Source organism: Trichosurus vulpecula, chromosome 1 (assembly GCF_011100635.1).
Source record: "Trichosurus vulpecula isolate mTriVul1 chromosome 1, mTriVul1.pri, whole genome shotgun sequence".
NCBI lineage: Eukaryota > Metazoa > Chordata > Mammalia > Diprotodontia > Phalangeridae > Trichosurus > Trichosurus vulpecula.
Genome location: NC_050573.1, coordinates 89,755,253 through 89,899,120, shown reverse-complemented (window position 1 = coordinate 89,899,120; position 143,868 = coordinate 89,755,253). Strand labels below are relative to the sequence as shown.

Genomic DNA, 143,868 nt, shown 5'->3' with positions numbered 1-143,868 from the left:
GGAATAAGTATTTGTATTGTATCTATTACATGCCAGGCACTAAGGTAAGTGCTGTTTACATATTAGAGATTGGTTTCATGGTTGATAGAATATTCCATATACGTCTGATGTCTGAGGGAATGACAGAGTTTTAATATTTTCCCTTAATGCTTTGTACATAATAGGTGCTCAGCAAATGTTTTATTGGGTTGAATGAGAAGATATCCTGAAACCACTCTCTCACTCAATCATCTTCAGCGAGGAGGAACATTGAGATGGTGAAGTCTATCCCCATGGGACTCCTTGTCTTTTCCCTTTTTGAATTCCACTAAAGTCTCCCTCCTAAGCCTTATTGTGGCATGGAGGTGGTCCTGGGATCTTAAAGGAGGCTCTTAAAGGAAGGAAGCTTTGTCAGGTATTAGAAGTTACAACGAAAGTCTGTGACAGGCTGTGTCTGGGTCCTCTGAAGATCAGCCTAGCTAAGAATTGTAGCATCATCGACTAGGCAAGAGGGGATGAAATAAAGTGTAGAAGGATTGGCAGAGAAACAATAATACCATTTAAGTCATGGATCCTTGGGATGTTTGAAATCTGAATGTCTCTGAATGTCTGGCAGGTACAGTAGAAAGAATCCTGTCTTGGGTTTCTGAAGACCTGAATTCTACTCTGTCCCCATCTCCCTGTTTCATATCAGACAAGTTAATTCCCCCTCTGTGACTTGGTTTCTATTTCTGTACAATGAGGAGATTAGACTAGATCAGGGGTTCTTAACCTGGGGCCATGCAGAGATTTTTGGGGTGCCTCAAAACCCCATATATTTATTTTCTCTAACCCAGAGGTGGGAACTCTGCAGTCTCAGGGCCATATGTGGCCCTCTAGGTCCTCAAGTGCAGCCCTTTGACTGAATCCAAACTTGTTCTGTGAAGTTTGGATTGAGGACCTAGAGGGTCACATGTGGCCTCGAGGCTGCAGGCTCCCCAACATCTAACTGAAATTTAGCATTACGTGCAGTTATGAAATTTTAAAAAAAGTTATGCAAAGGGTGTCCATAGGATTCTTTAGATAGACATAAGGGTCTGTCGAGATCAAAAAAGGTTTAAAACCACTGGGTTAGGTGAATCTTCAAGTCTTTTCCAGCTTTGACCTTGGATTCTCTTTGATTTCAGTTCTCATCTCTCTTCAAAGGACCAAGCAATTGGGGCCAGTTGAGGCCAGAAACAATGACTCCTTGCTGATCTGGGCTAATTGCAGACCCCATGCACCCTCATGCTTCTCTCTAATGAGGCTCTGCTTTGGGAACTCTTTGACTTCTGAGCTCTGCCCTTGATGTGGTCAGCCCTCAATAGGTGTTTAATCCCTTAGGCAGAATTGAGAAGTTGGGTAAAGTTTCCTTGGATTTGGAAATGGAATTGGGCTAGCAGTTAGGAGACCTGGGATTGAATCCCAGTGCTGGCACTTAATAGTTAGTTGTCTGATTCTGGACAAGTTACTTCACTTAGCCTTGTTTTTCTCATCTTTAAAATGGGAATGATAATACGCATGCTTACCTTCCTTAGTGGGTTATAATGAAGAAGGTGCTTGGTGAACTTTCACTGAGCCCTTCCATTTTCCCTAAGATTTCTTCCTTTAGCATCTGCTTCTCCCTGGGTGTGCAGAGCTGAGGATCTTCTCTTCATTTCTCTTTCCTGAGAAAGAAGACAGCCAACTCTTGTAGTCATGTCATCCCCAAGCCTCTGGTGCCTTCCCTTCTCTCTGTCTGTTCTTTTCTCAGAATCCTAGACATCCTTCCAGACACAGTTCAAATTCTGTTTTCTCCAGGAAGCCTCCCCTGCTTACACTAGTCCAAACCCAATATTCACTTCTGGCACAGTGTGGTGGAACGAGTACTGAGCTGGGAATATAGAGTTCTGGATTGGACTTCTACCCGTTTAATTTGCCTAAGCCTCTGTTTTCTCATTTGTAAAATAATAACGGTAGTAAATAAGAATAATACGTGACTCCTGGTGTAGGATTGTTGTTGCAAAGCACTATGGGAAGGTGAACTGCTGTCATTATTAGTATTATTTTACTATATTCCATTTTTTTACCTGCCTTCTATAAGACTCAAGTAGAAGAGACTTTGCCAGAGGTGGAAGGGACCTCCAAATGTAGAACCCTTGAACCCAGGACACCAAGGCAATTTGATTGCATAGTTATCACAGAGGTGGTGGAATGAGACCTGTGACTTGAATATGGCTCTGAAAAAAAGTCTGCCTTGTTCCAGGGACTCGGGATAGATAAAAGGTTATGCAGGATTTTATTCTGGCCAGTGGGGAGGAACTAGTTTGGGAATGATGGCAGCCTGGGGGAGGTAGGGCACTAATCATGCCATCTTTTTCAGACTGAGAAAGTGAGGAAAGTTAGGCATAATCTTAATAAACCAGATTTTGAAGGATTCGTGGGTAGGAGTGGATAGGATCCCATGGGCCAGTATTCCACAGGGAAAACCATGAGGGATGAAAATGGCACAAGAATAAAATTCTGACTGCGTGTGGTGTTGTGTGCCTGTGTTTTGCAGAAAAGGAAACTGAGGCTGAAGTAGCATGTTCAAGGTCACACAAATAATTTGTGGCAGAGTCAGGATTTGAACTCATGTCCTCTGACTCCAAATCTGTCAGTCTTTCCAGTCTTCTTACACTTTACACTGCTCCATGTGTCCTGTGACTCATTGCCATCCTGGTTGTTCCATCTCTTGACTGTGCATCTTCATTGCCTTTCCTCTGAGATTATCTCCAATTGATCCTGTACATATCTTGATTGTACATCATTGTTTTGCTTATTGCCTCCCCCATTAGACTGTGAGCTCCTTGTGATGAGGGACTATTTTTGTCCTTCTCATTTATCATTTCCCTAGTGCCTGGCATATGGCACATGCTTCATAAATGTTGACTTGACCCCTTGGCCTTTGTGCATCTTGCCCACTCCCAATAAATCCCACCTCTTTCAGGAAGCCTTCCTTGACCACTGTAGCCAACACTGTTCTCTCTCACACCTGAATTCCCATACTCTTTTTGAAATAAGAGTTTGGTTCCATACTTAACCTTTTAACCCCCATGCCTCAGGTTCTCCATTTAAATGTGGGGAAAATTACCCTAACCCTTCATATAGTTTTGTTGGGCTGTTATGTGGGTCAAACTAGGCGGCACATGCAGCACATGAAAGCGCTCTGGGGATGCTCGGAATGATAATTATGAGGAGCAGTGTGGTGTGGTACAAAGGACCCTTGATTAGGTGTGACCAAATTCTTCTCACCAGCTCTGTGGCAAGTGTTCAAACCACTAAACGTAATGCAATTTTCTCATCTTTAAAATGAAGTTAATTCAGCAGACATTTATTAAGGACCTCTTGGAGCTCACAGTCTAAGAGAGGCATTTGGCTGCCATATAGGATAGGTAACTCTAATATATAAATGAATAGGACAGCTCATTGGCACAGTGGGTAGGGGGGGGGGCCCTGGAGTCAGGAAGACCTGAGTTCAAATTCAGCCTCTAACTTTTACTAGCTGTGTGACCCTGGGCAAGTCATTTAACACTGTTTGCCTCAGTTTTCTCATCTGTAAAATGAGGTGGAAAAGGAAATGGGAAACCACCCTAGTATCTTTGCCAAGAAAACCCTAAATGGAGTCATGAAGAATTGGACGTAACTGAAATGACTGAACAATAACTGCAACAGATATAAACAAATACATGGTATGGATATGATAGTACATGCCTGTAAAATCCCTACTACCAGGGAAGCTAAGGCTGCTGGATCAGTTCTGAGCAGGTAGGGCTCCAACCGATCAAGTATCCGCAAACCTCAAGTCAATGAGCTCCTGTAAACGGGGACCACCAGACAACTCAAGGAGGGGCAAACCAGAACAAGTCAGAAATGGAATGGGTTAAATCCTAACACGAATTTAGTACTGATCAACAGTGGGGATGGGTCTTTGAGGGGCAGCAATACTTCTAGCCTGGGAACAACAGAGAGACCCAGTCTCAAAGTAAAAGAAAAAGCAAAACCAAGCAGAGCAAGGATAAAGGATAGGTCCGTTACAGAGGTGTTGACAAAGTGCTTTGTGAGGTCATTACTGACTAACAGGGTCAGTAGAAGAGGTGGTCATTGTGCTCAGCTCTAAAAGAATGGATGGGGAATTCTATGGACAAAGATGGAGCACAGCAACAGGCTAGAGGCAAGAGATTGCTGGGTATGTAGGGGAATAGGATCAGATGGGATAATATATGAAAGATGATTTGCAAAGCTTAAGATGCTGTAGAAATGTTGGAGTTATTATTATTTTCAGTCCTCCAGTTCTATTTGAGTGGAAAGTGCTTGGGAGGAGGGGAGATAAGATGAAGCATGACTGGAAACAGTGGATGGTGCCACAATATGGCAGCCCTTAAATGCCAGGGAAAGGAATTCAGATGTTACTTGATAAGTGACCATTGAAGATTTGGTGCAGAGAGGAGTCACACCGCTAGATATTAGGGTTTAATGTTAATGGAATAGGAAGATCTTCTCCATCCATTAACAGGCCTATGTGACCTGCTTTGAGCGCTGACCCAGCTCAGAGTTGTGATACATTCTGAGTCACAGAGCCCACTGGCGGAGAGAAGCTTGCTTAGGGAGAGGCTTGCTTGTAGGAAGGCTTTCACACCTTTTGGTACTAAATTCATTAGGCACTGAGTCACGAGAGTTGTGATGCCTTCTGGCTCTAAGAAGTGTATATATACTCTGAGTTGGTATTTTGCTTTGGGGGTTTGCTCATGAGAAGGACTTTTTTAATTTCCTGGTCGAGACTCTGAGTAGTCATATGTTCAGACCTCCCAACTGCTCAGATATAAAGGCTCTCTCTATTCAGTGGTGTATGTGAAGTGCATAGCAATATTGCTTTGATTCAGGCAGTTAAGAGCCCTGTCTATTAGTCTTTCTGCTAATTTCTTGGCTTGTATTTTCCTCTGTATTTTCTTTGCTAGTATTTTCTCTGATGTTCAGGGTGCTGACCCTTCCCTTGAACTAGTGAATGTAATGAAAAGTAAGATTGTTAACCCCTTTTTGAGCAGTCTTTCCTAGAAAAGCAGATCAAAGAACCTGTCCTAGCAGGCCTTCCTGGGTATGCTAAGGTGCTTGCTGTTACATGGGTCAGCAGTGAGAAGGATGAATTTGAGGGGAGAGGGAGGAAGCAAGAGGACTTTCTGGAGTTTATTGTGCTGTAGTTCAGATAGATGATGATAAGGACTTGTGGTAAGATGAGAGTAGAAATAGCCAGGAGAGGATTTTGAACCTGCCAAGTATCCTGTGTTCTGTTCTCTTATCTACCCTGCATGTGGGGGACTGCTTTATCCTTCTGGATAGTAATTTTTAGTGTTGACAATAGGAACGGTCCCTGGGAGTGCTCAGTAAATATTTGTTGACTGAAAGCTTAATGTCTTCATATTGATGTCTATAGACCTACAATGGACTGTCTCCCTTTTAGCCCCCCCTCCCCCCCAAAGATGCTTTCCTCTCATTTTGACCGGGATCCATTAAGGGCTGACTTTCACTGTGGAGGTTCACTTTTATTGTGATAGAAATTTTGAGTTTATCTTTCATTGCAGAGGAAATTTAAGGATTGACTTTCTTTGTGGAGGAAATTTGGTGGCTAACCAGACTGAGGTCTGCAGGCTCTGCTTCAGCCTCACTCAGTGTATCTCTCCCATCATAAGGCCCTAAAGGTTCTGGATAAATTCTCCAATTGATAGTAATTATGAAGTTAACAATAATGGCTTACCTTTAAACATAGCAATTCACATCTCTGTAACAGTTAAAGTTCACAGAATGGAATGTAGGCTCCTTGAGGGGAATGGACTGTTTCATTTTGGTCTTCATATCTGCAGCATCTGGTGATACAAAGTATCTGGTGTCTAGACACTTAAATACTTGTTGATTGATTGAGCTCTAACTTCCCTCCCAACCCTATGAGGCAGGCGCTACAATATTTTCCTCATCATTGTACCCACCAATGAAGAGATTGAGGATTACAGAAAGATGACTTAGCCAAGTTTGCAAAGTCAGTTAAGTTGTTAGAAGCAGGATTTGAACACAGATCTCCAGATCCCCAAGTCCACCCCTACTAGGCTGTGCTGCTTTATGGTTTACCAAGCCTTGTGTCCATGCCCTCCCCTACGAAGAATACCTTAGTGAGATGCCTCAGATTTAAGGAGACAAGGGTTTCACGTCCTGCCTCTTACATATACTAGGTGTGGAACTTTGGTTACCCTCTTGGTGTACCCAGGGATATGATTCTAAATTGCTCATCAGTGGTGGTAGAGGGAGTTTCCTCACAGGGAAATCCAGTCACGGATGAAATCACGGGGCTGACCAACCTCTCTTCGCTCCCCTCGCCTTTAAAGAACCCCCAAAACCTTAGTAAGGAGTGCTATAAACATTATATAAAACATCTCCGTTTAATGGATTAGGAGATTGGAGACCACGGAGCTAGTGGGGATTTGACAGAAGGGTTTCTTTTTCTGCATTGATTGCTCTCCCCTACCAGGTCCCTTTTCCCTAGGAAATTAACACTGCCCCAGCCAGTTGACAGGGGTTTTCCTGAGCACCTGTGTGTGGCCAGGCATGTGCCTGATGCTTTTGGGGAAACAGGAGAAGAAGAGGCACCTCCTACACACAAGGAGTTGATAATTCAATTAAGTTCAATATACATTTGTTAAGGAGCTAGTGTAGGGCCTAGTGACAGGTGCTGGGAGTACGGAGAAATCGTCCTTTTTAGAACTTACAGTTTTAGCAAAGAGACAAAATACTTCTGTGTAGGAAGGTGAGTAGCAACAGTACCTGCCTTTTTTGGGGGAGATTGCTGAAGTGCAAATTGTCATAGAGTTAGGAATCAGGTCGCCTGGATACCGATTCCAGTGATGCTACCGCACGACTTGCTCTGTGACTTCTCTGGGCCTCAGTTAACCTTCTCTGTAAAGTGAGGAGGGTAGCCTCCATAACCTTTAAGTCCTCACCCAGCTCTAGCATTCTGGGTTCTGAAGCCCCTTTCAGCACTGCTGCTCTGTATTCCAGCATTCTCTGGTCTAAAGTCCCTTTTGACCCTGAGATTCTGCAGTTATATCTGGCACTTTCAAAGGCAAAGGCCAGGAACTTTTCAGAGGGAGACTCCAGTGGGCCAGTCAATGGGAAGGGCTTCCAGTCTTCCCTCTTCAATCCACCTTCCACACAGCTGTCCAAGAGATATATTTTTAAAGCACGTCTGACCATGCCACCCCCCTGCTCGGAAACTGCAGTGGCTTCCTATTATTTTTAGTGTCAAACACAAACTTCTTGTATTTAAAACCTTTTTCAGCCTGGCTCTGATCTACCATTCTGGCTTTATATATGCATATATATATGCACACATATTTATATATACATTTAAATAGATGTATAGCTATATATACATATTTATATATGTAGAAATGTATTTTATATATACATGTATATACACATGAAATATGTTTGTATGCATATACACTTATTTGTATACATATTAAATATACCTATATTTACATATTTGTATAATATAAAGTATATTTATATACACATAAAATATATAAAAGGAAATTCTATAATATAAATTATATAGCAATTTATATAATTATATAATTTATATAGTAAATTATATAATAAAACAATAATATAAAGGGAAATATACAGGAAAATTTTTATATGTGTATATACATATGCACATATACATATATGTACATATACATGCATATATATGCACATATATGCATGTGTATGTATATAGCTCACAATATGTATCTATATATGTCTGTCTCTAAATATCTGTCTATCTATCTGAAATTTCCCTTCATATCTTTTTGGGTGGAGCCAGACTGACCTTATGACAATATATACTCATATCTTTGGCTGGTTATCTCCCATCTATGTGCTTTTCTACATGGTTGTTGTTGTCCACCCTTCGTTTTTGAAGAGGACCAATGACATCACAAGGGTGACATTTTGACTTGGATTTAGGTGAGACAGAGCTGTGCAAAGTCATCAGCCTCACTCTGTCTTCCAGAGTCATCAAAGTCCAGTGGCAGGATGAAAGTCAAGACAACTGGCCAGTAATGGCCCCAAGCCCAAGCCTCTGTGGCTCAGAATGAGTGAGTGTAAATAAGCTTTTCTACCTAGGCTTTCCTCCATCTCTGGTATACGCATCTTCCTCATCTCAGCCTATCGGAATACCAGTTTTCCTTCAAATCTCAGTTTAAACACGGCCTCCTACATGAAACCTGATCTCCCCCATCTGTGAGTGCCTCTCCCCTCCTTTTCCCCTCCCCAGTTACCTAGAATAGATATTAAACATACTTCTGTGGGTATATTGGTTCCCTGGTAGATTAAACTTCTTGAAGACCGAGACTTCCATTTTTTTTTACTTTGTCTATCCTGGACCTAGCAGGGTGCGTGGCATTTACTAGGTGCTTGATAAATGATTGATTGGTTGAAGGAAGAGGAGCTAGCATTGTTGATGCCGTAGTCTCCTTTCTGGTCGTTTCACTGTCTCAGGTGCTTCTGAGTTCTTAGTCTAGAAGTCTGTGCAGATTGGAGCATGTCTCCCCCTCCCCCCTTGGGGAGGGGAGGGAGCAGCTGAGCCACTGAGGCTCCTGCCTGGGCTCGCCTGTGTTGAAATTCTGCCTCATCATGACTCCCATCTCTGAGGGAGGCCAGAGGGCCATGCCCTTCACTAAAGCTTCTCTGGATCTATTTAGGGAGTCAGGCACCTGGAGATTTTCCCCGGAGCATCTGGGAGCTCCACCCTACTCCTTCCCCTCCTCCTCCCCCATCCCAAAGGCCCCACATTCAGTCATCTGGGTATCGGTTTGGTCCAGGTATCTTGGGGCTCTGTGTAGCTCACTTACTCCCTCTCTTGGCCCCAGAGAGCAGAACTGGGACTAAGGTGGTGGAGAGGAGAGACAGAGGAATTGGAGCGACATAGATTTAGATTGATCTGAGGAAAAACACCCTCTTTACCAGAGCTGTCCCCAAGTGGAAATGGGCTGCCCTAGCAACTGGAAGTCTTCTAGAAGGTTCTGCATACCCACTGGTTGGAGATGTTACGAAAGAAACTCTTGTTCACATCAGGGTTGGATTAGATGACCTTTATGGCCCCTTCCAGCTTTGAGATTCTGGGATTTCCTGGTTCTGTATTAATAAGGATAATATCTAACATTTATAAAGTGCCTTAAGGTTTGCCTCTTGCCCAGAGGTCTTCCCCAAGGTGAGAGTTGTCCTTTGCTGGTGACCCTAAGCTTCTTGGGGTCAGACAGACCAAGGTGACCTAGGCACTAAACCTTGAATTCACAGGGAGGCTGTGTAGCTTTGAGCCTTTCAGGAGGCTGAAACTTTGTGAGACATGAATTTTCTATATGTACCATTTCCTGATACAATTCATAAATAGTAATAACTACAGTAATAGTAACTCACTTTTTGACACTTAAAAAAATTTCTTGACATTTCTGTGGATCAGTCATCACAGTGGCATGCCTTGCCTCTCCAGTGGTGAAAATAGAAACTAATCCATGCCTTCCATCGTTACCATGTAGATTATTAGCATGTAGAACCTGGCCATGGCCTCCCATAAATTTTCCTTAGGAAGCTCCGCCGAGTATGGTGAAGGCCTTTCTTTAGCCCTTGACATCATACGGATATTGATCAAGCTTGAAGGCTTCCCTCCCCCTTTCCTCATGGCCTGCCTACCTCCTTTCCACATCTCCTTTGCTTTTCTCTCAGACAATATCATTTAGGTGGCCTCTTTGGTAACAACAGGCTGCACCCCACTGTTCATCTGCTGTGCTTTGCTGTGGCCCTTTGGAGGATCTGCTCGATACTATCAGGACTCAGATAATCTATGACTTGAAGCCGTGTAGAGTCATTGCTGTTAAAAAGATGGGCCTTTGTGTCTGGCAGAAGCTTGGTGCAATTAAAAGAACTGCCTTTTAAAAAATTCCTTTTTATTGTGACTTCAGCAATCATCAACAATGATGTTCGCAGAGGGTGAGTTTCTGGATGTAGAATCAAGAAGACCTGAATTCAAATCCAGCCTCAGACACTTATCAGCTGGGTGACCATGGAGAAGTCACCTAACCTTGGTTTGCCTCAGTTTCCCTCTCTGTGAAATAGGAATAATAATAGCTCCCAGGGTGGTCGTGAGGATCAAATGAGATAATCATTGTAAAGTGCTTAGCGCAGTGCCCGGCACTGAGCAAGTGCTGTATAAATGCTAGCTATTATTATTGTAAAAAACAGCTATATGGTTCAGAGGATAGAGTGCCAGGGCCAGAGTCAGCTATGTGACCCTGGGCAAGTCACTTAACCTCTTTGCCTCTGATTCCTCATCTGGAAAATGAGCCAGAGAAGGATTTGGCAAACCATTTTAGGCAACCCTAGATGGGGTCATGAGAGTCGAACATGACTGAAACGATTCAAAACTAATGTGAATGACAACATACAGTTAAATAATTAGGCAGTGACAAATCTTTCTGACCCTTTCTGTATCTCCCTTCCCTTCCCTTCCCTCTGCACATCTTTTTTTAATTTAAATTTATTTATTTTTAGTTTACAACACTTCCACAAGTTTTTGAGTTCCAAATTTTCTCCCCCCTCCCCCCAAGATGGCATGTAATCTGATATAGGTTCCACATGTACCTTCACATTAAACTTATTCACACAATAGTCAGGTTGTAAAGAAGAATGATAACCAAGAAAATGAACCAGGAGGAAGAAGCAGCAAAACAGAAACAAAAAACAAAAAAAGAGAGAGTAAATAGTTTGCCTTAATCTGCATTCAGACTCTGTAATTCTTTCTCTGGATGGGGATAGCTTTTTCCATCATGAGTCTTTTGGAGTTGTCTTAGAACCTTCTCTGCATATCTTTTAAAAAGTATTTTATTGATGGTCATTTCCCCTTGTATCTATCCTGTTCACCAATCCTACTATCTCGTAAGGAGAAGCTTTCCCTATTAAGGTCTGAGAATGCACATCTGGTTATATACCACTTTGTCACAAGTAAAGGACTGTTGACCAAAGGCTTTCTAGCCTAGTCTTCTCTCACTGTCCAGGCCTGGACAAAATTCACTGTCCATGTACAGTGTTTGTCCAAGACATATGAAGCAAGGCTGTGTGTTGTTCATTCAACTCCATATCATAGTTTGAACAATAGACGTTTTTCATGTCCTTGTCTTTTGTTGGCCTGATCTAGTGAATGGCTTGGGTTTTTTGTTTTTTGAGTGATTGTAGAGCTGATTTAGAAGGCCTAGTGATCAGCTGGGGCTTGATGCAGTTAGCACAATGTCATCCATAAATGTGTCAGAGCATCTGCGGGACCTCACTATCTGGAAGCAATCCCTCCCTCTTCCATTTGGGCTCTGTTAGACATTCTCCGTGATGATGGGGAATACCTTTGGCAGACTTACTGCCCTGAAGATAATCACCGCTTATGTAGCAATATCTGCTCCAGAGGATGAGTGGGCCAAACAGTTCTACAGAGGATTAGATGAGAACCTCCAAATGAAACCAATATTAGTAAGAGACAGTATGGCACAGTGGATAGAGAGTTGGACCTAGAGCTAGGAAGGCCTGAGTTCATATCATGCCTTGGATACATACTGCCTGTGTGATTCTGGGCAAATTGCTTCATCACTTGATGCCCTGGGTAGCTCTTGCTGGCATTCATTGGGAAAGTGAGTTTACTCCTCTGGGAGAAAAATATACTAATGAAACCAAAAGTTCAGTCCCCATCCCTGTCTCTAGACAGTAATGATCAATGACTTCAACACAAAGGTTTATATAGGGGAAAACGGCAAATTATTTTGGAAAACATTAAGGAATAAGAAACAAGAGGCCAAAGCTTTTTATAGATTATACAGAATCCTCATAGTTTTATGTACTTTTTTACAAAAGAGAAAAATCCCAAGGTCCCTTTAGTAGGCTTCAGAAGTAGGAAGAACATCATTGGTCAGGGAGTCACAAAGCCTTAGATTTAGTCTCCTTCCTAATATAATTAGCTGTTTGCTCTTCAGCAAGTTGCTTAACCTCAGTCTCAAGGTGCTCATCTGTAAAATGGGTATAGAAATCCCTGCCTGGCAGCTGTGAGGAAAACACTTTGTATAATGTAAAGCGTTATTGTTTTGTTATTGTTAATGTATTATCATTGTTATCTAATAGATAATTATAGCTGACGAGAATTGGAACGGGTTACTCTTCATTAGCCCTTGAAAGTAGAAATTACATATTTCAGCTTACAACAACTGCAACTCAGTCTAAGACAGAGTTTCCTAACAATTAGAAGTGGGAATGGAAATGGGTTATTTTGTCAGGTAGTGAATTTCCTGTCATTAGGAGTTCCCAAGCAGAGACTGGATCAGACCACTCGTCGAGGATATTGTAGAGGATGTTCTTGTCTGTCAATAGGTTGAACAGATGACCTCTGAAGTTCTCGCTAGCTCTGAGATGCTATGATGGTAGGGACTGTAACTCAGTTCCTTCATTTTATGGAAGCCTTAAAAGGGGAGATGACTTGACAGTTATAGAGTGTGTTGGTGGCGGACCTGAGACTATAACTCACTGGGACTCCTGCCTTTCCTCCACCCAGGGCTGTTTTCCACTCTCTGTTGGGGAATTTCATAGCCACAGCTTTATTATTATTTTTTCTTAAGCTTAGTATAGACCGTCTCTAAAATCCATGTGTGAGCACATGCATGTACTTCTCTGGTGACATTTGTGCCCCTGTGTAGGTGACTGTGGGTCCCTGTATGTTTATGTGTGTGTGACGGATTAGGAAAGGAAGATGGTCATTTAAAATGCTCCTGAGGAGGGTGAGCGTAGGATAGGTATTGATTTTAAACCAGTAGTCTTTTTTTTTATTCTTAATTTATGAGCTGAGGTTTTTGTATTTGAGTGAATTCTTATGCATAAATGTTTACTGGCTGTCCTGCTTACACTGCCCCACTCACTGCCCCCATCCTCTATGTCTTTTTTGACCACACCTCCCACAATCCTCTTGTGACAGTGTTGGGTAGAATCACAAGATCTTTGCCTTGGAAGGAGCCTCAGAGGGCACTAGGTTCCCTTCAAGACTGAACAGGAATCCTCTCCCTGATATCCCCAGGAAGTCATCGGCTGGTTTACATTTCAAAACTTTCTATTGTGTGAAACCCCTTTTTTCCCTCAGATTTCTTAGAGCTGCAAATTCTGCTTCTGGATCTTCAAGGGTATATGATAGACTCAATGAACATTGGGGTAGATCATACAACATAGAATGTTGGAACTGGAAGGGACCTTAGAACATAGAGATCTCTGGATTACTTTCCTACTTCCTCCCCAGCAGATGCTTCTGCTTCTGAGACTTCCTCCCCCAACTGATGGGTCCCAACCTGGAACCTGCATTTGAGAAAGTTCCTATGCCAGCTGTGCTTACTCATAACCCTCTCCAGGCTACTGTTACACCTTGCCTCCACCCCACCCCTTTGTCAGCTCTTTGGGGGCAGAGATTGCCTTTCTTTTTTCTTAGCACAGTGCCTGGTATGTATTTAGTAAATGCTTTATCTAATCAGTCACCTGCTCATCTGTAATCCAAGGACCTGGAATCCAAGCACCATCTAAGCACCTACATCCAGGATAAATCAATAGAGGGAAGGCACTAAGATTAAGAAAGACTGGGAAAGGTTTCTTGTGGAAGGTGACTTTAGATGAAATGTGAAAGAAGCCAGGGAAGCCAGAAAATGGAAATAAGCAGGGAGATCCTTCCAGAAATTGTGGATAGCTGCTAAAAACCAAGTAAGTAAGGAGATGAATGTCTTGTGCAAGGCACAGTCAGGAGGCCGGCGTCACTGGCATCATTGCTCTGGGGCTCTGTCAAGTCAACAAGCATTTATTAAGCACCTACTGATTCTTTGTCTAGTCTAATCTAATCCAATCCAATCTAATCAAATGTAAAATTCTAAATTCTTCAAAAGAACTTTGACATTCTGCCTTGAGTCTTAGTCAAGTCAGAAAGCATTTATTAAGTACCTACTCTGAGCCAGGCATTGTGCTAAGCTTGGGGTACAAAGAAAGGCAAAAACAGTCCCTGCTGTCGAGGAACTTAAGATCTGTTGGAGCTCGGCTATTTTGATTGGTGAGCTCTATAACCCCATGTAGCCCATTATATCTAGCCAACCTCAGACTAGACCAAGGTCACATTGCATCCCATCTTATATTCTACCTGGGCTAGCTTATCATCTGCCCTGTTGATTCTCATCTCTTGCTGTGGATATAGTAATCAAATTAATTCTACTATTGCTTTTGAAAAGAATATGTCAGTCTCCTGGCCCATGGATCAACTTACCATTCTTGTGGCTGTATAGACCCAAATTCCTTTTCCTCCTCATCACCACCCTATTATTCATTTTTTCCTTCTCCTTCTTGGTTTCTTAGTCATGTCTGACTTTGTGAGACCCCATTTGGGCTTTTCTTGGCAAAAATACTGGAGTGGTTTGCCATTTCCTTCTCCAGCTCATTTTACAGCTGAGGAAACTGAGGCAGATAAGGTTAAGTGCCTTGCCTACGGTCACACAGCTAATAAGTGTCCTAGGCCAGATTTGACATCTTGAAGATGAGTCTTCTCGACTGTAGGCCTGGTGCTCATCCGCTGTGACACCTAGCTGCCTCTGTCTCCTATAAAATCTCACTTTTGTGTCTGTTCTGGTACTTCTCCAGAAGCTTATGTTTTTTCATTTCATTCAACATAAAGTTTTTCAATCAACATAAAGTATATGAGCTGAGAACATAGAATATCAGAATGAACATATAATAAATAGTTAATATTGTTGCTTGATTGATTAAGAACATAGAATATGTGAGCTGGAAGGGCTCTTGGAGATGATCTAGCTCAGTCTCTCATTTTATAGGTAAAGAAACTGAGGCCTACAGAGAATAATGCCTTGCTTTCTCTGGCAGGAGGAAGGGTTCAGAAGGAAAAAGATTTTTGTTCTGTGGACTTAGTGATCTGGCCACCTGCCCTCGGTATGACAGGAGGCATTCCTAGGTGATGGTGGTGGTGGTGGTAGTGGTGGTGGTGGGTTGTCAGGTAGCAACAGGAGGAGGAGAAAGGATTAACAGCAAAACAAGCTGTTTGCAGCTGTGGATTTCCTTTATATCATGCCTGACATTTATATTCTGCCTTTGACTGATCACTTCCAGTGATGGGGAGCTCACTATCACTGAAGGCAGCCCATTTTATTTTGGGACAGCTCTGATAGGAAGATCTTTGTTATAAAATCCCGCAGGTATTTGTTGAACCTCGTGGTTGGCCCCTTGGGAGTCACTATGGGAGACCATAAGAAGCCTAGCTGATCCAAAAACTAGGGTCTCTTTAGATTCCACCCAATTAATAATTAGGGGATTAACACTAAACCTGCGATTTCATTGGTATTTAAAAGTCCTAGATGAGGAAATTCACTTCACGGAGGTATCTTTTCAACAATATTTTCAGTATTCTCAGAGAGTTGTCTAGAGCCCTGAGAGGTCAAGTGATTTCTCCAGGGTCACAGAGCCAGGATACGTCAAAGGCAGGGCTTAGGCCCAAGGCTTCCAAGATTGGCCCTCCATCTACCATGTTGCCACTGTCACTGTCAAGTCATAACCAGAGAGGTAAATAGTTACTGTCACTGTGGATTGTGCATCTGGAGCTAACTTTCTACATTTAAAAGAGCATTCCAACTTTTGTGTGATAGTCATACCATTCCTTTGAGGCAGTCCGATCCCTGTGTTGTAGAGGATCTAACTGAGGCCCAGAGAGGCAAAGATACTTGTCCAAAGGCACACAGGAAGTTGCTTGGGATTAGAGCCTAGGTTTTCAGGGATGCCAATTTTCTTTTTGTAACATCCCACCGAGATTCAGCTTCTCATGTTGTGCTTTGTCAGAAGACTGTCTTGCTGAGAGGTCAAGTCCCTCGTCCAGCCATGTATCCATCTCGTAGATAGAATAATAGCAGCTAGCATGTACTAAAATTTAAGGTTTGTGAAGCACTTTACCAATAGGATCTCATTCGATCCCTACAACAACCCTGGGAGATAAGTGCTTTTATTGTCCATGTTTTGCAGATGAGGAAACTGAGGCAGAGTTAAGTAACTTGCCTGGATTAAACAGCTAGTAAGTGTCTGAGGCCAGACTTGAACTCAGGTCTTTCTGGCTCCACATCTAGCATGCTAGCTACTGTGACACCCAGCTTCCTATATTATTTTATATGAATATACAGATATATCGAATAGCTCATAATCTACCAGAGGATAATTTTCTTGGCGATGCATATTTCATCTTAGGTTTTGTGATTAAGTCCATCTCTTTCACTGCCCAGAAGTGTGTTTTAAATGTGGTAAGTGCTGAATAAATATTGAACTATACCCTGGAAATAGACAGGCCCTTTAACTTATCAGCTGTCTTATCAACACATTCAGTGCAGTCCATCCCTGCTCATTAAGACACAGCTCAGAGCCCACAGGCTAGGACTGTTGAGCTAAAAAGGACCTCAGAGATCTGGTCTAACTATTTTACAGATGAGGGAAACTGAGGCCCAGAGAAATTAAATAATTTTCCTAAGGTCAAGAAAGCTAGTAATTGGCTGAGCTAGGATTTCAATTTAAGTTATCTGACTCAAAATCTAGCATCCTTTTTTATTGTAGAAGATGATGATAATTCTAGACGGACACTCTGTGGAGGTCTCTGAGGTTTATTTCAGCTATAACATTCTCTTTTTAGTCCTCTTTCAGCCCCAGTGTTTTGTGTTCTAAGATAGTAGTGTCAAATTCATATAGAAAAGGGGACCACGAAACAATACGTAAGGATCCCTATGGGCCACATATTAACTTAGGAAACCACATGTTAACATTAGGTATGTTCTATTGTATTTTTATTTATTTCACTAAACAGTTCCCAGTGACATTTTAATCTGTTTCAGGCTTTCATTTTGACACCTCTGTTCTAAGGCCCCCCTTTTTTTTCCAGATTCTGTGTTCTATAGATTTTTCAGGTTCTATGTTCCACTTCTATAATTCTGTGTTTCTTGTGCTGAGGCTTCTTCTAGTTCCAATATTTATCTGTGTTCTGAGGTCCCTTTCAGCTCTGACACTTTTTATGATTCTGTGACTATAAGCATCTGGTTTTCTATATGTACCCTCTGCATGGCCTATATGCTAAAGCCTGGGCAGATCGCCTTTCAGTCGATGACTGCCCCCTATCCTATCTTCCTTCCCTCCAGAGCCTTTCTGTCCTTCCGAGATTCTATCTCCTAGACCTTGCTGTCTTAACCAGGCAAAAGTTTGCTTGTAAATTACACAGACCTGGGTTCATATTGCATCAATGTCAGTCACTAGCTGTGTGGTCTTGGGTAAGGTTTTCCCATTCTCTCTCTGGCTCAGGGTGGGGCCTGGTAGCTCCAGCTATCTGGAGAAATGTCTGACTTTATTTTTTCCTTTCTCCCAAACCAGGCTGGACAGAAGGAACCTTATTTGGTGCAGATCTGAGCCCACTTTGCTTCCCTGAGGTGAGTAGTCAGGGCACTGGAACAAGGTGGGATGGAGAATGGATGCAGGAGGCCAAAGGTGGCCCCACTTGGGTGTGCTCTTAAATGGGAGGTTGAAGTTACCTGGAATAATGGGAGCTGAGTACCCAGCTGACAGAGACACATCCGGAATCCATCAAGATTTGCTTTCTGGACAGGCTTCAAGTCTTTGCCATGCTCCATATAAACATTAGAAAAAAGATACTGTTATGCTTTGGGGCTTTGGGGATCCCATCCTCTAGGAGGCCTTTTCAGATCACTCCTTACTCCCCATTCCCGGTCCTTCTTGCTAGTGTGCCCTCCCTTTTGCAGTTCTTTTGTATTACACTTAGTTACTTAGGTTTATGTTGCATCTCCTCGGTAGGATGTTAAGTTCCTTGGGGGCAGAGGCTATTTCTTTTGTCTTTGTATCCTCATATCTGGGCAGCTATGGCCTCAGACACTTAGCTGTGTGACCCTGGGCAAGTTTCTTAACTCTGTTTGCCTCAGATTCTTCATCTGTAAAATGAGATGTAGAAGGAAATGGCAAACCCCTCTAGTATCTCTATGTATCTTGTTTGTACACAGTTTTCATTTTTTTTTCACTCTCATTAGACTGTGAGCTCCTTGAGACCAGGGCCTGGTTTTATTCCCCCCTTTCTTTGGATCCCTAGCACTTGACACACAATAGATGCTTAAAAATGCCTATTGATATCACCTCCAATGTCCTTTCCAGCTCTAAATCTAGAATTAATCGTGAAATGTCTAGGAGCCCCTTGAAGGCAGGGACTATACTTTGTCATTGGTCCCCAGTGTCTAATACGTTGAATTGAATTTTTGATTTGAAAATTCCTCATAAACCCTAAAATGCTAAAGAAATCCACATTGTTATTTATTGTACATATTCATGATGACTCTGCTGTTTTTGACTATTCCTATTACCCTATACACACCCCAGGCAGGCCATCCTCTCTTCTGTTTCCCTGTCTAAGCCAGGCTTATTCTCAGCACCATAACTTTGGCTCACACTATCCTCCCTTCCTTGCTCCCTCCCCCAATGTCTGTTCTCAAACCTGACCCATCATAGCCATTTTTCACAGCCCATATCAGGTTCTGCCCCCTCCAGGAAGGGGGTAGAAACTCCACCTTTCATCTAGGAATTGGTAAATGGAATGTTTAATAGGGATCATAGACATATAGTAGGAGCTTAATAACTGCTTGTTGATCGATTGGTGGTACTGGTAGAGTGACATCATCCGTCTATCCTCTATCTATCTAATTATCTAGCTATCTCTTATGTATCTTTATATCTATTCCTCTCTCTATCTCTTATCTATCTTTATCCATATCTATTCCTCTGTCTCTTATCTATCTTTATATCTATTTATCTAATCTATCTTTATCTCTTTCTCTAATTTATCTTTATATCTATTTATCTTTCTTTGTCTATTTCTGTCTCTCTCTAATCTATCTACATCTATCCATCTGTGTATATATGTATGTATCTCTCCATTTGTCTCTCTCTGTCTTTATCTATATCTATCTGTCTTTGGGGTCAGAAGAAGCTGCTTCCTCAAAGGGTCTCCTTGTCTCCTTTAAAGGGAGAGTCTCACACCTATTCTAGCCACAGACGTTTAGTGGCCACGTTATTCCACTCTCCTTGGCTTTGTAGGCTTCTCTGCCCCTCCAGACATTTTCTCCTCCTTGAAGCCTTACTTGTATTCATCCCCAGAGCACTTCACTCCTTCTCAGTACTTGAGAACAGAGATGCATTCCTGTGACCTTTTCACTACCTCCCCTGGGATTGAGGCCCATCTTCCCCTTGGGCAGGAGTAGCTGCTGATTGGCACTGACTGATCCACAGGCCCTGGCCACACTGGCCACATTCCTTTCCCCCCATACCCGCATCATGTCAGGCGTCTGCTGCTGCTGATCGTCATGCTAATAGCAAGCCTTTGTCGGCTGTTTTGTGTTGCCCTGCTGGGCGCTCTGCTGATGGTGACTCCTGCAGGCTTTACTGCCTTCTTTTGGGCTGGGGTACGAGCTTGCTCAGCTGGCTTTGATTGGCACCTAGCAGACTGCTGGCTGGTCCTACTATAAACAGAAGCAGCCCTCAATTGTCGTCTTCCAGCATTACTGTAATTACCAGCAAGGCTACAGTTATTTACATTTATCTAATTACCTACCTCTTCTTTCTTCCTTGCTGAAAGACTTCAGATACTAATTTGCTGCTGCTCTGCCTGAAACACTGTGTCCTCATTTTCCCCCTGTGGCTTGCAGAGGAAATAGCAATGATTATCTTAATAATAGCTGACATTTATATAGTACCTACTATGTGCCAGACACTGTGCTAAGCCCTTTATATTCTCCCATTTGATTGTCCAGCAACTCTGGGAAGTAGGTGCTGTTATTAACCTCATTTTACAGTTGAAGAAACTGAGACCTACAGAGGTTAAGTGACTTGCCCAGAATCACACAGCTAAGTGTGTGAGGCAATATTTGAACTCAGGTCTTCCTGACTGCAAGTCCAGCGCTTTCTATCCATTGTGACATCTAACTGCCAATGATAAAATTTGATGACATGTAAGCAAATGCATGGGGAAGCTAGGTGGTGCCGTGGATAGAGCATTGGAATCAGGAAGACTCATCTTCATGAGTTCAAATGCAGCCTTAGATACTTACTAGCTGTGTGACCCTGGGTAAGTCATTTAACTCCAGTTTGTCTCAGTTTTCTCATCTGTAAAATCAGCTAGAAAAGGAAATGGCAAACTATTCCAGTATCTCTGCCAAGAAAACCCACAAAATGAAGTCACAGAGTTAAACACAACTGAAATGACTGAACAACATGAAGCAGTAAATACATAAAGGTAGATAGAGTGGGGACTGCAATTTGAAGTAATTCTATAAAATGAATATTTCTCTTTCGGTTGAGAATGTTGTGGTGCAGTGGTGAGCACTGTGCCGGGATCAGGAGCCCTCGGTTCCAGTCTTGTCTCTTGTTGGTCACTGGTTGCATATGTGTGGGGACATCGCCTTCTACCTGCCCTTCACTTCCCTCACTTCTGACATTCTGTGTTTTGAAAGAACATCTTTTCTTAGTATTTTATGAGCCTGTGAGAATATCAGCATTTGGAACGGACCTTAGGGATCATGTAATGCAACCTCTCATTATGCAGAGGAGGAAACCACTTCTCAGAAGAGACTTTATCCAAAGTATGTTATTCTCTTCCCTCTGTGGCTGCTAGGTGGCGCAGGGCAACTAGAGTGATGCCCTTGGATTCTGGAGGACTGGAGTTCAAACTCTGCCTCACGTAATTAGCTCTGTGACCCTGGGCATGTAATTCAACCTTTCTGTCTGCCTTAGTTTTCTCATGTGAAATGGGGATAGGAATAGCACCTGTCCTTCCAGAGTTGTTGTGAGGATAGAATGAGATATTTGTAAACTTTTTCAAAACTTTGTGCAAACCTTATAGACACACATTGGTTGTTACTGCAATTATTATATATAGAGAGCATGTAGTCGGTTTGTACCCATACAACGTCAAGCAAAGGAAGGCCCCCGGTACATGGATGGATCCTCTTTGAAGAATTTATAGGAGGCTTTGGACACAAGTCATACAAGGTGAGAGAGCACGGATGGGTCACAGTCTGCAGCACTGGAGAGAGTATCCCACATCAGTGGGACCACAAAGCCACCAAAGCATAAAGACTGATACAGAGAACTTCTTGCAACTTTAAAGTGCTATGTAAATGCTAGCTATAGTAGTAACACGACTTATCATCACTGTGCTTCATTTTGGGAAGATTATTATAAATACTGCATTGAGTCTGTTATTTCTCATTTTACTCTCGTATTACTCTTGTTTCTCCTTCGATCATTTGTTTGAACCATTGCATATCATACCATCAGCAGGGCTTTGTGATTCATAATCAATTCTAGTGTTAGAATGCGCCGTTAATAACCTCATTTATGGAGCGGAACATCTGAGGCATGGTGGGAGGAAGGAAGGACTTTCCCAGAGGCTCTGATGGGTGCTAAAGCTGCAACCTAAAGCTGTTGACCACTTAAAAGTTTTTTTCTATTCTGCTTTTCAAACTTTTCACACTGACTCATTATTTTGTAGATATAACATTTTGGTAGAGAGGCAGCCTGGTGTAGTAGATAGAGAGTTGATCTTGAAACCAGAAAGGCCTGGGCTCACAGCCTGCCTCTGATACATACTGACTGTGTTACCCTGGACAAGTCACTTAACTTTCCAGTTCTCTTAAGACTCTAAGTTACAGAGAGCTTGATGACTGTATTAGTAGAGGGCATTTTCTCCTCTGGGAGTTCCTCTATATCATTGCGGTTCAGATCTTATCCTTTAGCGTCTGTGTTGTCTCACTGATGTGGGATACTGCCTCCAATGGTATAGACAGCCACCCAACAGTGCCCTCTCATCATGACTTCTGTCCATGTCCTCCTATAAATTTGTCAAAGGTGATCCATCTCACGTGCTAGGGTGACATTGCTTTTTTTTTTTTTGCTTGACATTGTATGGGTACAAATGGAGTACATGAGTCCCATTGGTTTTCCATTGCTCTCCATAATAATTGAAATAACAACCAATATCTGTGTAAATGAATGAAAAAAGCATTTATTAAGTACTTACTAGCAAGGAAAGAAGCATTTATTAAGTACCTACTATGTGTCATGCAATGTGCTAAACCCTTTACAAAGATTATTTTGTTGAATAACCTCACAATAACCCTAGGAGGTAGGTGCCATTATTATCCTTGCTTTACAGTTGAGAAAACTGAAGCAAACAGAGGTTAAGTGACTTATCCAAGGTCACATATATAGTAAGTGTCTGAGGCCAGATTTTAATTCACCTCTTCCTAACTCCAGGCCCAGGGCTCTATTCATTATGCTCTATACACTCTATTCCCCATTGCCTCTATACCAAACAATAATAATACAAATGGAAAAAAGCTCTTGCCCTCAAGGGGCTTACATTCTAATGGGGGAAGGTAACACATAGTAGGGAGTTTTGACCTGTAGGGTCAAGGCAGTTATGAGTAGATCCAATCCAGAGTTGATTATTGTATCCATAATAGCAGTTGGGAAGGGGCGAGGGGGAGGGTACACCTGGAGGGCAGATGACAAGTTGGCCGGTGTGGATTGTTGCATGGGATACGAAGCATAATTTGGTCTGGTGTCATCTAGATAGAGTTGGTTGGTTGACTTTATACTCACTCATTCAAGAATCAAGACTTTAGCCCAAGGGTGGGGGTGTTGTGAGGCCAAGTGGATTAGGTCATGGTTTTTAGCCATCTAGTTTGAAAGGTGCTATTTCTGGTGGTGAGAAACAAGGCAAATGTTGAACAGATGGTAATCTCATAAGATCATTGATTTGGAGCCAGAAAAGGACATTAGAGAACATCTAGTGCAGCAGTTCCCAAAATATGGTCTAAGGACATGTGGTTGGCCCTTGATACCCTTTCAGGGGGATCTGTGAGGTCAAAACGATTTTCATAATAATACTAAGACATTTTAATTTCTTATACAGTAAATATGATAACTATAACCCATATAAACAAAAGGCTTTTTGAGGGGGGGGGCCTTCAACTGAAATAATCAGATTGATTTTCTCTTTACTAATAAATTATGCTCAGAATTTTGTGCCTCAGTTTACCTTATTTTGGCCATAATACAACAATTTTTAAGAGTGAAAAAGGGGTCCTAAGACCAAAAAATTTGAGAACCAGTGATCTAATCCAACTCTCTAGGTTACACGGCTAGTAAGCTTTAGTTTCTCCATTTCCAGAACCTCTTCTCTTTCCAGAGCCCCTTTTCGCTGTACTAGGCTGCTACCCAGTTGCCCTGGTCATGTGCCTAGATGTGATGTGAAATTTTTAAAACTTGCGAAAAACTTTTCACACATTATCATTTTTGATTCTCAAATAAACCTTGTGACTTAGGTACTATGGATATTTATTACTCCCATTTTACAGATGAGGGAACTGAGGCTAGAGAGGCCAATTGATTTTTCCTTTGTCACCTGGTAAGTGTCAGAGATGGAATTCCAAACCAGTCTTCCTGATCCCATGTAAGACTGTCCGCTCTGTCTCTAACTGACCAGCTCACCTCGTATTTGTCATTCATTTGTCTGATAATATCTTTTATGCCTCTCTCTTGGCATAGTTCTTCATTGGTAATATTCTGTAGCCTACTCCTATCCAGTCTAATCCTTCAGGCATTTATTAAGCGCCTACTAAGATGATGTTCCTGGAGGGCACTGTGCTGATGTTGGCCTCCAAGAGTGAGAGTGGCCTTTGCAAAAACATGGAAGGCAGTTGCCTTCACATAGTCCCTTGCTGACCTAGGTCAGGGCACAGTCACGGTGTGTATCTGGGGTCTTGTCTCAGCCTACAACTGGGGTCTTGTCTGACTCTTGAATCCATGGGCTTTGAGTTAGGCTGGAGTTAGGACTCAGTGTATATTACTGGGACTCCTGCTCAATTGGTGGCTTTGTAAGATAACTGTGATTGAGTAAAGGTCTCTGCCTCAGAATAGACAATAAAATGGTGCCTCTGGCCTCAACAGCTTTGTATTCTAACCTGTTAAGCTTGTTCGGGATAACTGGAATAGAAGCCTTTCTCCATTCTTCCATATGAGGCTTTCTCCATCCATCCCCCTAAGCTATTTAGACTCTTCCTGGAAAACCATGCCTAGTTCTGGGCACTAGACTTTTAAGTGGGATGTGGGGTTTTTGGCAGGGGGCCATGGGTATACTCTGCCAACTGTTTGGAGGGCTCCAGAGGAAAGCTCCAAGGACTTGGGATTAAGTCCTCAGTAGAGGATTAGACTTGTGATTGGATTCTTCTTGAGTAGATAGGATTCTACAATTGAAGAAATAGGAAAGACTTTAGAACATAGAGTATTGGAGCTGGAAGGGACCTTATACTATAGATCATAAGATCGTAGATTTAGAACTGTAAAAGGACCTTAGATTTATCTAGTATTCTCCCTTCCCCTTTGATGAGGAAACTGAGCCTCAGAGGTGAAATGATTTACTAGAAGTTAGTAAGTATTAGAGCCAGGATTTAAACAGCATTGAATGCCAGAGCATTTAAGCAGAGCTGTCAAGCACAATTTGGCCCGTAGCACTTGCAGAGACAGATTAAAATGTAGTTGGAAATATTTAACAAAATAAATGAAAGGACAGTAAAGTGTGGGTTTTCCAAGTGATATGCACATGGAGGGATCCTTCCGTATGGTTTAGCGGCCCCATTTCCATTTGCGTTTCAAACCACTTCCTTAAAGTGTAATGTCAGAGCTTGAGACGTCAGGGTTAGTAGGGGACTGTGAAGATACGATGTCAGAGCCCAAGGGACCTGAGAGGCCATTTGGGCCAGTGGCTCTCAAAACTTTTTCGATCTTGGGACCCTATTACATTCTTAAAAATCATTGAGGGCCCTCCTTTCCAAAGAGCTTTTGTTATGTGAGTTGCATCTATAGAAACACACTTTATTAGAAATTAAAATATCTTATTATTATGAAAATTGTTTTGACCTTGCGGACTCCCTGAAAGTGTTTCAGGGACTCCCAGAGTGCCTCAGACACACTTTGAGAATCACTGATCTAATCTTTGTTGTTGTTGTTAAGTCATTTTTAGTCTTTGTGACCCCATTTGGGGTTTTCTTGGCAAAGATACTGGAGTGGTTTGCCATTTCCTCCTTCAGCTCATTTTACAGATGAGGAAACTGAGGCAAACAAGGTTAAGTGACTTGCCCAGGGTCACATAGTTATTAAGTGTCTGAGCTTGAAGTTGAACTCAGGTCTTCCTGACTTCAGGCCCAGCACTCCATCCACTGTGCCACCTAGCTGTGATCTAGTCTATACCCTTCCCGCATTTTATAGAGTGGGGAATTGAGACATAGAGTCTCTTGCCCAAGGTCATAGAAGTAGTGATTGGCCACCTTTCTCTTTGCTGAGCCCAGGTTTCTTTCTTCTGTGGAGCTACACTAGGAAGTTTTTACTTAGAATATGGGAGCCCAGCGGAAGGGTAGAATGCCAAGCAGTTATAGAGGGGAATCTCTGTTCAGATATGGATTGGACAGGGTGGTCTGCTGAGGCCCTTCCAACTTCTTTGATTCCGTGAAAGTGGCTTCACCTTGTAGCAATAGGGAATTTTGTCTTGTTCACTAAGTCTTTGACTTTGAGCCATTTGCTCAGTTTCCATGTGTCTCAGTTTCCTCAGGTGTAAAATGGGAAGATGGTCCTTTGTACTTCTAACTTTTAATGATTCAAAGATCTTGAATTGAGGATCCCCAAAAGGGCATTGGAGAGTTTCATGGGGGGGTGGGGTTAGGGGACTGTAACAGCACCTCATAAACCAGGAATTATGAAGGAAGTGGGATGACAGGGATATAATGAAGGACTTGTCAGAGACAAAAAGGAAATGAGCTGGCCACAAGGATCTGTTTCAAGCTCCTATCAGTGAAATCTCAAGTTGGTTTGAAATTTTGAGCTTAATGAGCCAATGAGATTGTACAGGTCTTTAAGTATCACGTGCACCATCTGGGTCTGCTAGGCAGTAGTCACTCGGTCAGTCAGCAAGCTTTTATTGAGCACATACTATGTGATGGGCAGTGGGCAGTGCAGATGGTGCTGGTTTTGGAGTTCAGTAGGCACAGCCTTGCCTAGGAGTGGGGACAGGGACCAGAATACCCTCTGAAGGTCCCTCAGAGGCTAATGACTGCCTGGGCTACTCCAAAGCCTCACTTGGATGTACTTCATACCATGGTAGTTTGGAGGAAGCTGGGCTGTTTGCCCTGAGGGGGTTGTCTCAGGGTGAGGAGGGTCCCATATTTCCTGAACCCTCCACACTGCTCTTTTTGGGGGCAGCTATTTCTTCCCTTTCCCATCCCATCCCTTTTGGAGCCTGCTTATCTATTCAGCCCAAGCCCCTCTCAGGGAACAACACCCTTCTCCTGCCTCCCAAATCTCTCCCCTCCTCAAAGTTGGGAAAAGACAGCCCGGGCTAGGGACTCAAACCTCCTCCTTCCATCTTCTCAAGGGGCTCTGAGTTTGTGCGTGTCTGCAACTTGCCCTTTTCAGGAATTTAGGGCTCAACATACACATTTGTCCCTGAGAGCCCAAAGCTGTTAGATGGCCAGCTTGTGATCTGTGTGGCTCCCTTCCCAATGCACCAAGAAGCCAGCAACCCCGGGAGAGTGTTCAGTCTCGGGCGGAGACGTCAGCCCCCAGTGCTGAGACAGTAACCTACTTTTTGTGTCTGGTTCACAGCCCAGTGGGGAAAGCAGGAAAAACTCCCTTCTGCCAGCACAGAAGGAAGTGACTAAGGCCCCTCTTCTTTGGGCCCCTTGGGTTGTCTCCTGAATGTGTGTGTATGTGTGTGTATGTAAATGTGGGGGTGGATGGGGGGGCAGCGGGGGGGGGGGGGGAGAGAGAGAGAGAGAGAGAGAGAGAGAGAGAGAGAGAGAAGGAGGGAGACAGAAGGGGGAAAAGATAGGGGGAATAAGAGAGGGAAAGAGTAAAAGGAAGAGAGGAGGTAGGGAAGAAGAGAGGGGGGAAGCAATGGGGGTGGGGACAGTGAAAGAGAGAGACTAACAGAGAAGGGGGGAGGATGGGGGGAGGGGGGGGAGAGAGAAAGAGAGGGGGAGAGAGAGAGAAAGAGGGAGAGAGGGAGAGAGAGAAAGAAGGAGAAAGAGAAAGAGAGGGAGGGGGGAGAAAGAGAAAAAGAGAGAAAGAGGGAGAGAGAGGAAGGAGGGAGAGAGAGAGGGAGAAAGAGAGAGAAAGGGAGAGAGGGAGAGAGAGGGAGGGAGGGAGAGACGGGGGGGGGAGAGAGAGAGAGAGAGAGAGAGAGAGAGAGAGAGAGAGAGAGAGAGAGAAGGGGGAAAAGATGGGGGAATAAAAGAGGGAAAGAGTAAAAGGAAGAGAGGAGGTAGGGAAGAAGAGAGGGGGGAAGCAATGGGGGTGGGGACAGTGAAAGAGAGTGATTGACAGAGAGAGGGGGGAAGAGAGTTGGGGAGGGAGGAGAGAGAAAGAGAGGGGGGACAGAGAAAGAGAGAGGGAGAGAGAAAGAAGGAGAAAGAGAAAGAGGGAGAGGGAGAAAGAGAGAAAAAGAGAGAGAAAGAGGGAGAGAGAGAGAGGAAGGAGGGAGGGAGAGAGAGAGAGAGAGAGAGAGAGAGAGAGAGAGAGAGAGAGAGAGAAGAGAGAGAGAAGAGAGAGAGAAGGGGGAAAAGATGGGGGAATAGGAGAGGAAAAGAGTAAAAGGAAGAGAGGAGGAAGGGAGGGGGAAAGCAATGGAGGTGGGAACAGTGAAAGAGAGAGAGATTGACAGAGAGAGGGGGGGAGAGAGAGAGAAAAAGAGAGAGATAGAGAGAGAGAGAGAGAGAGAGAGAGAGAGAGAGAGAGAGAGAGGACAAGAGAAGAGAAGAGGGGAGGGAGGGAGAGAAAGAAGGAGAGAGAGAGAGAGAGAGAGAGAGAGAGAGAGAGAGAGAGAGAGAGAGAGAGAGAGAGAGAGAGAGAGAGAGAACAGGAACAGAGGGAGGAGAGAATGAGAGACTCAGGCAGGCTGAGAGACAGAGCTAGAGGGAGGGGGATAAGAGGGAGCAACGAGGTTGGGAGGGGAAGGGATCTGGGGAAAGAGGGAAATTTTGAGGAGAGAGGATCCCACACTGAGAGCAATAGAGAGAAGGGAATGCTATGGAGAGGCTTTGGAAGTCTTCTTATCTGATCCCCTATTTTCTAGATAAAGGAGCTAAGGCCCTGAGAGGTGAGCACACACCCTGGGAGATGGAGGAGCAGGTCTAGAGGCATAAAGAGTAGAGGAGGAGTGCTTAGGGACAAGGCCTTCCAAGGACTGTTCCTGGTAATCCCAAAAGAATTAGGTTTGATTATCTTTATGCAAATGACTCCCAGCTCTAGACTTCTTTCCAGCTCTCACTGTCCCATAAGCATCTTAAAATAAATACGTACAAAGCTTCAAGGAGGTAACTGGAGCTAATCTTTGAAAGGGGCATGGGAATTCTATAGCAGAGGAGGGGAGGTGGAAGGGATTTCAGGTCACAAATTTCAGGTGGCCCAGCAGGTGGCCTGAGCAAGGGGTAGGGAAGAATAAGTAATAATCACTAACATTTCTATTAAAACTTTCAAAGCACTGTCCTCCCAGATTAGTCCTCTGAGGCAGGCAGAACAATTATCCTCATTTTACAGGGGCAGAAACTGAGGTAGAGAGAAGTGACTGGTTCAGGATCACACAGCCAGGAAGTAGAGATAAGTCTCAAGTCTATGTCTTCTGACTCCCAGATTGGATCTCCTACTGGATAAGGTGGGAGGGTGGTGTGAGGAGCAGCATTTGGAGGGGGGGGGTGTGACCAGAGTTCTGAGTTGATTTTGTTGAAATGAAAGGAAAATAGAAGTGGGGAGCAAAATAAGGATGGTAGGAAGGAAGGAAACTAGCATTTATGAAGCACCTGCTATGGGCCAGGCACTGTGCTACGTGCTTTATGGATATTCTCTCATTGGCTCTTCACAACAACCCTGTAAGGTTGGTGCTATGATCCCCCTTTTCCAGGTGAGGAAACTTAGGCTGAGAGAGGTTAAGTGACTTGTCCAGGGTCACAGAGCTAATAAGTGCCTAAAGCTGGATTTGAACTTAGGTCTTCCTGATTCCAGGCTCAGTGCTCTATCCACCATGCCACCTAGCTGGACTGGCCCAGAAGCCAAGAGGCCTGAGTTCAAAACCCAACCCTGTCACTGATTCGATCTTAGACCTTAGATAAATAATTTCATTTGGGATCAGAGATTTAGAGGAAGAAGGGACTTTAGATGTCTTCTTACCTGATCCCCTTACTTTCTAGATGAGGAAGGTAAGGATCTGCGAGGTAACTCCTCGGCCATGTTCACACAGGTATCACTTCCTAGTAGAAGAGTTGGAATTCTGACCCCAGCTCCTCTGATTCCCTATCTAGTGTTATTTATACTTCTCTATGCTTTAGTATTCTCATCTATAAAATGGGACTAAATCATTTCCTGAAACAGTTGTGAAAATCAAAGGATAGAGTGGATGGAAATGCTTTGGAATGTTCGGAATGATCTTTCCAGGTAAGGTAGGAGAGATGAGATGGCCAGGATGGACCTTGCTTACCTTCTCTTTCTCCCTCAGTCATTTATTAAGCACCGCTGTATGTCCAGCTCTGTAATTTCAACTGTGGCAGCTATAAAGATGTATTAGACCTGGCTTCTGCCCTTAGGGTGCTTCCAGTCTAGCGGAGACTGACATGACATACAGAAGAAGTGAACACTTGGGTATAACCATGTTAGATATAATAGATGCTAACCTAGAGAAACAGAAAGCAAAGTAACGGCCAGCTTGGCAGCTGCAGCGATCCATTCTGTTTGCAGAGAGAGGAACTTTCAACTCCCAGCTTGCTGAAAACCTCTCTCCTTCTGTTGCTAATCCTTGCCCTTTCTCCATGTCCATGCCATTTGTACCCACCCCCTTTCACAATCTCTATTTTGGGGCCAGAGCTCTTGGTTTGTTTTTCGGTGTTTGTTTTAGTCTGTTTCTCTCTGTCTCTGTCTCTGTATCCTTGGGTCATCTCTCTGTTTCTGTTTGTGCTCCTCTTTGTATCTGTGTCTCTCTTTTTGATTCTGTTCTTCCCTCTTACCTTCTTCTTATGTTCTTTCTGCCTTTCATTTTCTGTTTCTTTGTCTTTCTGTTTCTTAGGCCTCTCCCTGTGACACTTTGTGTGTCCGTGTGTGTCTCTTTCTTTGTCTCTAGGTTCTAGGTTCTTTCCATTTCTACCAGATATGTCATGTGACCCCCTCTAAGTCCTTGGGAGAGCCCCTGGCCTGTGGTGGCCCAGGGTAGAGAGAAGAGGACTAAGTGTTCACCATGGAGGGAATGGTGGCACATGTTGCCAAGGGAGAAGGGAGAATTTCAAAGTTAGGAGACAGCTTTTGCAAGCAAGGTGACTCCAAATGTGAGGAAGCTGGGTGGTCCTACCCAGAGAGAAAGGGGTGAGTGTTGAGGACTTGGGAGTGAACATTGAGTGCTTCTTTACTCTTTCTCTCTTCCCTCTGTCCATCTTTCTGTAAGGGTGGAGGTTGATTGATTAATCACCAAAATTTCCCCAAACTACTTTAAGTGATAACATGAATTTATCAGAACACATCTAGATTGTTCACTAGGTTTGAGCAAGGTCTGGATAGTCCTTGATGCAGTCAAAGACATTTCTACCAGATGAGGTGGAATCTCAATCTGTTTTAATTGGATGAGGGACTTGGTCATAGCCTTTGGGGGCCTATTCAGAACCCTAGAGATTTGAAAAGAGAGAGGGAGAGAACGTTCCAGCTAAACCCCTGAGAAAAAATTGATTTGTGGGGAGGGAAGCACCATTGCACTCCTTTGGGCAGAGGAGGATCGCTGGTGACTCTTGGGTGATTTCCTATCTTCCCATCCCCATCGTGCCTGGAACAGCTCAGCAGTGTGTGCATCAGGAATGGGAAGAGATATCATTCTGCATTAAGAAAAGCCTAGTATTCAGAACGAGGGAGGTGATAGTTCTGTTCTGCAGTGCCCAGGTCAGACTGCATCTTGAGTATGGCCTTCGGCTCTGGGTACCATATTTTAGGAAGGTAATTACCAAGCTAGTGCTTCTCCAGTGGAGGTGGGCCTCCAATTCCCCTACCCTTCAGTACTCTGTCAAGTTAGTACTCTTTGCTCTCACTTTAGTTTCCTTCTCTAACCCCAGCCCAGGAGGTAGCTGTATCTGTTCCTCTTTTCCCTCGAATTCTTTGTCCTTTAGCTTTATTGGTGCTTTTCTCTTGACAAACTCAGCCCTGGGTTATTCTTATCATTCACTTTCTATGCTCCTACTTAGAAGTCACTGTGGCATGTTTTGGGGTAAGAGTGAAGCAGTGTTCAAGCCCAGGAAGTCAGAAGCAGAGATGGAAAGGGAATGAAGGTTGGTGGGCAAACAGAACATATTCCCTCGTTGCTCATGTCTAAACTATCTATGCCTCATTCTGCACCCAAGTCCATGACTCCTCTGTCAAAAGGCAAGTAGCATACTTTATCATCAGGCCTTTGAAATCATGGTTAGTCATTGGGCTGCTCAGAGATATGTATCTTGTTTGTCCATAGTTGTTTGTGTGTTGTCTCCTCTCATTAGACTGTGAGCTCCTTGAGGGCAGGGACTGCCTTTAGTTTTTCTTTGTACCTCTAGGGCTTAACACAGTGCCTGACACATAGTAGGCACTTAATATTTGACTGACTGTTGTCTAACCATGCCTAATCATTTCATATATAGATATATACATATATATATACACATATACATACACATACACATACACACATATGTGTGTGTGATTAAATATAGTTGTTCAGTTTTGTCTGACTCTTCATGAGCCTAAGGCCCACAGCATTCCAATACTGGCCATGGGGTTTTCTTGACAAAGATACTAGAGTGGTTCGCCATTTCCTTCTCTACTGGATTAAGGCAAACAGAGGTTTAGTGACTTGCCCAGGATCTCACAGTTAGTAAGTGTTTGAGGATGGATTTAAACTCAGGTCTTTCTGACTTCAGGCCCAGTGTTCTATCCACTGAGCCACCTAGCTGCTTCTGTGGTTGAATATACACATGTATGTATGATAAACTGGAGATAATCAACAGAAAGAAGGCATTAGCATTAAGAGGGATTAGTAAAGACTTCTGTAGAAGACAGATTTTAGCTGAGACTTGAAGGAAGCCAGGAAAGAGTTTGTGTGAAAACTTGGGGTTTAGTGGATTGTAAACTCAGTGTGAGTCACCGTTGAGACATGGCAGCCAAAATTATTAATGGGATCTTGGGCTCCATTGAGCAAAATAGTGTCTAGAATGAGGAAGATGGTGTTCTGACTGTGCACTTTCCTTGGTTAGACAGCATCTGCAATGTTATGTTTAGTTACAAATACCACGTTATGAGGAGGATATTGACCAGTTGCCCAAAAGTTCTGTGATTCATCATTGGAGCAGTATCAGTGTAGTGTATAAGGTCATCTTCAAACCTTCAGAAAGAGGCTAGCAGCACTGTCAAGAAATAGTGAGAGGCAATGCATCTGAAGAAAGCCTGAAAGGAGACCAAATGAAGCCTTGTATGTATGTGTATATATATGTATATGTATACATATATATATATATATATATATATCATCCCTAGGGAATAGATGGATGAAATAACAAATATATGGAAAATGGAACAGATTCGCCAGTGATTGTTTCTCATATTGGATGATTTGGACCCTTTATATTTGGACTCAGTACTTCATGTGCACTTTAAGGACGTGAAAATGGTGCTTTAGAAGATAAAATAAAGAAAAAAATGCTTCAGCAGACCAGCTACACACAGAAGAAATATGGACTGCAGGTGGCACCATTTTTGAAAAGCCTTGGATCAATTTTCAAGGTTTCTTAAGGATGGAAAGATACCAAAAGCATGAGGAAAAATCAAAGACGTCATTGTTGTTCAGTCATTTCAGTTGTGTCTGACTCTTTATGACCCCATTTAGGGTTTTCTTGTCAGATACTGGAGTGGTTTGCTATTTCCTTCTCCAGCTTATTTTACAGATGAGGAAACTGAGGCAAACAGGGTTCAGTGACCTGCCCAGGGTCACACAGGTAATAAGATATGATGTTAGAGCAGGCTCGTTGTTGTTTTAAGATTTTCCCACATGGAGACAATTCAGAGTATAGCCTCTAGTCTCTGAGATGTATTCAAATGAGTTAACATATATAAATTCTGGGTGTGATTATGAGGCAGCTAGATGGTGCAGTGGATAGAGCCCTGGACTTGCATTCAGGAGGACCCAAGTTCTAATTTGGCCTCGGATCCTGGACAAGTCATTTAACTGCTGTCTGCCTCAGTTTCCTTATCTGTAAAATGGAGATGATAATAGCACCTTCCTCACAGGGTTGTGAGGGTAAAATGAGATAACATATGTAAAGCGCTTTGCAAACCTTAAAGCATTATATAAGTGCTAGCTGTCATCATTATTATTAACTATTCATCATTATTATTATTCCTGCAGAATTGTTCCCATCCCAGTTTCTGTCAGTGTTGGGTGAGTCACAGTCACAAAGAAGGCTTCGATGTGCTTCCTTCTTTACTATTGAAAGGAATACCCACATGGAGACGGTCATGGTTCCATCAAAGTATACTGTAGCCAAATTAGAGTATGTCCGGAGGAAGGGGAGGAGGGTTTGGGGAGGATTAGAAAGGATGCTGGATTGTGATTTGTTGAAGAAGGTGGATAGAGTGCTGAGCATGGAGTCAGGAAGACTCAACTGTCTGAGTTCAAATGTGGCCATCAGACACTAGCTGTGTCTGAACAAATGACCCTGGACAAATCACTTTTGCGTCAGTTTCCTTATCTGTAAAATGAACTGGAAAAGGAAATGACAAACCACTCTAGCATCTTTGCTGAGAAAACCCCTAGTGGGGTCATGAAGAGTCAGACATGACTAAAAAATGAACAACAGTGGCCCTCTGTAACGTACAGGAAAGAAGATTCAGGGTGAATATGGTAACAGATAACTGTCTTCCTGAATTTGAAGGACTCTCATGGTGAAGAGAGTTTTAGGCTTGTCATGCTTAGTCCTGGAGGGGCAGAATCAGGAGCAATTGAAGGGTGGGAGCTATAGGGGAAGACTAGAGAACAGTCAGAGCTCTCCCAGAGCAGAATGGGCAGTTTTCAGGGGTAAAGACTTCATCCTCACTGCCTGGCTTCAGGTGGAGGCTGGAGGACCATTTATTTGTCAGTGGTATTGTAGATGGGATTCCCATCTAGGTACGGATTGGACTCTATGATTCAGTGATAGATAGTCCTACTGTATTCTGCCTTGACCAGACTCCAGTTAGAATATTGTGTTCAGATCTGGGTGCCCCAGTGGGGGAAGGGCATTGATCACCTGGAGACTATCCAGAGGAAAATGGGGTGGGGAGGGTGGATAGTCTGTGGCTCATCACTACCCTTTTAGTCCCTTGCTTTCTAAGCTTGTCTTCCATCTACTCTCTCTGTGTCTTGTATGTTTATCTGTTGGTGTGCATGTTGTCACTCTCGTTAGAATGTAAGCCCTTGAGGGCAGGGACTGTTTTATGCATTTTTTTTTTGGTATGCCCAGCCCAGGGGTGGGGAACCTGCAGCCTGGCGGCCACATGTGGCCCTCTGGGTCCTGAAGTATGGCCCTTTGACTGAATCCAGACTTCCCAGATTCACAGCTTTGAGGCCTCAGGTTCCCCACCCCTGGCCCAGCACTTAGTACAGTGTCTGGCAACATAGTAAGTGTTAATAAATATTCGTTGTTTTATTGATTGTGGGTCAAATTTGGGGAGGGAGGTTCCCCTTTCCCCCACCCCTACCCCATCCCCACACTAAATCTCCTGTCTGGACTCAGAGCTGGGAAAGTCATGTATATGTTGTGATATTTAGACTTGAGGGGTACGTGGTCAGGGAGCCATGGGGTGTCTTCCTTAGACAGGAATTTGTGGCTTTTATGAGCCTCTAAGGGATCTGGGCACTTTATGGAGCCCATGTGGCATAAGAAATCTGCCCTTTAGAAGAGAAGTTAGGACAGGGGGCAAGACATGAGTTATCGTTTCCGCTCCCAGCTGCTGCATTACAGCAGGGGGAAACATTAAAAAGAAGAAAAGAAAACGTTTGTGTTTGGGGGCAGCGGGCCAGGAACTGTGGGAACCGTGCTTCCCAGCTCTCCCCTGGAGGATCGTGGGGCGGGGGTTGGGGAAGGCCAGAACTGAGGCTGCGTCATAGCTCCTGCTGCTCCAGCTTGCGTCATGTCTAGGAATCGTTCAGAGTTTGCTGTTCTCTGCTAGTACTGACCCCTGGCCATCCAACTGGGATGCTAGAATCATCCAGGAGAGGAGCCCTCATGGAGCCCCAGAATGGCTCAGGTGTGGCCAGGAAGTCCTAGAATTAGATATTGTCCCCCATGCCTATTCACCAAGTGATCCTGGGCAGGACAGTCAACAAGCATTTATTTAGTGCCTGCTGTGTGCCAGGCATTGTGTTAAGCACTGGGGACACAAAGAGGCAAAAGACAGTCCCTGCCCTCAAGGAGCTGGTAATCTAACAGGGGAGGCAGCATGCCAACAACTATGTACAAAAAAGAGATATACAGGATATAATGGAGATAATCCACAGAAGGGAGGGACTAGCATTCAGGGAGATGGGGAAAGGTGGAATTTAGCTAGGATCTGAAGGAAGCCAGGCCGTAGAGGTAGGGAAGGAGAGAATTCCAGGCATGGGGTAAACAGCTAATGAAAAAGCCCAGAGTCAGGAGATAGAGTGTTACCTGTGAAGAACAGCAAGGAGGCCAGTGTCTCTGGATCATTCATCCTCTTTGAGGGGAGGGTTTACCCATCTGTAAAATGGGGATACTTGTATCTATTTTGGTGGTATTTGTAAATCTCATTTGATGGGGTAATAATGTGTGCCAAAGTGCTTTCTTTATGTATAACTGCACCCTGGACTCTTCCATTTACTTCCTATGTGACTCTGGGCAAGTGACAACCTCTCTGGGCCTTGGTTTCCTCATCTGTAAAATAAGGGTAGTCCTATATAACTGTAAGAGCCCTGTAATCCTTTGATCCAGTTAAAGTTCCATCCTCTAGAACCAAGCAGAACAGAACGTCTGGTCCGTCCTCTTCGTTAGGTGGCTCTTCTGATATTTGGACATAATGTTCTGGAAAGACGTGCATCTGGAGTCAGATGACTTGGGTCGATGTCCCAGCTTTGACACTTTGACTTTGGAGAGTGACTTATTCTTTCTGGGCTTTTGGTAACTTCATCTGTAAAATGAAAGGGTTCATGGGGCAGCTATTTGGCGCAGTGAGTCGAGCACTGGCCTCAGACACTTGACACACTTACTAGCTGTGTGACCTTGGGCAAGTCACTTAACCCCAATTGCCCTCCCTTCCTCCCTCCAAAATAACAAAAACCAGCAACAAAAAAACGAAAAGGTTCAACCAGATGGCTCGAGTTCCCTTAGGGGCAACGTAGCAGTAGTGGCTGGATGGCTGGATTTGGGGTCAGGGAGACCTGGGTTGAAATGCTGCCTCAGAGATTTACTAGCCTGGTGACTTTGGCTGGGCAAGTATTCTCAGAGAGCCTCAGTTTTCTCATCTGTAAAATGGAAGAGTCTGGACTCAGTGACCTCTGAGGGCCCTTAATTATGATACAGTGATAATAGCAATAACAGCTAGCATTTCTCTTAGTGTTTTAAGGTTTGCAAAGTGCTTTACAAATATTGTTTTCCTCACAACCGCCCTAAGAAGCTAGTGTTAGGATTGCCTTCATCTTACAGATGAGGAAACAGAGGTTAAGTGATTTGCCCAGGGTGATGCAGCTAGTAAGTATTTGAGGCCAGATTTGCATTCTGCTCTTCCTGACTCCAGGTCTAGCACTCTCTCTGTTGTGATACCTAACTGCCTCTGTGATCTTTCAGCTTTACATCTGCCTATGATTCTGGGATAAGGTGATCCTATTTCTCCCAGTTCCAAGTTTGGTGGGTTTTTTTAGACCTACTCTATGACCCTGAGCAAGTTCTTTAACCTCCCCAGGTCCTCGGCTTCCTCATTTTTAAAATATAGATGATGGACTAGATGATCCCCAAACCCTGAACAGCTCTGACCCCTGTGATCCTAGGTTTGTTGTCCCCGGCCTTCTGGTCTACCTCTCTTCTCCTGTGCTTTCCCTCTTCCAAACATGTGTCCTCATAACCATGGTTTACCATACGGTACAGTGAGAGTGCCGAGGTCTTGGCACCGGAAGATCTTAGTTCAGCTCATACCTCTGATACCAGCGATCCTGAGTATATCATCCCCTCCTCGTGACTCAGTTTTCTCATATTTCAAAATGAACTTTGTAGTCATTTCATGATTAACCTCCCCAGGTGGTTGTGAGGCAAGTGCTTGGTAAACTGTGAAAGATCATATCAGCATTCCATGGCACACGTCAGCTCAAAAACCATCAGTGGCTCCCAATGGCTTCTAAGGCAAGTCTTCTTAACCTGGGGTCTGTGAACTTGGTTAAAATTTTTTTATTATGGAATTTCAATAGGATTGGTTTGCTTTGTAATTTTCCATATTTCATTTTACACGTTTAAGAGCACTAGAACAGAGCATCCCAGTGGTTCCATGGGTAGAGTGCCAGGCCTGGAGTCAGAAAGACCAAATTTGGCCGTAGACACAGAACCTCTTTGTGACTCTGGGCAGGTCACTTAACCTCTGTCAGCCTCAGTTTCCTCATCTGTAAAATGGGAGAAACCATAGCACCTACGTCATAGGGTTTTTTGGGGGTGATAAAAAGATATTATGCTTGTGAAGTATGTCAGTAAACATTTACTTATCTCTGCATATGTCATCTATTGCTTGGGCATTTTCAGTAGCCTTCTGATTTGTCTTTGGGTAGTTAGGTGGTGAAGTGGATAGAGAACTGGGCCTGGAGTCAGGAAGACTCATCTTTGTGAGTTCAAATTTAGCCCCAGGCACTAGCTGATTGACCCTGGGCAAGTCGCTTCATCCTGTTTGCCTCAGTTTCTTCATCTGTAAAATGAGCTGGAGAAGGAAGTGGCAAACCACTCCAGTATCTCTGCCAAGAATGGGATTACGAGGAGTCAAACACAACTGAAAATCAACCAAACAACAGCAACACCTCATTGGTTGGCCTGCCTCCACTCTCTTTCCAGCTCCAATCTATCCTCTATGCATTTGATATTTCCCAATGCCACTCTCCTGCTCCAGAAGCTGCAAAGGATCCCTGCAGCCATTTGGATCAATTATAATTGTCTGGCATTTCAGGTCCTTCACTATTTGACTTGAGCCTGTCTGTCCAGGCCTGTTACACTCATCACTCCTTTTCCCAAACTCTCCAACTCAGCCAGACTGGCTTGCCTGCTGTCACATCTGACCTTCCAGCTCCCGTCTCTTTTTGTGCCTTTTCAAAGACAAAGGGAAGTCTCTTCTCTCCTCGCCCCTCCCCTCCCCGGTAGAACCCCTAGCTTCCTTCAAAGCTCTGCTAAAGCCCCAGCCCCTACACAGACCTTTCCTGCCCCTTCCTCCTCAGGTGCTAGTGCCTTCCTGTCCCAAATGACATTGTATTGACCAGATACTTCGTGTTTATTTTGTGTGATATGCATACATGTTCTTTCCCCAGTAGGATATAAACTTCTTGAGACAAGGAGTCCCCAAGCACTGTTTAAAATTTTGTTTTTCCCTTTGTATCTCGTGTCTAGCATGGGCCAGATACATAGTAGGTCTTCAATAAATTTTCTTTGATTAATATTGTATCCCTCCATTAGAATGGAGTAAGCTCCTTGAGGGAAGAGACTAGTTAGCATTTGTCACTATCTGCAAGAAGCTCTTCTCAATCCCCAGTAAAAAGTCCTTTTCTTCTCTGAATTATCTCCAATTAATCCTGTCTGTATTTTCTTTGTACGTAGTTGTTTCTCTGTCATCTCCCCATTAGATTGTGAGCTTTTTGAGGTGAGGCACAGGCTTTGGCCTTTCTTTACGTCTCCAGTGCTTAGTACAGTGTCCAGTAGGACACTTTTTGTCATTGTTCATTTGTTTCGGTCGTGTCCAAGGCTTTGGGAGCCCATTTTTTTTATTTCAGAAAGATACTGGAGTGATTTGCCATTTCCTTCTCCAGCTCATTTCCCAGATGAGGAAACTGAAGCAAATAGGGTTAAGTGACTTGCCCAGGGTCACACAGCTAGTAAGTGTCTGAGGCCAGATTTGAACTCGGGAAGAGGAGTCTTCCTGACTCCAGGCCTGGCACTCTATTCATCATGCCTCCTAGTTGAGTTAATGAACACTGATATCCTTTGTCTGCAAGACTGTGCTCCCAGACCAAGCCAAAATGATTGGGATGGAAGGAGGGTATCCTTTAAAGGCTTCCTCTGCAACCCCTTTGATTGTGACTGTAGTTGACAGATAGCATGGAGTAATGAAGCGAGTACTGGCCCTGTACTCAGGGCTCTGGACTTTGGGCTCCTATCTCAGCTCTGAAGACAAACCTGCTGTGTGATCTGGAGTGAATTCCCTTACCTGTCTGGACCTTAGTCTCCGTGTGTGTGGAGGAGGACTAACACTTGCAGATCTGCCTCACTACATTCCTGTAAGGGAAATGCTTTGTAAATTTTAAAGCTCAACAAGAATGTGTAATTTTAACCTTCAGATCATCTTTCCTGTATCCCTCCTTCTCTCCACTTACACAAACACCACCCAGGTGCAGGCCTTCATCTCCTTTGCCTGGATGATTGCAATAGTCTACTGGCTGACTCCCTGCCTCAGTCTCTCCCCACCCTAGCCTGTCCTCCACTCAGCCGTCACAGTGATTTTGCTAAAGCCTGGGTCTCACTATGTTACTCTCCCTACTCTGTAAACTTCAGTGGCTCCCTATTACCTTCATAATTAAAAAATAAAGTACATAACAAGCAAAAAAAAACCCCAAAGCCACCCCCCGAAAAAAACCCCTCCTCTGTTTGACAGTTAATGTCCTTAAACATGGCCCCTTTGTATTTTCCCAGTCCTCTTTCTCTACTGCTTTTTATCCTGCCATACTGGTCTTCTAGCTGTTACTTGCCTATTATGCCATCTTTGACTGTGCATTTGTCCTGGCTGTCCCCATGCCTGGAATACTGTCCCTCTTTACTTCGGACCCATAGCTTTTTGGGCTTCCTTTAAGATTTAGCTCAGATCTTATCATCTGCAAGATGCCACCTGCCTTTTTGCCTTCCCCAGTGCCTTCCTTCTGAGTTTACTTTCTTTTTATACTGTAACCATCTTGTCTGTACATTGTTGCTTTCATATCTCTCCCATTTATGATGCAAACGCCTAGAATGCTGGGTTTTTGGTTTTCATTGTCTCCCCTGAGTTCAAATCCTAATTCAGACACTTAGTAGCTGTGTGACCCCCAGGCAAGGCACTTAATCTCTATCTGTCTTAGTTTTCTTATTTGTACAAAAGGGGACAATACCAGCTTCCCAGGGTTGTTGGGAGAGTGTAATGAGATAATATTTTTAAAGTGCTTTGCAAACCTTAAAGAGCTATAAAAATGCTGACTATTATTATTGGTGGCAGAGTTGTTAATCCTTGATCCAGTCAAAGCCAGGTCTAGGGCTTAGCATAGAGCTGTTAGACATAGTACTTCATAAATGTTTGCTGACTTTTTCTTTTTTCTTTCTTTCTTTTTTTTGGAGGGGGAAGGCAGGGCAATTGGGGTTAAGTGACTTGCCCGAGGTCACACTGTTAGTAAGTGTGTCAAGTGTCTGAGGCCAGATGTGAACTCAGGTTCTCCTGACTCCAGGGCAGGTGCTCTACTCACTGCGCCACCTAGCTGCCCCTGACTGTCTTTTTCTTCAGAGGTAAGGGAATGAAACTTTAATAGTGGAATTTTAGGCATAGAAAGGGAGGTAATTTGGGACACGACTCCTCTCCCCTCCCTCTCAGATCTCACTACATGGGTGGCCTCTTTCTTTGATTACATATGCCCACAAACTTTGGAGTCACCCTCTCCATAGGACTGAATTCTTTATTTTCTATACTTTTTGTCATTTCCATCCCCTTCTCTCCCCTCACCCTACTCTCATTTGCATGGGGGAATCACAGTAATAATTCGGTGCTTTCCTCCCTTGGGTAGGTAAGCAGAGTATTACCATCTCCATTTTATAGATGAGGATTGCTTAGCTGACTTGCTCAGGGTCAGCTCATGGAGGTAAGTGATGGACCCAGGATTCCAACCCAAGTTCTCTGCCTGCCTATCCACGTGCTTCGAGCTAGCCAGTGTTTTTCGAGGACCTACTAGAGTGCAGGACCCTGTGTTGTGGACCGGGAAGATGAATGACTAGGCAGTGGGCAAGCATTCATTAAACACCAACTGCATGCCCCAGGCACTGTGTTAAGCACTGGGGATACCCAAAATAAAAGTGTACTCTCAGGGAGCTCGAAGTCTGATGGGGATTGGGGGGGGGGAGGCAACAAACAACTATGTACAAATAAGATATAGACAGGCTGAATTGGAGATAATCCTCAGAGAGAAAGCTTGGCATTAAGGGGTCCCTGTCCTCAAGCAGTTTATAGCCTCTGTTTGGGTGGTGAGCGACATAGACACACATAACTATAATACAAGGCAGTGTGGAATCAGAGGGGTGGACTTCAGAGAGTTGTAGACTCTTGGCTCTGGGGGTTGGGGGGAAGAAGAGATTCTCTTTGACTGGGGGGTAAATCAAAGAAGGCTTCGAAGAAGAAGCATTCAGTAAACATGAGCGACTTTTGCATAACTGGGCTTGGTTTGTGCTCAGTGCTTGGAGGTGGGGACAAAAGGAATGTTTGGGGGTTCACTTCCTGTGGGCCCCATCCCTATGCCTTCAAAATCAGACTCTTTTTCCTTTCTCACTGCTCTCTCTTTTCTTCTGCCTTGTGTCTTATCCCTTGTTAGGGACTCAGACTTGGGGAATTGAGTCCTGAACTTAGGCTCACTGAAGCAGTCAAACCTAAGGATAGGATTATGACTCCCTGGGGAATTGGCTTTGCTTCTTCCTTTTCTTTCTCTTTTCCTTCTTTAACATTTCTCTCTCTCTCTCTCTCTCTCTCTCTCTCTCTTTCTCTCTCTCTTTCTCCCTTTCCCTCCCCCCCTCTCTCTATCTTCCTCTGTCTTTTGACTCTCTCTTCCCCTGTATCTCTATCTCTTTTTTCTGTATATCTGTCTGTCTGTCTGTCTGTCTGTCTATTTATCTATCTATCTCTCTCTCTATCTTTCTCACTCATCATCTCTCTTTTCCCATCTCTCTGTCTTCTTACCAGTTTGTCTCTGTCTCTGGCTGTGTTTGCCCTTTTTTCTCTCTCTCTTGCTTATCTCTTTCCCTTTCTTCTCTTTAGTTCTTCCTCTCTCTCCATCTCTGTCTTTCTCTTTCCTTTCCTTTCTTCCTTTTTTCTCCATCTTTGTCCATCTCCCTCTGTCTCTGTCTCCTTTCTCTCTCCCTCTCTGCCCTTTTCAACTTCTCCCTCTTCCCCTCCAAAATGAAACAGAAGGAGAGCAGTAATTCCTTAGATTCTATCCCCATTCCCTCCTTTCTCCCCAGAGAATCTGAGTCTAGTTTTCTTTTCCTTGAGAAGTACAGAAGCAGGAATTGGAAGCTGAGGGGGGAGGGGGAGAGACCATAGCTCTGTCTTAAGCATGATAATTAAGTGGGGGTGGTAGTGAAGAGGGGATACCCCTTTGCCTAGGCAGGGCTTCACTTGAGAACGGTCAAAATGATGTTCAAAGATAAGGTTGTTGGCAAGGGGTGGGAGTAGAAGGGTGTTTACGAGCTCTGTTCCATTCCTTTCTTCTTCGGGAAAGATTGATGAGACCTGCTCAGAGTCCAAGCCCAGAGAAGGCTTTTGACGTGGGTGCGACGTTTGCAGACTCCCAGCTGTTGATAGGGGAGCCAGCGAAGAAGGAGGGGGTGATCTTCCAGAAAATAAAAACCGGATTTCACTTTCCTCCGCTCTACCAGGGTCACCTCCCCCAGGAGGCATTCCTTTCTAGCAGCCTGGGAGCGAGAGGGCCATCGAGATGCCATCAGTGAGTATGGGTCTGGGCCAGCTTTGGGGCACTGGCCCTTCCCTCAAGGGGCCAGCCTGGAACCCTAAGAGTATGCTTGAAGTCACGGGGTGGGGGCTGGTGTACCTTCTGGCTCAAGTTTAGGGGTGAAACATCTGCCCTGAGGAGGGCAAGGGACAAATATAACAATGTAATATTAAAGATATTGGACTTGGACTCAGGAGACCTGGGTTCAAATCTTCTTTGCAGTGCTTAGCACATGGCTTTGGGCAGGTCAGCTAATTTTTCTGTGTCTCAATTTCCTCATCAGAAAAAAAAAAATTTTTCCTTCTATTTCCTATGTTACCAGGTTGTTGTGAGGAAATCCCTTTGTAAACCTTAAAGCGCTTTAGAAGTATGAATGGCCATCACTATTGTTATTGACAGTAGAAATGTGGGTTTGCTGCTTTCGGTCTTGGTTTCTGTGTTTGGCAGCTGCCAGATCCTGAGGCTGGACCCTGTGAAGAAGTGGGACCTGGTCCCGTCACTGGCTTACTGGGTTACCTGGGACCAGTCAGTCACACCGTGGACCTTGGGGGTTTCCTCTGTGAAATGGGGAGATTACTTCCTGGCCTTCTGGGCATTGTAGGGATGAAGATGGAGGAGACATGAATATTCTTGAAAAGGATTTGAACTCTCAGGAGCAAGGATAATATGGAAATCCCAGTTCTATATGTCACTGTTGGAGCCACAGAGAAGAGAGGCTGTAGTTGTGTTGAATGAGCCCTGAGCAGAATTTGTAGACCTTGGTCTAGTCCCCACCCTGCTGCTCTATTTAGGCTTCATGACCTTGGGCAAGTAATTACTTTCTCTGCTGCTGTTTCTTCTTCTCTAAGAGGAAGTGGTACTGGCTGGTCGCTAAATCCCTTTCCAACTCTGGCATCCTATATTCTATGTCATCTATAGTCTATGTCTAAGATCTAAGATACTTAGATTGTATGAGGCAGCTAGGCGGCTGGGTGGATAGAACTCTGGGCTTGAGTTCAGATCTGGGCTCAGACACTTACTAGGTCTATGCCCCTGGGCAAGTCACTCAATCTCTGTCTGCCTCGGTTTCCTCATCTGTAAAATAGATAATAACAGCACCTACTTCACTCGGTTTTGTGAGGATAAAAAGAAATAATATGGGTAAAGGACTTAGCTCAGTGCCTGGCACATAGTAGGTACTGTATAAATTGCTTATTGCCCCCTTTCTTCCCTTCCCTTCTCCTACTGAGATAGTCTGTGTTGTGTTCTAAGGTCCATCCCAGCCATGAGATTGTGGTTCTGTAAGATCATTTTCTTAACCCTGAAGAAACAAGGACCATGGTGGGGGGGACAGGCTTTTTCCCGCCTTCAGGGATCCAAGGGAGTTTGGGAGAGAAGCGAAGTGCTGTCTGCATAATTGTAGATGGCCCCACTAGGAGGAACAGGGGAAAGAGAGAGACGGGGCAAACCCAAGGCAGAATTCCCCATTCCACTGGGACTTTGGAGATTCCTTCTAGCTCCAGACTTCTGATTTCATGATCCTCTAAGGAAGAAGGCTTGGCTTTAAAGTGACAAATCCATTTTGAGTGCAACTAGTTTGGGTTACAAAGACATCTTTTTAGACAGTCTCCTCTAATCTCCCTGACCTCTTAAGATGAGGAAACTGAACATATTTTTGACCTGGTTATCTCCAGGTCGTGAATTATTATAAGAACTCAAGTTGTCTGTATAATGCTTTGCAGTCTCACAACAAGGCTACAAGGTAGATAGAACCAGGAGAGTTGTTCTAGAGGAAATTGGGCCTCAGGGATAGTCCAAGATCACCTAGAGCTAGTAAGGGGCAGAGGGAGGGTTTGAAACAAAGTTTCTTGGTTCTCAGTACTGTAGCCTTGCTCCTCCATCACATTGCCAATCTGGCCTGAGAGGCCGTATGCACTGCTGCCCTCTGGAGGTGGCCAGAGCTGATTTTCCCTACACACAGTGACTCTCTATGGTTGCCCTTGTGAAATTATTTTATTGGCTGTTGGTAGAGAGTCTCTTCTCTCTGTGTAAAGCTCTCAGTCATCTGACTCATCTTCTTGAGTTCGAATCTGGCCTCAGACACTTACTAGCTTTGTGACCCTGGGCAAGTCACTTAATCCTGTTTGCCTTTGTTTCCTTGTCTGTAAAATGAGCTGGAGAAGGAAATAACCACCCCAGTGTCTTTGCCAAGAAAACCCCAAATGGGGTCAGGAAGAGTCGAGCATGACTGAAAAAATCACTCAAAAAAAAAGAAAAAAAAAAGAAAAAAAAGAGTCAACAGGTTCTGAGCCAGGAACTCCCCTTTGGATAAGAGGCATGTACTCCGTGGTGTATTTTGACCTTATGAGAAGTGTGGCAGGCATACAGTAGCACTGGATTTAGGAGGCCTGGGTTCAAATCCCAAATCTGGTTTTTACTGAGTGAACACGGGCAAGTCACTTAGTCCATGCCTCTTTTGTAAAAGATTGCGACAATAATAGTAGTAGTATTCCTGCTTTATCATGTCCTTGTGGTCTAAGTGCTTTCTTTCTTGTTGCTGTTATAACAATTCTTTTGTGGTTTTGGTGAGTTGAGGTTGCTGGGGAGCTGAGCCCCAGATAGGTGAACCATTTGTCTATTAGCAGACCCCAGGCAGGGTTGGAGTCGGGAAGGCTTTGGCTTCCAGTTTTTCCTCTGCCAATATCTTGTGTGACCACAGGCAAATTCTGTGAGCTCTCTGAACCGGTTTCCCCATCTATAAAATGGGGATGATAATACTTTAACATTACCTCCCTTGCAAGGTTGTTATAATCAAAGGAGAGTATGTGTGTAAACTGTTTTGCAAACCTGAGGTGCTCTATATATGTTGACTTATCTTTAGCTGTTCTGTTATTTTGGCCTTTCTGGGTGTGGTTCTGATGCAGATTACCACGAGAATCAGGAAAGGTCTCATGGAGGAGTGAGTACCTGAGCAGAGGATTGAGGGAGGTGAGAGGAGTCAATGAGGTGGGCAGGGGGAGGAAGGAGAGCATTTCAGAGGTGGGGAACCACTTGGACAAAGGAGGGAGATGGAGATGTCCTTTTTGATGCAATCTAAGATTTCTGTTAGCTGGGTTTTTTTTTTTTTTTTGCCTTCTGGGTCACTCTGCTAACCCATATTGAATTTGCAGTCCATTAAAACATTCAGATCTTGAGGAAGTTAAGCTTGAAGTCCATTAACGATGCCCTCCCCCCTCCCTGATCTTTTCCAGATGAACTTCTCTCTGAATTTGAAGATGGTGGGGGGGGGGGGAAGAGAGTATATTCAGTGGAGTGAGGTCCCAGAGGAGGAAGGAGCATGCGAAATCGAGGCTATAATTGGAGTGGTGTTTAGCATTGGCAAAGAGGAAGGGCCATCTCTTTCTTATCTTGGAGCAAAGAGGAAAGGCTAAACATGAACAAAAAGCAGTTTTAAGGGATGGGAAGGGAGAGATAGAGACTTTAACATAAAGTAATGGGGTCTGAGATTCCTTCCATTTTTGACATCCTTTAGGTCTCTATTCCTCTGGCTCTTATGGAAGTGGATGTTCCCTTTCTGTCTCTATAGGATTTCATATTTTTCATATGAAAAATCAAACTGTCAAACTGTTGGAAAGGCAGTGTTGTTCTGGGGAGAGAGTGCTGCCCTGGGAGCGGGGAAACCAGGCTTTGAGTCTTAGCTCTCATATTTATAGGCTGTGTGGTTTGGGGCAGGTCAGTTGTCATCTTTGAGTTTTGGTTACCTCATCTCTATAACTATGAATATAATACTTGTACTTCTTACTTCACAGGACTGTTAGGAAGATAGGTTCTGGAGGCAGGAAGGCAAAGGTGCCCAACCCTTATCTTTTGTTCTTTCTGCCAGGGAGAATGATCACTGGACTGGAAAGCACAGGACAAATATGCCTGATAGAGAATTGATAGCTAAGATAATTAGGAAGATAGTTAGTAAGAGATCACATAACGTGCTCAGATGAATTCCAGTTACCTGGCCCAAATAAATTAAATCCTGAGGTTCTGAGAGAATTGGCAGGTGTCATTGCTAAGCCACTGTCAGTGATCTTTGGAAGGTCATGGAAGGAGAAGGGGAGAAGTCTCATAGGACTGGAAAAGGGAAAGTATTACTTTGATTTTCAAAAAGAAAAGATAGTAGAGCATGGAAACTCTAGGCCAGGGAACTTGATTTTGATTTTTGGAAAGAGAGATATTAAAGGGATTTGAGATTGAAGGCATTCCCCACTCCAGTCCATCCTTCACTCAGCTGCCAAAGTGACCATGTCACTCCCCCTACTCCTCTACTCAGTAAACTCCAAGAACTCCCTATTACCTCCAGGATCAAACATAGAATCTTATGGCTTTTAAAGTCCTTTACATTCTGGCCTCTGAGACAGCTGTGAGTACTGTGCCTGGAACCAGGAAGACAGGAAATGGCAAACTACTGCTGTGTCTTTGCCAAGAAGACCAAAATGGGATCATGGGGGGTCTGAAATGACTGAGCAACACCTTACTTCTTTTTGATGGCTTTCCCCCTTTTATGGAAAGCTCTCCCTCCCTCCCCTCTCCTTCTTGACTTCCTTCAAGTCTAAGCTCAGTTACTACCTTTTATTAGTCTCCCACAGTGCTAGTGCCTTCCCTCTAGATTATCTCCAATTTACCCTGTCTCTTGTGTGTTGTTGTTGTTAGTTGTTGTTGTTCTTCAGTTGTTTTCAGTTGTGTCCAGCTCTTTGTGGCCCCATTTGGGATTTTCTTGGCAAAGATACTGGAGTAGTTTGCCATTTCTTTTTCCAGCTCTTTTCCCAGATGAGGAAACTGAGGCAAACAAGGTCAAGTGACCTGCCCAGGGTCACATAGCTAGGAGGTGTCCGAGGCCAGATTTGAACTCAGGTCTTCCCAACTCCAGGCTTGGCACTCTATCCACTCTGCCACTTAGCTGCCCATCTCTTGTGCAGACATAGTTGTTTACATGTTTTCCCTGTTGGAAGGTGAGCTTTTTGAGGGGCAGGAACTGTTTTTGTCTTTGTGCTCATGGTGCCTGGGAGATACTGTTTACAAATGTCCATTAGCTTGTTGACTTGAGAATTGTGTGGCTTGGTAGATAGCGAGCTTGTCTTAGAGTTAGGAAGCACTGGGCTTAAGTCCCTCCACTGACACTGCTAGTTCTCTGAGTCTGGACAAGTAATTTAATATGGTACTCTGCCTATTCTAAATTTTCGGTGACTTTAAGTTGCAGAAAAGGCGCTAATATTTATTGATAGAGGGAATTTCCTTATCTAGAAGATCCCTATGTTAATGAAATCTCAGGTCTAGTCCCTCCCTTCCTTTGTCACTATCCCAGTCTTATCAAAGGGAAGGTTAGTGAACAAGGAAGGGGTGAAAAAGAAGAAACAGCGCCATTTTGTCAAAGACAGGTCTTGACGTACTCACTGCCTTTTCTTTATTCACGATGTAACTAGACTTAGGGAGATTGGGGTGGGTGGTGGATGTTTTAGATGTAGTTCACCTAGATGCTAGCAAAGTATTTAATAGAATCTGTCTTTGGCTGCCCTTGTGGGCAAGACAGAGCGACCTGGACTGAATGATTGTCTCTTTTAAGTAGACTGAGAAATAGTTGAATGGCCAGACCCAGAGAGGAGTCATTTGTGATTTCCTGTCCTTTTTGAAGGAGGGCTGTGAGAAAGTTTTTGTCGGTTGCTCTGATAATGACAACGATGACATGCTTTTCATATTTGCAGGGGACCCCAGACCAGGAGAGAGAGCTAATGCACTGGATGCTGGGATTGGAAAAAACTAGACTCTTGGATGACCCTGAAAAGATGGAATTTAGTAGAGATACATGTAAAGTCACATGTGGGTTGAAAAGATGCATTTTCACAAGTCCAAGAAAGGTGAAGCCTGGCTAGACAGAAAGTCTAAAAAAAGAAGGCTTTTTGGTGGATTGGTGGCTCAACATGTGTCAACAATGTGATGATTTTTTTTCCCTTTGTATCTTTGATTTCAATGTTGCAGCAAGCTTCTGGTAAGGAAGGGCCTTCTGCTCTACCAAGGCAAGTTGGCAACTGTTTTAGGCAGTAGATACTTTGTGGTTAAGTGACTTATCCCAGAGTCACATAGACAGTATGTGTCTGAGGTGGGGATCAAATGCAGATCTTCCAGACTCCAAGGCCTGATCTCTATCCATTGTACCGTGCTATTTTTGGACAGTTCCTTTTCATCCCTCCAGGTTGTACTGAACTTGGAAACATACTCCATCAGCTCGTTGAAGCCCTCCCCCTCCTTTAAGGCTCAGTGCACGCGCACACACACACACACACACACACACACACAAGGTGGCATGTATATCTGTTTAAATGTGTATACATGCCCATACATACATATGCCACCTTATTCATTAAGCCTTTCTTTATTGAGGAAGTGACTTCTCCCTCCTCGGGTTTCCTGGTGCTCCTTGTTTGCCCCTTTCTCACTGACTTATTTGTCAGATGATAAGCATTTGGCTTTTCCCACATATTACACCATAAGTTTCTGGAGAGCACCAGTTATTTCATTTTTCATCTTGTATCTCCAGCATGTACAAGGCTTTGCAAATAATAGGCATTTAGTAAATGTTTGTTGAATTAAATAGAACTCTTGGTTGATCTTTGAAAAGCCTTCTGATTCTGAGATTCTGAATTAGGTGAAAGGAATTGAATCAGCATAGAATATTGTGAAGTGAATTCTTTGATTCAGAGTTAGAAGACCTGAGTGGAAATCCCAGTCTGCTACTACCTTTGTGACCTTGTACATGCCAATTCCAGCTCTTGGCTATGTAGTACCTTTGTGACCTTGTACATACCAATTCCAGCTCTCTCCTCTGGAAAATGAGAGAGGTATATTTTTTTGAGGCAATCAAGTTAAATGACTTGCCCAGGATCCCAAAGGTAGTAAGTGTCTGATATCATATTTGAACTCAGGTCCTCCTGACTCCATTGGTGGTACTCTATGCACTGTGCTACCTAGCTGATCTTTAAGGGTCCTTCTGGCTCTAAATCCTTTGACCCTCATGATTTAGGAAAATCTGCATTCACCTGAGAGAGAGATTTCATTATGGCAACAAGACTGGGTTGGCCAGGTTCCGAATGAGGTTTGGGGTAGATTAGTAGAGTGTGTAGGGTTGGGGTCTAAAATAGAAATGCATTTCTGCCTCATCCCTACTTTCTCAGAAAAAAATAATTCTAACAGATCTTTTAGGTCCTCAGCATTTCAATCAGCTGACTCTGAGTTGATAGTAAGAGGGGCCCTGATTACAAAGGAACAATACTGCTTATTAAAAAGACAAGCCAGGACTTCTTGATCCAAATGATGCTGCCCCTTCAAAGGCGCTGCCTCAGGAGGCTATATATGGGATTTCAGAGCAGCTGCTGCTGCTGACAGCATCACGAAAAGGGCCTTCAGTGTTAAGTGTTGTGGGTACAGGTTCCCAGAACTATCTTAGGCATACCTTGTCTGTGACCTAAAATGAGATTCCTTGGTCTGATCTCCTGCTTCATTCGTCAGGCTTGTCTCTGAAGGGATGACTTTGAACCCTTTCCAAAAATCCAGCCCGTCCTTCAAATATGAGGATTTGCCTCTATCGAGGACTTGTAAAATATAGGTGGCCCCCACAGAGGACACTGGGCATAGTTTGAGTGATAGCACCCTCATAGTAAAGGTTCATTTCAATTCAAGAAGCATTTTATGCAACAAACATTTTTTAAACTACCTACTGTGGGTAAGACATTGGGCTAAGTGCTGGGGTTACAAAGGGAAAAAGAAACAGTCCTTACCTGTAGAAAGTGTGTATTCTTCTGGAGTACAGAACCAATATGTAGCCTAAAGGCATAAAAGTATGTCAGTCCTCAGTATATACAAAGCAAAACAATTTAACTTGAAGAGGGAAGAATTAGTAATAACAGGAGTGGAAAAGGTCCAGGAAACACTTAGTATAGAGCCCCTTAACCCTTTGTATGTCTTTGCCTCCCTGGGCAGTCTGGTGAAGTATATGGGCCCTTCTAGAAATACTGCTTTTAAATGCATAAAATAGAATATAACGGATCACAAAGGAAACCAGTTATATTGAAATACAGTTATATTTTCCTATCCAAGTTTGTGGACTCCCTGAAATCTACTCCGTGGATAACAAGTTAAGAACCCCTTCAGTGAAGAATCCTTGCCTGGCAATCGTACTTGTCCTGGAAAATGTCCCCTTCTTTTTTAGGGAAATGTAGAAAGGGAGAAAAGGAAACAGGCTGCTATTAATCAACAGTATTTATTAAGCTGTGGCACCCAAGTTGTGTTTTGAAGGAAGTTAAGGGTTCTTAGAGTGTGGAAGTGAGAAAGGAACATATTTTAGACATGGCAGCCCTTTGTACAAAGGTGTGAAAGTGGGAGGTGGACTGTCATGTAGAGAGGATGGCTAATGTTCCACTTAATTAGAACAGAGGGTGTGTGGAGAGGAGTAATAGAGACATGACTGGAAAGGTAGGTGGAAGCCAGCTTGAGGAGAGCTTTGAATAACAGGTTTAGAATAGAATTAGCCCAGGGAGACATTTCCGAAGGAGGAGGCACTCATTCAAATGATTATATCAGAATTCTAACATGTCAGAGATGGAAGGGGCCCTAGAACATACAGGATGTTCCTAAGGTCTGGACACATAGGCAAAAGTGCATATTTTCAAGAAATGAATGAAACTTTCAACAACATTTTATTTAATTGGAATATTAACAAGTAACATCTTTGATATGATTTCCATCATTTGTGATGCAAAGGTTAATGTGCTTTGCAAGATTCACATGAACTCAGTGCAATAACTCCATGTTTCCTATGTGTCCAGACTTTAGGAACACTGTAGAATATTAGCGCCAGAAGGGAGCTTAGAATGTAGAATCTAGAACGTAAGTGCTAGAAGGCATGTTAGAGACGATGTAGTCCAACTCCTTTGTTTTACAGAGGGAGAAACTGAGGCTAAGAGATGGGAATTGGCTTGCCTAGGATTATACAGCTGAGAAGGTGAGACTGATGCCAAAAGAAGCGAGGGAATGTCAGCTGGAGCCTCTAGTTATTGTGAAAACCTGAGTTAACCAGAGACAATCTGAAAAGTCTGGTAGACAAGAGAATTAGGGTAAAAAGGAGACCCTTTGGATGCTTCCCTGGAGGTCCATAGATGGAGAGTAAGCATCTCCTTTGCCTGATGCTGCTTCATTTTCATATTGAAATTACTCAGAAACTCTCTCTCTCTCTCTCTCTCTCTCTCTCTCTCTCTCTCTTTCTCTCTCCCTCTCTCTCCCTCCCTCCCTCCCTCCCTCCCTCTCTCTCTCTTTCTACCTCCACTTCATCCTCTTGGAGTTCCTGATTTCCAACTTCTACAGATCTTTTCTGACCTCAGCTACTAATACCTTTTCATCCAAGGTTGTTGGATAGTCATTTTTAGTCATGCCTGACTCTTCCTGATCCCATTTGGGGCTTTCTTGGCAAAGATACTGGAGTGGTTTGCCATTCCCTTCTTCAGCTCCTTTTATAGATGAGGAAACTGAGGCAAACAGGGTGAAGTGACTTGCCCAGAGTCACATAACTAGTAAGTGCCTGAGGCCAGATTTGAACTCAGATCTTCCTGAGTCTAGGCCTGGGTTTCCATCCTTTGTGCCATCTATTTGCCCTCATCCTCAGTTACCTTGCATCTATCTGCTTCTATAAACTTATATATTAGATGTTCATGTTGTCTCCTATGATAGAATATAATCTCCCTAAGGTCAGGAACTATTTAATTTTTGTCTTTGTACCCCCAAACTGGCACAATGCCTGGCACGTAGCTTAATAAATGCTGTTGATTATCAGCAGCCTATGCCCTGTCTCTCTTTCTGTTTTTCCCTAAAAAGAAGGGGAAATTTTCTAGGACAAGTGAGATTGTCAGGCAAGGAGTCCTCACTGAACACCTTTGGTCCATTTGTGGGCCAGGTCTTGTAGGGTGGACAGAGAGAGGAATTAATGTCAGGGGCTTCCCGTCTGTTTGGGTGAAGAGGACTTATTTACATATAGGGAATGATGACAGAATAAGCCAGTTCATGATCTAGACCTAGATCATGTGCTTTAGACTATATGTGCTGTAGAAGAGAGATCTCACTATGTGCTGGGGGGTCAGAGAAGGATTCCCAGAGGAGGCAAGTTTTGGGTCAAGTCCCAAGGGTATCATAATTCTACTCAACTGAAAAGTGCCTTAAACTCCACAGTGAATGATATCCTGTGTGAATTAAAGACATCACCACTGAAGGCCAGAACTGAAAGGTGGGACAGGACAGGACCCTAAGTGTTCATCTCATGCAGCCCTTCCATATTACAGATGGGAAGACCGAAGCTTGGAGAGGGGAAGTTTCTCCCCAAGGATGTTGATGTCGGTGTTCCTTCTAATAAGTGTATCATGACTTTCATTGTTTTCATCCTATGGTTTGTGGCTGGGAAATCCTTTTCCGTTCAATTGAGTAAGAATTTGTTAGTATCCTGACATGCTCAGAGCTTCATGTATAGTGTGAGGGAGCCACAGAGAGGTCTGATAACAGGGGAGAAGGACATGTAAATAGGCAAGTGTGATAAAGACAAAGAAGGAGGTCAGACAAAACGTCATGAGAAATCCGAGATATGGAGATGTCACTTTGACTTGGCCAAGTAAGGCAGTACTACTAATAATAATAGCCAACCAATTCATATAGCTCTTCAAACTGGCAAATCCATTTATTTATGTTTTCATCTCATTTCATCTTCATAATAACCTTCTGAAGCAGGTACGACATCATCAGGCACTGGCTGTGACCCTGGGCAAGTCACTTAACTTTCTGGTTCCTCAGTCTCCTTCTCTGTAAAAGGAAGGGATCAGATTGATGATATCTAATCTAAGGGCCTTTCTAGGTATGTATCTATTATCCTATGGGTTACCCGTGTTCACAGAGCTATTTAAAAGTTAGACCTGAGATTTGAACCCAGATCCTTCTTACTTCCAGTCCAACACTCTTTATGACCCTGTGCTGCCTTCTCATAAGAAGGTTTCGAGGAGGTAGCACCTGAATTAGCCCTTGAACAAGAGAGGAGCTTGGGTCTGTGGAGGATGGGGGAGGAGGATTCCATTCCAAACATGGAAATTGGAGGGAGGGCAGTGAGAATGAGGGAGTAGAGAGGAGTCCAGATTGGCTGGAGCGTATGAAATAAAACCAGAAAGGTATGTTGGAGCCAGACTTGGGGAGAGCCTTGAAATCATTCATTCAGCAAGCATTTATTAAATGCTTTTTGTGTGTACGGCACTAGGGTGAGCTCTGGGTATGCAAAGACAAAACAAAGAACAGTCCCTGCGCACAAGGAGCTTATATTCTGATACTCCTGGATGCCAAGAATTGAGTTTATTTTGTGTGGGCAGCAGGCAACTACTGAAGGTTTTTGAGTGGTGAAATGATGATGGTGATGATGATGGAGGAGGAGGAGGAGGAGGAGAATGATCACTAGCATTTATGTACTGCTTTAAGGTTTGCAAAGTCTTTCAAAGATCATTTCCTTTGATCCTCACAATAGCCCTGGGAGATAGGTGCTATTTTTATCCCCAATGTATACATGAGGCTGACTTAGCAAAGGTTAAGTGACTTGCCTAGGGTGACATGCCTAAATAAGTATCTGAGTCTAGATTTGTACTCTAGTCTTCCTGACTCCAAAATGGTGTGATGAGAGTAGTACCTTAGGAAAATTACTCAGGTACTGATATCAAGGATGATTTAGGAATGGGGAAAACCAGAAGCCAAAAAACCAGTTAAGAACCTATTCTAGTCATTTAAGTGAGAGGTATTTTCTCTATCACCTATTCTTGGATGAAGTTAAGAAGGCAGGTTGGTAGATGACACAAAGCCCAGAAGGAAAGCTAACACATAGGATGACAGAATCAGGCCCAAAAGACCTTGATGGGTTGGAAGGAGCAGGGCTTGGCAAATCATGGCCCAAGGGCCGGCAGCCTGTTTTTCTGTGGCACCTGAGGTGACTGCTTTTTTACATTTTACAATACAATAAAACTTTAAAAATATAAAAATCATTCTTAGCTTGGGCTGTGCAAAAACATGCACAGCCTATACGCTGCAGTTTGCCTGGCTTTAGGTTTAAAGCAGTAGACTGAATCTACTAAGATGAAATGCAGTAGGGATAAATGTAGCATTTTGTATTTGGGTTCAAAAAATCAATGTAACAAGTATAAGATATCAGTCAACAAATACTTATTAATCATTCCTTCTTAGGGCCAGAGACATTTTTTAAAGGCCCCCCTCCAAAAAGTTTGACAGCTGTTTGAAAAAAGATCTAGGGTTTTTAGTGAACCACAAGATCAGTGCGAGTCAGTTCTGTAGTGTGGTGTTGCAACCAAAAAAAAAAAAAAGCTAATATGATCTTGGGCTACAGTGGAAGAGGCATAACTCACAAATAAGGAGGCGATGAGCCCTCTGTACTCTGCTCCTGTCAGATATTACCTAGAACATTGTGTTCCATCCTGGTCACCAAGAAGGATGTCAGGAAGGCTGGAGAGCATCCAGAGGAGAGCCCCTACTAGGATGGTGAAAGTCCTAGAGTGCATGTCATAGGAAGATCATTTGAAGGCATGGGACAGGTTAGGCCTGGTTTAGCCTGGATGTGGCTATGTCCAAGTGTTTGATGGGCTTTTCTGGGGACATCTTGTTCTTTTTGCCGCATTTCCCAGCAGGGCAGAACTAGGGGCAGTGAGTAGAAGTTGCCCAGAGGCAGATTTAGGGTGCATGTCAGAGATGTTATTAGTAAAGCGCTTAGCTCAGTGTCTGGCACATAGTAGGTGCTATATGAGTGTAATAGCTAATATCACTATTAAATAGCTACCTGCCAATGAGAGCAATCCTGAAATAGAAAGGATTGCCTCAGGAGGCAGTGGATTCCCTTTCCTTGGAGGTCTTCAAGCAGAGCTGGATGACCATTTGTCAAGAGATTAATTATCATGGGGATCCATTTTTGAGCCTGGATCAGACTTGTTGGCGGCTGAGGTTCTTTCTTACTTTCAGATTCTATGAATTAGGTACAGAAAGCCTAAAATAGGGTGGCTGCATTTAGGAGCACAAAGGGGGAAAACAGACAGGTGAGATGTTATGAGCTGGGTTCAGTAGTATTTGTTAACCGATTGGGCGTCAAGGGAGAGAGGAGTCAGAGGTGATTTGGGGTGGCTGAATTTGGGCCCATCTCAGCTAGAGATGGTGTTTGTTTTTTTCTGTAGGGAGTCTGGAATTCGATGTCTCTGTGTGAAGGGATCAGGGCAGGTGAATGGATTACTTTGCACAGGTTCCTAACCCGCTAATAACATCTGTCTGGGCAAACCTCAGAGCCATACAGACCTGTCTGGAGCAAAGTAGTGGTTTTGTACTCTGCTCTAAGTGGGCGGCCCTCTCCCTCATACCTGTAATCACCACCCCTTTCCTGCCCAGGTGGTTGGGTGTGGGTTCCAGACCTCCCACAGATGGCAGACAAGGCAGGTGCCTTCCTTGTTAGCCAGCCTGGGGGCCAGGATGGTGGAAAGGTAAGGGTAGCACATTTGGGCTGGTATCCTAAAGGAGGTGAGTAGGCATGGTCTCTTAGACTGGTGGAACTCAGGAGAGTGAGTATAAGGCATCAGAAAGACCAAAGTCATCTTGCCCATTCCCCTTTCTCAGCCATATTTTAAATTTTAAGCCCAAAGAAAGATTTCTTGATCAGAGCTCAGGAGGTTTAGGTTGTAGTGTGACTCTTAACATTTCTTCACTATGTGACATTTGGTCTTGTCTGTTTTTGATTTTCACTTTTCTGCCCTATTAAATGAGAGAGTTTGACTAGATGAGAAGTACCATTTAGTAATGTTTAACTTGGAGTTAGGCAGACCTACATTCAAATTCTGCCTCAAGCACATACTGGATGTGGACAAGTCATTTAACTTTCACTGGCCTTATTCTTCATCTGTAAAATGAGGGGACTGGACAAGTTAATCCCTTCCAGCTTGAAATTTAGTAATCTATGACTAGGTGACCTGTAAGTCCCTTCTAAGTTCCAACATTGTGTGCGAGGTCACTTCTTCTTAGAGTATTCAACTCTTGGTAACTAGTAATTCTTGTGTCAGGGGCAAATTGAAGGTGACTTTTTTTAAGGGGAATGGAGAAAGGGTGGTACCGAGGTACAGAAGATAGTCTTACTGTTTAGAGAGAGGAAATAGTCCAACTTCCATAGAGTTCATCTTGGTATCCTGAGGGAGGTGGGGAGGAGGGGTGCTAGAGTGAGAGAAATGGTCACTCCGGGTAGCTGAGGACCGTGTAGTTCAGGGAAAGTAATTTCTAAACTACTACAGGAAGGAGGTGAGCAACCCCTCTCCCCTGCCTCCCTCTGATAAGAGGTGCACTTCTGGATGCTGATACTCAGAGACAAAGCTCTAATCACTGCTCTGGGACAGCTGTGGATAGAGTGATGGGCCTGGAGTCAGGAAGACCTGAGTTCAAATCTGGCTTCAGACACTAGCTATATGACCCTGGACAAGTCACTTAACCTTGTTTGTCTCACTTTCCTCATCTGTAAAATGAGCTGGAGAAAGAAATGACAAACCACTCCAGTATCTTTGCCAAGAAAACCCCAAATGGGGTCACGAAGAGTCAGAAATGACAAAACAACAAAGTTATAAATCTAATCTATGTTCTAAGGCTCAGCTCCCTCTAAAATTACATACTAACATGTCTGTATTTTATTCTGTGTTCTAAAAATCCATGCTCTGAGGCTCCTCCCAGCTCTGATGTTCCTTTATCTATCCTAAAGGTCCTTCAGCCTCTAAGATGACTTGATTTCCAGATTCTAAGACTCTTTGATTCTGGTGTTCTTTGGAACACCTCCTTCCTTTGTTCCTCTCTTCCTTTCTCTTAGGGCTTCCTTCTCTTTGACCTGCTGACTCAACTACCTTTCACCTTTCCTCTTCTGCCTAATCTCGTGTTGCCAGTGGGAGACATCAGAAAGCTTCTCCTTGTAGTTCTCACATGCCTCTGTTTTGGAGTTGCCTTCTTGCCCTAGGCTCCTTCAGCTCACAGATTCATTGGGGCCAGGTGTGATATGCTGTGTCCTTACTTATTGTGGGGAATTTTAGGTCCTTTCTTTCCCTGAAGGTGATGGAAAGTCCTCAAACCTATTACTCTCCTGTTCCCATCTGACGCAGATCTCCCTGTTTAAACATCCCAGAACCGACACCCATCCATTCTTCTGTAAGCCACAGTGCCCCATGACACGGGGGTGGGTGGGCAGGTCTGAGCTCATAGATGTGGGCTCTGTGTGACCCTTGGGGGTTGAGGGAGTTTGGAAGAGAACCGACACCAGCCTTCTTCCAGGGAAGTCCCAGTTTCCTGCCTTGGCCTAGGATTTGGCCGGGAAGCAACACCTTTGCACCCAGTTAAAAAATACTTGTTTTGAATCGTCTTTCTCTTCTGAAGCCACTGATAAATCCAGCCTAAGGCAGAGGGATGGCTGAGGTGATCTGGGGAGGCTACTTGTGGTCCCATGGTTTCATAATCTTATAGTAAATGTTTAATAAATGTTGAATGAATGAATGAATAATAGAGACAGTGTAGTGAACAGGGAAGAAAATTGGATTTGGAGTTAGTGAATCTGGGCTTGAATCAAAATTCTGACACTTAAAGCCTGTGTGATGTCATTCAAGTTCTTTAACTTCTTTCTGCCTCAGTTTCCCCCTCTGTATCAGATGGAAAAAAGGTGCATATGTAAGAGATTGTTTTAGCAACCAAGGTGGGCTGTGGGTGGTGCTCAAAGTATGGAGGTGGTGTATAATGACAGAATTCGATTACATGACCTCTAAAGCAAGGCTTATTAAGGTTTTTTTTGGTACCATAGACCCCATTGGCAGTCTGGGGAAGACTATGGACCTCTTCTTACAGTAAGCTTTCTAAATACATAAAAGAAAATAAGCAGAATTGCAGAGGAAACCAATTATATTGAAATATACTTATCAAAAAAAATTTTTTTTAAGTTCACAGATTCCAAATTAAGAACCCTGGCTCTTAGGATTCTTCTGGCTCTGACATTCTGTATTCTGTTTCCTTCCAGCTCTGACATTCTGTGTTCTGTGGTCTCTTCCGGCTCTGACATTTTCTGTTTTTCTGAGCTCATAAAGCTCTGACATTCTATGAATTCACATTCTGTGAAAGTCTGAAAACCAAGTCTTATTAAAGGATAGTTTGAGCAGCATATAGGTCCAAATCCAGGCCAGAGGGTCTGAGTATCAAGTCTATAGCCCAGACAGCGTGAATGGGGCAGGGCCAGCTGCTGTGCCCACAGGCTGTCATTGGCAGACACTTCCTATATACTTTCATTGAATCTGGTCTCAGAGTTTTGCTGGACCCAAACTGGCAGGTGGTAGCATGTTGTCAGGACACCTGGTTAGAAGGAAGAATGGGGTGGAGGAGTGGGGAATCAGGTACTACTCTGGTAGGACAGCAGGAAGTTGGTTCTGAGGTTGGTCATGATATCCTCTCTGGCCCTCTGGCCCAACTTGGGGATCTTAGGATTCCTCCCTCTCCATCCCAATTCAGTTCAGCATGCCAACTGGGCCCTTGTTTACTTGGTATTTAAAAACTGCTCTGGGGCTGCCTGCCAGGAGTTAATGAAAGCCTTTCTGGCCCTTGTCCTTCAAGACAACCGCTTATCAGTTGACTCTGCAGAACCTGCAATTCTCAACAGGGAGGCCCTTTCTTCTCCATACTTTAGCACTGCCCACAGCCCACCTCGATTGCTAGAGCAGCAATCCTCTTGTGTGTACACATGTCTTGGGCCCTGTGTTTATTCCACAAGGCTGTCCCAGGTCCGGGGGGGGGTAGGATGGGGAGGGCAGGCCTGAAAGCCAACACCCCATGGCACCTTTAAAGGACATTGGGCTCGGGCAAGACTAACCCAGAGCTGTGTGCTGGATTGGATGGAGTAGTGAGGGGGGACTGTGTATCCTCATACTCACAAAACCCAGATCTGAAACATTGAAACAGACCTTAGAGGTGAGTTTCCCTTGGAATTGACTGTTCTTCTTCCCTAGCCTCTTTGGCAGAGTGACCCTCCTTTGGTGAGGTAGTGTGTAGTGCTAGAGACAGGAGAACCATTGGGATCTCAGCTCTCACATGTTGTAGGAAGGATATTAGGTTTGGAGTCATTGAATTATAGATAACTCTAGACCTGGAATGGATTGGCTTAAGAGGTCATCAGTTTTAAAGGTGAAAAAATTCAAGTCCATTACTGTAGAATTGGAAGGGACCACGTAGACAATTTAGACCAATCCCTTCATTTTGTAGATGAGGAAAAAGACCCAGTGAAGGCAAGGGATTTGCCCAAAGTCACCCTAGTATTAAGTTGCTGAGGTGGGATTTGAACTCAGGTACCCCAATTCCAGAGTCAAGGTCACATAGTAAGTGCAGAATCCAGATCCAACTCTCTTTTGCTTCATGGACCATGCACTTGGGTTCCCTTCTTTCTTCTGCTCTTGCCTTGGGCAGCTCAGTTTTCTTTGGGCTTAGTTTCTCCACTGTTTTAATGATATTTGATATAGAAATATGTTTACTTCTCAGGACTATGGGTGAGCTGGATCAGATTCCCAGCTCCGGGAGTGGGAATGAGGAGGACAGGCAACCTTAACAGAACTGTTGCTCACAGGATGTCCATCAAGACAGTAAAAAGGACTGGAAGTCAGGCTATAATAGTGACCAGTTGAAGAAACCTACATGGTTATGTAGACTGGAGAAGAGAGGACTTGGGAACATGATCTGTCTTCAGATGCCTGAGGGACCCTCTTAGGGCACTAGGGGCAGACTTGCTTGGGTGTGGCTCCAGAGTGCAGATTGAAGACAAAGGGCGAGGGGGACCTGGGGTGAGGAGAGGAGAGGACAGTCACCCAGGATTCTGTGTGGCACAGGATCAGGAGGGATTTACTAATACACACTTCTATCCCACCATGGATTGAGGTGCTCCTTGAGATAGAATTTCGTGCTTTTGGGTGTGTTCAAGTAGAGAATGAGTGATAGCTCGAGGTATGACTTCAGGCCTCTTCCAGGCTGAAGACAGAATTTAGTGCAAAGGGAGTATTTATTGAGTGGTTACTTTGTGCCAAGCACTGTGCTAGGTGCTGGGGTATAGAAAGATGAAAATGGAACAATTCTTGCCCTCAAGGGACTTACATCCTCCTAGTAGGGGAGCTACATGTGCCCAGATAAAGAAATACAAGATATATACAGAATAAATAACCATTTGGGGTAGTGGGAGGAGGCACTGATAATTGTTAATAGAGGAAAGCCTCTTGTAGAATGTGACACTTGAGTGGAACCTTGAAAGGAGGTAGACATTCCGAGATGAAGAGGCCAGGATGGGGGCATTTTCCAGCCTGGGAAGCAGGAAATGGAATGGTATATACAGGGAACATGGAGTAGGCCATTTAGCTGGAACATAGCGTGTGAAGAAGAGTTAATGAGATTCATCTACCCCAGCACCCCAACCAGTACTCTGCACATAATAGATGCTTAACTGCCAGGGAGTTAAAGGATTTGGGTTCATATGCCACCTCTGGTAGGACCTTAGGGAAGGAAAGAAACAAGCAGTTATTAATCACCTCCTGTATACCAGGCATCGTACTAAGCACTTTACAAATTTTATCTCATTTGATCCTCATAAGTACCATGGGAGGTAGGTGCTATTATGATCCCCATTTTTACAATTGAGAAAACTGAGGTTAAGTGATTTGCCCAAGGTCAAACAGCTAGTAAGTATCTACAGCTGGATTTGAACTCATGTCTTCCAGATTCTGGGCCCAGCACTCTGTCCACTGCACCACTTATTTGCCTTACATCTAGTTATTTGGGCCTCACTTTCCTTATCTGTAAAATGTTGAGGTTGGGCCAGAAAGGTCCTCTGAGATCCCTTCCAGCTTCAGATCTTTGATCCGATGAAATGGTTCTTGATTGAATAAAATGGGTGGGAGATTGAACCCAAGGATCCTTCCAAAAGGAAGATTTCTGGAGTGGTGGTATTCAGGAAACTGAGATTCTAGCCCCCTTCCACCACTTATTTTCCAGGTCCTCAGACAAGTTATGTAACCACCCTGAGCCACAGGTGTCTGTCCTGGAAAAGAAAGAACATAATAGCTTCCTTTACTGAAGACAAGGGGTTAGGCCTGCTCATTGGAGCTCTATGTTTCTCTGGTATTCCTGGAATGAGGTCTTTGATAGACAGGTTGCTTGTTTTCCTCCACCTTTATCAGCGGCTGTGGTGGCGCCTGTCCTCCCCTCGCCACTCACCCCTCCACCCTCCAGGTCCCTCTTCAGTGCTGGGAATCTGATCTTATAATCGATATTGCCTTCAGAAGACATTTCATAACTCTTCCTAGGCTGAAATCACAGAATATTGGAGAGGGCAGGGACCTCAGAGGGCATCTGGAATCCAAACCATACCTGGAAAAGATTTTCTATAAAACCCCCTACACATAGTGAACAGTATTCTCTGGAAGACTTCCATGGATAGGGAGCTTATTATCCATCTCCTGAGATCTTTTTTTTTCTTTTCTGTTTTTCTTCTTCTTCCTTACCCCCTATCCCACCCTCCTCTTGTGCCATGAATTTTCCCTTTGCTTTAGAAAGAATACTAGATTTGGAGTTAAAAATGAGTTAACAAATAAACAAATAAAAAAGTTTAAAACCCAGTTCTGATCTTTACTATTTGGGTGACCTTTGGTAAGTCACCTCTCTTTTTTGGGGTCTTCTTGTCAATTTCTCAAAAAAAAATGAGGAGTTGGGCTAAGACATTCTTTGGGTCGCTGATCTCCAAAGTGGGACCTGTGGCCTAACCACCCGGGGTGTGTGATGAACCATTTAGAAAGTGGGAAAATGGTTCACGTTCCACTGCAACGGCCCCTTTTAAGTATGCCATATCTCCAACACAACCTCCTCTTATCTGTACCCTCTTACTTCCCAGATGTTCCCTGACCTCCTTCCTCAGGGTAACTTTACTACTCCCTGGGCACCTATAGGCAGCAGCTTGAAAGATGATAGCTACATTGTCCAGTTAAGTGGATTTATGGATTATGTTATCTGGTTTTAACTAAATTAACTTTCACAAAGTGGACAGATGCCTTAAAAAAGACACCTGCAAAGGAACTGCAAATTTGAGATAACATTTAATAATGGCAACACAAACAGGAAAATGGTAGGGCTGTCATCTCTCCTGCTCCCAGCCTAGGACAAGGTGTTTTTAAAATATACGTATTTTGCTTTTTCCCCAATTTTTTGTTAAAACGATTTTTAAACTTTTTTTAAAAAGTTTTGAGTTCCAAATTTTGTCCTGCCCTCCTCTCTCCCTTGAAATGGTAAGCAGTCTGACTGCATTACAGTGTAAAAATAAGAATGATGGGCTCAGCTGTGAGCAAAATATACACCCTGCCCCCACTGAACTTCTCAAGAACAGTGTTTGAAATAATGCGAATTTACATCTGCTTTCATTAATGATAAATTGCACCCTAAGCATATATGCTGTACCTTGGGATATGAACCAATAATGGTATGAAGTCATCATAATTAGCAAGACATTTAGAAACTGGGCTTTCGTGGCCCAGAATGATGTCAATATATCCCTTGTAAAAAGCACTCAGACCTGCATATATGGAAATAATTTTCTAACCTTTTAAAAAATCTTCCAACAAGAGCTTTTAGTAGGTTTTAAATCCAGTTGTTAAACACAAAATACCTTCCTACGAATTTGAAAGAACAACCGATTGATGGTAGGAGAGATGGAAATTTGCTGGTCTAATTTCAAACATAGGTATCCTGACTTAGGGATAATCATGGTTTGATCACAGACCATTAAGCTCCTCTTCCAGGTAGATAGCAGTATTTGGTAGGTTATCTTTCTTATTTCTGACAGCTATTAAGACTCAGTATTTTATAAACTGAACTTAGGACCACATGTTTGAATCTGTATCACAAAATATTAAGCTATTATTTCAAAAATAATGAAGCATATTCAGATACATGTTCTGACAAAAATTATTGATTCATTTAAAAGGTTTCATTTTTGAACCCAACTGTGGGACTTATAGTTACGTTTATTAAGTTTGGACCATGGTCCATAGAGATATTTTCTGATTCTGATTCTTCCACCTATGCGGGAGTTTTATCCTTTCTGCTTTCATGCCATCTTTTGTAGTAGGGGGTGAGAGGGCTCTGTGTAACCGTACTCTTTTACCCCCTTTTCTATATCGATCTGACAAAGTCAGAGGAGATTTGGAGCAAGGTGGAATTAATTGCTGAACTCCCAGAAAAAAATCATCTAGGCTGGATGTCAAGGAGATTAGATGGTAGACGGATGAACTGCTGAGCAAACTTCATCTCTTGAGAGTGTGTTAGGGGATCTCTGTCTGTGGGAGCAAGGATTCAGGCTAATTCATTTTCTAGGGGACTGAGTCCTAAAAAGATACAGGTTTTGCAAACAGTGGGAGGTTTTGCACACAGTGTATAGCTTGTGATCACAGGCTTCACAAACATGGGTAAGCTCAGCAAATAGAAGCAGGTTAGGTCATAAGTCCAAGACTTAGAAGTGGAGTCTGTCTTGCAGATCTTTGAGTTCAGCCTTGTCGTTTTGCAGATGAAGAAACTGAGGCCTAGAGAAGGGCAAGTGACTTGTTTAAGGTCATGTAGCTATTTGGTAACAATGACAGGATTTGAGACAAGGTCTTTTGGTTACAAACCCCAGACTCTTTCTGCTGGTTCTTCAGACTTCAGGTATATACGACCTCAGCAAGGATGGCTAAAGTCTGTGCTAGAACTTCAGATAGCCAGAGGGCATATATAGCCCTGTGTAGAGGGGAGGAGACCTGAGGGTTTCCTTTTTAACGCTTCTTCCTCTCTCCTACCCATTCTTGACCATCAAGGTGTGTTGGCGGCATGCCCTCCAAACACCAAAGAAGGTCCCATTATTCTCTAGGAAGCTTGCCTTCTGCCATGGCCCACAAATCTCCTGAGAAAACACTGTTATATTGTGGTATGAACACTGAAACATGACCACGGACATATCCTGTAACTTCCTTGTGTCTTGCTTTCCTCATCTGTAAAACCTGGATAATAGTGTAGGCACTGCATGCTTTGCCATGATCATCACAACTACACCACACTACGTGAGAGGGTGTCTTGTCTTGATCTTCACAACTCAGAACCATAGGAAATATCCCTTAGTAATAGAGCTGTAAGGGATCTTAGGGACCCACCTCTTCTTATCTAAGGTCCTCCTTTTACAGATGAGGACACCAGGGAGCACAGAGGTGAAGGGTTTTGCCCGATTCTGTGCAGGTGACCTTTGAGATCCTCTTGTCTTCTCCGAAGCCCAGGGCTCTCCTCACTACAACACATTGTCCTCTGGCACACCATGTTTTGTTGGCCCCAAACAGAACTCGGTTGTCAGGCTGGTTCTGTGTCAAGGCTGGGCATGTTCCAAAGCTTCCTCTGAACTTGGCCTTGCTCACCCTGGCACCTTGCCCCACTTTGGTAGAGGCTGTGGAAAGGACAATGTATTAGGAGTTGAGACATAGCCTAGTCCTAGATAGCTCTGCTCCTGTCTCACAGTTTGGCTTTGGGTACGTCAGTTCCCCACCCATACTCCCCTTTTTCCTCCTGTGGCTCTCACTTTCCTTCTCTGATGGTTGAGAATAATTTCTTTGTCTTCTCACCTGTCCCTCTCCCCTGGTTTCCAATCCTCAGTTGGTTTGGAAGGATAAAATTCAAGAATTCAATACAATAAAACACTGATTATATACCCACTGTATGCAGGGCCTCATGCTAGGTACTAAAGAAGAGATAAAATATTTAGAAGAAATGTAGTTCCTGCCCTCATAGAACTTATAATTTAGTATATAGATGCAACACTTTTGCAGATAACTCTACTATACAGTTTGAAGGTTTTTTTTTCTTTTTTAAAATTCCAACGCTGTGATTTATAGGGAACTCCCCACCCAATGCAAAGGAGCAATTTCTGTGCAACTTAGAGCCTTAGAAAGTTACCCAGGGTACTGAGAGGTCACATGGCCAATATATGTGAGTGGCAGGATGGAACCCAGATCATTCTGACTCTGAGGTAGGCTTTCTGTTGGCTTGCTTCTCATATTATACAGTATTATATGATAGTATTGCACTCAGGGCTGAGTCTGATCAGGACAGAATAGCACAGGAGCATTGCTTCCCTAGGCCTAGAAGAAACCAGGTTTCTCTCTTCATGGAGCTGAGGATTACATTAGCTTTCTTGGCTACCCTATTATCATACTGTTGGGTCACATTGAGCTTTTGGTCCACTAGAATCCCCAGGCCATTTTTGGATGAACTGCTGTCTAGCTACCCTTCCCCCATCTTCTGCTTAGCATGTTAAATTCTTTTTTGGTATCCAAATATAAGAACTCATATTTAGCTTTAAAAAAATTAATCTTGTTCATTTTGTTCCAGTGTTCTAGTCTGCAAAAGATCTTTTTGAATCCTGATTCTGACATCTAATTTTTAAAGCTACTTCCTTGTGCTGTCTGAAAGTTTGTTAAGCATGCTTTCTGTGCCTTTGGTCAAGTCATAAATAAGACTGTTAACCAGAACAGGGCTAGGCATAGGCCCCTCAAATCCTGCACTGTAGGCCTTCTTCTCAGTGAGCATCAGACCATTAGTGGCCACACTTTGGGTCCAGCCATCTGACTGGTAGACTTTTTCAAATGCATTGTTAAAATCTAGTAAATTAATATCCACTGCATTCCTCTGATTGGCTAATCTAGAAACTGTGTCACAAAAGGAAGTAAGGTTGGGTCTGGCAAGACTGTTCTTTAAAAAAAAATCTTAATTTTTTGATGCCTTTTGTTTTTATATCCCTTTTATTTCAGACTATACCTTTCCCTGCTTCTGCCAAGGGAACTGTCCCATGCAGGAAAGATTAAAGAAGAAAGAAGTAGGGGACAGCAGGAAACAGTTTAACAATTGCCCAACTTTCAAACCTCTTTGACTATGGATGCAACTTTCCATACCAGTTGTCTTCTACCTTTACAAGGGAGGGAGGTATTTTCTTTTTAGTCACCAGCTCCGAATCGTGCTGCCTTTGCTCTGGCCATCATCCCTCCTCCTCCTCCTCCTCCTCCTCCTCCTCCTCCTCCTCCTCCTCCTCCTCCTCCTCCTCTTCCTCCTTACTGGAAACTTGGGCTTCCCTCTAGGAACCACATAGGGATCTCCTAGCTGAGCTTTCACTGGATCTTGCCTGGAATCAAACCTCCACCTTACTTGCTTGTCACCAGCTCCAAACCTCCACTCTGGCCACCCCTCCCTCCACCCCCCAGCTACCCTTGGTAGGTTGTCTTCACCTGCTAAAATGTAACCACTTTGAGGGCAGGGACCATCTTACTTGTTAGTATTTGTATCCTCAGCACTCAGCACAGGGCCTGAGCAAATAATAAATGCTTAATAAATGTTTTTACCTAGCTAGTTATCAGCTGTTCTCCTGGGTCAAGGTGGAATTAATGAATTCTTTATGAAGCCATGTTCCTTGTGGTTGTTTTTCAGTCTTTCAGAGGTGTCCAGCTCTTTGTGACTCCCATTTGGGGTTTTCTTGGCAAAGATACTGGAGTGGTTTGCCATTTTCTTCTCCAGCTCATTTTCCAGATGAGGAAACTGAGGCAAACAGGGTTAAGTGACTTGCCCAGGGTCACATAACTAGTAAGTGTCTCAGGCTGGATTTGAACTCAGGAAGATGGATCTCCTGACTTCAAGCCCAGCACTCTATTCACTGTGCCACCTAGCTGTCCCTGTTCTTTGTGAATACTGTTGCCTTATCTGGATATTCATTAACCATCCCTGTGATAATATTTTTCAGAGTTTGTCTAGGGAATCTATATCCATCTCCTTGGCATACAGTCAATGCCTCTATTCTCTTTCCTTTTTTGAAAACTGGATCCCATGGTATCTTTCCAGTTCTCCATCATCCTTTGAGGATCACTGACAGTCCCTAGTTTCAGGGCCTGGGCTGTAGTTCATCTAATGGTGATTGGAACCATCAAGGGCTCTTCAGTACTAACCCCTTACCTCCCTATAATTAGTAGTCCCTAGTAGTCATTGTAGTTCTATCCTTCCTAGTCCAAAAAGCATTCTCTTTGTCAAAGAAAAGCGAAGCAAAATAAAATGGAAATAATTCTGGGTGGGCATTGTGCTCACTGGTCAGTGAGTAGGAGCAGCTGGGAAAACAGTAGGGCATAATGGCAAGAGACAGCCTTGGATTGGGAGTCGAAGGCCATGAGCTCACATCCTGACCCCGTCCCCTCTCACCCTGGTGACTTGGTCAGGTCTCTTAATCTCCTCAGTCCCTGATTTTTCCATCTGCAGGATGAAGGGATTAGACTGGATGTGGGGTTCTTTGCTTGGGGTCATCCCTTTGGTCCAGTAGGTCCATGAACTTGAATGGGGGAAAATCACATCAAGATTTCCTTTGTTGTCCAATGCATTTTGTTTTATGTACATAAAAACATTATTCTGAGCAGAGGCCCATAGGCTTCACTTGGCTGCTAAAGATACCAACAAGGTTAAGGACCCTTATTCTTATCTCTTCCAGCTCTCAGTCTGTGATCCTATGATTTCTCATATCTCTTCCTATTAAAACAACCTATGATTCTTGTCCCTTCCTATGTCTCTCCTATTCTTCACTCCTTCTTCCATTCCTAGCCTCACCTCCCTTCTACTGTTCCTCATCTTCTCCCTTCCCCTCTCCCCTCCCCAACTCTCCCTTTCCCACCTGTTCTTCCTCTCTTTTTTGCCTCTATCCATACTCTCCCAATTCTTTCCCGTGCTCTTCTCTCCATTTTGACTTCTTTCTTTTTTCCCACAATTTCCATTAAATTTTGTTTATTGAGCATCTGCTATATGCTGGGCACTGTTCTAAGGCATAGGTGATCCAAATGCAAGCTAGTTCCTGGCCTCAAGAACTGTATAGTTGTCCCTTCTCCCTCAGGTCCCTTGTATCTCCAGCTCTGTTCTTCCTTTTGCCTGCCCTCCCTGCCTCAACCCCCGCAGTTTTCACCCTCTCCCTTGTTTTCTTAGTCTTCCTTCCCTGCCTGGGGCTTGGATAATCTGGTGGCTGATGGGGGAAGAGGGCAGACCCAGCACACACATGCAAGCTGCTGGCTCTGGCATAGAAGAGTGGAGGGCAGAGGCTGGCCTGTATGTGGAGAGTGGGAAAATGACAATGGCTGTAGGGGCCTCTGTGTATCCTTGGCTCAGGGTGAACACACAGCAAGATTTCTTCACCTTCAGCCCAGAGCCCCAGTCTAGGGAGTGGCTCTCCACAACTCCCTAGAGATTCTGAGCACATGGTGCCCCATAGCAGAGAGAAAAACACCAGCCCAGGTAGACATCCCGAGTGGGACTGAACACAGGAGCCATTGAGAGGATGCAGTGATGCCTGTGAGGGTTTAAAACAAGTGAGTCATTGAATAGCCAGGTCGAGGGTTCAGGATACTAGCAGTGAGAAAGATGGGAAAGGGTAGAGGTCTTGGAAGGTGGGCTCTCTTCCTCCTGTCCCCCCTACAGCACCAAGCTGGGCATGTAGTAGGCTCGAAACTGACTGATAAAGTCTATCAACAAGCATGTATTAAGTGCTCACTAGATGCTGGGGATACAAAAGCAAGGAACGAAATAATCCCTACTCACGAGATTATATTCTAATGGGGAAGACGGATGTGTGTGTATATATGTGTGCATGTGTATATGTATGTATAACCACACATATTTGCCACACTGTTACATATGTAACACGTGTGCCCATATAGAGATGCATGTGTATATGCATACATGTGCATATGCACAAACCAGCACATATATAATATGCGATACATTATATTACATTCTAATGGGGAAGACAAGTATATATGTGTGTATATATATGTGCATGTAAATTACATACATATTGTTGTGTATATCATCATGCAATATTTCATGTAACACATGCATACACATTTATTTACAAACATATATGTTTATATGTATGTATAATACATTATATATGTATACACATATATGATATATCCATAGTGTATTGTGCACAGTACACATATACACAGATACACATACATGCACATATTATATTACATGTAGTATGTTATATTACAGTCTAATAGGGAAGACTATATATCTGTCTGTACATATATTTTTTTGAATATGTATATGCATACAATACATTATTACACATACATACATTAGAATGTAATGTATTATATGTAATACAATATATAATAGAATGTAACATATATGCATCTATAATATGTATAGATATAATATATTTATATACACACACATGCATGCTTGGGGGCATACAAGTACCATGTCTATATATGCATACGCACAAGTACATATGTGTCAAGTAAATAGGAGAATGGATACTAACAAATACAAGGGAGTTTGGGAGGAAGGTCTCTGGCACTTGAGAGGATCAGGAAAGGTTTCACATCGAAAGTAGGGTTCGAGCTGTGTCTTTAAGGAAGAGAGGAATTCCTCAAGGAGGAGGTAGGGAGAAAGCATGTTCCAGACATGGGAGAAGGCTGGTGCAGAACCCCCATGGAGAAGGCATGAGTGTCCCATGTACATAACAGCAGGAAGGCCGGAATAGCTAAGCCACAGAGTGAGGGGAGCAGTGAAGACTGGCAAGGTGGGAAGGAGGGCACCAGGTGTGAAGGGTTTTGAAGGCCAAGCAGAGGAGTTTTTATTGGACCCCAGAGGCAGTAAGAGGGAGCTGTTGCAGTTGATCTGGGGAGTGATCTGACCAGTTCATCAGCATTGAGGGGGATGGGTTGGAGTGGGGAGACACTTGGCAGGGAGACTGACCAGTGGGCAGTGGTTTTGGTGAGAAGGCGTGGTGAGCAGGTGCTGAAGTGGTAGCAGTGTGAGTAGAGAGAAGGGGTCAGGTGCGGGAGATTTTGTGGAGGTAGAAATGCTGATTGACTGGACGTGGGGGGAGAAAGAGAGAGAGAGAGAGACAGACAGACAGAGACAGAGACAGAGAGACAGACAGAGAGAGAGACAGAGAGAGACACAGAGAGACAGAATCTGTCTCACTATCTAGACAGGGAAAGCTGTCCTGGGCATATGGAGGGGGGGTCTGCAGAAGGATAGTGGCTGGGCAGGGATTTTCCAAGGCTTTCTCCTCTTCTGCATCCTCTCTGACTTCCTCATCCATACTTCAGAGTCAAGTATAAGCATACCTCCCTAGGACCTCCTTTGACTGTCCACGGCTGCCTTCCTTGCTCCAGCTGTATAATTCAGAGTAGTATAATCCAGCCCTTGGATGGACTCTTAATCTTATCTATATGAATGTTCCCTTCGCTTCTGCATATCTTGAACTATCGGTGAATCTCAAAATGGGTGATTGAGTGGGAGGAAGTACTAGCTTTAGAGATCCCAGCTCTGCTCCTTGCTACCTGTGTGATGTGGGCACGGCATTTAATGTCTCTGGGTCTCAGGTTCCTCATCTGTAAAATGGACTGGCTGACCTTTGAGGTCCCTCCCAGATCTCCTGTTATATATGTCCTATTATATGTGTCTTTCCATAAATGCCTCATAGGTACACTCAACACATTGGAGGCCTGTCTTTGTTTCTCTTTAAAAAAAAGGATTTAAAAAATTTCTGTGGTTCTTTAATATCTCTGCAGCATCAGGGCAATCAGGCCCTTGGAGGACCTGCAGAGCCTAGGAGTCAGGGTGGACCTGCGTTCAAATCTTGCCCCTGACATATACTGGTGTGTGACCCTGGGCAAGTCACTTAACCTTTCAGTGTCCCAAGCAGCTAAGACTATAAATTGCTGGACAGCAGCCAATATGCATAACTGTAAGAATCACAGGTCTGTAACACACACATAAATACAGAATCAGTGCAGGACTAGGACTGTTCCTTATCCTTGGAATATTTTTCCCTCCTTACTTTTGGTTGGTCAGTAAATATTGAGCACCTACTATGTGCCAGGCCCTGTGCTAAGCATTGGGGATATAAAGAAAGACAAAAGACAGGTCTTGCTTCCAAGGAACTCAAGGTCCAGTGGGGGAGATAATGTGTAAACAGTGTATGCACAAACAAGAAAGATAGAGAATAAACTGGAAATAACCATCCTCGAAAGCCTAACTCCAATGTTACTTTCCCCAGGAAGTCTTCAGTGATTTCTCCAGGTTAGTAATGACCTTCTCCCAGGACCCCACTCAGCACATTGTTTAGCGTTCATCCTTCTATTGCCCTTGCCAAATAGCCCTGTACATCATTGTTATCTATCTGGTGGTTATAGAGAGGCAGCTTGGAGTTGTGGATGGAGGGAACGCTGGGCTTGTACGCAGAGACACTCGAGTTCAAACCTCACCTCTAACTGGGTGACATGGGCAAGCCATTTAATGTTTTCTGAGTTTGAGACAGTCTCTAAGACCAAAAGTTAGACATGGATTGCAGTCTGCATCAGTGAAGAGTTCCACTCTGATGAAATCCCAGGTCCTTTCTGCATTAGCATCTCATTCCCTTCCTGGACTTTGAGGTTCCTGTGGAAATCTTCTCTATTGATACCTTGTTCCCCAGAAGCCAGTATAATGCTCTTCACACCGGAGGCAGTATACTGTTACTGCCCCTGTTCATTAGAGAACTCATTCATAGCCTTTGTTTACACTGTACCGCTCCCTGGTATGACCTGAACATGGGCTCTTAACCTTTCAAGTGCCATGGAACTCTCTGGCTCTCTGGGGAAGCCTATAGACTCCTCAGAACAAGATTTTTAGATGCATACAATAAAATACATAGGATTACAAAAGAAAAATGAAACCCACTTGTAAAAAATATTTTTAAAAACAAGTTCGTGGATTCCAGGTTAAGAATCCCTAAATCTGGTATGTCCCTCTCCAGAATTAAGCAAAGACATGTCGATTATTAGATTGAATTCAATAGCATCAGCTGCCAAGTTAGAAATATAGGGTGTCCCTAAAGTCTGGACAGATAGGCAATGTGGAGTTATTGCATCGAGTTCACCTGAATCTTGCAAAGTGCATCAACCTTTGCATGACAAATGATGGAAATCATATTGAAGATGTTATTTGTTAATATTTTGATTAAATAAAATGTTGTTGAAAATTTCATCCATTTCATTTCTTGAAAATATGCATTTTTGCCTATGTGTCCAGACTTTAGGAACACCCTGTAGAATGGAACATTGGTGCTAGCAGGGGCATTGGACCATAGAGTGGGATAGCTGGGAGGGACTTTAGAACATAGAATGTCAGAACCGAGAATGTTAGAATCTATGGTGGGAGGAGCTAGAATGGATTTGTCTAGGTCAACTCCCTCCTTCTGTAGCAGAGGAACCTAGGGTCCAGATATAGGAAGGGACTTGCCCAAGGTCATGCAGTGATTTAGATGCAGAGCTGAGACTCAAAGCCAAGTATCCTGACTCCTAGGCCAAGCCACATCTCTTTTTGTTACATCAGGATAGCACCCACCTTTCCCATCTATTCCCCACACAGATGACACCTAACTCCCCATTTTCCATGTGGGGAGTTAAATCACAGATTGTTGGAGAAGGCAGGGGACTCCTTTGACAGAGGAGCCAGGAGATAACAGTCTAATCCCTTCCTTATATAGAGGACGTGGTCCAGAAAGGAGAAGGGCCTTCCTGAAGGTTGCACAGCATCTCTCAGCTTTCTGTTTTCCTGTGACTGACATCATGTTCTTCACATAGTAAGCACTTAAGAGATCTTTGTTGTATTATATTGTAGCTGAGGGCCTGGCTCTTAAACCCAGGTTTTCTCCATGCCAGGCTGTGCTTTTTCTAATACTTCTCTTAAGGTTGGAGCGCAGGCAAGTTGTCTCTGTGTGTGGCCAGCCCCGGCAGGGCCAGCTATCTCTGGTCATATCTCAGATTGTAGGTCCGTGGGGGCCTCATCTTCCCTCCTCCCTCTTTTCCCCATGAGCCTTCAGAAGCTTGTGGCCTTTACAACTTGGCAACGGTCCCTCTACCCAAGCGCAGAAATCCCGAGGCATCAGATTCCCCAAAGGGAACTGTGGTCTCTGTCCCCTCTGTAATTAGCCCTGATTGCACAGTGGAATGTTTTTGTTTGTAAAACCCCACTAAGAAGGGCAGGAGGCTGGGAAAGGAATAGACTTTGATATTCCCTTTGGAGCCCTGTGCTTGGAAGGCCTTCAGGGCCGTAGGCTCACCAGGGCGGTCAGCCTTCAGGGGAGTAGATGGAGTCAGTTGAATTCTGCCCCCCATGTTCCCAGTTTTCCACTAACAGAAGGCTACCATTAGTAGACCCCTACCCACCTCCCTTTCATTCTCCTCTACACAGAAGGCTCATCAGTTCCCTGGATGTTAACGAAGGGATATTCACCTGGTATATTCCTACATTACCTCTCTTTTAAGTTGGATGTTATACATCTCCTCCATTAGACTGTAAGTTCCTTGAGGTCAGGGACTGTCTTTTGCCCTTTTTTGTACCTCCAACACATAGCACCATGCTTAGCCCATAGAAGGTGCTTAATAAATGTTTATTGACCCAACAACAGGTGAGAAGTTGCATTTGGTGACCTTTCTAGCTATAAGATTTTCTGGTTTTGTGGTTTGCAGTTCTTTAGTTCCAAAGTTCTTTGTTCTAATATCCTATTAAGGTTCTACTTTAAGGCTCTGTGTTCTGAGGTTCTATAACTCTTAAGGTTCTTCTGTTCTAGGAGTTTGTGAATCTAAGACTTGCTCTATGATTCTCCCCCTTCCCCTCCCCTCACTTCCTTTTTCTTTTTGAATTTTGAGGTTCTGTGACTCACTTCCAGTGTTTCATAGATGGGTAAGCAAGAAGCACTATAGAAATATAAATTGCAATGGTTATCTATTGAACACAGATTATATGCCTGTCCCTGTCTGCATTGGGTTGCCCTAGGAGAGCTCAAAGAGAAGATATGGGCCCTGTGCCCTTGAAGTTTATATACAGCCTAGAGTGTACTAACACAGAGGAGAGGATATTAGACATAGAAGGGGTCTAATCGATGTTTTGTGGCTGGAATCAAATTGGCAAAGACAGGTCATCCACCAGTCGGTAGTTAACAGAACAATCCAGATCACTTTATTGTTATCATGAGATGTTTTAATACAGACACTAAGTGCTATGTGAATTGACTGGCTAGAGAGATCAGCGCAGCTTGGGAAGGCATCCCAGAGGAAGTAGGACTTGTCAGGGCCCCAAAGGACAGGTAGAATTTGCAGAGGCAGAGAAAAGGGAGAGGGTGTAGCAGGCGGAGCCAGAATGGCATCCCTGGAACTGTTTCAGCCTGGAACTTGAGACTCCTCAGCAGGAGTTCTGGTGCCCTTCCCTGTCATTGCAGTCCTAGGGACAGGTCTCTTCCCTTCTTTTAGTCTTAATTTCTTCATCTGTGAAATGGGATATGCTCTTAATCTTCTGGGAGGAAAGAACTATGTAAATGTGAGCTTTTTGCCATGGGATATAGAAAAAAGCAAGCTGGGGCTGGATCCATTCAGAGGAAGGCTGCCACCTACATCCTCAGCTAGCTTTGTTTATCAGTTTGAGGAGTTTTCTCCCATAGTCTCTCATATGTGATAGCTCTAGCTTCTCATTATGGTTCCAAAGTGCTTTCATGCCACAAAACTATAACCAGTCAAGCCAGACATGTAGCTTTTATTAAGCACCTGCTAAATGCCAAGCACTGTGCTAAGCTCTGATAATAGAAAAAGAAGCAAAAAAAAAACCCAAAATAAATAAAACAAAACTCCCCTGCTGTCAACAAGGAGCTCACAATCTAATTTATGGTCCAAGAGAGCAGAGAAGCCAGAATAGGATCACAGGGGAAGAAGAAAGATGTACTTTATTTTTTATAACCTGGGACAAGACCTGTCCTCTCTGGGACCCAGTTCTGTTACCTGGCATAGAGGAGAGAGCTCAGGGCATGAAATTAGAAGATCGAGGTTTTGACTCTTGGATTCAGAAACTTTCTTAATACTGGGCAAGTACTCTATTTTTTCTGAGTCACAGGTTCCTTATCCGTAAAAGAGGCAGCATGATGTCGGACTAAGGTTGGCTATCAATTACCCATGGGCCAAATCCTGCCCACTGCCTGCTTTTGTACAGTGGGGAAGCTAAGAATAGTTTTTATATGGTGGCAATTTGGCCCTTGGGGTGTAGTTTGCTGACCCCTTGTATAGGGTAGAGTGCTAGTCTTGGAGTCAGGAAGATCTGAGTTCAAATCTTGCTTTTGATTTAGTCACTGTACAGCCTGAGCCTCAGAGTTTCCTGCTCAGTAAGGTAAGGGATAAAAATACCTCATAAGATCGTTGTTAGGAGCAAATGAGATAATGTAAGTAAAACATTTTATAAGCTCTAAAGCACTGTGTAACTATGAACAGTCATTTTTAGGAATAAGGACCAGGTTGGTGATTTCACTGATTCCCTGAGGAGAATTCACTAGGGGACTGTCCTCTGTCAATGAAGAACATTGCCTTCTCTACAACTTAGAGTCTTAGAGGCCTAAAACAGCTGGGAACACTCAAAGGTTAGGTGATTTGCTTTGGGTCATACGACCAGTTTTTGCCAGATGTAGGACTTGAGAACAGGTCTTCCCCTCTCTCAGGCCAGAGCTCTAACCACCACACCAAGCCGCCTCCCATCTCCTTCTATAAAATGAGAGTAAGAATCAATCAGCAAGCATTTGTAATACTTGCTTAATTTATCTTCCAATTCATACCTCATAAAGTCAAAAATGTCTATAAATATGATGTCTTCTTAGTGTTCCCACCCAGCTGTCTGTATTTTGATGCTTAATGAATCTTAGTGGAATTGAATTTGGATCCTTCCATCAACCACCTGAGGGAGGTAGGGCAATGATCTCTTAGTTTTTATTTATTTATTTTTACCGGATGGAGAAACTGAGGTTTGGAGGGAGGAAGTGTTTTGCCCAAGGCTACACAGCTAAGATGTGACCTAGACGGATTATCATTAAGCATTTATTAAATGTTTTCTACAGGCAAGGCACTAAGTGCTAAGTGCCCAGGATTTAAAGAAAGGAAAATACACTGTCTCTATCCTCAGGTTGCTTAAATTCTAATAAGGGAGACAGCTAAGGATGTACATACAAGTTATATACTGTGTAAATGGCAGGTAATCTTGGAGAGAAGCCAGGTGGAGGGATGTATGTGTGTGTGGGGGGGCAGCTGAAAAAGGTCTCCAACAGAAGGTGGGATTTGAGCTAATCCATTTATTCATTCGTTCATTTATTTTAATTTTATGTATTTATTTTTATTTTTTGATCTGATTCTTGAAGGTAGACAGGGAGACTACGAAGCAGAGGTAAGGAGAGAAAGTGTTCCAGGCATGAGGGACAGACAATGAGAAGGCTCACTCATAGGGGATCGTATGGCCTGTGTGAGGATCAATCAGCAAGGAGGCAGATTGTGGAATATCTGGAAAGGAGTAAACTGTTTGAGGACTGGAAAGGTAGATAGGGGCCAACTTGAAAAGTCAAACAAGGATCTTTCAGTCCTGGAAATATTAGGGAGCCACTGGGGTTTTGGCCAGAGTTCTATCCTCATCTTTAAGACACCCCGTCTGAACCTTCTTGATCAGATCAGAGTAGATGTTATATGGATGGTGTGGGGTCCTTAGCCTTTTTCCTGGGCCCCTGTAGCCTCAGGAGAGGTAAGCTGTGAAAGGTCCTGGGGCTCTCCCACTTCCTCATTGCTTAGGGTTCAAGAGTCCCTCAGGGCTTTGCCCTTCTGCTCACCTCTTCTGGTGTAGAGTTTAAGGGGCATTCATGAAGAAACTCCACCCTCTCTGGCTCTGGCTCTGGGTTGGCCTTTCGGCCCACCTGCCACTGAGTGGGAAGCAAGACCTGATTACCTTTCTGGGAAAGCTATTCTTAGCCGCCTTGAGGGAGTCAGGGTCTGTTCCTAGAATCCTTGCCCAATGCCCTGCAGGTGGCCCCAAGGGCTGTATGCCCAGCTCCTTCTACTCTCTCACCACCAAACACAATTTGAAGTATGAGGCTGAAATGCTTACAGGAGAAGCTCAGATTTTCTTTTACCTACCTTCAGGGCTCAGCCCCAATCCTCCTCCTTCAGGAAGAGGGTCAGAGTCTTCAGGATGCCTTAATTACCTCTCCCCCTTCCTTCATCCCACTCCCCTGCACCTACAGAGGGGTAAATTCCTCCTTGGACTGAATTTACCTCTGTTATCTTGGGTGTCACTTTATTTTTCTGGGCCTCAGTTTTCTCATTTGTAAAATGGGGGGTTGGACTACATGATCTCTAATGGTCCCTTCCAGCCTTAATTAAGTCTGATTCCATAATCCTCGAAGAGGGAAGACTTGGAGTCAGAGTCCAGATTCTGATACTCCCACACTGGATGGTTTTGGGGCCGTAGCTTAACCTGTCTTGGTCTTGGTTTCCCCATTTGTGAGGGGATTGGACTGGAGGAATTCTAAAGTTCCTTCCCATTCTCATCTTCTGTGAACACATGAGTAGTACCTCTAAGAGGAGGCAGGCCCCAGGAGAGGGATCCAATAGATGCCGAAATCCCGATGTTGCCTGGCTTGGGGAGGCTGTGCTGTCCCTCTCTGCCAACCCTTGGCTAATTGCAGGCACTTGGTCTGTTTTTCTTTTATGCCTGTTTGTTTTTCTTGGAAAACCTCGGAAGCCAATTCTCTTACCCAAGAGCAGAGGACCGCTGTGACTCAGCACTGTGGTCAGGTTATCTGCTGATGAGAGGGGGGCCTGCTTGTCTGGGAGCTGAGACTTCTAAGCCCAGTTCCCAGCTCTGCTGAGGACTTGGGTGACAGGGGGAGGAGGGTTGGGGAGGGGGCTGAGATACGAAGGCTCATAGGACCTAAAGCCTGAAGGGATGATAGAATGTAGAATGTCAGGGCTGGAAAAGAGGCTTTCCTTATAAGGCAGAAGGTCAGAACTGGAAGGGACCTTAGATGATGATGGTGATGATGACGGCTGATGTCACTCATGTTGATTATCTTCTCTGGGCTCCTAATTTTACAGTTGAGGAAACTGAGGCCTGCAGAAACTGTGATTTGCCTAAGGCACAGTGCCTGGCTGATTATAAAGGTTTAATAACAAAGCTATATGTGTCATCCCATTGGATATACATTGGGAGATATTGGTACTCTTATCCTCAATTTCCACATGAGGAAACGGAGACAGACAGAAGTTAAGTGACTTCCTCAAGGTTATACAACTCCTAAGTGTCTGAGGACAAATTTGAACTTGGATCTCCCAGACCCTAAGTCTATCATTCTTACTCACTAGCTGCTTAGGTAGTTTGATTGATTGATTGATCGATATGATCCCACAAGTAGTAAGCAAGAGAACCAGGTTTTGAACTTAAGTCACAGAAGGTCAGAGCTGGAAGGGAATCTTAAAGATAATTAAGTCCAACTTCTTTCACATCACAGTCATTTTCAGACACAGTACGACTCATCTATTGATCTCTGTTTTGTCGCAGAGAGAAAAGATTAAGTACAACTGGCTGGTGCAGTGACCACATCGCATGGCATCTATGACATTCTGTACCCAAAGACCCCTGCCTTTCCCAAGGAAAATGAGGAAGTGCAGCTGCAGGCTTTTATTTTAGAGAGGAAGAGACAAAGATCCAGAGAGGGAAAGTGACATTCCCAAATTTTTCGGGGAGAACTGGAAGAGTAAGGATTAGAACCTAGATCTTCTGACTTCAAGTCAGCAAGAGACAACTTGGGAAGCAGGAGAGACCACACACATCGAGGAAATCATACTAGGTTTGGTGCTAGAAAGCCCTGCGTTCAGCTTCTGGCTCTGTTAGCTGCTCACTGGCTGAGGGAACTGAGGCAAGTCCCTTTCCCTCACTGAGGACTTTCAGGCTCCTCTTAATAATCCTTGTCGGTAGTGTGCTGGGTGGACGGAGGAGACGCTTTTGGGTTGCATCTGCATTGCTTTCTTAAATCTAGATGATCAACAAAACGCTCATGGGCTGGTTTTAGTAGGCTCCAGTTCACCTGCTTATCTGGCTACCTCCCTGATCAGAGAGAGTTCTGAGGAAAAGTGCTTTGTAAGCTTTGAAGTGCTATAGAAACTGGGATTTTATATCCATGTCCATGTGCGTATCCATGTCCATGTCCCTGTCCATATCTGTGTCTGTGTCCATATCCATGTCTCCATCTATCTCTATATCTATCTGTCTGTATCTATATCTGTACACATACATACACAGAACTAGGTGGTGCAGTGGATAGAGTACAGGGCCTGGAGTCAGGATGACTCATCTTCCTCAGTTCAAATCTGGCCTCGGATACTTCTTAGCTATGTGACCCTGGGCAAGTCACTTAACCTTGTTTGCCTTAGTTTCCTCATCTGTAAAATGAGCTGAAGAAGGAAACGGCAAACCACTCCAGTATCTTTGCTAAGAAAACCCCAAATGGGGTCAAGAAGAGTAGCCTGAAAAAGACTGGATGACAACAACAACAAAAGAAACTGGGATTATTGTTATGGCCATCAATTCTGTTTCTTTCTAGCCACAGCACCCAAGTCAAGGGTGTGATCTTCCCTGAGGATGGTTTTTCATCATGGGGTGGGATTCATACCCAGGAGGAGCTAGAGAAGGAGAGGAAATCACAGAGGTGGCTGCAATGTAGACAAAGGCTGAGCTTCCTTCCCTCCCCTCCTCCTCCTTCCCCTCATTCCCTTGCCAGCTAGTCAGTATCCCATAACCTGTGTGCAAGTTGATACTTGGGCATCTTCAAGCAAAGCCAGGGGTCAGCAGCTCCAGGGACCAAGCAAATACCAAGGGGTATCTCCCCTTTAAGACTAGGGTTTCTCGTTTCAACAGAACAAGGTGGAATTTGGGTTTCATTCTTCCTCATCTCTTAGTGGGGTTTGGGGGTGAGGGAAGAGTAACAGAGGGGAGATGGAAGGAGAAAAGATGTGAGTAAAACCGCCACGATGTAGTGTCCATACTGAATATGGAACCAAGGGTCCTGTGTTCTAATCCTGTCCTTGTGACTTAGGCTTTCTGTGACCTTGGACAAATCACTTAATTCCCATAGTTTTCTGTTCTCTTTCTATTTTGTAAAAGGAGTGAGGTTGAACTATTTGAGTGCTAAGGTTCCTTGTTGTTTTTCAGTCATGAGTGACTGTGACTCTTTGGACTAACTATTCATAGTGTTTTCTTGGCAAAGATATTAGAGCAGTTTGCTATTTCCTTCTCCAGTTTAATGCAGGCAGGGGTTAAGTGACTTGCCCAGGGTCACACAGCTAGTAAGAGTCTGAGGCCAGATTTGAACTCTGGTCTTTTTCACTCCAGGCCCAGTATTCTATCCACTGTGCCACCTAACTGCCTACAGTTCCTACCAACACTTAGATCCTATGCCCCCTTCTCCAAGCTCTCCTATCCTACCTTCTCTCCTTTCTATGTTGTAATAATCAAAGAATACATTACCTTAGGGTCAATATAGATAGATTTCAGATGGTGTGTGAACTTAGAGGGGAAAAATACATCTTTATTTTCACTAACTTTTGGTTTCCTTTATGGATATTTTATTTTATGAGTCTTAAAAACATTATTCTGAAGTGTCTGTAGGTTTCACCATCCTGGCAGATGAGTCTGTGAAACACAAAAAAGGATGAAAAATCCCTTCATTAATCCGAGGCTAGTGTCCAGAATAAGGGAAGTGATAGTCCTCCTCTCCTCCTATACTCTGCCCTCGTTAGATTGCACCTGGAGTACTGAGTTGAGTCCTTTGAACCACATTTTAGGAAAGACATTGACAAGCAGGGGCCTATCTCGAGGAGTATGACCATAGTTCCCAGGACCTCAAACTGGGATCCAGGCTATGGGACCAGGAATATTTAACCTAGAGAAGAAAAAAAAGGCACAGGAGGAAACATGACAGCTCCATGTGAGTGTCTGAAGGGCTTTCATGTGGAAGAGGGAGTAGACTTATTTTGTGTGGCCTCAGAAGGCCTACTTCTGTAGGTGCAGTCTGGGCAAGGTACAGGGAGGCATTTTTTATTGTTCAGTCATTTCAGTCGTGTCTGACTCTTTGTGACCCCATTTGGGATTTTCTTGGTAGAGATACTTGAGTGGTTTGCCATTTCCTTCTCCAGCTCAATTTATAGTTGAGGAAACTGAGGCAAACAGTGTTAAATGACTTGCCCAAGTATCTGAGGCTGGATTTGAACTCAGGAAGAAGAGTCTGCCTGACTCCAGGCCCAACCTAGTTCCCCTTTCACTGTCATTGCAACCACCTTATTTTAGGCCCTCAACTCCTCTCGTCTGGACAATCTCCATACTCTCTCTCTTCTAATCTCTTCCTTTTCTAATCTATTCCCTTGTGGCTGCCAAAACAATCTTCCTGAAGCTCAGTTCTGATCAAGTCACTCCCCTCCTCAACCTTCAGGGATTCCTAATTACCTCCACATAAAATAGAAACTCTTCAGCTTGGCAATTAGAGCCCTTCAGAGCTTGGTTCTAGCCTACTTTCTAGACTTATTTTACATCGCTTCCCTCCATATACTTACATGCACATACTAGTTCATACCCTCCATATACCTGTATGACCGTACTAGAACATACCGTGCACACAGTAGGCATCACAGTGGCTAGAGAGGTGGACTTGGAGTCAGGAAGACCAGAGTTCAAATTGTGCCTCGAATATGTGACCCTAAACCAGTTATTTAAACTTTCTCAGCAATAATAGCACTGACCTCAAAGGGTTGTTGTGACCATCAAATGACATAATATATAAAACTTTTAAAATACTAGATAATTTGCCATCATCAATCATCTCTGTGCTAGCCATACTGGCCTACCTGGTGTTCATTGAATCCAACATTCTCCCTCCCTGGAGAAGGCCTTTGGACACACTGTCCCCATTGCCTTGAACACATTCCTTCTTCACCTTTGAATCTTGCCATCCCTAGCTTTTACAGTTCCATTCATGTGCTACTTTGTGGTACTAACTTAGCTCTTTAAATGCCACATCCCCTCCCCCTGTAAAGCATAAACATTTTGTCTTTGTATGCCAAGTAACTGGCACATAGCAGGTGCTTGGTAAATGCATATTGAACTGTTAAACTGAATTTGACCATAGACAAGGCCTGCCTCCTCTCCAAGCTTTACTTTGCTGCTGTATGAATTCACTCATTTGTGAAATAGAGATAATTTTCAGGCTGCCTACGTTATAAGGTGGTTGCTTGGAATGTGATATGTAAACCCTAATGTGCTCTACTTATTCCACATCCAATAAAATTCTAGACAGGACTAGGACTGGACAGCACGACTCCAGGTTCCCAAGATGGTTGATGCAGCTGTATTAATTCCAGAAGGACCTCGAGGGAGGGAGGTTGGCGCCCTTGACTTTGGGTTGGGTAAGGTGTGAGATTCCTTGAAGATGGCTCCCTGGTTGCGTTCTGGTGCTGCCAAGAGACCTGAGTTCTCATCCTGCCCTTGTGGCTTATGTTGGGTGCTCTCAGGCCTAGAGACCTTGCCCCTCTGGCCTGGTAGAGGTAAAGGTAGGGTCTGCCCGTTGAAACATCTCCCAGCTGTGTTATCGAGGGTGTATTTCACTGGTTGTGTGAATCCTGTTAACTTCCACACCCGTGATTTTGAGCATTAGCCCTACTCCTTTATTAGTTGTGAGTCCTTGGGGAAATAGACTTAACCTTTTCTGAATCTCAGTTTTGTCATGTCTAAAATGGAGATATTAGTAGTATCACCTACCTCACGGGGTGGTTGTGGGCCAAATACTTTATTAAACCTGAAAGAGCTATGGAAATGAGAATTCATGCTATTTTCACTTGCCTCATCCTGGGATCTGAGTTGAAGATTCTGTAAGTGTACTAAACAAACTGGTCTGTACCATAATCAGGGTTTGATCATGGCTAACACTTGCCTTTGGCTGTGTTCCTTAAATGTATAGCCCTTCATTCCTGGGGCTTCCTTCTACAACTTCCTAGACATGCCACCTCCAGGTAAGCTGGCCTTGGAGTCAGTGAGGGATACTAGCTGTCTGACCCTGCCTAGTTACTAAAACCTCTCCGACCCTCAGTTTCCTCATCTGTAAAACGAGAATGATAGTACCTATAGCATCTTTCTTACTGGGGAAGGGGGTGTTGTGAGGCTCAAATGAAAAAATGTGTGAAAAGCCCTTTGAAAAATGTTGAAGTGCAGTTTTAAGCTTTCATAAATTCGGAAGTATAAATGCTACAACTTAACCCAAAACATCATTTCTTGAAAGTGTGATTATTTACATTTTTTACACTAGTTTCGCTTTGTGGCTTTTGCATAATGAATTTCACTTTTTAACTTTAACAAAATGGGACACACTGTCATTATGCATTGCGTGTGTGGCCGACTAGTGACTCAGTGGAAGAGGTCCTCTTCCTTGGCCAGCTCCGTCATCTGATCTATCTCCATTCGATGGTTTCTTATGGGGTCACGTCAGAACTGTCACATGTATCAGAACCTCAATGTTTGAAAGATCTTAAGGCTAGGATTCCAAATCCTTTCAGTCTCTGAGCAGCAGCCGGGGAAAGTTTTTACAAAGTTTGGAAAGTGACTGGAGAGATACATAGGACATGACTGTGGTTCTGTTGAGTTTTAGTCAGAATCATATTAATATTTTAAAATGGAAATAGTTACCCTTTCAAATGTTTTGTAAGTTTGCAAGCACTTATATTTTTGAAGTTGGAAAAGCTTTATAACTTCACTGAGACTTTTTGCGACATGCTGTAGAAATGCTGATTTCCTCCCCATGTAGCCTTCACCGGCTGCCAGGGTTGTTTCCTCCAGCCTTCTCATCCATGGTGGGCTTACAAGCCAGTTAATAGACTCATTTGCAGTAAGCGTCAGTAGGCTGTGAGGGAGAGAGAGCCTGATGGGAGTGAGGGAGGCAGAGTGTCAGTTAGAGGTAGGAAGAGGCTTGGATCCTACCTCACTCAGACAATGGCTGTATGTGAAAATCACTTACCCTCAGTTTCCTCATCCCTGAAGTGGGGGTAACAGTAGCATCCACCTTCCAGGGTTGTTGTGAGGATTGAGTAAGAGAATATTATTGGCTTGTTGGTGGCTTTTAAAAATCTTCCTCTTGGTTCTCAATTGTGTTATTGAAAACCTTGGACCCTTTCTTTCCCCCTCCCCACCTTCATGCCTAGAAAGAGGCTAAGTAAATAGGATAACAGTAATGAGAATGATAGTTGACACTTAGATAGCATGGTAAATGTTTTCAGTGTACTTGACACTTACCTGTTAACCCCATAATGATGCATGCTTTGAGGGCAAATTAAAGTTTACGAAGGGTTGTTCTCCTGACTACCTTTCAACAATGTTGATAGTGCACAAGTATGATATTGTTCATGTGACAGATGAGGAAACTGAGGCAGAGAGGGAAAGAGACCTAATAATCAGCCCAGATTTATTGTTTGAGCCACTCATCGATTATCTATAGCAGGAGTTCTTAGTGGTAGGGTCATGGGGTTTGTGGATAGATTTTGGGGTGGGGAGAGTCCACAAACTTGGATAGAGAAAAAAATAATTACTAATCTCTAACCAATTTTAAGGGAGAAAAAGAAGGCTAAACCAACATGATTCCAAGAAAGGATACATAGATGTCACAGTGTGTAAGCTCCTTGAGGGCAAGGGCTAGTTGTCTTTTACCTTTCTTCGTAATTCCAGCCCTAGCACGGGCACCATCTCCAGTTGTTCTGATCTAAATCTGGCACCTGGATCCAGATGGCTCTGGAGGAGAGAGTGAGGCTGATGACTCTGCACAGCCCTGCCTCACTTAAATCCAATGCATTTGCAAGTCATGACATCACCTTCCTGATGTCATTGGGTCCTCTTTGAGAATGAAGGACAGACAACAACCTGTGAGTAGTAATAGCTGTCTCACTGGGGACCTAACTGGACAGTTACAGTTGGACAGCACAGCTCCTCCCTCCCTCCCTCCTTCCTTCCTTCCCTCCTTCCTCCCTTTATTCCTCCCTTCCTCCCTCCCTCCCTTCCTTCCTTCCCTCCTTCCTCCCTTTATTCCTCCCTTACTTCCTCCCTTCCTTCTCCCTCTTCTCCTTTTTCTTCTCCCTCTTCTCCGTCCTCTCCTTCTTCCTCCACTTCTTTCCTCCTCTCCCTCTGTCCACATAGGGAATCATACCCTTACCTGCAGGTGCTCTGTCCAAAGGAATGTTAATTTTGATTGCTGAAAACTCGCAAGTTATCTTGGGGGTTATGGGTTAGATTTCTTTTTTATGGACCATGCCTTAAACCCAAATCACTCTGGCTCTTCATTGATTGGCCAACAATAGGTCCCAGCCCAAGCCTCACTTGGTCATTGTTTGGATTCTGATGGCTCAGAGTGAGTATAAATAGCAGTTGTTTCTGTTTTGGCCAGAAAACTTGAATGTCTTTACCTTCCAGATTTATTTTTTTTTACTAGGTAAAAGAGGACATTCTTTGCCTCATTTTTTATCATATTTATTAATTATATTTTTATCATATTTATTAATCATTGAATAGGTGTTGCCTCAGATAAACTGAGACCTGGGAAAGACCTTAGCTTAAAAAGGCCAAGGTCTCCCACTGCATCGGGGGCCGTCTCCAATTGTCCTGGTCTATATCTTGACACTGGATGAAGATGGGGAAGAAAGTGAGGCCGGTGACTTTGCACAGCCCTTCTTCACTTAAGCCCAATTCACTTGCAAGCCATGACATCTTCTTCCTAATGTCATGGTCCTCTTCAAGAATGAAGGACAAACAACAATAAGAACAACAGCTCTAGCATGGTGTCCTGCACATAGTAGGTGCTTGTAAACATTTATTGACTGCAGCTAGGCGGCTGAGTGAATTGAGTACTGTGCCTGGAGTTAGAAAATCTGAATTCAAATGTGGTCTCAGATGCTTACTAGTTATGTGACATTGGGCAAGTTGCTTAATCTCTTTCTGCCTCAGTTTCCTCAACTGTAAAATGGGGATCATAATAGCACTTACCTCTCAGGGTTATTGTGAGGATCATATGAGAAAGCACTTGGTGCAGTGCCTGGTAGGTACTTAGTAGGTACTTAACAAATGCTTTTTTCCTTCCTTCCATGACACAAAGAAGGTTAACAGCCCCTGACCTCAAGAGAAGCATCATGGGAGTCAGGAGGCCCAAGGGTTTTTTTTTCCCCTTCTTTTCTCCCTAGCACGTTATGGTTAACAAACCTCTGTCCTCGAAAGAGCCTCACAGGATGTCTGGGGAAGCAAATTGCGTAGAATTCTAGAGGCTTGTAGCGCTCCAAGGGAGCCTTGAGGACCCCTAGCCCAACTGTTTCCTTTCCCAGAGAAGGAAGGAGGCTATCTTAGAGATGGGCAGTGCACACAGTGATCAGTGGTCTACGCTTGACTGGAATCCGGCTCTCTCACTTGCTCAATCAGGACTTTTTGTACCAGCCACGCCAGAGGTCCCAGTCCACAGCCCCCAAGGTTTGTGGACTCCTACCTGCTGCTTTTTACAGCTCTGATCGCATTCCTATAACCCTGCTGCCCTTACCCTATGGGCAACGTCTGGAGTTTGCTGCCTTGGACCAGGAAGGGGCGGTAGGGGTTGTGGTGGTGGGCGCCTTAATTTGCTACTGTCTGCCCCCTCTCCTGTCTGCTTTGGCCTCCAGAGCTCCCTTGCTCTGTTTTTTCCTCCCAGCAAGCCTGTTTGCAGATGCCTGACTCTAAATATAGAAAACAGGTGTGGGTGAGCAGCAAGGGGCCCGGTGTTTATCAGCGGGGCCTTCGCTGTCTCCTGCTTTCAAAACAAGCCGGTCCGAGCCACCCCATCCTAATGGGGAAGACTTGGGCCTGGCCACGTGATGCCTGTACAGCTCTATAAATAGCCTCGGAAATATGTTGCTTGGGCTATTGAATATCCCCGGAGAGCCGTGGGATCCGTCCCTGCTCGGGTTCCTGCTTCCTGCAGGAAGCTTCTGGGAGGATGGGAGTTGTTTACCGCCTCGGGCCGTAGCAGCCCCGAAGTGTGCCCCAGCGTGGTGGGTGCTGCTCAGGGCTGGGGAGGGAAGCTGGCCGGGGTCAAGGACGGCTAGCCCAGGCCACAGGCTCCCAGCAACAGCTGGCCTCGGGAGCTGGAGAGGGATGGAGATGACTGTTGGCCCCTTACTCTCAGGATTGGGTAAGCTGGGAATGGTGGAATCCTGTGCTGGAATACCTGAGCCCTTCTGGGTTCCAAGAAGGGGAGGGGGACGGTCCATGGGATGGAGGTTCCCAGTAATCCCTCCCTTCTGGGAGTATGCGAGTGGGGAGCTGGAATCAATCAGCAAAATAGAGAACCAGCAGAACGATTGATGGGTCTAAAATCAGAATCCCTGAATTCACATTCTGAATCTGTTACTTCTTAATTGCTTGTCATTGGGCAGGTCATTAACCTGTCTGGGCCTTAGTTTTCTTCTATATATAAAATGATTCTTAAAAGGCCCTTGCAGCTCCTTAGTCATGTAGTCCTGGCTAGAATGTCTGAATCCCCTCTCTCCTTCCTCCCTGGGTTTCGAGGCAGCAGCGGAATCAACTGAGAGCAACAGGGTCCCCTGACCGAGTTCTGGGATGGGAAAGGGAGAGTAAAGGAGACACAGGGAGTAGGGATGAGGGGGAGAGAAGCAGTCCTGGTGCATCCTGGAACACCCATGGTCATGGGGATGGAGCAGAGAGCAGGGGGCCCGAGGTCTGCCTTAGAGGGTCTCACTGACCTAGACCTCCAGATTGGATGGGGATCCATGAACTGAGAACATTACATCGGCACTTTGCTGAACAGAGAAAAGAAAGAAAGAGAGAAAAAGAAAAATAAAACCTAGGAGAACTGAACAGGACTGTTAAATTGCGTTCCAGCATGTGAGATGGGTTGGGAACCCTGGATAATTCAAAAGCAGCAGATAGTCCAAAAACTGTTCACTTTTGGCTAGGAAAAACATATTAAGATCTTCTGCTGTGTAGACCTCTTTCCTTTGTGCAGCTGACTTGTCTGTCCTGTTCCTGGTATTTTTTGCATGTTTTCATAATGTGCGTGTCCCTCTTGGGTCTGTGGCAGATGAACCACAAAGCAGGTACCCAGACTTGTACTAGGAGCAGGGTGACCTGACTTTGAGACTAGCTGTGTGTATCTTAGTGCATAGAGGGTTGGGCAGCACACACAGTCGGGAGACCTGTCTTCCCATCCCCCGCCCCCCTCCCCCACCTCTGACACTAGCTGTGAGACTATAGACAAGTTGCTTAACCTCTGCTTTCTCATCTATAATGTAAGAACAACAATTATTGCATCAAATCCTCACAAACTTTTTATGAGGATCAAATGAAATGGATGGAGTAAGCATTTATTAAGCACCTACTGTGTGCCAGGAACAGTGCTAAGCCCTTAACAAATATAATCTAGGTTGATTTGACATTTGACAGATGAGGAAACTGAGGCAAACAGAGGTTAAGTGACTTGCCCAGGGTTCCACAGTTAGTAAGTGTCTGAGGCTGGATTTGAACTCAGGTCTTCCTGACTCTAGGCCCAGTGCTCTATATCCACTGAGTTACATACCTGCCTATAGACTATGTAAGATAGGTTTGCAAATAATTGATAATATAACCCGTGTAAAATACTTCGCAAAGTTTAAAACACTATACTAATAGGAACAGTTATGATGAGACAGATAAGTAGGAACAGCTTGCGTGTAATAGGCAGTTTATAAAATATTTGTTGATTTTATTTGCAATGGAGTAGAAAGTACCCCTGAATTTAGAGCCAGGAGACCTGAGTTTGTATCTCAGTGCCAATACTCAACTCAGCTGCCTCTGATGGGACCTCAGTTCCCTTACCTCTGAAATGGGCATAATAAAACTCGGACTATCTACCTTCTTGCACAAGGCTGTTTGACGAAAACCCTTTCTAAGTGTTTGGCACATTTGTGAGCACTTAACAAATGCCTGTCAACTGGCTAAATCTGAAGTCGTTACAGAGATAGAGAGTTTATTATTTGTGGAGTGGGCTCTGTGGAAGATGGAATGGAGGCCAGCTGCTTGGGATGACTGTGTGCTGAAGGAATGTGTGAAATGGATGTTGCTGCCTGATGCCGCCTTCAGAGTGGATCCTTGTTCGTTTATCCTCATTCTATACATTGGCAAGGTGAAGTCTGAGCTGGTGCGTTGGAGAGCCCATCCAAGTTGTAGCTGATTGTGGTAAACTGATAGCCACTGATTTGGGGGCAGCAGACTTTGAGGAATGAATCTGAGATTAGTGGGGTTGCATAATCTCTCTTCATCTTGGGGAAGGGACTAGACCTCCCAGGGGCTAGCCTGGGATAGCACATCTCCCAGGGATTTGTCGAATAAAGTTTTCCATGGCTAGCCAGGGTGACAATCCTTACAAGGACCACCCTACAATGAAAGACCTCGAAGGGGATGGTGTGAGGGAAAATTCCTCTTACGTGCTTGCCTGTCATCCTCACAGCATACGTTGTACTTGATGAGGGAGTGACAGGGCCCAGCTCTTATATTAGAGAACCCAGTGTGGCCCCAGCATCCTAAGGCCATGCTGCTGACACCTTTGGGCTGCCGAGTGAGGCTTCTCTTGGGTGAGATCCCCTGTGTTCCATGCACACGCTCCTCAGTCTGCTGCTCTGTCTGATGTCCCTCACTGGGGCTGGCTGGTGGTAGTGGACCATGGCTCATGTGGAAAAGGCCAAATGTGCTTCCTATTTTGGAAACTGAACTTCTGCCTGAGTCAGGAACTGTGCTGGCCTCCCTGCCCGTCTCTACCCTAAGAGCTGGGATGTTTGACAGGGCAGGTCTCTGGGGAGATGCCCTCTGTGGTCCAGGGAAGGGTGAGTGTGTGGTTGTAATAATAATTAAAAGATTATAACCATTGTAATTATAATTATGGCCCACCTTTCTATAGCTCTTAAGGCTAATAAAGTCCTCACTACAACCTTTAGACATAAGTTATATACGTATTATTATCCCCGTTTTGCTGATGAGGAAACAGAGAGGTGAGAGGCACTGTGGCCTAACTGGAAAATACCTGCTTTTGGAGTCAGTGTCTGGGTTCATATGCTGTCTTTGCTGCTTACAGTGGTTCCAGAGCTTAATAGCGTTATGAGCTTTCATGAGTGCCGAACCTCACTAGGTGTCAGTGAGAGAGAGACTGGAGAGGATCTGGAGGGCTCTTTCTGATTTTTGATGTGATCCTATGAAGCCTGGCTTCATAGTGCTTATCCAGGTCACACAGTTAACTGTCAGAATTGAAGGTCAAACCCATCTGTCCTAACTTCAGAACCAGCACTCCATCTCCTCTGCTACGTGTTTGCATGACTCATAACCCATGTACCTTTGTTCAACAACTGAACAAAGCCAGTACTATATACAAGGTGCTGTACTAGTCACTGGGTTAATGCCTACCCCTAAGGCGTTTGCATTGTATTGGAGAGGATACTACAGGCAAGTAAATAAATAAGAATAAAGAGAGAGAGAGAAGGGAGAGAGAGAGGAGAGGGAGAGGCAGAGGGAGAGAGGGAGAGGGAGAGTGTGAGATGGAGAAGGAGGGGGGGAGAGAGAGGAGAGAGAGAGAGAGGGAGGGAGAAAGAGAGGGGAGAGAGGGGGGAAGAGGGGAAGAGAAAGAGAGGGGGGGAGGAAGAGGGAGGGGAGGAGGGAGAGAGAGACAGGGAGGAGGGAGAGGGGGGGAGAGAGAAACACACACAGAAAGAGGGGAACGGGGAGGGGGAGAGAGAGAAAGGAGGAGAGAGAGAGATGAGAGAGAGGAGGAAAGAGAACTAAAGAGAGAAGAGGGAGAGGAGAGAAAGGGGGGAAGAGAAGAGGAAAGATGAATAGCTGGGGACAGAGGAAAGAGATCAAGGAAAACTCCACTGTGGAGGTGACACTGAGTTGAGCCTTCAAGGAAGACAAGATTTCTTCAGGTTGAAGATGAGGAATGTGGCTTGTGCAAATGTATGGTAGGGAGAGTTGGAGGATCAAAGTTGGGACCTAGCTACCACCAGTCCATCTAGGTGGGATTGTAGAGTTTTCAAAGATGAGTCAATAGCAGTCCTTATTCAGGAATTTCAGGAATTCAGGAATCCAATCACATTTGGGCTGGATATATAGATTTTAGAATTATCTGTGTAGAGATGGTACTTGAACTTATAAGTGCTTTGACCTTTCCTCCCCTATAGAGCTGTGAGGAGACTTGACTCTACCTCATCCATAACTATTTTCCCCATTAGATTATATGTCTCTCCATTTACATCCAGACACAGTTATTTCCCTGACCCTCAGGTCCTGATCCCAATTTACTGTGAGACACTGTAGGTATCAGCACTGCATGGATGTACCCTAGTATATTGCGCCTTATCCCACTATATCTTCTACCCTAATATTGAACCTGATAGGATCAAGCCGCTGGTCCTCAGCACTGCTTTCAAGGCCCTCTACCTTGAATAAGGCCCATTTGGCCTTATTCTGCTTCCGACCTCATTTCCCCTTCCCCACCAGTCCTTCGCTCCAACCAAATCTGCTTGCAGATCTTCAAATGACTTTTTATATGGACAAAAGCAAGTCAGTTCGCTTCTCTGGCTTCAGTAAAATGATGGGTTTGGCTTAAATGCCCTCTAAGGGCCCTTCCAACCTGGGCCTTCCATGTTCTAAGGGCCCTTCCAACCTTGCCATTCCATGTTCCAAGTGCCCCTTTCACTCTGACAGTCTCTTTTCTAAGGGCCTTTCCATCTTTAAGCTCCCATTTCTCCCCTGTTCACTAATTAGTCTTTGGACACAGCGTGCTTATCCATTCTCTGCCTTTGCTCAACAATCACACTGTTATAATTTAACCTTCTGGGAATGTTATTAGCATTCATCCCAGGGCTTCAGATATAGAGGAGGCTGCTGGAGGTTGGGGGATTCAGATGAGAAATGTCAGGCCTTTCTGCAGTAACTCTGGTCCACTCATGTATCCAAGAGTGGGAGTTCAAAATGGAAGACTCTCAGAGTAGGATGAGGCCTCAGAAGTCATCTAGTCCTAATGCTAACTCCATGGGCTCAAGCCTGAGCCATGACCCTGGCCCCAGGCTAAGCCTCCTCAACCCACCTGAGATTTTCTGTTGGTAAGAAGGTGAGTAAATGGGTCCAGTTCAGAACCTACAAGCTGCTGAGGTCTGAGTCATCATCTCAGTTTGAGGAGGACAAAGATCCTTTGCTGATTTTAATGGATCAGAAATCAGAAGGTCAGAGCTGAAAGGGTCCTTAGGACATAAGAATACAATGTCAGAGCAGGAAGAGACCTCCTCAGAGACCATCCTAATTCATTTCCCTCATTTTGCAAGGGAGCAAACTGTGGCCCAGACAGGGGAAGTGATTTGTCTGAGGTCATACAGGGAGTTTTTGGTAGTGCTAGGACTGGCTAGAATCCAGGTCTCCTGAATTCCTAGCAGAGGGCTTTTTTTTTTACTTCAACGGACTTTTGACAGTAATGGTTCACACAGAGCTGTTTAAGGATTGCAAAGATATTATCTGATCTGGTTCTTACAGCCCTGTGCGGTAGGTGATGTTATCACCCCCACTTCACAGATGAGGAGCTCGAGGCTCAGAGATGTGACTTGTGTAGAGTCACATAGCTAGGAAATATCAGAGGAAGGTTTTAAACCCCAGGTCTTCTGTCTGTTGCTGCATATTGTCCATCCAGACCACTGGGAGAGTCAGACCTCTATGTATGTATCCTTCATGACCCTGACACCTCGTGTCTGGGGCTTCCTTGCCTTGGCATATCTTGAGGAGTCTTGTTTCTGTGCCCACTTTCCTCACCAGTCTGTCAGCTTTCAGGGATATCCTTCCTCTTCTCGCCCCAAGGACCTTGCGTCCGACTGACATCAAGCAGAGCCTTGTAGTGAGGGCTGCAGTACGTTCAGTTGCCTAGAGAGATACTAAGGTTCCTTTTCCTTTTGGAAGTTGTTGAGAGGAGGGGCAGAGGGGGCAGCTGTAGGACTAACCTACCATGGGGCTTCCATGACTTCCTACCCAGCCTGGGATTGACCTTGTTTATACCTAAGAGGCTTAATTTTGTAGCCTGACAATGCAGGGGAAGTGAATGGTTGGGATCAGAATCCTGAATCACAGAATTTCAATCTGCAGAGTATGATCTAATCCAACCCTATAAGATCCAGAATCTCTTTTATAGCCCTGTTGACAAATGGTCATTGAGCTTATTGCTTGAAGACCTCCAGGAATGGGGAACTCATTCCCTCATGGGGGGGTAGTAACCCACTGCATTGTTAAATTAGCTCTTATTATTAGTTCTTTATGCGAACAAAAATCTCCCTTTCTTGAACTTCCTCAGATTGCTCTTAGTTCTGCCTTCTCGGACGAAGCAGAAGGTGGCTAATTCCTCTTCCCTAGACAGCTCTTCAGATAATTGAAACCAGCTCTCCTGGCACAGACCCGTCACCCAAATCTTTACTTCTCCAGGCTAAACAAGTCCAGTGCCTCTTGTCAATCCCCATATGACATGATCTCTAGTCCTCTCACCATCCCGGTCACTCTGCTCTGGACACGTTTCAGTTTTTCAGTGTCCTTCCTAAAATGTGGCACCCAGAATAGAAGATGATCCCCCAGATGCAGTGTGACTAGGGCACAATGTTGCAGAAATGTCAGCTTCATCTTTGTGGACTCTAGCCTCCCAAATTACTTTGCAGTTAGTTCCTTGGCATGGGTTTGTATTTATTCTCTTTATATTTATGCTATCCATGCTTATGAAATACTTATCTCTCATATTAGAATGTAAATTCTTGGTTTTATTCTTTGTATTTGTATCTCTGGTGCCTATCACAGTGCCTAGTATACAGGAGCTACTTAATAAATTCTTGATTAATGTGACCCGATGCCATGTTAGTTTTTCAGCCTGCCCTGACACACTGTTGACTCATTGAGCTTGAAATCCACCAGAACCTCTGATCTTTTTCTGTTGCTTAGAAACACCTTTGGTCATTTCCATCTTTGTGCAGCTGATACTGTAGACCCAAGCATAGGACTTTACATTTATCTATCCCTATTATATTTCATCCTGTTGGATTCAGACCAGAGTTTATTTTTGCATTGTGACGATACTAGCCCTGGTGGCCACAGCTTTCATCCTGGCCATGTGCTAGGATCATCAGGATTATTGGCAATTTTATCACATGTGACATCTATGCCTTCATCTAAGGTCTTTGATTTTTTTAAAAAGTTGCAGATTTCTTTTGGATATAGGGAAAGATTCCCTAACAATTAGATTTGTCCAAAAGTGGAAGGGGCTGCTTTAGGAGGTAGTGAGTAGGCTCCTGGAGAGCTTCAAGTGATGGCTGAATGGCTCATTGTCTGAAATGTTGTAGAGAAGATTCCTGTTTTTCTGGAAGATTCTTTCCAGTTCTGAACTTCTCTGATCCTCTAACATTGAACAGAACAGGAGAGACAAGAGCCTTAGGGCACTCCATTAAAGACCTGTTGATCCTTCAGTGTTTCATTAATACTACTCTTTAGGTCCATTTATATAAATGTTTCAAACTGTTGCTAACTGTGCTACCATCTGATCCATATCTCTACATCTTCACAAGAATGTTGTATATGCACAGAGACTGTCAGCTGCTTTATGAAATCCAGTTATGTTAGGTTCACATAATTCCTATTATCTTTTAGTAACTCTGTCCAAAAAAGGGAAATGAGGAACCCTTCCTTCTCCCCCTCAAATATTTGCCCTCATTGAGGTTTGTGGATGGTGCTTGGCCAGTCATCCACCAACTGGCATTATTTTATTCAAGGTTACGTACATTGTTGTTCTTGATCAAACTATCTATTTATATTTATGCTGGCCATCTTCATTCCTTCTTCACCAGGACTATAATTCAAATCATGGCAACCAAATAGCAGTTATTAGGAACTTGTCTTATGCTGGGCACTGTGCTCATTGCTGGGTGTACAGAGATGAAAAATCATGAAGTCCTGACTTTGAGTTCAGCAGAAATGTTTTAAGCACCACTTGGTTGCTTACTAGGCTAGGCACAATCCAAGGTTTTGATAAGATACTCTTCCTTCCCTTTTGGAGTTTGCAGTGTGATAGGGGTCTAAGTGAATGAATATGGTGCAAATGAATTTACAAGAATTTATTAAGCCACAACTGTGTTAGGCTCTGGGGATTCAAAGACTCAAAAACAGGCATGTTAAGCCCTCCATGAGCTCACATTCTCATAGGGGTGAGGGGTAAGGGGGTGGGGAGAGGGGAGCAACCCAAATACATATAAGCAAAAACAAAATACAGACAAGGTAGATTTACAAGGTAATTTCATGGGTGTAGGCAGAGGTGAAAGAAGAATGGCACTAGGTCTTAATAAAGGATTTGTTAATAAAAGGATTTGTTCTGTGAAGTTTAGACTAGGTCAAAGGGTTTCCCTTGAGGATCTAGAGGCTGCAGGTTCCCCACCCCTAAGAGGATCAGTAAAAGTCTCATGCTGGTAGTAGTACTTGAACTGAACTTTGAAGGCAACCAGGAATCCTAAGGGCAAAAGGTGAGCCAGGTAAGACCTATGAGAAATCAGAAGAAGGAGAGTTTTCTTTCACATCTTAGGATCATAGAGTTAGAAGAGAGCTTAGTGGCCACCTAGTCCTCCTCCCCAGTTTAGAGATGAGGAAATGGAGGCCAGGGCAATTAAGTGATTTGTCCAAAGTTACAGAGAGTGTAAGTGTCAGAGGTAGGATTTGAACCCAGGTGTCCCCAACTCCCAAGTCCAGCACATGATCTCCCATGTGGGGTGGCCTCGGTATCTTACTGAAATTTTAAGCTATTGAAGCTTCCAGCTGCAATAAGACATTAGGGTCACGCTGTATGTTGCTGCCTCTTGGGTTATGGCAGGGAAGGCTTCATTTAGGACGTAGCCCCAGAGGTGGGTCTCGAAGGACAAGAAAGAAAGGATTGATGCTTCTGACTGGGAGAGATGGGGGATGACCTGTGTATTGGGTTGAATTCTGAATTTTGAGGTCACGGGAAATACAGTAGAAGAAATCATTTTTCTTCTTCCCTCTATACACTACTTAGAGATGGGGAGTATTTATCTAAGTAATTAAGTCCTGATGTGGATAGCCAATCTTCAAACCCAGCATTCAATAAGAAGGCTTCCTAGTGGGCCATGTGAAGGTTCTTGCCCTTGGCTTTACCCGTAGCTTTCCAGGGTATCAGTACCTCCCCTGGGAGCCATTCATGGGATTACTTTGTTATCTTGGCCTTTTGCAATTCTTCTCCCTTGTCAGGTCCATCTTTGACTTGGCACCTTTCTTTAAGCTGTCTCAATTCTCTCCCCATCCTTTCTAATCCTCTCTCCAGCCTGCAATGTTGTTCTTCTTTCTACCTCTCCACAGCCCACTGATCCTTCCAGGGTCCACTCAGGTTTCTACTTCTTCCTGAAAGCCCTCCCTGACTACCAGGAGCAACGAGTGGAAGTTATAGAGAGGGGTATTTCGGCTGAATTAGAGAAGTCCAAAAGTAGGCAGCTTTGGGAAATAGAAGGTTTTCCCAACTTAGGGGCTCTTCAAGTATAGCCTGAGGTGGATGCTTTTAGGGGATATGGTAGAAGGGGGTCCTTTGAGGTTTGGATTAGACTAAATGTCCCCTGATCTTCCTTCCCACGCTGAGATACTCCTGAACAGCAGTTCTCAAGTGTGGTCTGCAGATCCCTGGAGCATCCACAAGACCCTTTCAGGGAGATGGGAGGTCAAAACTATCTTTTCATTCTCCTTCTTCTTCTTCCTCTCCCTGTCCCTGTTCTTTCCCTTCTCCTTCTCTCTCTTCTTCTTCTTCTCCCTCTCCCTCTTCTTTTCCCTCTCCCTCTTTTTCTTCCTCTCTTCTTCTCCTCCTCCTCCTCTTCCTTCTCCTCCTTCCTCTTTTTTCATCATCATCATTGGTTTTAATTTCTAATAAAATTAATATTCATAGATATAACCCACATAAAAGCTCTTTGGAGGAGGGTCCTCAATTTTTAACAGTTTAAAGGGGCACTGAGACCAAAAAGTTTGAGAACCACCACTCTAGAAGATAATGTGGATTGTTGAGATACTGTCCTTCTGAGAATTTAAATAGCCTTCAGAAATTGGCCTCCATGAGACATAGGGACACTAAGAGTCTGAACCAAAAGGCAGCATGGTCTAATGGAAAAGATATTTGAGTCACAAAACCTAGATTTGAATCCTAGCCCTGCTAATAGTGACTATGTGACCATAGAATAATCCCTTCTCTTCCCCCTCGGAGATTCAGTTGTCTTATTAGTCAAATGAGGTGGTTTGGCTGGATATCTCTAAGGTCTTGATTGCTGCAACATTGAGACCTGGACTGCACTTAGATTCAGAGAATCAACATCACAAAAGCAAGATGAGGCAGGCCTATAGAGATGACAGTTTATCTGCAAGAGACCCAGGGGACTTGGTGAACCACATTTTTAATATGAGTCAATTGAGTGACACGGCAGCCAAGAGATCTAGTAAGTGTTTCAGCTTCCTTAACAGTGAAGTGATTTGCCCACAGTTGCCCTGTTGATAAGTAGCAGATGGGGACTTAGGCCCAAGCCGTTGGGTTCCAAAGACAACATTCTTGTTCTGCTTGTACCCAGGGAGTAGCAGAGCTAGGACCAAGGATGGGAGCTACAGGGAGGAAGATTTAAGCCCAAGGAGGAACTTTCTAAAAGAGTAGACTGGGTTACCTCAGGTGGTCATGGGTTCCTTCTCATTAGAGGTCTTCAAGAGAAGGCTAGATAACCCTGTGTTAGGTCTCTTATAGAAGGGAGCCCCATCTAGGTATGGGTCAGACTAGATGTCTCTAGAGGACCTTGCCAACTGTGAGGTTCAGTGATTTTCTGTGGCTGGAGAAAGGATGAGACTAAGCAGAAAAGGAGTTCGAAGCTTAATCCCCCTTTTCTGTCCTATCTCCGAAACAAACAAAGGCCACTCTACAGTAGCAGTTCTTAACCCGGGGTCTCTCAATGTGTGTTTTAAATTTTTTTTTTAAAGAAATAACTACTTCAATATAATTGGTTTCTCTTGTCATCTTATGTATTTTATTATATGCATCTAAAAACATTATTCTGAGAAGGGGTTTATAGGCTTCAGCAAACACCAGAGGGGTCCAAGACAACACAAAAACCAGTTTAAGAACCCCTGCCTGCTTTAGAGGAAACAAAAACTGCTTGAAGTTTCTGTTGGAGTAGGAGGAGAGAAAGACCAAGCTGCTTTCTTAAAGTGCTGAGTTAAGCTGGGAAAGCTAGGGGTAATGGGATCAGGAGTTGGCAAAGCTAAGGGCATATTTCCCTTACTTTCTTCCTCCCTCCCTCCTTCTTCCGTTCCCTCTGTCCTTCTTTCCTTCCCTCCCTGCTTCCTTCCTTCCCTCTTTTTCTCCTTCCTCCCTTTCTTTCTGCCTCCATTCCTCCCCTTCCTCTCTCCTTCCTTTCTTCCCTCCCTCCCTTTCTTCCTCCCTTCAGGAACCAGGGCAGCAGCCCTCAACTCTGCTTTTATCTTCCTCTGAAGTCCCTTCCAGAACAAGCTGGGAGATTGAGGATTGTTTGTTTCTCACTTGTACTTCATTCCCTCAAGAGGAACCAGAAGACTATATATTGAGAGAGGATTGTTGTGCAGAGAAGTGGGGGAGGATTTATACCCAGCACTTCTGAGGAGACCCAGTTCTCCTGGGGAAGGGCCTACTGGACCCTATGGGCACTTCCAACCATAAGCAGCCTTTTAGGGGGCGGCCAGGGACATAGCTACTTAGGGAGTCCAGGAAGGTGCCTTCCAGGGTAACGGTCTTGGGGTGGGGGGAAGGGTGACTACCCCAGAGAGCGGCTGCTGGCCGGGAAGGAGGGGCTAAGGGAGGGCAGGGGGAATAAACAAAGCTCTGGAGCTTAGCCCTCCTCAGGTTTCAGTTTACTTATAGGCTTAAAGGTCTATTTTGAGAGGGTCACGGGGCAGGGGAAGGTGTTCCCATCTGGGGAGGTAGCACATGGAGGCTTTGGATTATTACCCCTTCTTCACAGCTCCCAAACATCTGTGGTTTCATGCATGTGGGTATTCACCCCAGGCCTTCATTGCCTGGACAGCTTCCGAGGTCAGGAACATTTAACACCTAGTGGCCAACCTTTTGGAGACAGGCCTTTTACCCTTATTAGGTGGCCAAGCCTGTACCTTTCTAGCTTGGTGATAATACTTATTTCCATCTCTGTTCTCCTTTCAGGTTTCCAAAGTGTTTTTCTTAAGCTTAGGTAGTAGAATTATGATTCCAGTTTTACAGATGAGAAATCAGGGATGTTTCACATCCATGAGAGAGTTAGGGTTTGTGTTCCAATGGCCTTCGTCTTCAGGAGCCAGGGTCACTGCCCTGCCAAGATAGGATATCTGAGGAGGGCTTGTGTTTGAAGAGCTGACATGTGGAAGAAGGATTAACAGATTCCTTTTGGCCCTAGAAGGCAGAATTAGGAGCCACAGGTGGAAGTTGCAAAATGGCAGATTTCCTCACTGATATGAAAAAAAACCAAAAAGCAGTACTTTCCAACAATTGAGGTGGCCAAAAGTGGGATGGCTTGCTCAGTCCCTGGCTGTCTAACGGCAAAGGCTGAATGACCAGTAGTCTGGGATGTTGTAGGGTAGCTGCAGCTAGGTGGTGGTGTATTGAGTGCTAGACTTGGAGTCCAGAAGACCTGAGTTCAAATCCCTCCTCACATATTTATTTAGTTATGTAACCTTGGGCAAGTCCTCTCTCAGCCTCAGTTTCTTCATCTGTAAATTGGAGATAACAATAACTCTTTTCTCATACAGGTTGTTGTGAGAATCAAGTGAGGTAACCTACTTAACATCCTTTGCCAAACCTTAAAGAGCTATGCCGTTGTTGTTCAGTCATTTCAGTCATGTCCAACTCTTCCTGACCCCATTTGGGGTTTTCTTGGCAAAGATACTGGAGTGGTTTGTCAATTCCTTCTCCAGCTCATTTTACAGATGAGGAAACTGAGGCAAATGGAGTGAAGTGACTTCCCAGGATCATGCAACTAGGAAGTATCAGAAGCTGTATTTGAAAATGCAGGTCGCTGCCCTTAAGGATAAGTATACATATGATATATATAGCTAGTTGTTGTTGCTCTTGTATCATTAATTATTACCACCCTTCCCTGTGGTCTATCCTCTACACTGGGTTGTTTCTCAAGGAAGAAACAGCACTGGATTATTAACCCACTATAAGAATCGAGGAAACTGAGACCCAGAGAAGTGACCTGTGTAGACTGTACATGCTGAAGCTTTAGGCTCACCTTTAGACTTTTGTACCACTTCATTTTGTACCTGTCCAACACATAATATCGTTTATTATAGTTCTATTGTTTGTATCTGATATCTCTCCTAGATGGTCAATTCCTTGAAGGCTGGTATTTCATATTATCTGAACTGTGTATCTAGCTCCCTCAGCATGAAGCACATGGTAGGCACTCTAAAATATCTGTCAAATGAACGGGTGAATACAATTGTGTTGGTAACAATATATGAAACAATGTAGGGGAATGTTTTGAAAATGTGTCAGGTCTTATACAGATGGGAGCTGGGGTCTTCATAGAATTTCTGTCATTATAATTCCTGCCCCCACTGCTCCCCAGCTTCTATGCCAGCCTTTGTGGCATATGAGATAGAAGGCACAGTACTTGTGATGACTAGAAAGACCAATCTCTTAGGGCTTCAGATTTTCCAAAACCATTCAAAAATTATAGGATGTGCAAGACTATCTCTATACTATGTGCCCTCTGTGGGCCTAGAAGAGACAGGGTAGACCTGGAACTCTGATTTCCTGGAGCCCTTAGACTGGGAACAAAAAGGTGGCCCCATCCTTTTAAACTCAGTGGGACTGAGGTTTCTCTAGTTAACCTCAGGGCATCCCAGTCAGAGACAGATTCCAAAGCTAGGCCCAGTCTCTGAAACACAGCCTTCATTTGATGGTGTACAGGAAGAGAACCCCAGGACTCAGTCATTCTCATTCATACTCTCAATCTCTCTCTCCCTCCCCCTACCTCTCTCCTTCCCTCCCCCCCACCCTTTCACACACACACGAAGGAGGAGCCCACTCAGCTTTTGATCTGTCTGGGAGTTCTCCACCCCCATTTCCCCCTCATTTGTTCCCTTCAACCCCATTGTGACCTCTCTCTATTCTTCCCTAACCCTAGTTCTTTCTCTTTCCTTGTTCATCTTGCAGTCTCATTTCTTCTCTTCCTTTTTTTCTCCCTCCTACCTCAGGTAGGTTTGGTAAAGGAAGAAGGCTTGTCTTGGAACTAAGAAGACCTCCACTGAGTTCTGACGCTTACAGGCTTAGCAAACTTTCGCCAGCCCACTTCCCTTCTCTGAGGGTTAGCTTCATTTCTCTGTAAAATGAGGGGTTTCAACTAGATGGTCTCTCAGGCCCCTTCCCCCTTGAAATCTACGAACCCAAATGGGTATAATTAAACCTTGTACTGTCCAGAGCTGATGTGAGGAAGGCCTTCAAGTACGATTAAAAAGTGAATTTTCCTTATAGTTATGCCCTTTCTAGGTCGAGTGTCTCTACTCTCCCCTTTCTCTCTTTTCTTTTTGGTTCCTGTTCTCATCCTTTCTTTCCTCCCTCCCGCATTCTGCAGTTTTCCCTCACTCTTTTCTCTCTACCTCTACTCACCTCTTGTCTTTCTCCCCTCCTCTTCACTCATTCTCCTCCTCCTTTTCTTCTCCCTCCCTTTCTCCCCCCTCCCCTACTCCTCCCCCATCCCCTTCTCCCCCCTTCACTTCTCCTCCCCCTCCTCTCTCTCTCTCTACTCGGCTCTCTTCTCTCGCTCCCCGCCTCTCCCCGCCCCCAGTCCCAGCTCTGCTCTGGCCCCAGCCCAGTTCCCTGCCTCCGAGGGCCCTCCCCCTTCCCCGATCCTGGCCCCGTTGGCCCCTCCCCACCGGGCCGGCCTGGGAAATGCCTAAGGGGCCCCGTGAGCTGGAGAGGTGAGTGTGTATGTGTGTGTGTGTTCGCTCATTCGCTTGCTCGCTCGCTCGCTTGTCAGCGTCATGTGCCCAGCAGGGCAGCCCCAGACTGGTTCCCGGCGGCCGTATTAAGGTCACACACTCACCGTGCAGCCCCACACAGCCCAGCCCAGTCCGGCCCGGCGCGGCGCGCCGCGGCGCAGCGCAGCGCTGCCCAGCCCGGCTCAGCCCAGCTCAGCCCCGAGCGGCGCATCGCTGCGCAGCGCCCGGCAGCGCGGCTCAGCCCCTGCGAGGAGCCCCGATCGCTCCCCTCGGCTCGGCTCCGCTTAGCTCGGCTCCGCTGCGCTCTCCTTCCCTGGCCGGCGCCCCGGCGGTGACTCAGAGGTGAGCCCCCTTCCCCCGCCCTCTCCCCCACAGCTGCCCTTGGACCCTGCGGGAGCACATGGGGAGAGAGGTGCGCTGGGGGATACCAAGCCCTGGGCACATTTGGGTGGCTTGTGAAAAACGCCCTTCTCCCAGGCCTGGCTCAGGGCTTTTCTTTCCTGGAAGGGGGGTGGGGAAGGCTGGGGATGGCTTCTTTGTTTTGGGGAAGCTTCCTGTGCCGAGTGTGTGTGTGTGTGTGTGTGTGTGTGTGCTCGCGCGCTTGTGTGTGCGCATGCATACACACATGTGGGTGTCATTGTGCTCCCGGCTGTGCTTTAGAACATGTGGAAGTTGCAGCTTTGGACTCAATATTTAGAGGAACTTCTAACACTGAGAGCTAGTGCATAGTGGCCTAGGCTTCATCCGCTTGTGGTAATGAGTTCCCCATCACTGGAGGTCTTCAAGCAGAGGCTGGTTCATGCTCGGATACGTTGTTGTACTCGGCCCTTTGGGTCCGTTTCAGCTCTTGAGATTACCTGATCCCCTGTGGACAGGCATGTGCTGTGAATATGATACCTATTTTTATGGTGCTGTAAGCTTCTCCCTTCTGGGAGGGGGTGCCTTCTGGCGCGTCTGTGGGGTTCAGTATGTATGTGTGTTCGTGGGGGCACAGCCCGGGGAATGTGCGTGCAGCTGGGTGTACTTTGTTGTAGAGACTGCCAGAGAATCGGGGTTCCCCGTGGGCTGGTCTTCGCGAACATGTGTTGGTGTGCATGCCCCCGCACATCTGAACCCACTGGCATGTGGATGAGCGTGAGTCTGTGTTGGTGTACACATGGGTGTGGAAGTAGGTTTTCAAAAGGCTGTAGGAACAGGAATGCATGGTTCTCACTCTCAGAAAGAAGCAGCCTTTCTGGCAGCAGAGCAGTGTTGGTCCCCAGCACCTGTGGGAGCTGGGGGGAGGGAGGGGGAAACCTGTTGCTTTCAGCTGGATGTTTGGCTGAAGTTTGGGGGCCATCGTGTGTGTGTGCGTGTGCGCTCATTTCCGGAGCAAAGAGGTGTGGAGGTGTGTGTGTGTGGCAAAAGAGGGTCATATGTGACTTCAAGAGAGCCAGTGTTCCCATGTATATCTATGGGAATATATGTTGGGGGAGGTGAGTGTTTATTTGGCGTGTGTGTGTGTGTGTGTGTGTGTGTTTGTATGTGTATGGTGGCGGGTTGTATTTGTGTGTTCTTGTCAGAATGTGTGGTGATATGTGTATTCTGGGTGAAAACGAATAGGGGAGAGTTTGGGTATTGTTTAAGAGAGACCTATGTGTTTGGGGGTGGTGTATGTAGGTGTGGAGTGGGGAGGAGGGAGGAGGTCTATTTGGAGATTTTGAGTTAGTGTGTTGCAGGAGAGTATGTGTATATGTTTGAGGTGTGTTTATGTGTTCTTGTGTTAAAATGTATGTCAGAGGGGAATTTGTGTCTGTGTGTAGTGGTGGGGAGGGTGTATCTTGGGGAAATGAATGCTCCTTGCTGGAGGAAGTATGTGTGGGGATTTTGTGTATTTGCATCTTTGTATAGCTAGAGATGTATGTGTATGGGTGTGTAAGGAGGGTATTTATAGAGGAATGTGAATGTGTGCATATCTAAGAAAGGGACCTTGTTTGAGTGGGCTCTGTAGGAGTTGGACTTGGGTTTGAAAGAGATGATATTGCTTTGGAGATTAGCTGTGGGCTCAGGAACAATCGATGTCTACCCCAGACCCTCATAGTTGTAGCTCTGGGCACTGAGATTGGATCCTCCTTGCTAGAGATGAACAGTTCCTGGCTTTGATAGTCACATTTTCCTCTCTTGTTCATGCCTCTCTTTTCTATTCTCATCTCCCAGCCTTTTCTCTTTGGGCCTGGGGCAATTCTCTTTACCCCTTGATCTAGCCTGTCTCCCTCTAAGTTTTTCCACCCCCTAGCACACCTTCATCCTACTGAAAGAAGGTTTGCCAGTACTAGTTGCTTTTCCCAAACATCCCTCCCTTTCCTTTTCGCTTCCCTGCCTCTCTTCTCTTTTGCCCCAGCCCCAGGTGGGGAGAGGTCTGAGAATTAACTGCCCCTGTGGATCATACTGTTACTGAGAGGCAGCCTGGTTAAAAGAGCTTTCTGGCGTGGGTGTCAGGGGCTCCGGGAGTCACTGATCCCAGCTGCTTTGCTGTGGACTTGTAGCGTGACTTCAGGGATATTAATTATTCCCAGTCTCTAGGCTGTAGTTCTAAAATTCTGTTATTGTGAGGCAGGGCTTCCCAAGCCATTTTCAGCTTCTGTACTTTCTGGCTTTTCAGCAAATCTTTCCATACACCTTCATCAAATAAAGAGATCAGTTTTTTAAGAGCTTACCATGTGTATGTATGAAATAGATTAAAGAGATTAATTAGGTTTTCTTCTGCCAAGAGTACACACAGAATTTTGTAACTTCAGTGATTGAGATCAGTTTGGAGTTTGTGGATCATTTCATAAGATAATATAGTTGCTTTGCCAGATAATCCCCTTATTCTGTTGACAAGTTTCTTGTAACTTTTGGGGAGTCTGCAGACGCCAGGTTTAGAACTTTGAAACACTGCTCTTAAAGGTGGCTTATGGGAAGTGTGGAGTAGTGAAGGAACTCTGGACTTTAGAATCCAAAGACCTGGGTTCAGATATTGCTGTTTATTGGTCAGTGACTGTAGGTTGCCATTTGACCTCTTCCAGGCCTAGGTTTCTCATGGGTAAAATGGAAGGTTGATATGCAGCTCTAGCTTTAAGGTCCTTTCAAACTCAAAAGTTCAGTGGTAAGTGGAGATACATGGGAGAAAGTAGATAGTCATAGACTGTCAGAGTAGGTAGAGATGTGTGCCCTGGAGGAACTTCCACCCCAGGGGTTCCCCCACTCCTGATTGTTGCTGCTTACTGTCCCACTTGTTGTTCCAGGAAAGCCCCAGTCATGCTTCATCACTCTCCTTTTTAGCCTTTTAGTCAATTACCTTACTTCCTCATTTGTACCCTTTTCTTCACTTCCCCTAGCTCTCCAGTTCTGGAATCATGGACCACAATCACTGTTCTTGGATGGGACGAGTCAGTCTCCTCCTCCTTTAGACTTCAGTAATCAATCTTCCCAGTACCTTTTTGGACCAAAGAGTTCTTCCATGGCCATCACTTGCAGGTAGCACAGTGGATGGCCCTGCACGTGGAAGCAGGAAAGCACTCTGAATTCTGTCTCAGACATTCTCTAGCTGGGTAACCCTGGGCAAGCCATGGAACTTCTCTGAGCCTCAGTTTTCTCATCGGTAACCTACCTCATGGGGCTGTTGTGAGGCTTTAATTAGATAACTTATGTAAAGAGTTTTGCAAACCTTAAAGAGTTCTCTGTGCATGAGCTGTTATTATCTCTATGTGCTTCTGACATTGGAATGTAGTTTCCTTGAAGGCAGGAACTGTCCTTGCTTTTGCATTTATATCCCTGGCACTCAGCACAGTGCTTGGCACATAGTCAGCATTAAATAAATGCTTTTTCATTCATTTATTCATTCAGCTAGTTCAGGCCTCTTCTTTTATAGAAAAATATATTGAGACCCCAGAGAGGAAGGGACGTGCCCAAAGTCATATAGAATCATTAGCAAGGAAGAGGCTTGAACCTAGGTTTCCTAGGTTCCCAGTCATATGTTCTTTCCATACCATACTGTTTCATATAATTCTGGGAGTGCACTTTGTTGTTTTTGTTGTTGTTCAGTTTTTTCAGTTGTGCCTGACTTGTCGTGACTCCATCTGGGGTTTTCTTGGCAAAGATGCTAGAGTGGTTTCTCATTTCCTTCTTCAGCTCATTTTACAGATGAGGAAACTGAGGCAAACAGGGTTAGGTGACTTATCCAGGGTCATGCAGCTAATATGTTTCTGAGGCTGAATCTGACTTTCGTATTCCTGACTCCAGGCCCACTGCATGATCTGGCTGTTTCAGGAGTGCTGTGGAACAAACCTTTATTAAGAGCCTGCTAGGTGCCAAGCACTGTGCTGGACAGTGGGGCTACAAGGACAGAAAGAAGCTTACATGAATGTTTGATGTGTCTAAGAGTTGGGAATTAGGACTTCTAATTTCTAATAAGGGCCTCTTTTCCTTTGCCAGCTTTTTCCTGCCAATCAGTGAGCCCCCTTTTCACGCCCCTTGCTTGGAGAGGAGTAGTCTCCCTGGGCCCAGGCATCAGGGCCGGGTCCCTACCTGGCCTCCCTTTCCTGAGGAGCAGCAAGTTTCTGTTGCTCAGGCTTTGTTGGGGGAGTTGGGCTTGGGCTTGGAAGTCCCTCCTGAAGAAGACCCATGAAGCCCTGGGTTCCTGCCTTTCTCTCTTCTTTTTTGCCTTTTAGCAGGGGAGGCAACAGGGTTGAGACAAAGATGTGTGGGCTAACCAGGAGTGACTGGCATTTCCTCTTACACACACACATACTCTCTCTCACACACACGCACACTCACACTCTCTCTCTCTCTCTCACACACACACACACACACACACACACACACACACACACACACGCACGCACACATGTATGCCCTCATACTTGCCATTTCAGACACAAATCCATGCACATACATGCATATATCCACACTTTCCCTCCCACTGAGTTGGTTACCTGCTTGTTCATACTCACTATCAATAAGCATTTATAAAGTGCCCACTGTGTGCCAGGAAGTGTAGTCAAGCATTGGGGGTACAAGGAGAACAACACTGCATTTCACGCTCTTGAGGAACTCCCAGTCTAATGGAGGAGACAGCATCTGAATAACTCTGTCCACATAGGATAGACACAGCGTACTCATGCCCACCTATCTCTGCATGTGCTTGTATACGTATAGACCTCTAAACATAGACACCAGCACCCACATTTACAAATGTGTAGGCACACACATACAGATACACATCTGATACCCCCCTCAACACGCAGCTGCACACCTAGCCACACACATAGTTATCCTCGTATTGTCTCTCTGGTGCATATAAGCAAAGGAAGACAGACACTGATATGCTATGCACAAACTCATACGTGTGTATACACACATAGGCACACAACAAACAGAAGCACTCTTCATACAGTCAGCTATGTACATATGGTGTTCCCCCTGCCCCATGTAAAAAATATGTCCAGGAGACAAAACAGACATGCCCATGTATATACAAGCTCCCTTTCATTCCCCTGCACACACACATACACACAGAGAACATACACACACACACACACACACACACACACACACACACACATACACATATACATACACACATACACTTCAGGTCCCCGCAGCTGTCTCCTTGCCCACAACTACTGTTTCTCTTTTCTCAGCTCAGAAGGGGAGGCTGGGGTGTTGCTGGCCTGGGAAGAGGTGAGGGGAATTTCCCCAGCGCCTGTGTGGGTGTGGGGACCCTTGACACTAAGATGCCTTCCATCTCTGGGGATCTATGAGCCCCAAGTTGGGCGGTAGGCCAGAGCTGGGAGAATCTGGCAATAGCCTCCCCCTTATCTTTTTGGTTGGGGGGAGGGCGGGGGATGTGGGAAGGTGTTTCTGACAGCTGCCCCACGGCGTCATATCCTTCCTTCTTGGCTGTTCTACGCTGACCTTCCTGGGTCAGCCAACTCTGTAACACCGGAAAGTGTGGCTAAGAAACCCTAGCTAGGGCCCTCCTGGTCTGTGTGACTGCAGGGCATAGGTCACCCCATGACCTCCTTCCTCATGGTGGTGGAAGTATCACTGCTCCCTGGTCAGAATGAGGCAGAGACAACTGCCAACAGCAGTATGTTCCAAAACACCACTATCTCATTGGCTCTTTACTAGAGATCCCTGTGAGGTAAGGAGGGAGGTAGGGTGAGCAGGGATCATAGGATCCTAGGAGCTAAAACTGGAAATGACCTTGGAGAGCATCTGGTCCAGTCTCCTTCATTTATACATGAAGAAACAGAGACCTAGAGAAGGTAAAGAGACTTTGCCACGGTCACCCAGGTGATAAGGTACAGAGTCAGGTTTGGAAACCAGGTCCTTTGAGATCAAGGTCATGGGCTTTCTCATTGTACCAGTCTCTCATTAGCCTCATTTCACAGGTGGACAAACCGAGGCCCTGAGTGGACATGTGGGCAGCTATGTGGCACATTGCTGGGCTTGGAGTTAGGAAGACCTGAGTTCAAATGTGGCCTCAGAAACTAGCTCTGTGACCCTGGGCAAATCATTTAGCTCTGTCTCAGTTTCTTCATCTGTAAAATGAGCTGGAGAAGGAAATGGCAAACCATTTGGGTATCTCTGCCAAGAAAACTCCAAGTGGGGTCATGAAGACTGAAACAACTAAATGACAAAAGAGGACATGTGGCGTGTTTGTAGTAGGAGAGCCTGGAACTAGAACCCAGTTCTCTTGACTCTTTAGCTCTGACATCTTCAGTTCTGTTCTGACATTCCCTCTAGTTCCCTGACATTCTGTGGCTCTAATACGCCAAAAGAGTGCACCTTGGCCATGTTACTCAGTGGGTCAAACATGGTGGTATTGAAGCCAGGGTTGCCAGTTTGATCCCTCCATGAGTCAGTTAACTGTTTGCTGAGTCCTCATTCTAGTCACTGTCTGAGTCCTAATCCTAGCAGCTACCTCAAAGTTCCATACTTGAGGGCATTAGGACACTCCCTGACAGGAGAGTGGGGTTGGTTCAGTGCCCCACCATCCCTGCTGCAGTAGACACAGTGTGGAGCCCATGTGGTCACCTACACAGGTTAGTTATCTCATAGTAGGAGTGATGGCAAGGTGGAGTCAGAATAATGGATTTTAAAAAATTATTTTTCCCTCTCTTCCCAGAAGTTGCTGGCTTTTGAACAGCCCAGAATTTATGGAGACGCCTGTGGGGAGCAGCTTTGAATACTGCCACGCGCAACATCGCGCCCGCCGGTGAGGAGGCGCCTGCGCCCAGCTGTCACCATTCAAGGCTCCTGCGAATGGCTCCCAACGCCCGGCGTCCGCCCGTGGCTGTCCCTGCTGCCTGAGCCCCCTGCTGCTCCCAAGGACTCCCCGTACCCCGATGGGGTAACGTGACCCAGGACGCCGTCACTGCCCCGAACTTTTCAGTATCTACAGAGGCCTTCTCTCCCCAGTCGAGTTCAGTTTTACGTTGCTTCTGTTCCTTGGGTTTTTTTTCTTTTTTCTTTTTCTTTTTTTTTTTTAAACTTGGATCCCTCTGTTCTTTTGGTTGCCCACCCCAAGAGTGGAAGAGGGAAGGCTGAAGTGGCTCCTTGAGCATCTTTCTGCTGCTGGACGGACTGGGCTGTGTACAGCTGCATCCCACTGCCCAGACGGGGGCTCACAGAACAGCAGGATCTATGGTCTTTGTCCTTGGGGCCCTCTTCTCCCCATCCTACCCCATCTAAGTATTTGGCTTCAAGTTCTGGAGTCTTGGCCTGGTTGTTACGTGTATAGGAGGGCTTTTTTGGGGGTGGGGGGAGGGGTGTATTTTTTTTTTTAAGAGTCAGGCTTTTTGGTGATTTTTTTTTGCTTTTGTTTTTCTTTTTAACAGACTAGAACCCTTGTGACAACCGTAACACGTTCCCAGAAGCCGATAACATTTGCACAACATTTGTGTTGGTTTTGAGGGGTGTTGCTTTTTAACTCTTCTTTTCCCCCCACCCTCAAAAAGCACAGGGCTCTATTTTTCTCATCTGGGTGTTTTATTTTATTTTAATTTTTTTTTTGGTGGAGGTAGGGATCTGACGGGCGCCCTGGTCCCTTTGTACCTCCCCATCCCTGATTGCTCCTCTGGTCTTCCCCCCTCCCTGGCCCCTTTCTTACCTTCCTGCTGCCACAAGAGGCCACACCATGGCTCGGATGAACCGGCCAGCCCCTGTTGAGGTCTGCTACAAGAACATGCGGTTCCTCATAACTCACAATCCCACCAATGCCACCTTGAACACCTTCATTGAGGTAAATCCCTTCAGTGGGCTGGGACATATGGGGGCAGTGGGGAGAGGGTGAGCATCTAGAGGCCTTGGTTCAGATATGAGCTCTGCCATTTTAAATTCTGTGTCCTTGGGGTGAAACACTTCACCTCTCAAGTGTGCTCGTCCATAAAATGAAGAGGGTGGATGAGGGGATTGCTGAGGCCTCGTTGAGCTCTTATAAGGTGGAATTCTGGGGGTTTTAGTCTTAATAATCCTTCACCTCCCCACTAGTCCTTTCTTGACATCTCATTGTGACATGGAGGTAACCCTGGGTCTTTGCAACTCGGAAAGGCTAAGTTTGGAGAGGTCCGTTATCGGACACTTGGCCACCAGGTGATGATGGAACTGAGGAAACCAGAACTGTATCCTGTAGCATCAGGAGGCTGTGATTTCCACCAGTGGCAGTTCTACTCACACCAGTGAAATCACAGAGCCTTAAAGTATGGAGGGATAATTGCTCACATCCCTGTGGCCCAGAGGAAAGAGCTGTGGACACTGCAATAGGGAGACCTGGCTTTCAGTCCCAACTCTGTCACTGACTTGGCATGCTGCCATGGACAAATGTCCCCACAGGGTTACACTGGCCACGTGGGTTATATGACTGAAAAGGAGCCCCACATGTTTTCTTCCCTTTACCCCAGGACACAGTGTCTTTAGCTGGTGGCTGTAGCTGCTCTTTGCAGAGAACAGTAGTGTTTGCAGACTCCCTTGGCTGTTGGCAGTGCCTGGTGCTTTGTCCAGCATTCTGCTACATTTTCCCATGGGCAAAATCCGGTGGAGGTTTGAAGACCTACCAACTGCCACCAACTTTTAGGAAGAGCACTGTGGTGGCAGTCAGAAAACTTGGGTTCAGATTCTGACTGTACTACTTATTATGTGATCGTAGGCAAGTGCTCTTTCCCTCTCCCCCCTTTTTAATTGCATTTTCTTTAAATAAGGGAGTTGGACTAACTACTTTTGAGGTTCCTCCCAGCTCTAGGTGTGTGATCTTCTAAAGTCCCTTGATGCTCCAAGTCCTGTGATCTATTACCTGACATGGCCCTGTTAGCAAAGCTCAGCTGCGTTCGTGGAACCTGCGGCAAACCGTATGGAATCTCTCATTGTCCGTAGAACTTGCAGCTTTTGAGGCTGCTTTCTTCTGGAGAACTTGTCATGTTAGCTCCTCAGCTAGCCCTCTTCCGCTTCCTGGTGACCAATTCACCAGGCTAAAATCTGCTTGGGGGCTCTGGTCTGCAGTCCGTGCTCCTTGCTGTCTGGCCTACGGTTTGCTTTGGGAACTGTGTCTGTTTTGCTTTTGGTGCCATCCTCTTCCATAGTTTCCTGCCTATTGCAAAAAGAGGTATGGATAAAGGAGATGAGAACGACATAGGGTTCCACAGAGTCCTCCTTCTCCCTGTCCGAAGCTAGGAAGGAGGGCTAAATCAGGGTACTCTGTCAGGATTGGATGAGATCCCATTGGGTTATAGAACCATGGTCTAAATCTAGTAAAGTAAAATTTAATCGGTTTAAATGCAAAGTATTTTTTTTTTTTTGATTAAAAAAGTCAACTGTGTGAATACAGGATTTGGGAGGGCAGTTGTTCAGATATTTGAAGGACTGCCCTGTGGTTTAAGGATTAGATTTGAGGCAACTAGGTACCACATTGTATAGAGGACTGGGCTTGGAGTTAGGAAGGCCTAAGTTCAAAGCCAGTCTTAGACACTATGTGATCCTGGACAGGTCACTTAAGCTGGATTTGCCTCTATTTCCTCAATGGAAGATTGAGTGACATAACATTTGTAAAGCACCTAGCAGAATGTCAGGCACATAGTAGGCACTTAAATTCTTATTCCCTTCCCCCTTGTTCTGCTTCGCTTCAGAGGCAGATAGCAACAGTTAGAATTGTGCGGGTGAGGTAAGGACTCCCTTGGTGGTAGTGAGTTACCCATCACTGGAGATATTCAGGTGGAATCAGGGATACGTGGAGGTGATGACTCTTCAGGTTTGAGTTGGGCCAGATGTACTGTGAACTACTTTCCTACTCTGAGATTCCCCAGTGGAAGGAGATAGGATTCTCGGGAGATCTGTTTTATAGAAGAGAGACTGAGGACGCAGGTGAGTCAGCTTTAAGATATTTACCTAGCCAATCTGCCTTGGAGATCAAGGGGATTTCAGTTACAGAACATTAGAAACCAAGCCTTCTAACTCCCAGTCCTCCTAGTTTTTCCTCATAGCAGCTCTGGGGGAGTATTTGAACTGGGTGTGGGCACCCCTGCCCTGAGGCACCAGCCTGAGACAGCCCCTCTGGTTTCTGGCCAAGTCATATGAAAGATTGTGGTCTCTGCTTAGAACTTGGTGCCGAAGAGGCTAAGGCCGCACGCTTGATCCCTGGGTGACCTGGTGAGTTGAGCTTTGTTTCCTTGGTGCAAGAGATAGAGCCCTCACCCCAGACTTAGCTCTAACCCCCATTTGCCTGAGATTGAGCCTAAAATCTGGCCACGAAGGGGCTTCAAGCCCCCAAATTCACCACTCCCCCTAACCTAACTTCTGTTGCACCTTAGGGATGATCTAGTCTAATTTCATTAATTAGAAGAGGACCCTGACCCCCAGAGAGAGGGAGTGCATTGCTCAAGGTTGCCCATCAGTGGAGCTGCAGGGACAGAATTGGAACCCAGGTCTTCTGATTTCCCCAGCCCAGGAATTTCTCCATTCCGCCAGTGTTGCATTTCAGACCTTGCTTTGAGAAGAAAGGGAAGTAGATGCCTCTTTCCCTACTGCTGCCCCTATTCTTGAACTGAGGCCCCTGCATTCCTTTGGGGAAGCCCCACGGCCCTCAAAATAGCCCATGGCATTTCACTAGGGCATCTGGCTATTTTTATTCTTGGGGGTGGGTAAGGAGGGGTGGTTTCCTCTGAGTGGGCCATGTGCTGTCATTACAGCCCCTTCCCAACACACGAAGACTGTTTCCAGAGGTCCAGGAAAAGAATTTGGCCTTTTCTTATCTTTGGCCAGAGGAGCTAGCAAAGGCACCACCTGGAGGCCAACCGAGATTAGAGGGTGGGATTGGGGTGGGGCTGACTTTGGACTAATGGGCATCCTCCTAGGGGAATGCCCTTGACACAGCCTTAATCCCACTAACTGCCTGAGCTGTGATTTCTGGTCTCAGGCAGAGCCTTAACCTCTGTCCAAAGTCCGAACCCTAAACCTGGCTCAGGACTGAGCTCTGACTCCTCAGATGTCTCCCAAGTCAAGGCTCCCTAGGGCTTTGATGTGAAAGAGAATGTGGCTCATTCCTATAGCTGGGAACATACCTCAGAGCATGAGTTCTGTTGGCTTTGTCAGAATCTTGCACAAAGAACAGACCTCGTACTCTAGGGAGTAGAATTTATAGGGATGAATGTTTTTCAACATGAAAAAACATTTTTAAGAATCTGAGCATTCCAATAGTAGGTAGGCAGTGAGCTCCCTGTCACTAGAGATATTCCAGTAGAGGCCATACTTCATTCTATTCTTCTTTTCTCCGCTCTCTCCTTCCTGGCTGGAGTTCCCCAAACCAGAGGAACTGGAATGGATTCCCGCTGCAAAACCAGGATTCTCTGCCCAGGGGTGGCTGGTTTGAGAGGCCACAAGACATAATGGAAAGAATACTACTGGACCTGGAGTCCAGGGACAGGGTCATAGCCTGGCTCTGCTGTTTATTAGCTGTTTAGCCTTAGGCAAATTACTGCCTCTCAGTGAGTCCACTTTGCCGATGAGTTCCACTCCAGACCCATGACACTTCCTAGCTGTGTGTCACTGGAGAAGTCACTTTGCTTCTCTTTGCCTCACTTACCTCAGTCATCAGAAGGGATAATAACAGCATTTACTTCCCAGGGTTGTTGTGAGGATCAAAAGATAATATTTATAACATGCCTAGCACAGTGCCTTGCACACAGTAGGCATTTAAATAAACAAATTCTTGTTTTCTTCCTATATAACAATTCTAATCCAATAAGTTAGGGAGTACAAGGAAGTCTTTCTGAGTCTAGGCCCAATACTCTTTTCCGCTGTGCCTCCTAGCTGGTTGTTGTGAGCAGTTTGTGTAGGGTTGTGGTAGATTTGACTCAGATGGCTGCTCTTGCCCTTCAAGGGTAGGGAAATTGGGCTCCAGACAGTTTCCTACTGGATATGTGTCAGGTGGGGGGGGCAGGAGCAGGTTGTTCTTTTAGAGGGTTAGGGTCAGTCCCGACCAGGACTCCCCAGCTTCAAGAAGTAACCAACCCCCTTCCCCTTCCCCACCCTTGCCAGGAGTCACAGGTGCAAGGTCCCACTGAAAGTTAGTGAGAGCTGAGACTGAGTCACCTCTCTGTGAGAGGCTCTGTAGTATCCCATCTGCCTTAATGAGGCTTCAGGGTTGAAGGATGATCGTGAAAGAGGCATGGACAGATAGGACTGTGGGCTATTTAGGAAGGAAAGGAGAGGGGGAAGTAAGAAAAAAGAGAGGGAGGTGAGGAAGAATGAAGGAAGGAGGGAAGAAAAAAGGAAGGGGGGAAGGAGGGAAAAGGGGAGGGAAGGGAGGAGAAGGAGGGAGGAAGAAGGGAGTGAGAGATGGAGAAAGGAAAGGAAAAGGTAGAGGAGGGAAGGGGAGAGAGGAAGGGAGGAAGGAAGAAAGGAAGGGAGGAAGAAAAAGTAGGAAAGGAAGGGAAGAGGGAAGGAGGAAGGAGATATATAGTGCTTGCTATATGTTAAGCACTTTATATTTATATATGTGCTGAGCACAAACATTAGGGAAAAGAAAGTGTTGGCTTTGCAATTCAGAGCATCTTACTTGAATTCCCTGAGCCTTACTGTCGTTACCTGTAAAATGGGGATAATCATATACTGAGTACCAGCAGAGGTGTTGTGAAGAAACAGCTTTGGAAACCTTTAACAAGGGCTATTTAAAGAGCGTCGTGTAGTAGTACAGAGGCAGGGTGTCAGTAGGTAGAGTGCTGGCCTCAAAGCCAGAAGGCCCTGGGTTCTAGTGTTGCCTCTGACACATAATTGCTCCTGAGGCCCTTTGCTTTCTTTTATCTGTAGGATAAGGGGGGGTGGTCTTGTCCTGTCTCTTAGGTCCCTCCCAACTCTAAATCCTCTGATGCACTTCCCCTCCCCCACAAATCCTTACCCATCTTCTCAAGTTTTCTCTCAGCTTCCCTCATTCCCACTGCCCCTGTCCCTGCACCAGGCAGGGATCACAGTGTTCCCAGCATCCAGGCTTGTCCTTGGTGGGGTCGAGGGGGGAACAAAAGATAGGGCTGAGCACAGCATCCTCCCCCAGGCCTGGGCCCCCGTGTCTGCCTGGGAAGGGAAGTAAAAGCATGAGGCCCCAGGAGGGAGATAGAGATGAAGGCTCGGGTGCAGTGTTGGGGAATGTTAAGAACCTTGGCTTGGCAGTTGGGAATTTTAATCTAGAGTCTGTCACTGATGAGGTGGGTGACCTTGGATCGGTCACCTCTTCTGTCTAGGTTTTCAGTCATCTGATCTGTAAAATTAGGTGCTTAGGCTAAACTGTGTCCGAGGTCCCTTCATGCTCTAGGAATCTGTGCATACATTGGAGTATCTAATCCTGAGGCCCTGGGCAGCGGGCCACGGGGGCTGGCTCAGCCCAGTGCCAGCAGCGCCTGCTGCCAGGTTTTCTACCCGAGCAGCTCTTTGGCCTCCCATGTCTGGGGGCCCTGAGGAGGGACAGGAGGAAAGGCACTTCCCTGGGGAGAATCTCTAGCTTTCAGAAAATTCTCTGCCTTTCCTAATAGTGCCTGAGAGGTCCCTGTCTTAAGTATCTCTATTCCACCTGAAATTCTTCAAGGACAGAACTATCTGCATTTTTCTATACAGCCCAGACCTCAGATGCTCTGGCTGCATAGTGACAGAGGGGGGCTGCCCTGAGCCATCTAGAATGCTTTGACCAGGTCTTGTGACCCTCTGGCCCTCTGTTTTGAAGGGGCCGGGAGATTCCAGCTTGAGCTGTGACCAGGAGCAGGACTCACACTGTGTGTAGTCAGGATGATCAGGGTCTCAGCCTCAGCTGTTGGTTAGTTTTCAGACTTTGAGATTATTATTAATCTCAAGGGTGAGCAGACATAGATTTGAGTGTAGAGTTCCTTATGCCTGGTGGCACCTGTTGGAACCTTCCCTTCTAGGGTTCTGGGGGCAGACTTCTCAGTCATTAGAACCTTCTGAGAATCTTGGGCCAGAGTCTGGGATTATTTATTATCTTCTTAGAGGCAGTACTAGGTGGTACAGGGGGTAGAGGAAGTGGAGTCAGGAAGACCTGAGTTTGGATCCTGCCTCAGACACTTACTTAGCTGTGTGACCTTGGGCGAAAGCCACCCTCTCTCAGCCTTAGTTTCCTCTAAGATGGAGATGATGATAGCATCGATAGCATAGAGTCATTCTGAGGATTAAATGAGATAACATAATGTGGGTTGTTTGTTTTTCAGTCATGTCTGACTCTTCATGACCCCATTTAGGGTTTTCTTGGCAAAGATAGTTGAGTGGTTTGCCGTTTCCTTCTCCAGCTTATTTTACTGATGAGAAAACTGAGGCAAACAGGGTTAAGTGACTTGCCCAGGGTCCTCTAGTTAATAAGTGTCTGAGGCTGTGTTTGAAATCAAGAAGAATCTTTCTGACTCCAGGCCTAGCACTTTAGCCCCAGCACCACCTAGCTGCCTTTCACCCACCCCACCTTATGAGAGATTTTGTGAATAAAGTGCTGTAATCTGCCAGATATTATTTGTTACTATTATTTCTTCCCTATTTTCCAGGGAGCCTTCAGCCTAAGTGGAAACTAAGTCCCTCTGTTGGAATTAGCTCTCTATGGCTGGAGGATTGCCTGGGCTGAAGTCTGGGAGCTGGATTTTTGGTCCCCTTTGTTCAGTGACTTTCCTCTTCTCCTCTTGCAGGATCTAAAGAAGTACGGGGCCACCACCGTGGTTCGGGTATGCGAGGTAACCTATGACAAGACGCCGTTGGAGAAGGATGGTATCACTGTCATGGTAAGTGAGGGCCACTGGACTTTGGCCATTTATCTGATCCGCTGGGGGAAGGGAGACTGAGGATAGGATGGGTGGGCTTGGGAGTAGGGGTAAAGAATTTGGCATCTCTTAGAACTTGGAATGTTGAGCTGCAGGGGACTTTGGAACATGGAATGTTAGGGTTGGGAGGGAACCTAGAGATCATTTAATGCAGCCCCCTGATTTTAGAGAGGAATAAATCAAGGGCTAGGTAACAAACAGTGCTTGCCCACAGTGATACAGTAAGACATCTGCAGAGCTGGTCCTCACCCCCAGGGCTCTCTCCACTGGGCTGAGGGGTAGGAGGAGGCAGCCACTATTCACCATTTGTAGTTTGGTTTGGGGCTCTGTGCCCTCCTATTCAATAAACTTGAGTGGCTTCCTATCCATTCTAGGATCAAATACAAAATGATCTTTTTGGCATTTAGAACCCTCCCTAACCTAGCCCCCTGCTGCCATTCCAGTCATGGTAAGTCACACTTTACCATGTACTAGTGACCCTGGCTTTCCGGCTCTTCTAAGAACACGGCACTCCATCTCTTGCCTCTGGGCATTTTCTCTGGCTGTCCCCCATACCTGGACCCCTTTCCCTCCTTCCCTCTGATTTCTGACCTCCCTGGCTTCTTTTAAGTTACAGATAAAATACCATCTTATACAGGAAGCCTTTCCCAAACCCTCTTCATTTTGGTGCCTTGCCTCTATTGATTATGTCCAGTTTGTCCTATGTATAGCTTTTTGATAGATATTTGTTTTCTTGTGGTCTCCCCTCTTAGACTGTGAACTCTTTGAGGGGAGAGACTGTCTTTTACCTTTTTTTGTATCCCCAGCTCTTTGCACAGTGCCAGGCACATAGTGCCTGGTTCTTAATGATTATTTGTTGACTGATTGACTGAGCTGTATCAGGTTAGCAGAAACTTTAGGGCAAAGTAAGAGATGGAAGGAGGGCTATATGGTGGTGGTGTGTACACACTCACCGCTATATACATTTCATGTGAGTCTGTGTATGTGTGTGTGTATATGTGTGTGTATGCGTGTGTACCTATGGGTTGAGTTGAAACCTGTGGGTGTTTCAGGGGTATGTGTGCATTTAAACTCATATTCAGGTATATATGAGCGTGTATCTTCATTCTCGTGTATGAATTTTGTGCCTGTGAGTGTCTTGTTACTGAATGTGTGTTTCTTGTTTGTATGTGTATACAGCATGATGCATGGAATGCTTATCAACAGACTTGGGTTCTAGTTAAGGCTTGGAACCTTAGTTTCCTATCTGTACAATGGGGATAACACCCTGCTGACCACCCAGAGATGTGAAAACATTTTGGCCAATGGGTGTAGATTGCTAGATGTCTGTTGTTATTTCTGTTGTGTGGTTTAAATGGTTAGGGGCATTCAAAGAATGGCTAGTCCAGGAAGGCTTCCTAGAAGAGATTGGATAGGGTGGGACCTCGAAGGACAGGTAGGTTAGAGATAACTGGAGCTTTGTTTCTGTGGGGCTTGTCAGCCCTCGGTCAGCTGAATTAGACTGGTTGAAGTTAGTCCTGGATATCCCCTGGGCTGTCTCTGGGCAGGTAGAGAGCTGTTTCCTTGGCTTTCTCTAACCCCAGGGAGGAGGAGGATGGGGAGGTACTTAGGCCTTAGATCCCTAGAGTCTCAATCAAGTGTGCTGAAGCTTAATCAACAAGAACAGGAAGGTGTTTTATGTTCCTGGGTCCTTCTTCTGGTCCCTGGTAAGAGAGGGTGACTGTTTCCCTCCCAGGGGAAGCAGGAGAATCTGCCACAGAGTCCTCTCACCGGGTTGCTGGCCAAATTGGAAGTAGGATCGGGCGATTCCTATGCACTGCACATCTCCCAACTCTGGGCATTTTCTCTGACTTTCGTTCATGTCTAGAAAGCTCTCCTTCCTCATCTCCCCTTACTGGCTTCCTTCAAGTGCCAACTAAAATACCATCTTCTATAGGAAGCCTTTCCAAACCCTCTTAATTCTAATGCCTCCCCTCCGTTAATTATTTCCTGCTTATCCTCGATGTAGCTTGTTTTGTGTATAATTGTTTGGATATTGTCTACCTGCTTTAGATTTTGAGCTCCTTGAGGGCAGGGGCTGTCGTCTGCCTCTTTTCATATCCCCAGTTTAGCACAGTGCCTGGCACATAGTAGGTGCCTAATAAGAGTTAATTGCTGTTATTATTATTCTGTATTGTTAAGGGCAGCTAGGTGGTCGGGTCTTGAATCCCTCTCTCTCATAGCCCTTAGACAAATTGGTGTCTTCTGTGGAAGGACGAGAATACCTACGAAGCTTAAGATTTGCTTACCTGAGGCTCACTGGCTCATTGGTCATTGCTACAATCCTATGCTCATTTTCAGCCAATCTGTAAGCATCCTGATAGCCAGTGCCACTGACTTGTCCTTGACTTGGTTCAAGTCTGCCAGCTTAACAAATCTGTAGGTGATAGAAAGCTAGGAGCAGTAGCTACTACTCTCCCTGATGGAATTTAGAGCCAAAAAATCTTTATAGGCTGGAACATTGGGCCAGACTGTTAAGATGAATTTTAACAGGGATAAATGTAAAGTCTTTTGCTTGGATTAAAAAAAAAGTCAGCATCACAAATGCAAGTTGGGGAGAGGGAATGTGGCTACATAAAAATGTTCTGAAAAAGATCTGAGGAGTCTGGGTATGAGTCAGCAGCGTGCTATAGCTGCCCCCAGACTTTGGGATCATAGGCTGCATTGCAGAGGTAGAGAGTCCAGAAGAGAAGGCAGATGATGGTCTCATTATAGTCTGACTTGGTCAGGTACCTCTGAGAGGACTGCGTTCAGTTCTCGAGACCACATTTCAGGAAGGACATCGATGAATCTGGAGAGTGCCCAGAGGGTGATGGCTAGGGTAGTATGAAAGCTTTGCAACTCATGTGATGTGAAGATTGGCTGAATAAGCTGAGGATATTGAACCTGTCGGAGAAAAGACTTAAAGGGGACAGGATAGCCCTCATCATTTTTGTGAGGGACTGTCCTGGGGAAGACTGGGATGTGTATGGAGGAGGGGTTAGACATACTCTACTTGGCCCTTTAAGGCAGAACCATATAGTGATGGGTAGACATTGTAAAGTGGAAGATTTGGGCTTCATGCCAACACTTCTTAGCAATTATGGGTCACTCTGGAAGGTTAGGGGTTCTCCATCACCAGGAGGCCCATCGCTATTGAAATCCCCCCTCCTCAGCAGATTAGATGACTACTTGTTTACAGGTATGCTAGAGAAGGTTTTTCTGTCAGGTACAGATTAGACAAGTGGACTCTGAGGCCCTTTCCAGATAAGAGAGTGTGTGACTCAATACCTCCTCTTAGAAGCCTTCCCGGACAGCCCTGCCTCCTCGTCTGGTCTGGGGGAAAGGTATGATTTGCCTGGACCTCTCCTTTATCTCCATCATATTATAACTTGTACCATAACTTATTTTTGCATACAGGTTGAATTTTCCTATTAACTGTCAGCTCTTTGAGCATAAGGTCTGTCATTTTTTTTCTATGTAGCCCCAGAGTCTAGCACAGGGTCCTGCTCATAGTATTTGTTTAATAATAACATTTCTTGAATTGAATTGAGTGGACTGAAATGTCAGCGTTAGAAAGTACATTAGGGCTCAGCTGGTCCAAGGATCTCTGTAAGGAGGATGTCTTTTTTTTTTTTAACTGAGCATTCCCTGTTTGTTAGGCTGAATTATTCCAGTTTTTTTGAGGTGATGGTAATCTCATTTTTCAGCAAGATGGATGTGAATTAGACTTCAGGAAGTCTTCTTGAAGTCCCAGCTAAAATTCTACCTTCTACAGAAAGCCTTCCCCAACTTTTCTTAATTCTAATGCCTCTTCTCTGTTAATTATTTCCTAGTTACCCTTCGTATAGCTTGCTTTGTATATATTTGTTTGTCTTTCCTATTCGATTGTGAGCTCCTTGAGGGCAGGGACTTTCTTTTGCCTCTTTTTGCGTCCCCAGAACTTAGAACAGTGCCTGGCACATGGTGTAGGTGCTTAATAAATGTTGATTGATTAAAGAAACAAATCCAGAGGATTATCCCTTAAGGTAACTCCAGGTGTTTACCTGGAGAAGAGAAGATTTGGGGGACCTGATAGCTGGGTACTTGCATGGGAGCCGGAGAACCTACTTGGGCTGCAGTCATGGCTCCACCACTCACTTATTAACCATGTGTCCCTCTCTCAGCCTCTGATTCTTGGTATGTAAAGTGAGGTTAATGATACTCATGCTACCCCATATCACAGGATTGCCACGAGGAAAGTCTTTTGTAAACTGTCTTGCTCTTTAAAAATGTGAATTGTTGTTCTTGAAAATAGTATTTAAAGGGCTCTCATGGGGACACAGGGATTAGACTGATTCTGATTGGCCCCAGAGGACAGAGGAGGAATGGGAGAAGAATTACAAGGAGGCTGATTTAAACATGTGGGAAGAACAGTGGGTATGTGGAGAGGACACTTGATTTGGAGTCCGAGGGACCAGTGTTTGAATCCTGACTTGGAACCTTGACTCTGCTCTAGGAGACGTTGGGCAAAGTGGCAGTTTGAGTCTACTATCTGTGATCCATAACCCCTTTCTCTCCTCTTTGCTTGCCACCCCCCACCCTTAAGTTCCTTATCTATGAAATGACGACTGTATGATCTCAGTGATCCTTCTAGCCCTAGAATGAAGCCAGCTAGGTGGTACAGTGGAGATAGTGCTTGACCTGGAGTCAAGAGAATCTGAGTTCAAATTCAGCCTCAGATTCTTACTAGCTGTGTGACTCAAGGTAAGTCACTTAACCTTTCTGGGTCTCAATTTCCTCATTTGTAAAAAAAAAAAGAGGTTAAGTGACTCGCCCAGGATCACACAGCTAGTAAGTGTCTGAGGCCAGATTTGAACTCAAGTCTTCTTGACTCTAGGCCCAGCTGTGTTTACTACACTACTTGGGTACCAGGAAGAAGAGAAAAAAGTCAGTAAAACCAGGCAACCAGCCAGCCAAACCAAACCAAACCAAAATCTAAAAAGACTGAAAGTATATGCAGTGTTCCACACTCTTAGGCTTCTCGCCTCTGCAAAGGAATGAGGAGAGGAGTAGAAGACACGTCTGTTAATGGATCCCAAGCGTTAGCTTTTTCAGTCATCATGTCACTCTCTCGACTTATATTGAACCACAGTTCACCAAAGTCTTCAGATCTTCTACAGACAAAATTTACCAAGATTTTTTCTCACAATAACCCTGTGAGTTCAGTAGTTTAAGTATCATCGCTGTCCTTTCACAATTAAGAAAACAGACTTAGCTGAGTTAAAAGGACTTACTAAGTAGGAGAGATGGCTTTGAATCCTGGCCTCCTGACTCTGGTCTGGTGTGTGTGTTTTGTTTTTTTAAGTCACGTGTTGTGAATTCCTTCTCTTGGGGTGTCGAGGCTAGATGACTCCTTGTTATTGACGCTCTAAGGGGGATTCCTTCTCAGGTGCCAATTAGAGTAGATGGCTCTTCTTACCCTGAGATGCTTAGCTATTCTAGCCTTGCACACCAGGTTCTTCAATTCTGTTGACTGCAGGAGGCAACATATGCCCGCTTCTGAGCATGGAGTATAACCAGCTGAAGGTTATGAGATGGACCCCCAGAGGTTGCTCCCATTCCCCCATTTGGGCTAGCCAAGTACTCTTAAATTTCTGAACTGATTGTGCCTCTTCTCTGGCCCCCCAACCCAGGATTGGCCTTTTGATGATGGAGCTCCCCCTCCTGGCAAGATCGTGGAAGACTGGCTCAACCTGCTGAAAACCAAATTTTTTGAAGACCCTGGCAGTTGTGTTGCTGTCCACTGCGTGGCTGGCCTGGGGCGGTGAGTCTGAGGGGCCCAAGAGAAGGAGAGTGTCTAGGGACCCACACCCCTGCTGCTGCATTGGACAGCATTAGGCTAGATGGGCGGAAGGGGGCTCACAGTGGGAGGGGCTGAGATTTAGACATAAGGAAGGACTTCTCAAACCATGATGGTTGTCAGACTCTGCATTTAGTGGCATGGTAGAATCTACATCGCTGGAGCATTTCAGGCTCTCCTAATAAATCTTCATTGGCTGCCACCAATAAGAAAAACTTTCTTTGTCTGTCACTGAGAACACTTCATAGTGTCTACACTTTTGGTCTGTTGATAAAGCCTGGGATTGCATTAGTATTTTCTGGCTGCCACATCACACTGTTGATTCATACTGAAATTGTTATCAGTAAAACCTGGAGTCATAATGACAGAATCTTAAAGATGAAAGAGACCTCAGAGGCCATCTGGCTCGACCCTTAGCTAAACCCATCCAGCCTTCATTTGAAGACCTTAATTAAATAAGGTGAGACCTTCTTTCACAAAATGCTTTTTGTGGCATCTCCCTTATCTTGTACTGGTGAAGGTAATTTTTTGCACCCCATTGTAGGGGCACCAAAATTACAGTCATTCACAGTAAGTTTCATTTTGTTTATTATTTTTGTTGTTCGGTTGTTTCAGGCGTGTCTGACTCTTCATAACCCCATTTGGGATTTTCTTGGCAGAGATATTGGAGTGATTTGCCATTTCCTTCTCTAGTTTGGTTAACAGATGGGGAAACTGAGGCAAATAGGGTTAAGTGACTGGCCTAGGGTAACACAGCTAGTAAGCGTCTGAGGCTGGATTTGAACTCATGATGCTGAGTCTTTCTGATTCCAAATCCAAAGGTAATGTGGTATTGGGAAAGGCATGCTGGGATTTTGGAGTTAGGGGTCGTGGTTTCAGATCTTGTCACTCTTGATCACTACCTGTGTGACTTTGGATTAGTTACTTAATCTCTCTAGACCTACTTTTCCTCATCTGTTAAATTAAGGGGTTAGAGCAGATGCTTTCTAAGGTCCCGCCCACATCTAAGTCACTGAGCTATGTTCAGATCTTTTTCAAATTAGATTTTCATCATCTAATGTGTTCTTTCTCCCTCCCATTTTGAGGATATCACCTTGGTGTGTCTTGTGGTATAATTACTGGAAAGGATTTAGAGTCAGATGACCTCAGTTGGTATCTTGACTGTCCCTTTTGTTAGCGACAAGCCATCTAATCTCTTTGGGTCATCTTTTCTTTATCTATAAAACGAGGGCTTTGGACTGCCAGATCCCTGAGGTCCAACTCTGTTCCAACTTGGGATCACCCAGCAAAAGACAGGGGGGAAACAAATGAATGTTGAATCAGAAAAGATTCAAGTGCCCATTGTGTGTTGGGCCCTATGCTCTGGGGACTAGGGTTGGGGAGGGTGGGGCAAGAATCCAAGGTGTCCAAGACACAATCCCTGCCCTCATGGAGCTGACAGTATTGTAGTGGAGATGAGACATAGGCCTAAGAAGAGATAGCTATATTAGGTACTATATGATAACCTCCTAATATAACCTTAGGTTGTATTGAGACACTGTGTCTCAGTACAAAACACGACACTGTGTCTCAGTACAAAATGAGGATATCTTTGTCCTACACGCTCTATCCTGATTAGACTACATATAAAATACTGTGTTTCCTTCTGGGTGCCACATTTGGGGAATGCTATCGACAAGCTGGAGTACATCCAGAGAAGGGCAACCAGGACAGATGGAGGACTAGAGAATGTAGCATCTGAGGATCAGTAGAAGGAGCCAGGGATGTTTAATCAGAAGGAAGGACTTGTGGGACACAGGATCACTACCTTCCTGTATCTGAAAGGCTTTCATGTGAAAGAGGGGTTTGGATTTGTTTTGTCATTGCCCTGGCTGGTAGAACCAGAAACAGTTGTAGAGTGGCAGATTTCAGGTCAATGCAAGCAAGACTTTCCTTTTTTTGATCATGGCTTTCAGGTAGTCCAGTAATTTTTAAATTACCTCGCCTGGATCTGTTTTCCAGGTCAGTGGTTTTTCCAGTGAGATATTTCACATTGTCTTCCACTTTTTCATTCCTTTGGTTCTCTTTGATAATGTCTTGATTTCTCATCAAGTCACTAGCTTCCACTTGCTCTAATCTAATTTTCAAGGTAGTATTTTCTTCAGTGGTCTCTTGGACCTCCTTTTTCATTTGGGTAATTCTGCCTTTCAAGGTATTCTTCCCCTCATTGGCTTTTTGGAGCTCTTTTGCCATTTGAGCTAGTCTATTTTTTAAGGTGTTGTTTTCTTCAGTATTTTTTTCAGTATTTTTTTGGGTCTCCTTTAGCAAGTAATTGACTTGTTTTTCATGGTTTTCTCACATCCTTCTCATTTCTCTTCCCAATTTTTCCTCTATGTCTCTAACTTGCTTTTCCAAATCCTTTTTGAGCTCTTCCATGGCCTGAGACCTGTTCATGTTTTTCTTGGAGGCTTTTGATGTAGGCTCTTTGACTTTGTTGACTTCTTGCTGTATGTTTTGGTCTTCTTTGTCACCAAAGAAAGATTCCAAAGTCTGAGACTGAATCTGAGTGCATTTTTGCTGCCTGGCCATATTCCCAGCCAACTTACTTGACCCTTGAGTTTTTCAGCAGGGTCTGACTGCTTGTAGAGTAGAGAGTACTTTTGTTCCAAGCTTGAGGGGATGCGCCGATTTCAGAGCAATTACAGCCAGCTCTGCCACACCAGCTTTCCTCCTTCCTCAAGAACCACCAACCCGGACCTGATGCAAATCTTAGGCAGGCTCTGCACTCCTGCTCTGATCTGCCATTTAATTCCTCCCACCAGGTGGGCCTGGGGCCTGAAGCAACTGCAGCTCTTGTTCTGTAGCTGCACCTCCTCCCGATGTCCCCGGGGTGGTGGCCGAACTGCAAACTCTTTTCACTCTGTCCCCAGCAGCTTTTCCCACTAACCTTCTCTGTTGCCTTTGGTGTTTGTGGGTTAAAAAGTCTGGTAACTGCCACAGCTCACTGATTCAGGGCGCTAGGGCTTGTTCCGCCCGGCTCCTGGTCTGGTTGATCCTGCTGCTGCCACCAGTGCTGGGCTCCACTCCCCTCCGCTCCGTGCGTGACAGACCTCATCCTGTGACCATCCAGGCTGTCCTGGGCTGGATCCCTGCTTCTCTCTGCTATTTTGTGGGTTCTATAGTTCTAGAATTTGTTCAGAGCTATTTTTTATAGGTTTTTGGAGGAACCTGGCAGGGAGCTCACACAAGTCCCTGCTTTCCAGCCTCCATCTTGGCTCTGCCCCGAGCAAGACTTTCCTAATAGACATGCCCCAAAGTGGAGTTGGCTGCCTTAGGAGGTAGTGAGTTCCCTTTCTCTGGAGGGCTTTGAGTGGACGATAGAGTCTCATTTATCAAGAATCCTGTAGAAAAGCCTGAAGTTGGACATTTAGGGAGTTCCTTCTCATTTAGAAGTCCCCTGATTCTATGAATGATTTAGATGCCCCTGATTGTAGGCACTTGGAAGAGGGAGAGATCAGTGTAAGCTGAGTGGGCCCTTAAGACTCCCCTCTAGTTAAGACTAGAGAATGTGGGCTCAGAGCTGCTCCTTCAAGAAATAGAACCAGATTCATGTGAACAGAAAACAAAGGAGGAAGGTGAAGGGGTAGGGAGAGGGGCAAATCTACTTACCAAAAACTATATTATTAAAGTCTCCAGGGAAATCCTGCAGCGAGGAAACTCATTTGGGCATCTGACCTGACTCACTGCTCTTTCATCTGAAGGAAGCAATCACTGTCATGCCCCCCATCACTGTCTCCAGACACTTGGCCTTCCAGAGTCTATAGTAGCTATCTCTCTGTCTCCATGCCCTGCTGTATTTGAGTAATAACAACGCACTGCCATAGACGCATTCTTGCTTATAAAGTGGTCTTTTTTGCAGTGTCTCTGTGAGGTAGATAGTCCAAGAATTATTATCTCCATATGATGGTGGAGAAACAGGCTCACAGCGGAGGGTCATATCGTTTGTAAGAGGGTATTGGGGTACAGCCGAGGCCTCTTGACTATGAAGTTTAGGTCTACTACAACATACCAACTTTTGGTTTGATTGGCTGAGCTGGGAAGGAGAGGGTTGAAGGGCTCTCTGTCACCTTTGGCAATAACTCCTACCCTGCCATCCATCTCCTAGGGCTCCTGTCCTCGTCGCACTGGCCCTGATTGAGAGTGGGATGAAGTATGAAGATGCCATCCAGTTCATTCGACAGTAAGTGCCCAGAAAATTTTTTCTTTTTTTTTTGGTGGGGAAGGGTCCCCCCCTTCTGTCATAGGAGTCAGGTCCACAAGGCAGTGAGGTCATTTTCAACTCACCTTCCCCCTTAGCACCTCCCAACACACACAGTCCTGTGGGGAATGACTATGGAGCAGACTTTGGTTCCAAGCATGAAGTGTAAAGATCAAAGCATTGCTTGGCCAGAGAAAAGGACTTTTTCCCCAAATAGTTTGAGTTTCTCTACCTTGTTTGACCTTCATGGATCCCTGGCAGGTCACTGGGGCCTTTCTGATCCATGGATAGTTACTGCTTCCCGTTTCATCAATTTAGAAATAGAGAGTACAATAAAAAACTGAGGTCTGAGACCCAGAAAGATTCATTGACTTGCCCAAAGTCACACAGCTAGCTTGGACCAGAGGGACAGGTCAAGACCATGGTGGCCATGGCTCCCAGCTTGTATTTTCACTGTATCACATAGCACATTGTAGTAATCTCTGGAAACAGAAAGCGGGGAGTTGACATAGAGCTTCAGGGTTGGGGGAACAGGGACAGGAAGAAGCCAGGTTAGGAGCCAAGGACACCTGTGCTGTGAAACCTGGCTCCACGTGTGACTTTGCTATATGACCTTGGGCAAATGGCTCTTTCTCCTTGTGCCTTAGCATCTTATTACTGCAAAGGTACATCCCTACCCCCGTAGTGATCAGTGACAGGTTGTTACTCTCCCTCTCTACCATAGCTGCAGAAATTAACTCTAGCCTCGAAAAATTGGTCACAAGCTCAATGGCAGATTTATTTCTTCCCCCAGTCTCCATCTCTCCAAATTCTTTGTTTCCTAGTGCTATAGACTGCCATCTGAAGCTTTTTTAAAGGAACCAGGGATGGTTTAGCCTTGAGAAGAGAAGGCTTAGATCATTGGCCTCTTCAAGTATTTTAAGGGCTGGCATATGTAGGAGGAAAAGGACAGAACTAGAAGTAATGAGTGGAAATTGCAAAGAAGATTTAGTCTGACTGTAAAGAAAAAAACTCTTTAATAGTCATAGCTGTCCAGAAGCCAAATAGGGGTAGCGGGTTGCCTCTCAAGGCCAGTCTTCTGCTGGATACTGTTAGATTACTTGCTCTCTCTGTCTGTGTGTGTCTCTCTCTTTCTGTTTGTCTGTCTGTCCATTTATCTGTCTGTCTCTATTGTCAATCTCTATCATCTATATCTGCCTACCTATTGATCTGTCTTTTTATCCATCTGTTTCTCCATCCATCAATTTCTGTCAGCTGTCTCTATGTCTATGTCTGTCTCTTTCTGTTTATCTCTCTGCCTATCTATCCATCTATCTGTCTGTCTCTATCATCTATCTATGTCTGCCTATCTGTTTATTTGTCTCTTTCCAACTCTCCATCTATCTATCTCTGCCATCGAGCTCTGTTGTTTCTGTCTGTGTTTGTCTGCCTCTCTCCCTCCCTGCCCCCTCGTCTCTGTCTCTGTCTCTTCTCTCTCTTCTCTCTCTTCTCTCTCTCTCTCTCTCTCTCTCTCTCTCTCATTTGTTAGGGATATTCTAGAAGGCATTTTTCTTCAGGGATGGATTGGACCAGGTGACAGTGGAGGTCCCTTCTGACTCAGGGATTCTGTCACATAGGTAGGCAGATTTTGGCGTGATTTGACTCCACTGCTGTTTTGCTACACGGCATTAGAGATTCCACAGTTTCCTATTGTGGAATATAGGGACCTCGCAGGCCTTTTGTAAGAATGAGATGAGGCTGTGTTTTATTTCAAAAGCTAACCAGAACTCTGCCTGTATGAGGGATCATGAGTATTTACAGACACCGTTGCCAGGGCTGGCCTAGGAACGCAGCAACAGTTGCTCTGGGGATCCTTGGGGACCCCAGGTGAGCTTTCCTGTGAAAACACCTGAATGAATATTAATTGGAGTCATAGAATCTTGAAGCTAGAAGTAATCTTGGAGGTCCCTCTAGTTCATCCCTCCTTTCTCCCTTCCGAATGTAGAGGGAGACTTTGCTAGAATAGCTTCAGTGGTATGGGGAATGGAGACATGAGAGGATCAGCTGAAGAAATGTTACCCAGAAGACTTGAGTGGTATGACATGACAACTTACTTCAAGCATTTGAAGGATTGTTACCAAGAAGCGGGAATAGACTTGCTGTTTGGCCCCAGAGGATAGCACTAGAAGCAGTAGGGTGGGGCAGCATGAGAGGATTTGTTGGGAGATAGGTTTAGGTTTTCCTAAGGGTTATAGATGTCCCAAAGTCAGTCAGTCCCCAAGCACTTATTAAGTACCTACTGTGTGTCATTACTAAATACTGGGGATACAGGAAAAAAAAAGGTGTGGTATGGGTGGTGTGGTCTGCCTTGGGAAAGTAGTAAGTATACCCCTCTGAAGTTCTTTTTAGTGGAGGCCAGGTAACTTTTATCAGGGATTCAGCAGAGGGGACTCCTGCTTGAATATAGTTGGGATTAAATGAGGCCCATCCCTTCCAACTCATGAATTTGGTGATTCTGGGCCTAACCAGAGGAATGAAAAGGAGCAAATGTTAATAAATGCCTTACAGATATTATCTTGTTAACCAGGTGGCCCATTCCAGGCCCAGATTACTTGGAAAGTTCTTTCCATTCTATGAGATACTAAGCTCCTTGAGGCAGGGTAGGGACCGTTTCTTATAGATAATAGATATATATAATAGAAATACTCTGTATTTCCTTAAGGCCTAATACTGGGCTCTGTATACAGAAAGTGCTTTGATGTGTGTCTCCTGTGTTCTGTTGAGCTGAGATCTGACTGCTTTCGAATCTTGAACTCCCATCCCCAACCCCATTTTGGTCCTAATTCTGCCCTCTGGGACTCCATAGGGTAAGTCTGCTCCTTTAACCCTGTGACAGCCCTTCCCAGGATGAGAGGATGGAGCATTGTGGTATAGTGGAAAAATCACTGGACTTGGTATCGGAAGACCTGGGCTCACATCCCAGTTCTGACATTTCCTGGTCACGTGATTATGTGCTGATCACTTCTGTTCTCTGGGCCTCAACCTTCCCTTCTTGCAAGTGAAGAATAATGATAACTGTCTTCCTCGTAGGAGGATTATTGTGAGAGAAGCCTGTATTAAGACTAAAGCGGTTTGGTGTTATTATGATGTCCCCCCCTTGATATTCTCTTTAACAAATTAACCACCCTCAAGTCCTTCAGATGATCCAAGAATGCTGTGTAGCCATTCCCTCATCCACTTTTGGGCTTCTTCTTCTGGCCATGCTATTTTATCACTGACCTTCTAAACCCTGGGGCCCAGAACTGAGTCCAGTACTCCAAATGAAGTCTGGTTAGTAAGCAGCCAGGGGAAGGCTATTGCCTCCCCTTGTTCCAGACATGACTTGTTGTCTCGGCCAAGTTCACTTTTCTTCCCTGGATGGAAGGAAAGGCTGGAGGAAAGGGAATGGAGGAAGAGTGGAAAGTGGGCTTAAAAATAAAATGAGGGAGTTGGAATAGATAATCTGTATCATTCCTTCCCTCTCTAAAGTCTGTGGTCCAATTAGAGACTGTGGGGAATACTAGAGAGAGTTGAAAGAACCTGGATTCAAATCCCAGCTGATGTGAATTAGCTGTGTGACTTTGGACGTGTCATTTACTTGTCTGAGTCTGTTTGATGATCTATAAGAATGGAGATAGTAAAAATGATACTTTGCTTCCTATAGACCTCACAAGGTTGTCGTGGAGAAAGAGATTTGTGAACCCTGAAGAAATCTCAGTATAATTATTGTACTCTGACTTGGGTCTGGGGCTTGATGGGGAAATCCTCATGGCCAGAGGGAAGGGCTGGGGTTGGGGAGCTATTTTTCCCTTTCATCTCCCAGGAGAGAGCAGACCTCTTAGGCTAACTGATGCCCAAATCCCACTCCCTGAGTACTTCTCAAAGGTCCTTCTCCCTGATGCTAAAAGGATCCTATGAAAAGATCTCCTCCTCTTTCCCTATGGTTCTGAGGAGCTTCTGGGACTTGGGATTGGGCCTCTCTGTGGTGTCTTGACTAGCTCCAGGGATCCTGTGTGCACTCTCCCAGAGGCTGACTTGTTTATGCTTCAAGAAGGTAGGCTGGCTCCCATAGGCCTCATCTAGTTGGGGTAGGTGGGAAGAACAGGTTACCTGGAGGCACTTAGTACTGGGGAAGCCCATGGGTCCAGCCTCCTAGTCTGCCTGGAGAGATGGCTTCTGTCATACACAAAATACCCGATGATATGAGAATGAGACAGGGAGGCCTGTCACTGAATGTGGGGTGGCCTGGCACTTACTCTGAGGTCCAGTACTGGAGGAAGTTTGGGACAGAGGATGTCAGCCTGGACCTGGTTAGTCAGCAGAGTCTTCCTGGAGAAGAGTCAGGGTTTTGAGACATGATCTACACTCAGCAGGATGCTCTGTAATATCCTGGAAAAGTGGAAAAAACACAATCTTTTACCTCCAATCTTGCATTATTCATATATGATTAGCCTGATATATTGTATTCCAACCTCTTAATTTTAATGGAGCAGATCCTTTTGCATTAAATATGTTTCCTGTAATCACCGCATTCATGGAATTTGTTATTTAATCCATTCTGTAACTTTTCTTTTGGTGGAGAGAATTCAGCCCATTCACATTTATGATAATAAATGATAAATTTGAAAAAATTATGGTCCACATACCAAGAAAACCTTGATCTGGCCCTTAAAAAACACTAAATAAAATTGAGGAAGCAAAGAAAAAACTTCTGTTCTGCAGTCAGGTCAGAAATTCAAACAGTAATTGAGTTAAATTTTTAAAATGCTACCTTTTTATCTATTGAAGGCAATAAGTTAAAAACTCTGGGATTCATAAAAGAGGGATGAAATGTACATAGCGACAAAGGCTTTTGCGCAGTAACATCCATTCACGGTGCTTCATTAGGGGACAGGTGACCCTTAGCCAACGGTCAGTCCAGCGGAGCCCAGACTCTGGTAGGTCACCCTCAGTCAGGAGGGCTTCCAGCATGGGCCCAGGGACAGGCTGTGCATTCTGTTGTGTATCCTAGCCAAGTTACAGTGGCTTATCACTATAGGGCTGGTGTTGGGGCAATGAATGCACAGAAATTCTTGGAGCATGGGCTGCTGTAGTGGAAGCAGAAGGAGGATCTGGTTGAGGGAAACTAATAATATTAATGAAGATGATGAAAGCTGCTGTTTTTTTTAAATAGTGCTTGAAGGTTTGCAAGATGCTTTACATATGTTATTTGATTCTTACAACAACCCTGGGAAGTAGGTGCTGTTACATTCCCATTTATAGATGAGGAAACTGAGTCTAAGAAGGGGTTAAGTGGCTTGGCCAGGGTCACACACTAAGTGTCAGAGGCTGGATTTGAACTCAAGTTCATGTTGCTCTGCATGTTCAAAAGGACATTGGTGGGGGCACACAGGAGTGCCTAGAGGAGCCTGCTAAGGTGCATTTGTGTAAGTATCTGCACTTTGACACATGTATATATTTGTAGGAGACAGTGTGAGGGAGCAGGAGTGGTAGTTTTAGAGTCAAGATTTGAGTTCAAGTATCAGCAGGATTACTTACTAACTGTATGGCTATGGACGAGTCATTTCATCGCTCAGACTTTTTCCATCTGTAAAATGGGGTGATAGTATTTTGCATTCCCTACCTCACAGAGTGGTTTGTGAGAAAAGCTCTTTGTAAACTGTCTTGTGCTGTAGAAGTAGGAGTATTGTGTGTGTGTGTGTGTGTGTGTGTGTGTGTGTGTGTGTGTGTGTGTGTGTGTGTTTGTAACTGTGGGATGAACACATGTCACGTCAAAGTTCTGAGATTTTCTCCGACACAGGCAGCAGCCCATCTGCTATTTAGTAGATAAATTTGAGAGTTTCCTGGTGCTCAAGAGAGGGGAAGTGACTTAGCCGGGGAGGGTCCCCCAGCCAGTAAGTGCCAGAGGCAGCGTTTCAGCCCAGGTCAAAGGACCTGATTCCAAGTCTAGATGCTGCCTGCTAAACTCTGCGGTTTCTTATTCATGCCAAGAAACACATTTGTACAGACAGGAATCTCCGTATAGATGTCCATACAATTATGCTCATGCACCGGTTCATGCCTGCATGTGCACATCTATGTGTGTGTGTCCTTTTGTGTAGAGGTGTGGCAGTGGTTGTAAGCCACAGAATCCCACAGCTCATAAATGTAGGATTTGATGCCAGACTCCTTCTTCTTCTTAAGTCTAGTGTTCTTTCCACTCTAGGATACCATGATGCTGCCTCATGTACTAAAATGAGTGTATTTCTACATGTGCATGTGTAGGTCCATATGTACATGAAATCTGAGTTGTGTAGGTGGCCTCTCTGCCTGCCACGTTCCTAGGCTGGCTTCACCATAGTCTCAGTGATAGGATTTTAGAGTTCTTAAGACACCTTAGAGTTCACCTAGCCCAACCTTTACATTTTATGGAGGAAAAAACCGAGGTCTAGAGAGGTGGAATGATTAGTCCAAAGTCACACAGGTACTAAGTTTCAGAGGGAGGTTTTGGTCCCAGGTTCTCTCTCTAGACCCAGCGCTCTTTGCACAGTGATCCACAGCTTCAGTGGCCTGTGGGATGAGGCTGGGCTCCCTGCACCCCTCATCCCAAGCTCTGGGCTGTTTGCCCATTCCAGAAGCTCTCAGTAGTGCCATGTTGTGAGCCTGGCCTCAGATCCAGGCTCTGAGTGGCCCCTGTGGGGCCAGGTGGGTGAAGCTGGAAATCTCCACTCCCTCCCTTCCCATTTCACATTCTCTTCCTCTCCCTTCCAGCACCCACCTTCCACTCCATACAGATTCTCCTCTAGTCTTCTCACTGTCATGCAGTGCCGGGCTCGTTCTTGCCCTTACACTGGATCATAGGATTTAGGCACTTTAAAGGACCTTAGAGATCATCTAGTGTAGCCTCCTTGTTTTACAGAGGGTGAAATAACTTTTCCAAGGTCACCCCAGCCCACCAGGACCAGCTTAGCTGGCACCTCCTCTAGAAAGCCTTCCCTGATTCTTGTGGCCTACAGTGACACCTCTCCCTGCCAGTGTCTAAGGTCTTTGTGGACTGGGCTCAGGGATCCTCTTCCTCTTTTCTCTTCCTCCCTCTGCCTCCAAGGTCACATAGTTAAAGGTGGGAATGGAGACCTTGCTGGTTAGTTTTCCTGGGCTGGCCAGCTGGGGCCCTGTTTGTTCATCCGTCTTGTCCTTCTCCAGCTGACCTCCCTCCTTTCCTCTCCCTTTCTCCCCCCAGGAAGCGAAGGGGTGCCATCAACAGCAAACAACTCACGTACCTGGAAAAGTACCGGCCAAAGCAGAGACTCCGATTCAAGGACCCACACAACCACAAGAATAAATGCTGTATCATGTAACCTCGGCAGCCTCTCGCCAAAACACACACACATACACCTGCCCCTACACAGACTGACTCACTCTCTCTCTCTCTCTCTCTCTCTCTCTCTCTCTCTCTCTCTCTCTCTCTCATATACAGAGACACATACACACACTCACAGCCTGCCCCTCACATGCAGGCTTGGATGGTTCGATGGCTGAAGATTTGGATAAAAGGGACACTTGACAGATTTTTGTTCCTCCCCAAGTGAGGTGTTTTCTCCCCTCCTCTTTTGCTTGGTCTCCTTTTTTTTTCTGTCTCTTCTCTGTTGTCTTTGTTCATATCTCTTCTCTCATCTTTGGCTTCTGACCTCTCCTATATCTTCTCTATAACTCTTCCCTCTCCCTCTCCCCCTCCTCCTCCCCCACCCCCTCTCTTTCTCTCCCCACTCTTCCAAGCTTGTTTTCCTTCTGTCTTCTCTCTCGTCTCTTTGTCCCTCTTTCTCTTTCTCTTCTCAATGTCCTGATCTCTGTTTCTCTTTCTGTCTCTTTCTCTCTGTCTTTCTCAGTTCCTGCATTTGTTTCTCTCTGTCTCTACCTCTCCTTCCTCTGAAACTGTTTCTGCAACCAGGGGCAGGAAGCCCATCCTGCTTCCAGTGGCCCCAGCCTGTCCCTACCCTCTCTGCCTGAGGGACTCAGCCCAGTCTGGCAGCCTGCTTTTGGGGGTGCGCTTTTGTTTTCTTTTGGTTTGGTTGGTTTTTTTAAGTTCACTTTTCACTCCTCCTCCACTCTCTCCCATCCAGCCCTCCATCCTACTCCCACCTCAGCCTTTTGTCATCATCACCTTTAAATTATTGGACTTTTTGAGGCAAACCATTGTTCCGGAAACCGAAATGCAATAAAAGCCTAACCTGTGGCTGGGCTCTCTCTGCAGGAGGGTGAGGAAGCCCAGGCAGTGCCAACCCAACCTGCTCTTGGCTTCCAGGCTGCATCCCCCTCCCCTACCCCCATGCCCATCCCCAAGACCCTAGGATTGGGAAACCCACTGGGGAGATGGGCATGAGGCTATCCCTACATGCTGCCTCCCCACTTGGCCTTCTGCCCTTGCTGGGGGCTGGGGGTTGGGGGTGAGTCCCTTGTTGGGTGGGCTTGGGAGTCACTGCCTTCTCCCCGCCCTTCCCTGAGTATCTCTCAAGTGTTAGCAAGCCAATGGCTCCCTAAGCATAAAAGGGTCCAGTCACTGGCAGCACCTTGTGGTTGGGCCTGGGAATTGCATCTTGTGAAGAACAGGATGATAAAGTGTCATGGATGACTAGCTGGAAGGGACCTGGAAGGCCATCTAGTCCAACCCCTTCATTTTACATCTGAGGAAACTAAAGCCCAGGAAAGCACAGTGACTTGTTGGAGGCCACATACTCCACTTCTGTGCTCTTTTTGCCCGAGGCAAGGGGAACAGTGTACATTGGATGAGAGTGCCATTTATAGTGGGGAGATGTAACAATAAACGGTGGTAGCCCACTCGTATGTCCATGTGAAGTACAAGGTGAGGGGGAAGAAAGGATGCTTCTGTAGAGGGTAAGAGAGGACTTCAGCCAGGAATTGACCCTTCCTCAAACTAGGTGCTTGCTGCACACTATTTTGGCCCTTCCCTCTTGTCCTGTGGTGGAAAGAGCTGGGACTTAAAAGACCGGGGTTCTAGGTTCAGCTCTCCCACTGATTGTGTGACCTTGGGCAAGTAATTTTCCTGTTCTGGGCTTCCTGTGAAATGAGAGGGGCTGAACTATAAAACTCCTGTGGTCTCTTCCAGCTCCAAAATTTTGCAGTTCCCTCTAGGACCCCTCTAGCTTTCTCACAGCCTAAGATGCCCTCTCTTGGCCCAGAATTATCTTGGAAGAAGGATTCGGTTTCCAGGCCTGGCCACAGGTTCACATGAATGAATGGGCCCTAAGGTGCCTAGGCAAGAGGCAGATGGAGTTGGTGGTTTTGTCTGAAGCCTTCTGAGAAACTTGGGGATGGGGTGGCTGTGCCAGACTTGACCCTGGGATGCTTTCAGTGCCTTGCACACAGTAGGTGATTAATAAATATTTGTTGAATTGAATGAAATTGAATTCATCCTCAGCCCCAGCCTTCCCAGCCACTGGGGTCCAATGTGGGAGGGATCGAGAAGGGATTGTGAACGATGGTAGGCTTGTTTTGGCCCTGGGGGAAGCACAGTGGGGAAGGTCACAGAATCCCAGAATTTCATAGTTAGAAATGACCTCTGAGGCTGTAGAGTTCAACCCATACTGTGGGCAAGTTTCTGAATTTCCTTGGGACTCCATTGAATAGATTGTCCCCAAGTTACCTGCAGGCTTTGGGTCTATGATCCTTTGCGTCCCCACTATAATTCACTAAGTCCCTGCTTGAAGATCCATTGTGGGCATCTCCCCAAGGGATCCCACTGTTGGATTCCCTTAATTGCTGGAAAGTGTTGTCCGACATCATGATGAAATATCTCTTTGGGCAGCTTGCATCACTTCCACTCTTCAGCTCTTTGTGTAATTGAATATAACTGAACACATGCCTCCTTAGACCTTCTCCTTTTCAGGTGAAACATTCCTAATTCTTTCAGCTCATTCTCATAATGATATGAACTTGGGGACTCCTGGATGCTCCCTAGCATATCAATGGCCTTACTAAACTGTGGGGCCCTGGTTTCACAGCGAGGGAGATTTCAGTTCAGTTTGGAGAACCCATCGGAGCTCCGCCGGGTCACCTAACCCATCTCTCTTGCAAATCCTCTCTGCTGAGTGTATGCGCCCCCTGGAGGACCTCTTGGGAATTGCAGCCTTGCTGGGTAGCTAGCTCTCCCTATCAATGGGGCTGTCAAATTTCCCACCACCATGATGGGATTGAACTCCAGAATGAGTCAGCAACTAAATTAAAATTCAGCAAACATTTAGTAAGTATTTATTGTGTGCAAGGCCCTGGGGACACATAACTGTTAATAGCAATATTTATATAGCACTTCACAGAATTCAACTCAGTTGATGGCTGCCACAGCCCTGTGGAGTGAGTACTACAGGTATTACCTCCATTCTGCAGATAAGGGAGGAAGCTAAGGCTGGAAGGAGTTAAATAAATGAGATGTCCATGGTCACACAGCTAATAATGTTAAGGGGGATTCAGATCCAGGTTTCTTTTGACTCGAGTCCCGTGATTTTCCTATTATTATTATTATTATAATTAATTACTCTTTACTTGGATCTGTGATTTGATTGCTGTAGGGATGGATCTCTTAGCTGAGAACTACCCCTAACAATCCAAACTGGCAACTCTTCAACTTGTAGTCTGGAGTGTTGCCTGGGTATGTTTGGAAAGTAAAGTGACACGTTCAGGGTCCCGAAGTTTATTTCAGCAGTAAAACCCAGACTAATGCTGTCTTTCCACTACACTGCTCTCCCTCTCTTTCCCATTATAATCACACTGCCAATAATAGATGTAGGGAGAGTCAAGTACAAGAGGGTAGGCTGGGGGGAGGGCTACAACTGTGAAGTTTTATGCAGAGAAGTTTCGTAAATGATGGGGCTTCTCAGCGTGATCACTGGAGTTATAGTGTGTGTGAATGTAAAGGGAATGACTTAAACAAGAAGGCCCTTACAACCAAATCCTGAGATTTCAGAGTTTGGGGGTGGGGAAGGGCTGAGGCCAGCAGACAGGAGGGATATTGCTTTGAATTTGGCAGAACACATTTGTGAATCTTCTTCAACCCTGAACTGTTGGAACGTGGTAGTGCGTGTGCACCTTTAACGTGTGACTCAAGACTTTCTCAGTGAATGGAGCTGTGTCCAATTTGTACGTATTTGGCCTCCAGCTCCCAACGTTCCTGGGAGCTGCCCATGCTCCAGCCCAGGTTCCTCTCTGGTTGAAACAATTACCCCCAGGGTTTTGAATCACATTCCAAGGAAAATTGACCTACCCTTTATGTATTATGTCTTCAGGGGTGGGAGAGGGAAGAATTTCCTTCAGTTTTATGCCCTGCACTTTCCCCCAGCCTTCATTTATTCCTTCATCTACCCTACACGTCTTAGTGACCCCAGTGGTAAAGTTAGACATACAGGTCAAAGGATCTCAGAGATTGAAGATACCTCAGAAAACAAGTTCAATGCCTACCTGGGCAGGTGGCTTCTTTACAAAATCCTTGACAAGTGCTGTCCATTCTGGCTGGGAGACTCCCAGGGGTGGAGATGCCACTTGGCCTAGAGATGGCCCCGTTCTACTTTGGACAAGGTAATTTCTTTACTATTTAACTCCACCTCTGTAACTTCTACCCTCTGCTCCTTGCTCTGCCCCCTCCCCCACCCTCCACCATGTTGAACAAATCAGATCTCTCTTCCCTGTGACAGCCCTTCTGATGATACCATCAGGTCCACCCCAAGTCTTTTCTAGGTGAAACTCCCCCAGTTTCCAAGCAAACCTCTATAAGATGATCTCCAATGCTGCCATCATCCTGAATATACTCTAATCTTTCCTAAAATATGCCTGGAACCAAGAATATCAAACCTACCTAATCTTGGACCCAGTGTCTGAGATGATCTTGGCTTTACTGGATGCCACGTTGCACTGTAGATCATGAAGATCCCAAGATCCTTTTCAAATGAATTTCAACTTAGCTGTACCCTCCCCCGCCAACTTGTGCTTATCACTTGATTTTTTTGAAGTTGTGAAGGCTTTGCATGTATTCCTATTAATCCTCATAGTAGATTTGACTGCGCTCTTTTAGCCTGTCAGCATCTTTTAGTATCCAGATTGACTTTGAGTGTTTAAGCTCTTTCATATTAGAGCTTTGCACATTTGTAAATTGGATGAGCATAGCATGCTATCCAAGTAGCAATTTTTTTTTTTTACTGGACCTGTAATTCCATTGATACAGAGACCTCTCAGTGAGGAATTCCGTCTACCTATACAGGTACCAATACAGGTAGGAATGTTTTCTGCGGGTGATAGTCTTTGAATGTTGCCTGGGGAATTGAGAGATCATGACTTCCCAGGGTTGCATGGCCAGTATATGTCAAGCAGGATTTGAACTTGAGTCTTCCTGACTCCAAGGCCAGCTTCTCTATCCATTATGTTAAACATAGGGTTAAATAGCACAGCACCAAGCACAAATTCTTGGACTACTCCACTAAAGCACCACTTTGAACCATGAGTAGCTATATTTAACCAGCTCCAAAATCCACCAATCTAGACCACCTCTTCATTTTGTCCTTTGGAATCGCCTGAGAAACTTTTATTAAATGCTTTGCTCAAATCTAGGTAAACTCTATCTACAGACGTCCTCTGTTCTACCAGTCTGTTTTAACCCTGTCGACAAATTTTTTAAAAAAAGTAATAGTGTTGATTTGCGTGACGCGTTCTTGACAAAGCCATATTGACTTTTGTTCATCACTTCCATTTCAGCAATGTCTCAAGCCATCCGTTTAACAATCTCCTAGGATTTTGTCAGAAATTAAAGTCAAGCTCCCTGGTCTATAATAATTTGCAGATTCCTTTCTCTTCACTTTTTGGAAAATTGGAACCTTTCCCTTCCTCAGTCTTTTGGTGTCTACCCTGTTCTTGCCAGCCTTTCCAAGGTCATGGATAGTGGCTCAGCAGCAACATCTGTCAATTCTTTGTGTGCCTTGGCTTCTAGTCCTGTTTGGACCTGGTGACCTGAACTCATCAAGAGAAGTTAATGGCTCTCATTTTTATTTCTGTTATGCAATTTAGCTCTCTATTAGCTATTTTCATTCTGTCTTTTCTAGCCCAAAAGACCATTGTCTTGGGCAGAGAGTTGGCAAAGTAAAAATTAGGTAGCTCATACTTTATTCCACCAGTCCCAATCAGTGGTCCCTACCCATTTTTGAACCTCTTTCCCCTCACACGTATTTAAAAATAGTTCATTCTAAGTACCAGTGCTTTTTTCTGTATATGTTTTATTTATTTTAGTTTTCAACATTGATTTCCACAAGATTTTGAGTTACAAATTTTCTCCCCATTTCTACCCTCCCCCCATTCCAGGATGACATATGTTCTGATTGCCTCATTCCCCAGTTAGCCCTCCCCTCTTTCGCTCCATTCCACCCCTCCCCCAATCTCCTTTCCCTTACTTTCTTGTAGGGCAGGATAGATTTCTATGCCCCATCCCCTATATATTTTGTTTCCCAGCTGCATGCAAAAAAAATTTTTTTAAGCATCTGCTTTTAAAACTTTGAGTTCCAAATTCTCTCCCCTCTTCCCTTCCCACCCACCCTCCCTAGGAGGGCAAGAAATTCAACATAGATCACACATGTATCATTATGCAAAACACTTCCACAATGTTCATGTTGTGAAAGGCTAACTATATTTCCTTTCATCCTATCCTGTCCCCTTTTATTCAATTTTCTTCCTTGACCCTCTCCCTTTTCAAATGTGTTTGCTTTTAATTACCTCCTCTTCCATCTGCCCTCCCTTCTGTCATCCCCCCCTTTTTAAATCCCCTTCCCCTTACTTTCCTGTGGAGTAAGATGCCCAATTGAGTGTGTATGTTATTCCCTCCTCAAGTTGAATCCCAAAAGAGTGAGATTTGTTCATTCCCCCCTCACCTGCCCCCTCTTCCCTTCTGACAGAACTGCTTTTTCTTGCCACTTTTATGCAAGATAATTTACTCCATTCTATCTCTCCCTTTCTCCCTCTCTCAATATATTCCTCTCTCACCCCTTAAATTTATTTCATTTTTTTAGATATCATCCCTTCATATTCAACTCATCCTGTGCCCTCTGTCTATATTCCCTTCAACTCCCCTAATACTGAGAAAGGTCTTCTGAATTATACACATCATCTTTCCATGTAGTAAAGTAAATAAAACAGTTCAAATTTATAAATTCTCTTTCTTGTTTACCTTTTCATGCTTCTCTCAATTCTTGTATTTGAAAGTCAGATTTTCTATTGAGCTCTGGTCTTTTCATTGAGAAAGCTTGAAAGACCTCTATTTTATTGAAAAACCATATTTTGCCTTGGAGCATTATACTCAGTTTTGCTGGGTAGGTGATTCTTGGTTTTAATCTTAGCTCCTTTGACCTCCAGAATATCATATTGCAAGCCCTTTGATCCCTTAATGTAGAAGCTGCTAGATCTTATGTTATTCTGATTGTGTTTCCACAATATTCAAATTGTTTCTTTCTGGCTGCTTGCAGTATTTTCTCCTTGATCTAGAAGCTCTGGAATTTGGTGACAATATTCCTAACAGTTTTCTTTTTGGGATCTTTTTCAAGAGGTGATTGGTAGATTCTTTTCCATTTCTATTTTACCCTCTGGCTCTAGAATATCAGGGCTGTTTTCCTTGATAATTTCTTGAAAGAGTTTGTCTAGGCTTTTTTTTTGATCATTGCTTTCAGGTAGTCCAATGATTTTTAAATTATCTCTCCTGGATCTGTTTTCCAGGTCAGTGGTTTTTCCAATGAGATATTTCACACTGTCTTCCATTTTTTCATTCCTTTGGTTCTGTTTTATAATATCTTGGTTTCTCATAAAGTCACTAGCTTCCACTTGCTCCAATCTAATTTTTAAGGTGGTATTTTCTTCAGTGGTCTTTTGGACCTCCTTTTCCATTTGGGTAATTCTGCCTTTCAAGGCACTCTTCTCCTCATTGGCTTTTTGGAGCTCTTTTGTCATTTGGGTTAGTCTATTTTTAAGGTTTTATTTTCTTCAGTATTTTTTTGGGTCTCCTTTAGCAAGTCATTGACTTGTTTTTCATGGTTTTCTTGCATCACTCTCATTTCTCTTCCTAATTTTCCTTCTACTTCTCTTACTTGCTTTTCCAAAT

The 143,868-nt window shown here is 44.8% G+C and overlaps 1 protein-coding gene across 2 annotated transcripts; it reads left to right on the top strand.

Moving 5' to 3' along the window:
* Positions 1-88,177: 88,177 nt before the first annotated feature.
* Positions 88,178-138,144, top strand: PTP4A3 (protein tyrosine phosphatase 4A3). 2 transcript variants are annotated; one of them, XM_036765709.1, is made up of 6 exons: positions 88,178-88,451; positions 110,469-111,584; positions 118,504-118,596; positions 124,329-124,459; positions 128,640-128,714; positions 135,970-138,144. In XM_036765709.1, exons 2-6 carry the CDS (start codon positions 111,480-111,482, stop codon positions 136,085-136,087), a joined length of 522 nt encoding a protein of 173 aa, XP_036621604.1. In that variant the 5' UTR covers positions 88,178-88,451; positions 110,469-111,479; the 3' UTR covers positions 136,088-138,144. The 2 variants fall into 2 exon arrangements, with proteins under 2 accessions (XP_036621604.1, XP_036621602.1); XM_036765707.1 differs by lacking the exon at positions 88,178-88,451 and adding an exon at positions 103,301-103,657.
* The last annotated feature ends 5,724 nt before the right edge of the window (positions 138,145-143,868 follow it).

Bases quoted from the DNA above. Each gene is read 5' to 3' on its own strand.
- PTP4A3 (XM_036765709.1), top strand. From the start codon at position 111,480: ATGGCTCGGATGAACCGGCCAGCCCCTGTTGAGGTCTGCTACAAGAAC. The intron at 111,585-118,503 runs GTAAATCCCTTC...CTCCTCTTGCAG, and splicing joins CCTTGAACACCTTCATTGAG to GATCTAAAGAAGTACGGGGC. The intron at 118,597-124,328 runs GTAAGTGAGGGC...CCCCCAACCCAG, and splicing joins AGGATGGTATCACTGTCATG to GATTGGCCTTTTGATGATGG.